The sequence below is a fragment of the Microtus pennsylvanicus genome, chromosome 5 (genome assembly GCF_037038515.1).
Source record: "Microtus pennsylvanicus isolate mMicPen1 chromosome 5, mMicPen1.hap1, whole genome shotgun sequence".
Classification (NCBI taxonomy): domain Eukaryota; kingdom Metazoa; phylum Chordata; class Mammalia; order Rodentia; family Cricetidae; genus Microtus; species Microtus pennsylvanicus.
In genome coordinates this window covers 26,501,945-26,617,500 of record NC_134583.1, presented here as the reverse complement: position 1 = coordinate 26,617,500, position 115,556 = coordinate 26,501,945, and the positions used below count along the sequence as shown (strand labels likewise).

At 41.9% G+C, this 115,556-nt stretch overlaps 2 protein-coding genes across 2 annotated transcripts; one reads left to right on the top strand and one right to left on the bottom strand.

Annotated features, from left to right (window-relative positions):
• Positions 1-36,307: 36,307 nt before the first annotated feature.
• Xkr9 (XK related 9) lies at positions 36,308-63,610 on the bottom strand. Its single transcript, XM_075974648.1, has 5 exons — positions 63,447-63,610; positions 62,108-62,231; positions 58,235-58,866; positions 41,623-41,843; positions 36,308-37,291 (listed from the first exon to the last, which is right to left on the bottom strand). The coding sequence occupies exons 3-5, from the start codon at positions 58,504-58,506 to the stop codon at positions 36,663-36,665; spliced, it is 1,122 nt and encodes a 373-aa protein (XP_075830763.1). The 5' UTR covers positions 58,507-58,866; positions 62,108-62,231; positions 63,447-63,610; the 3' UTR covers positions 36,308-36,662.
• A 3,120-nt stretch (positions 63,611-66,730) lies between these two features.
• Lactb2 (lactamase beta 2) lies at positions 66,731-104,136 on the top strand. The gene is made up of 7 exons (XM_075971399.1): positions 66,731-66,936; positions 74,182-74,345; positions 76,969-77,095; positions 88,634-88,812; positions 98,343-98,491; positions 102,751-102,832; positions 103,679-104,136. The coding sequence occupies exons 1-7, from the start codon at positions 66,815-66,817 to the stop codon at positions 103,720-103,722; spliced, it is 867 nt and encodes a 288-aa protein (XP_075827514.1). The 5' UTR covers positions 66,731-66,814; the 3' UTR covers positions 103,723-104,136.
• Positions 104,137-115,556: the final 11,420 nt, after the last annotated feature.

Below are 115,556 nucleotides of genomic sequence, written 5' to 3'. Positions count from 1 at the left end.
GCCTGCCTAGGTCACACCAATCCTGAGTGGACACACGCCCCCATCCCTGAGCCAGACGTTAGCTCTAATTGATAACCGCCAGCAAATGAAAATGACTTTTCTCCAAAGAAGCCTTAAGGCTTCACTTACTCTTAGGAGTAAGCCTGAAGGCCAGCAGTAGACTGCCAATCCAAATGAACTCAATGGCGTCTTTGGAGGTTCTTTGTCTCCTAATGTTATGGTAGGGGTTATTTGTGTATCTTTATTATGGCTTCCAGTTTTGTGCTCGTAAGGGATTCCCGTGCATGCAATAGCAGGTGTCTCTGTATCGATATGTTTCTCACATATTTTCTTTGACTTTTTCCTTCTGTTTGTTTTATACTATTCTGACTTGTTTGGTCTTATTTTATCTTAATGTATTTTATTATTATTCGTTAGATGCCTGTTTGTTCTCTAACCCAAGACAGAAAGCAGAGGAGGTGGGGCAGAACTGGAAGGTGTTAGGAGTGAGGAAAACATAATCAGAATGTATTGGATAGGGAAAATCTATTTTAAATAAAAGAAAAACTAAAAAGTCTCTTCAGAGAGATAGGGATCACCAAAATATATATTGATATCAGTCTGATATCTGAGATTTTAATCGAATATGTTCATTATTTAGAGGGCATTTACAGAGCTCTGTTACAGTCTCTAGGTGTTTTTCCTCTGGTATGTTATTATTGATGATTAATTGTTATTGAACATTAGATGGAAACTTCTCAGGTTGCTAATTAGACAGATGCAAAAATACAGTCTCTCTTCTGTTTGCATCATTTCTCTCTCTCTCTCTCTCTCTCTCTCTCTCTCTCTCTCTCTCTCTCTCTCTCTCTCTCTCTCATGCACACACACACACATGCATACACGCACCCCTACACAGATACATGCCCACACAAACACTCAAAGCTACTGAAGAATCCTGCTGCAAACTCCAATGTTGAGTGTGGATTTGTCCTAACATCTGACAGCCCGGCAACATTGTAAAGCAGTATGTTACCATCAGTGATTCAAACAAGAGTCAAGCGGCCTAGCCTCTACATGACTTTTCTCAAGTGAGCACAATTTGCCCTGTAATTTGGAGTTGAGAGCACTAAGGAACAAGCTTACAGCATATTCAAAGACAATTTTCAAAGCCACTTCACTCTTCAACAACAGTCATTTCAGACAGATTTTTTTTTAGAAGAAATTGTCTTAGCTGTGAGCTTAAAACTGAACAAAATCCCAAGGCCCTATGACCACTGCTACCCCACAGATCACTGTGTGGACAGCAAGCTAGGATACTGGGCTTGTGCGTCACAGACCTGACGACAGCCCTGGAAATGCAGACTCAAGCTCCCTCTGAAACCGGGTTATGCTCAGCCCTGGAACTGCAGACTCAAGCTCCCTCTGAAACCGGGTTATGCTCAGCACTGGAACTGCAGACTCAAGCTCCCTCTGAAACCGGGTTATGCTCAGCTCTGGAACTGCAGACTCAAGCTCCCTCTGAAACCGGGTTATGCTGGCAACCAAGCCATTCCTGCTCTGTATTCTTTTGCTGTTCCAGTAACGACACGTTGTAGCAGAAGCACTCCAGGTAGATTAGTGTTGCCCCCACTTTTTTAAAAGTCTCCCCACTTGCAGTCATTCCCGGAAGACTGCAAAAAGTGACAACACTTGTCACCTCAAACTTGACATTCATCCTTCAAACAAACAAGATTGGGAAAAAAATCAGTATCATGAGTGGCTTTACGGAAAGCCAGAGGAACCCACTTGAAGTCGCTCACGCTGTTCCTTACCAACAGTGCCCCAGTGTCCTCCACTCACCACAAAGGCCGATTATCTTAAATTAACAAACGTGTTTTCTCTAGACACAGTTCCCTGTCTGTTGCAATCAAGCATGATTCGCTTAATGCAGCATCAGGAATCCTTGCTTAACTAGCAAAATGAACCATTGAGGGAGCTCACTTCGGGTAAAACCTGCTTTGTTATTTTTGGACAGAAATGTTGCCGTGATGAGCTAGTCTCTGCTGAATTTTCCGACTTTTCTAACAGCTGCGTTCCTCAGCGTGGACGACTGTGACGAATGGTCTGGTTATGTCCACGGGTATAAGCAGCACAACCACAGCGTAACCGCGGAAGAAACGCGATGATTGGCCAGCTGATTCGCTAACCAAACAATCCAGACTTCACAGTGCCTTAAAGGCATGATATCCAAATTCCACTCTTCGGATTCTGACATGGCATGGAAGCAGTGGCAATGAAAAAGTAAATTAGATGTCATGGCATGATAGTACATGGTGAGTAAAAATGCTGCTGAGGTCTGACTGTATCACTGCGATTTAGCCACGAAACAGCCGTGGGAAGGAAGCAACGGGCGGCACATATGGTCCCCATCACAGCCCTTCCATTCTGATAGCAGAGCCTGGAAGGCACCGCCCACAGCGCATAAACAAACGAATGCGGCTCTGCTCCAATAAAACAGAAAGATGAATTTCATATGCTAGTAAGTCATCAAGAAATATTATCATTTTGATTTTTTTAAATCAGATAAAAAGTATAAAAGCCATTTCCAGCCACAGAACAGCCCAAGTAAAACTGGAAATCTGAGAAAGGTTGGTCAATGGTATCAAAACTGGTATCCTGAATGTGATAGTATACAATGTAGTTTTTCAGTCTTTTACTAAAGGGATTCGCCCACTTAAAACCAAGACCCTAGAATGATGCACGATTAATAAAAACTCAGAGACAGAGATTGAGCTTCAATCTGAAGATCAAAAAAGTAAAACAGTCAGCCACTGAATCTTATCTTTACCTCAGTCAGAAACGGTGATCCTGCCTTCAGGAATCCTCAGTATGAGACTGAGAGCTGTCTCCTTCCGTTTTATAATCCTCTTTAGTTCTGGGATTAAAGGTGTGCATCACTACTGTCTGGTTTCTACAACAAACTAGTGTGGCCACTGGGCTTAAAAGTGTGTGTCATTGCTGCCTGGTCTGTAAAACACTAAAACTGAGTTCTACGTTACAGGAAGTCTATACAACTCCTGGAATTGCTGAAGAAAAAGCAGCAGACAGTGGCACCATGTGATTGCAAAAAACAGACAACAGACCGGTCCCACACCCTGCAGTTCCAAAAGTGGTGTATCTAGAGAAAAAAGTTCACCACATCTTACTGCTCCTATTCTGCTAGCTTCCCCCCTGGCCCCCTCCTAAGATACAGCACTTCCACTTCCCGGAGTCCACCGCTCCTGGGTAACTCAGAAACCAGACAAACGACATGATAGGAATTCTACAAGCCACTCCATGTGGCTGCACTGAGGAGGGGCTTCTGGGAAGGAAAATCAAAAAGTTAGTTATTCCTCTCATCTTCCTTTGGGTAGCTTGCAATGCCTGGGCTCTATCCAGGACCGGGGTTAAAAAGAACAAACCCACATAGCTTTGTCTCTTCAGGGACTGCTTTAGATCCCAGGGAATGGGGAAGCTGAGATTTACACGAGTGTTGCCAGGGAGATGGGAGATGAGGTGACCAGCATCAAGGTGGCAGGCTACTGTGGCAGGACTGTGCTATGCGGGGAAAGGAGCGATTGCAGCCATGCTTCAGAAGATTCCCCACTGTGAGAACAAACTTCATCCCAAAAGGTCTCTTTTCCCTCTCTGAGAGCTGGAGTCCTTGTTCAGATCTTATAAAGACACCCCCAAAAGAACAGGGGAAAACATCAGCTCTTTTTCTAACGTAATGCCTGTAAGTCTGATGAGATGACGCCCGTATTTCAACCTTGAACCATAAAGGCAGGGTTAAAGCATCACTTAATTCATGCAGTCCATTATTAACTAACACACCACCAAGGACTCAGAAGTTCCCTATCTGGCTGCTGTCCTTTATTCATTATTTAACCATGACTCCGTCAAAGAATATGCTTCTATTAGTTGGCTGGTTAAAGAATTCCAAGACTATTTCAGTAGATTCATATATAGGTTTCATATCTACATCCTAAGAAATTGTCACTGTGATTGGGTCAGACCTGATGTGTGTTGTGCAAACATCGCAAAGCAAAGCTGTGAGAGGAGCTCAGACAGATGTGTAATTTCTGTGCAAGAGAGCAAACATCTGTCCCAGTCATTCTTTTTTTGCAAAATAAATTTGCTGAATGGAATGGGATGGTTGGGATGGAGGAAGGGTGGATATGGGAACAGGGAATTATATATCTTAATTAAGGTAGCCATTTTAGGGTTGGCAAGAGACTTGACTCTAGAGGCGATCCCAGGTGTTCAAGGGGATTTCCCCAGCTAGTTCCTTGGACAGCTGATGAGAGGAAGCCTGAAATAACCCTATCCTATAGCCATACTAATGAATATCTTGCATATCACCATAGAACCTTCATCTGGCGATGGATGGAGATAGAGACAGAGACCCCCATTGGAGCACTGGACTGAGCCCCCAAGGTCCAAATGAGGAGCAGAAGGAGGGAGAACATGAGCAGGGAAGTCAGGACTGCGAGGGGTGCACCCACCCACTGAGACGGTGGGGCTGGTCTAATGGGAGCTCACCAAGGCCAGCTGAACTGGGACTGATGGAGCATGTGATCAAACCAGACTCTCTGAATGTGGCAGTCAATGAGGGCTGACTGAGAAGCCAAGGACAATGGCACTGGGTTTTGATCCTACAGCATGTACTGGCTTTGTGGGAGCCTAGTCTGTTTGGATGCTCACCTTCCTAGACCTGGATGGAGGGGAGAGGACCTTGGACTTCCCACAGGGCAGGGAACCCTGACTGCTCTTTGGATTGGAGAGAGAGGGGGAGGGAAATGGGAGGAGGGGAGGAGGTGAAAATTTTTAATAAAATTTTTAATTAAAAAAAAAGAAAAAGAAGGAAGAGCCTCACCACATTCTCGATTACAGGGCTTTTTTAAAGGAAGAAAGGAGGAGGGGGAGCTAAAGGGTGTGTGCAGCAGCAGGAAAGATGCCACTGGCAAGTCCTCTAGTCTCAGCCCTTGACAAGACAGAGGTCAGCTCTGAAGTCTCAGATGCTCCAGGAACTGAACTACACAGTCCAAAGCCAGCGCTGCAGGGTCATATGTAGAAACCCAGTGAGTAGAATGTATCTAGGCTGTGGGGAAGAAATAATGCCAAATGACATTCTCAATGTTGGTAGGGAAGAGCAGGAGCAGAGGCCAGCATCTACATCCAGAAACCAACCCATGAAGGATTGCTCACTGACAGCCCAAGCATCTGGGACCTGATCTTGGCTGTGAGTAGGACCATCCAGAGCTGTGAGTGGCATCTGTGACCTGACCCAGGAAGGAGCACCAAGGGGTGTAGCAATCTTCTGCAAGTCCAGAAAGGAATGAGGAACTAAGGTCTCAACCAGGGAAGACCCTGATCAGACTCTACATTCCACACGAGCTCTCTGGCCATCATATTTATTCCCTCTTTATTAAGTACCCAGTGTTGATATAGCAGACTAATTATGTCCTGCTTTGTTCTTGTTCTATCTAATATCTATCTATCATTTATCTCTCCATCTTTTCTTCCTTTTTTTCTATTCTTTCCTCCTTCCTTGTTCCTTTTCCAAAGGCCATCTGGTGGCTTTGTTTGTGGGATCTCAGGTTGCCAGCTTCCTAAACCCTGATGCTCTCTTAGATCATTTGCATTTTCTTACCTCCCTCTTTTCATTCTCCCTTTAACCACAAGGACCTCAACCCGCCACATTCCCCTGCTGTTGGTCCCTTCAATAGACTTTTCTCTCCTCTGTTCCTTCTCTACACACCCAGTCTTGGCCACAGCCTTAGGTTTCTCTTTTCCTTCCCACTTTCTCTTATGCTGACTAATATCTTAGTGCATACCATACTACCAGTTTCCTTTACTTCCTAACAGGATAAGACTTTATAGAGTGGACTGATTTCTTGTTACTTGGCATTACTGTATGCTCAGAGAAGGCCTACCCTTGGATAGGAATTAAGACAGTATTCTACTTGGGCAGGAGGTGTAGAAGACCCTGGTGCTCTGAATACAAGTATAGCAAAGAAAATAACACCTAAGCTCTGATGAACTTAGCCACTCTGGAACATTGCAAACACTTCCAATGGTGATTAAAACAAGAACAGCAAAAATCTAAATAGCCACCTTTCTGCATGTGCACAAGTCTAAATGCAAAAATACAGAAAACATGAAAAAAAAAAAAGGCAACAGGACTCCTCCAGAAGTCACTATCCCCTCAGCAGTTTTCTCCAAATAAAAGTGCAGGAGATAAAATTCCAAACAAAGAAGCCAAAGAAAACACCTATATGGTTCTAAGAGAACCCAAACCAACAGCTGAATGAGATAAGACAGCAAACACAGAATATGAAAGCAAATTCAATATGGAGATAAAAATACTTGTGGAAAAAAAACTGAAACACTGGAAATGAAAGGTAAAAATTCCATTGAAATCCTTATCAAAAGATTGAATGAAGGGGAGAGAAGAATAACAGGACAACAAGGCAGGATAGAGGAACTGAGACTTCAACCCATTAAAGGAAAATGTTTGTAAGAAGCGCAAACATAGCATTCATGGATACTGGATAGTAAAAAGACTCAATGCATAAGTTATGAGTGTAGAAGAATTGTATCTTAATTGTATAGAAAAGGTTTTCAATAGAATTATATCAGCAATTTTCCAAACTCTGAGAAAAGAGATGTCCATTGAGATACAAGAAGCACTTAGTAGAATATCAATATTATATCATATTATAGTCAAAACACTCAGAATACATAACAAAGAAAGTATAGAGAGAACTACAGGAGAAAAATACCAAATTATGCATGAAGACAGACCCATCAGAATGGGAGAACCAACAAAAACTTTAAGGGGAAGCAGGGCATTTCAAGGTCTAAAATACCAGAACCACCTTCCAGACTGCTATACACAGCAAAATACCTGCCATAACTGGAAGGGAACAAAAAAAACTGTCCATGATGAAAAAGACTAAGAAATTCATAACCACTAAGCCAGTGCACAGACAGTACTGGAAGAAAACTGAGAAGGACAAAAATATTAATGAGACTAAAGAACAGAATGTATAACAGTAGAGCAGTAGTTAAGCAAATGAAGAATCAAAAGATACAAAATCCAAAATAGACCAGAAATTTATAAATAATTTTAATAATATCCTAAAATATCAGTGGTCTCAATTCCCCCAATGAAAACACATACACTATCCTTTGGGGTTTTAAAACAAGATTCAGGCAAGGGAGATGGCTTGGTGGGTAATATGCTCACTACACAGCATAAGACATAAGTCAGTATCTCTAGAACATACATGATGCCAAGCATGAGGATACCTGTCTGTAATCCAAGCACTCCTACAGAACTAGGGAACAAGCATGTATCCCTGTTCAAATACATGATAAATACACTACAACCAAAATTTGTCAGAAGGTTACTTTATAGGGATTAAGGAAACAAACCCTTAAGACAACATCATAATTTTAATCATATAAGCATCAAATACAGGTGTGCCCAATTTCCTAAAGACACAGAATTACCCAAACACAATAATAGTGGGTAGCTTTAATGCTCCACTCTCAAAAGTAGACAGTCTTCTTGACAAAAAAAAAAAATAGAGAATTATGTTAAAGTAATTCATAGATCAAATGGGCCCACCAGATATCAACAGTCTCTTCAAAACACACATTCTTCTCTGGAGCTCATGTAACCTTCTATAAACTAGATAATAAAACACAAAAATTAAAATACTATCTTGTCTTCTATCCGACTTCAAAGGAATAAAACTAGAAATCGTGAAGAAAAACTATAGAACAAATGCAAATTCATGGAGATTGAACAACACTATTAGATGGATAAATGAGAGCAGTTAATAAGGAATTTTATGCCTACATTTAAAAATATCAAAGTTTCTCAGATAAACAACTGTACCTTAAGGCCTTAGAAAAACAAGAACAAACTAAATCCAGGATAAGTAGATGCAAAGAAATAATTAAGATTGGTGAAGAAATTAATAAAACAAAAACGTAAAATACACAAAGAATCAGTGAAATAAAGAAATAGTTCTATGTAGCCATGAAAGCTACTGGGAAGAAAAGCAATCTGTGTTCTGATTTGCTATTAACTCTGCATGCTACAATACCAAGCCGCAAGCAAATGAGCCTACTTGTGAAATAGTGCCATGACTATTACTGGGCAACCAACCACTTTCTTTTTTTTTTTTAATTAAAACACTGCTTGGTCTCTTAACTCAGGCTTCTCATTAACTAACTCTTACATCTTAAATTAACCCATTCTTATTATTTCATATTTTACCATAAGGCGTATGGTTTACAGATGAGGTTTCGGTGGGCAGGCATATTTCTCCTTCAGTAGCTGCATGGCATTTCTCTGACTCCACCTTCTTTTCGCCTCTAGCTCTGCTTGGAATTCCTACCTTGCTCTATTCTGCCTGCCATAGGCCCAAAGCAGCTTCTTTATTAACCAGTGGTAATAAAACACATTCACAGCATACAGAGGGGAATCCCACTTTCTGATTAGAATTTGGGCCCATCCATTGTCATGTCTTCCAAAGTAAACCTAATCAAAGCCCTGGGGAGATCCTAGGCCCCAGGAAGTTTTGCTAAATAGACATAGTATAAAGCTGCCCTCTAACTATTTGGTTTGCACCTGTATATTAATGCTCATCTCAGATTTAGTCAGAGCAGTGTTCTCCCCCAGTAGGTGACAGTAAACATAGAAATTCATAATAATGAGTTAAAGTAAAGAGAATAAATGATTGTTGACTGATCAGCCTTAAGTGGGGTATTAATATCAGTTCTTTCAAGGCTAGGAAAGCATCACAGTTTTACCAACCATGCCATTATGGAATGTTGATGAACCCAGAATTGAGTAGGTCTTAGGTAGGCAACTATCACTGCTATGAGGTCATGGATGCAACAGCCATGCTATGTCCCCCAAACAGTATTTTTCTTCCTGTTTGTAATGGTCTGCTCTGTCCCTTTAAGAGACAAGCCATGCCCACTCCCTCCCCCATCTGCCTAGGCAAACTGATCTTCAGCTTCCAGCCTGAGTCCCCTCCCCTTCTCTCTCTCTCTCTCTCTCTCTCTCTCTCTCTCTCTCTCTCTCTCTCTCTCTCCTCGTTTTCCTTCTTCCCTTCCCTTCCATAACCCATTAAATAAATATCCAACTTCACTCTGTATGGTGTGCCTATCCATCTAGGTCTCTCACCCACCATGCAGCTTCCTGCCTGGGACCCGACTGCCTTCGTGGCCTGCCGTGGTCTCGGAACCCACAGCCTCCTACCTGCCACTGTTGCTCGGGGAACTGTGGTGTTGTCTCATGGCCCACTGCAGCATTTTACTTAAACCATTACATTCCCTTTCTTCATTCTTTCTACCCACTCTTCTCAAAAATTGTCCTCTGAACTCCATATGTGCAATGTGATACACATACACACAAGCATGCACACATGCACAAACACACATATGTAAATCTTGACACAACAAAGGAAGAAAGGATCTTTCTGGCCTACCCCTTGTCTTGTCTGGTAGCTGGTTAGACCTGACTTCAGGAGTGCCATACTTATAAGGAAGGGGTGCTGAAACATTTGAATGACCTTACTGGGTTTTCTCACTCAGTCTATCAGCATGATGTCATTCTCTTTTAGTCCAATCACATAAAACCACTAAAGAAATAAGTTTGAAAAGTTTATAAATCACAGAACACCTGGAGGCTTAGAGGAAAGCAAATGACACCTCATCTACATTCTGAGAGATAACCCACACTAACTCCTGGGGACAGAAACTCTCATCTGGGACACTTCCCCACCATGACCCATATACCTGTTCATCCAGATGCTTATTTCCAAATATCCTTGTAAGTAATTGTAAGACTAGTGTTATTAAGTTCTGTGAACCACTCTAACAAATAAACCAAGGCCAAGGCAGGTATCAAGAGACCTTTAGTTCATGGCAGAATCCAGGCCTGGGCTTGCAAATGAGTCTGAAATAATGGCAGGGGGGACTAAGACCTCAACTTTCAGGATCTGGTGCTATCTCCAAGGAAGACAGCATCAAAACTGAATCGGAAAGCTTGTGTCCAGTTGTGTTCACTGTGAAACTGGCTTCCTGCTTGCTGGTGTAGAGAAATCCCCAGGCCTTTCGAGGTCACAGAAATTGTTGGACTGATAACATTGTTATGTAAGCAGAGGAAATGTAGCTTGTTTTATCTACAATCTATTCAGTAGATTTATCATGCACATCTATATTTCCATTGCATGCCTAAAAGAGCTTCTAACTCAGTATTTTCATTTTCAATTCATTTCTTACCCATCCAATGAATATAGCATTAAATACAATTCTCAGAATGATCTGATTGTGTAAGGCCCAGGTCTACCCCTGCTCCTGGGGTTACTTGAAGACAGTTTCTGGTCAGCCAGCTAAAACATTCTGTTTGTTTTTGTGCTCCCTCTACCCTGCCTGGTGATTAGCTGTAGGGCATTGTTTACTCCATCTTGGGCATGGCAATTTCTCACCTGCCTGGGGGAATTCCTTGTTCAGCAGCTAGGTATATAAGGATTTCCACAAAGTTGAATAAATGGCATTCAGCTGATCTCCTTTCAAATGACCCAGGTCTCTTGTGTGTTCTTTCAATCTTCGGGCCCTTGCCCGGCTCACATATGGTACAGTGGCGTAAGAACTGTACCAAGAGGGTAAAACAGAATCGGGTGTTACATGATTGAAATTAACAATCTCTTATCCTTGCCATTGAAACCCTTTAAAAAGTCATATGCCAGCTACAGTCTTTTACACTATTCTAGAAAATTGAGAAAACTAAACAATTTTAAGTCCTAAAAACAAAGACTTCCAACTTAAAAATTAAAACCAAAGGACTGATTTTGCTGTTCCTTTTTCTGACAAGATTTTTTTCATTTGTTAAAACACTGGAATGTGAAAATGGCAATGAGATGAAAAATGCCATGGTATTTCACTATGAGGGTGTGGTCAAGAGTATACCAAAATAAAACCCCATACAGCTTATGTTGCTAACTCCTGTCAGGTCCCATGTCACAGAATTTTAGGCTTATTATATAACAGAAACAGCAATAACAAAGTCATTTCACACTTTTTAAAAACTGGGTTGGATTGCCAAGAAATCTGTTTTTAACTAAATTTCCCTGTTATTACATTGGACTATTCAGAACCATAACAGGGTCAAAACAAATTAGAATCAAGATCTTGAGGCTCCTTTGTCAGGGAGTGTTGTCCCAAAAGTAGAACACTGAAGAAACATGTTCTCTCTCAGAAATCTGTTCCTAGATTACCACGTATCTACACAGAAACATCTATGGTGTCTTACGGTCATGCTGGACTCTGGAGCAGAGCATTATCCTGGTCTCAGGTTTCTTACTGACGAGCAGAGAAAACACATTACATAAAAACTAGAGGCTCTCTTCCGTTGTTATCAGCAGATTTTTAACACAAATCTATGTATAGAAGTATTTAATAGTGCACAATACATGGCAGGGAATGCTTTATTCTGTTTATCTGAACTCTACATAAAAAATTTCTTAGGTTTTTTTCAATAAACCAACTTTAATTTTTCTAATTTTTCAAAGACATTCATGCAAAGATCTTATTGATACCTACAATCTTCTTTTTTACTATGTCCTAAAAAAAATCACACTATCACAGGATTGAACTACGTGCTTTACCCAGATCTCAAGAAAAATGAGCTGATAAGGAAGAATGGATTCTCAGAAAGCCAATCTCCAAGATATTATTAAAGGTTGGCCTTAAAGGAGTAGTCACAAGTTCTGAATCCTCCATTTGTTTCATGTAAAGTAGACTTGAAATAGAGGCATTCTGACCTCACGCTGTAATCTTTAGACAAGTTCTATGTTCACTTAATGTCATCCTTGTGCAGGTTGGCTAAAACCATTACTTTATTCACACATGATGAGCATAATATTTTTTAAGTACATTGCACTTTCCTATTGAAATTTCTTATAAATGCACTGAACTTTGGAGCCTGAAGTTTCCATCTTCCATGAGGAATGAGATGTTAAGCAGATTATTGCTCTGGCAGTAATCACTTGAGCCACAGAACACAACATTGAAGACAACTAGAATCAGAAACAGTCCTAAAAGTTAAACTTCATAAGAAAAAAATGAATTTTCTAAATTCTTTAATCCCTCTCTCTTTAATGAATGAAGAGGCAAATATAACTGACTTGCAAATCTATTCACATATTTTTACACAGAAGACACTCAACTAAAACAGAAAAAATTGGGCTAGAAATGTATCTCGGTGGTTATGAGCACTGGTTACTCTTCCAGAGGACACGGCTTCAATTCCCAGCATCCATGTGGTAGCTCACAGTCCTTACCAGGAACGTAAGTGGTATGCAGACACTCAAACAGGCAAAACACCCATGCATGTAAAAATTTAAAGACAACATGAATTATGAAGGTCTACTTCTTTCTTTACCAACACACTTTCAGGACAGAGGGGACGACAGATAGGAAAACACCAAAAACATGGGACTTTCTGACCTACCTTCTCCTAGTTAAGACCTAGGAAAGAGAAACTTTCAGACAAGATGGAAGGACTTCTGAGTGCTGATGGGTTTGCTTTGCCCTCTGGTTCTCAGAACCAAACAGCTGTGGAAAACTAAAGTCTTGCTACCCTGCAGAATAAACAGGGTTTTTTTAAAAAAAAGTATAGCCAAGCAGAAGCAAGGCCTAACAGTCTTCCCAAGCTCTCATTTCTGGAATGAACCCAAGGTTCTGCACTTACTTCTAAGGAATAAATGAAGTGGCAAGGAGCAGTTGACATGGGAAATTTTTGGAAAGGGTCAATCAGAGCTCATAGGTAAGGTGGGAGACAGACGGTAGGCTCAGAGCTCTCTGCAGTAGATAGTGGAGAGTCGAGATAAACAGGGCATATGGGGAATTGAAATAAAGCCATCCAGACAGGCTATATCTCCAGCTCTTGAAAAGTCTAAGTCTAAGGTTACATCAGGAATTATTAATCTATAAACCCCATAAGCCAATGTCAACATATTACCTACAGATGCAGTCCACAAAACCTAGCAACCAGTTAGCAACCGGTGCATATCCAAGGACCATCACAAGGCCAGGGTGTAAAACCCTCTTCCCCAAGATACTTAATCATCAATCTGAAGAAGAGTAACTCCACCATTTGCATTTTTACTTCTACTAGCAAACACAACAAGTCACTAACTACATCTACTGTAACATGACTGGGGGAAAATGGATTTTTATAAATAGCTTCCAGATTGCCTTTGAAATCTGACATTTCCTTTTAGGACACAAAGTTCAAATTAATTGAATGTATGTCTTACTATTTTTATAAGAATCTGATTTAAATCTACATTGAATATAGTCATTATATATGCTTACTATACCTAAGGACATTTTCATACAAATGTGTATTAAATGTTACATTATTATTTATGAAAACCATGTATTATAAATAACACTAATAAGAACTCACTGAAACCAGAGCAGCTATTAATTCTCAAATTCTATTTCAAATGAAACATGTATGGAGCCTGTGTGCGTGTTTATGTGTGATTTTGGAAATATGGAACAGACAGAATGAGTCTTTCAATAAAGCTTTAAAAGGGGCTGTGTTAAAAATGTGAACACAGAGCAGAATGTTGGACATAAAACTACCACATAATCCATCAGTTCAACTCTAAAAGAACTAAAAGTGGGAAATTGTACTGGGATCTATACACCAATATTTATAGCAACATTCTTTTTTTCTCAAATATATTAAGTTATATATTTTTCTCCATTTCCTTCCTTTCTTTCCCCTCCCTTCTACCTTCTCCCATGAACCCCCCACATAGCAACATTCTTCACAAAAATCCAAAGACAGAAGCAACCTAATTATCCAACATTATTTTAATCAAAAATAAAAACAAAGCATAGATATGCAATGGAAAAGTGGTCATAAGAAGCAAAAAAAAAACTCTGATATCTGCTACAATGTAAGTTAACTTTAAAAATATTGGAAGTGAAATGAGTTAGAAATTAAAAAAAACAGTTCTATATGAGTCCACTTATACAAGGTACCCTGGGTGAGAGGAGGAGGAAGAGGAAGAGGAAGAAGAAGGAGGAGGAGAAGAAGAAGAAGACCAAAGCTAAAGGGCGGTGAAGTCTGTCAGAGAGCGGATAAGAAGTCATTGTTTAATGAGTATGCACCTTGTTCACAGTGGTTGAGAACACCCAGGAAATAAATGATATAGTATGGTAACAGATAGTGTAATTAACGGTATTGAATTCTACATTTAAAATTGTTAAAGTGGCCAATTAGATACTATTCCCAGAACAAAAAGTGGTAGTAACTACTAAGCCTGAGATAATATCTCATCAAATATTTTGTATCTGTGCAGTGGGCTGCTGCTAAGATTCTAGAGCATACAAGATAAATACAGGACATCTCTCATTTGCTATGTGAGAAACAAAGATTAGTCAATCAGTAAGCAAACATTTAAAGTAACTGAATACTCATAAAGATCAAGAATAATTACCTTATCAGTGGCTTTACCATCCTACAAAGTGATTGCAAGCCAAGGTATGCTTTGTTTGTCTTAGAAGTAAACAGAACAGGTAAGCATATGTTGTCCTAAAGACCTTCAAATAGTTACAGATTTGTAACTATTACAAATAATACTTGAAAGCAAGAACCAAATGAATATTTTAAAGGTCATTGGATTTCATCAGTCACAAGTAAATACATGGCTAAATTTAATACATATTGCTTCAAAATAAAAGCCTAATAGAATATGGTGGCGATACATAAGTTAGAACGTTACGTCCAATGAAGAGTTAAAATGAGCTGCCGTCTTTGAGTGCTCCCCCTCCTCGAAACATGGCTTCATAAATCTGATTCATTTATAGAGTGTTTTTGATGATAGGCAATTCTTTGTTGAAAGTTAAGTGCTCTTTTATATGAATAAATAAAGAAGACTCTGGTTTGAACTAATACATTACTTTGACAAATGTTTATTGGAAGCCCAATTATGGGTTCGTAAATCAAAGTTCTTTGTGGTTTATCAGGTGAGCTTACCGATGCCACCAGATGCTATGGTGTGTACCAACAGGGCGATTAAAACAAGTCCACGGATTGTTGCTCCTTCCCTACACAGTGACAGTAGTCAAAACAGGAGGAGATGGCTTATTACCTTTTATTAAACTTCCTGGATATATTTCTGCAAGATGTTATAGCCACAACTTCAAAGGAAAAAAAAGCATTTGTTTTCTGTTTATTGTTAGATTCAAATAGCACGGTCAAGCACAAGACATTCAGCCATCTTTCGCAGTGAAAGATGATTCATCTTCAGGTACCTAAAAGCAAACTATATTCTTAGAATTATTACTTTTTCTTTCTGATCCCTTTTTTTCCGTTCCTTTCCTATCTTCCACTTTTTAAATTCCTGTCATTCCCCAGCCCTTCTTTTCCTTTTGGAAATCCTGTCTGTTCCTAAAGAAGTCAGTCTGCACAGTGACAACTACGCCCAACATAAGACGCTTTCAGCCGTGTTGTGCAGAAACTGGAGCTGTCTGAACATTTCTAGAATGAACGCACATATTCTTCAATAGCTAAGGAGGAGTGCTGGCAAGACAATTTCTACAATGCAGAAAACGCATTTTCTGCTGAGAATTGTAAGGATGCTTTACTCTAGAGACTGTTGGCACATGCCTGGAAGCCAGCATTCAGGAAGCAGAAACAGGAGAATCCGGAGTTCAAAGTTATCCTGGGCTACCTGAGATTTGTTCTCCAAACCAAAATAACACAACAGGAGGCTATTAAAAGTCTCCATAAAGCCAAGCTCACAAAGAGAGTGGAATAAGGTTCTTAATGAAAACAAACATTTGCATTTTGTAGCTAAGTATAGAGGATTCTTTAATATTTGATTATCTTATCCTAGTAAAAAAACCATAGGAAAAGAATCACACTTGAGTGACCAGCATAAATACAATACAATCTACAGGGACATCCCCAGGAATTCACAGAGATGATCCCAGCTAAGACTCCTAGCAATAGTGGAGAGGGTGCCTTCTCCTATAATCAGACTGGTGACCAATATGTTGTCATCAGAGAACCTTCAACCAGTAACTGCTGGAAGCAGATGCGGAGATCCACAGCCAAGCACTGAGCCAAGTTCTGGGAGTCCAGTCAAGGAGAAGGAGAACCGCGATAATATGAGCAAGAGGCGTCAACATCAGGAGGTGGAAACCCACAGAGACAGCGGACCTGAGCTCATTGGAGCTCATGGACTCTAGACTGACAGCTAGGGAGGGTTGGACCCAGGCCCTCTGCATGTGGGTGACAGTTTTGTAGTTTAGTCTGTTTGCAGGGCTCCTAGCAGAGGGACCAGGATCTGCCACTAGTGCTGGAGCTGGCTGTTTGAAACCCATTCGCTACCGTGGGATGCCTTGCTCAACCTTGAGGCAGCGGGGAGGAGCGTGGTCCTGCCTAGACTTTGTATGCTAGGCATGGTTGACTAGAGAGAGACCTTATCCGATGGGAGGGTAGAAAGGAGGTGGGGCAGGGAATGGAAAGAGAGGAGGGAGGAAAACTGTGGTTGGTATGTAAAATAAATAAAAAATGTTTAAAACCTTGCACTGGCGCACGCCTTTAATCCTGGCATTTGGGAGGCAGAGGCAGGCAGATCTCTGAGTTTGAGGCCAGCCTGATCTACAGAGTGAGTTCCAGGACAGCCAGGACTACACAGAGAAGCCTTCAGTGGTATAATATTTGTATTTTGATAAATAAATCTTGCCTGAAGACCAGAGGCAAAACTAAAGCCACTAGAGGTCAGGCAGTGGTGGCACACAATTTTAATCCCAGGATTTGGGAGACAGAGTCAGATGGATCTCTGTGAGTTCAAGGCTGCCCTGGGCTTCACAAGATCAGTGCAGAAACAAATCCAGGTGGTGGTGCCTCAAACCTTTAATCCCAGTCCTAGGGAGTCCCGCCTTTAATCCCAGCACTAGAGGAAATATAAAATGGGAGGAGAGGCTTAGTCTGCTTATCTGACGATCCGCCCAGCCTTGGTAGAGGTAAGATTTCTTTAGTGGCTTGGCTACAGAAATCCTGCCTCAAAAATAAGAAGAAAAAATTTTTTAATAAGTGATGAAAAAGCTAAAATGTAGTTCTTCACTGTTGATCATTTCTGTTGGAGGTGCCGCTGGGAAAGGACTTTGATATCCTTAGGGGCCTGACCACAGGGAGTTTTACCTTACTCCAAAGAGTATGTGGGCAACACAAATTGTACACATTTTTTTTCTTTCTTCCTTCCTTCCATCCATTCTTTCTTTCTTCCTTTCTTTTTTCTTACTCTCTTTCTTTTTTTTTCTGAGGGAGTGGGGCACAAAGATGAAGGGTGAACCAGTAAGGAATGGGAAGTGTGATCAGGGTGCATTGTACGAAATTCCCAAATAATCAAGAGGAATATTATGTTGGGGGAGGAAATAAAGAAAAAAATCTTTGAAAGATGCTGATTTTTGTTGGGTTTTGTTTTTGTTTTGTTTTGTTTTTAGTTTTTGGAGACATGGCTTTTCAGTATAGCCTTAGTTGTCCTGGAACTTGCTTTGTAGACCAGGCTGGCCTCAAACTCACAAAAGTCCATCTGCCTCTGCCTCCTGAGTGCTGGAATTAAAGGCGTGTACCACCACACCCAGCTTAAAAATTTTTCCCTTTTTAAAAAATTTTCCCCATGTATTACATCCTAATCACAGTTTCTCTCCCTCCTATCCTCCCTCCCAGCCCGTCTCCCCTCCATGTCTCCTTTTCCTTTGATCCACTCCTCCTTTCTCTTCAGAAAAGGGCAGGCCTACCAAAGATACCAACCAAACATGACCTATCATGTTGCAATAAGACTAGGCACATCCCCTCATATCAAGGCTGAACAAGACAACCCAATAGAAGGAAAGGGATCCCAAAAGCAGGCAAAAGAGTCAGAGACAGTTCTCACTCCCACTGTTAGTAGTACCACAGGAACCCCAAGTACACAGCCACAACGTATATGCAGAGGATGTAGGTAGACCTAAACAGGCTCCCTGATTGTCAGTTCAGTCTCTGTGAGCCCTACAAGCCCTGGTTAGTGGATTCTGTGGGCCATTTTCTTGTGGTGTCTTGACTGCTCTGGCTCCTATAGTCCTCCCTTGCTCTCTTCTGCGGGATTCCCCAAGCTTCACCTGAAGATTTGCTGTGGTTCTCTGCATCAGCTCCCATCAGTTGCTGGATGAAGTCTCCCTGATTGTGATTATGCTAACTATCAGTCTGATTATATAAGATGGCAATTCAGATTCCATATCCCCCACTGCTAGGAGTCTTCACTAGAGTCAACATCCTGGATTTCCAGGAGTTTTTATTATATTAGGTTTCTATTTCACCCCTGAAATGTCCCCAAATTCCAGTCATCTCTCCCAATACTCTATTGTGTAAATGTCTCACATTTCTTAACCATTCTTGGGTTCAGGGACATCTAGGTTGTTTCCAATTTCTGGCCTTTACAAATAAAGCTGCTACAAACATAGTTTGTTGGGATCTGCAGACCCTCAGACCCTGAACTTTCTATGACCCCTTGCCTGCCAGAATTTGCTTTTCTATGCTTGCAGTTGCTCTGAGCACAGAAACCTCATGAGTTCCAGATAACAAGGAGGTGGTTTCTGGTAGGCTTGCTGCTGAAAAATCCTGAGAGCTAGGGTGTGGCCACTAGTTAAGGGGAGCACTATATAAACTGCTTTGGAACATAATACAATTGGCATTCTTGCTTTAAGAGTGACCTGTGTCTGTGTGTTCTTTACTCCCCAGACCCTTGCCCAATCACATTTCCAGGTGGTGCAAGTTCTACAATAGTTGAGCAATTGTGAAGGAGCACCCTTTGTGTGTAAGCCCAGAAGTGGTATAGCTGGGTCTTGAGGTAGATCAGTTCCCAATTTTCTGAGAAACTAACATATTGATTTTCACAGCAGCTGTACATGTTTGCACTACCACTAGCAATGGAGGAATATTCCCCTTGCTCCTCATCTTCTCCAGCATGAGCTGCCACTTGTGATTGTGATCTGTCATTCTGACAGGTGTAAGATGGAATCTCAGAGTCATTTTGATTTGTACTTCCCTGATGTCTAAGGATGTTGAACATTTCTTTAAGTGCTCCTCAGTCATGTGAGATTACACTATAGAAAATTCTCTGTTTAGATCTGTACCCCATTTTTAATTGGATTATTTGGTTTGTTGATGGCTAGTTTCTTGAGTTCTCTATATATTATGGTCAACAGCCCTCTGTCAGATGGGGGTTGGTGAAGATCTTTTCCCATTCTGTAGGTTGCTGTTTTGTCCTGTTGGTATCCTTTGTCTTATGGAAGATTTTCTGTTTCATGAGGTTCCATTTATTGTCAGTTTTAGTGTCTGTGCTATCAGTATTCTATTCAGGAAGTTGTCTCCTGTGCCATTATTTCAAGGTTATCCCCCACTTTCTTTCCTATCAGGTTCAGTGGATCTGGACTTATGTTGAGGTCTTTAATCCACATGGGACTTGAGTTTTGTACAGAGCGATAGATACGGATCTATTTGCGGTCATTTACATGCTGCCACGCAGTTATGCTAGCACCATTATTAAAGATGCTTTCTTTTTTCCATTGTATATTTCTGAATTTTGTCAAAAATCAGGTGACACAGGTGTGTGGATTTATGTCTGGGTCTTCAATTTAATTCCAGGTATGTAAAGCAAACATGATCAGGGTGCACTGTATGAAATTCCCAAATGATCAATTGGATTATAATGTTAGGAAAAAATAAAAAATATATTTTTAAAAATACTGTGCTTTGATTCAATAAAAATTCTTTAAAGTTTCAAGGAAAAGGGAGGAGGAGAAGGAAGAGACAGCAACAATGTGATCCCAAGCTACAACTTCACAGACCTGGCGGCCCATTCAAGGCTGCAAGCTCAATGGCTCTTTGACATGTAGGCTACTGAATCATGTAGTATAAACCTGGCCACCAGTCCACTAAGAACAATAAAAGTCAAACACCCTCACTTTTAGGATTTTTTTTCCCTGAAGCCTAATTCCCTCCTGCCTCAGGCTGGCCATGGTGACTCTCTCCTTTATTCCTCTTCTTAAAGCGCATTTTATAAGGTTTTCACAATGCCTGCAATGTTTTCCACTCAAGGCCTAATCATGACTCTAGACCACATGAGGCGCTCTCTCTCTCCAAATAAAGCTCACTGCTGAGCAGGTGATTTCAAGTCAGCTCCTTCCCCAAGCCTGCTGCTCTTCTTTCTAACACTTCTTCCCTAGCCACACTGATAAAAAGTCTTTTTTAAAAGGAAGTATGGGAAGCTTCTAAAACATGGCTGATGTGGGATGGCCTTCTGTACACTGTGAATATGTACTCCTCCCATTGGTTAGTAAGGAACCTGCTCTGGCTTATGAAAAGATAGCATAGAGTCAAGTGGCCAAACTGATTACAAGGGGAAGAAAGACCCTTGTCGAGAGTGATGCGAGCAAGTTGTTGATAGAACAGGATACCAGGATTCCTAACTTAATGCCACAGCAATGTGACAATACACAGATTATTAGAAATGAGTTAATTTATTTAGAGAACTAGCCAGTAAGAAGCCTGAGCCTTTGCCCAAACAGTTTGTAAATAATGTAAGTTTCTGTGTGATTACTCAAGACTGGGAGGCTGGGAAGTGAAAGCACAACCTCCAGCTACGTATGGCTTCACATACAAACAGCAAATGAAGAAAATCTGCCTCCAAAATATACAAAACTTCACTGAGAGCAAAGACCACCTTCTGAACTCCCACTTAGTGTCACCAACTCATGGACAGTCACAGCCAATGCAAGCTACAGGGTTCCATCTTCCCCAGGCTTCCAACAGGGTCATTCCTTCCCAGGAGGAGCAAGTATTTCTTCTCTTTCTGCTGGCTGCCCATTGCTGAGTCAACAAATCTAGGCAAGTGTAGCCAAGAGGTGAAGCTTCTTCCTTCTGTTCAACCCCTAAGTATGGAACCAGTCCATGATCCACTAAGCATAGTATACCCATAATACTGGGGCCCCAAAGACACGAAAGTCAAGAGGACCTCAAACTATCTCCTGTCCTCTTCTGCCACTCCACACAGCTTCTCCAGGGAAGGAGGCTTCTTATGGTCCTCAGCTGTCAAAGCCTGCAATAAGGACAAATGGCTCCTATGCACTTCCAAAGATTCTAACTTCATTTGCAATAAGGAAAAGTTTAGCATAACAGTACTGTCAGAACAGTAGAGCAAGGCTGGGGTGCTGACTTTGCTGAGAAAGGCTAGCTGCTCTTCCCCAGGACCCCAGTCCTGCTCCCAGCATCCACATCAAAGGACTCCGAAGATGCCCTTTCCTGGTCTCTATAGTCACAGGCATACACATTAAAAACATGTTGGAGAGGGGGGAAAAAAACAACAAACAGTGGAGGTTATGTGAAAAACAATCAGAGATGAAGCCCTGGGTTCAATCTCCAGGACTAGGAGAAAGGGAAGGAGAAGAGAGGAGGGGAGGGGAGGGAGTGGAGTCAAAGGTAAGAGATGGGGAAATTGGAGGACCTAATGAAGAAGGGGAGGGAGTGGAGTCAAAGGTAAGAGATGGGGAAATTGGAGGACCTAATGAAGAAGAAGTCTAAGCTGACCAAATTTGAAGGAGAAAACTGAGAAGTAAGATAGATGGGAGGGTGCCCCTTGGGTTCAGGTCAAATGTCAAGTACCGACTACAGAAATCATTGTTTCCGGAGTCACAGTCTGACTAGATTAGTATACAGGAATTTATGATCCAGAGCAGACAAGTGGGCCAGCAATTGATGGAGTACAGCAGTGAGTGTGGTCAGAAAGAGAGGAAACCAGCCCTACCTGCGCTGATTGCCACCATGAGCAGTGTCTCAAGAGGAACCGAGTCAGAAGCTCAACACTGTGAGGAAGGAGCCGCCAAGGATGGGGAGAGCCAATCACTAAGCAAATAAGCAAACAGCAGAACCACACCCAGAGTAGAGACCATTGCCCGCATTATTTGTACTATATTACCCACCAACAGAAAATTAGGAGATACACACAACTCCAGAAAAAGGGTAGATATTGATTGTAAAAGCAACCTAATGTGTTCTAGCTAACATCTCTAGCTACGCTAACTCACCAACCAAAAGGGATTTATACTTCCAAGTAACAGTCTGTCTTTAAGGGAAGCCTGACAGGAACCCAGAGACAGGAACTAAAGCAGAACCAGTGGAGAAAGGCTGCCTACTGCTCACTCCTGCTGGCTAGCTCGGCCACCTTTCTAATTTAGATCAAGCTTTTTGCACCACCCACCCTGGGCTGGGCCCTCTCACATCAATTAGCAACTAAGAAAATCCTCATATAGACACGTCCACAGGCCAATCTGATGTAAGCAATTCATCAGTTGAGACACCCTTTTCCCAATGTGTCGAGGTTTGCTGATAAGTTGACAAAAACAATGACATGCTTGCAACAGCCCCCGAGTCCTTAGCACAACTATGTAATGAAAGTGCCATTCAGGCTGTGAAATTCAGCATGTAGACACCACCACCAGTCGAAATATAAAAACCTAATCCATTAAAGCGCATCGTTATAGGAAAGCCTCTAGCTGTACTAACTTTGCCTTTTGGTTTCTGTAGCTCCACCTCTGGCTAATCATTCTTGCTAACTGAGGTTTATCAACCAGAACATGATTTTTGTGCTTAGAAGCTCACCCCGGGATCCTGTACACCCAGTGTAGTCACCAGCTAGCTAAAAAGACTTTCAACGGGCTTAAATCTGTGTCCAAGGAGTCTTCCCTGATGAATATCCCATAATAACCACCATAATATGTATTTGTAGAAAGCAATGAAAGTGTGATGTAAAAAGCAAATAAAGGTATGTTTCTAGTATTGTACCACATAGAGAATACAAATAAAGAGATAGAAATTATACAAAAGGAATAAAGTGAAATCCGAGTATCATACAATGCAGCAGCTAAAATGCTCAAGTGGCTAGATAGTCCACACAGTACATTTAAAGAGCAAAAGAAAGACCTAGTGAGTTGAAGATAACCTGGTAGGGAAGACACAAGTCAAAGAACACAGAGGAACATTAACAGAAATGTGGCAAAGTATGAAGTGTCTCAACATGCACATTTCTTATTTAGGATTTCTCTTACTGTAAAGAGACACCATGACCATGGCAACTCTTAGAAAGAAAACATTTACTTGGGTTAGCACTCTTAGAGTTTCAGAGGTTCAGTCCACTATCATCATGATAGACATGGCAACATGCAGGCAGACGTGGTGCTGGAGAGGGAGCTGTGAGTTCTACATCTGGCAGGCAACAGGAAGTGGACTAAAACATCAGGCGGTATCTTGAGCTTATATGAGACCTTGCAGCCCGCCTCCAGAGTGACATGCTTCCTCCAACAAAACCACACCTGCTCCAACAAGGCCACACTCCCTAATAATGCCACTCCCTTTTGGGGCCATTTTCTTTCAAACCACCACAGAACATAAGAGCCAGTAGGGCTCGTCTATAAGCCTAATGGTCAGAGTTCAATCCTCAGGATCCATACTGCGGGTCACATTTGATTTCTTTTTTCTCTATTTGTGTACACACACACTGTAAATCTGAATGAAAACAGTAACCAATAACCATAAGACAGTCCCATAGAAACCCGGAATTCTTATGTTTAGGGACAGGAAAAGATGAAAGTCTATTCCAGAAAAGAGCAAATTCAACTTTCTACTATTGATTTTTTCTTTCTGTGGTAATGTCAGATATCAGCTGGTTGATGTCACCAAACCTGCCCAGACCAGGTAAGAGCAAATCTTCCTTGTTGAGGCCACAGACTCAATGCGCTTCTCTTCTGCCTCACAAACACGCCCAGAACAATGCTTTACCTGTCACCTTTCTTCATCACTATGGCAAACTGCCAACAGAAGGAACTTGAAAATTTCATTTTGGCGCATAGTTTCAGTTAGTGCAGCCCATCGTGGCTGTAAGGCATGGTCATTAGGGTGGCTTGGTTCACTGTGACAGCAGCTTGTGGTACACCCTGTTTACATATTGACAAGTCAGGAAACAGAGCTCAGGCCAATGCCAGAAGGACATCTAACCTGCTGGGTCTGCGCCTAGCAGCTCACTTCTGCCAGCTAAACCACAGGTCCCAAAGGTCCCTCAACCTCCCAAAACCGTGCCACCAGCTGGGAACCAAGTGTCCAGATACATGAGCCTGTGGGGCTCATTTCACACCCAAACCACAGCACCAGCTTTCTGAAGATCCCCTATCCATTCTTATTTCACCTAAAACTAACCATTACATCTATTTTTGGAGGCTGACAAGACCGCAGTCTCCAATGTGGGCCTGTAGACTGGAGACAGAGTGAGCCAAGGCTGCAGCTTAAGCCCAAAGGCCAGAGTTTTTCCTTGTCTAGCAGAGATCAATATTCTATCTATCCAAACTCTCAGTCAATTAGATGTGGCCCCTGCACATTAAGAGAAGGGAGATGACGTGTTTCAAGTTCATTAATGAAGTGCTAACATCATCCAAATGTATTCATGAAAACAATAATAATGTTTGACCACATTTCTGTACCTGATGATCTAGACTATGCTGGCATTTAAAATTAACCTAATTAACTAGCACAGAAGTGTTAGTTAATAGTAAGGGTTTCTTTCTGAGGTGGCAAAATTGTTCCAGGATCAACAGCAGAGACCGCTGAAGTTCAGAAAAGGTCAAGATGAAAGGTTCTAAATAGAAGAACTATATGGCTCATAACCTACATACTGATAGGGCTCTTCTTGGGAAAGAGCAGACTGCAACAGCCATTACATACCCTTGAAGAGTGCCAAAATATTATGTCACCTACAGTTCTTAAAAAGCTCATTTTTATCTGCCAACCACCAGGAAACACAAATCATTCTCTGGAGTAATCGTCTCAATTAAGCAACCAGCATTTATAAAGGCATCCTGGCACTGAATGGAATACTAGCCAGTCCTCAGGAAGACATACATACCCAGAGACTGGTTCATCGCCTTCGTCCTCATTGTTGTCAACTTGACACAAACCTAGACTTACCTGGGAAGAGGTGAATTGCAACTGAGGAACTCCCTCTGTGGGAACATCGGTGGGGCATTTTCTAGACTGCTGATTGATAAAGGAGGGCCCAGGATGCTGTGGGTAGGGCCATCCCTGGACAAGTAATCTTTGCTGCATACGAATACTGGCTAAGCACAAGCCAGGGAAGATGGCCAATAAACAGTGTTCGTCTGCAGTCTCTGCTTCAAGTTCCTGCTCTGAGTTCCTACCTTGGCTTTACTCGATGGAGGACTACAAACTGGAAGTTATGTGATCCCTTTCTTCCCCCAGGTTCTAGCCACTGTTTTATCACAGCCACCTGAGACCAAGCTAGGACTCCAGAAGGAAGCAGATGGCTTTTCTGTGACCTGACAAGGACCATAGTAAACTTTTTGAGACTTTCACATAGTCTAGGCTTGCTCCAAATTCACCAGGTGTTCAAGGATAACCTTAAACTTCTGTTCTTCCTTTCTCACCTTTTGAGTTCCTGATCCCAGACAAATATCAACACACCTATTTATGTGGTGTTGGATATTGAAGTCGGGGCTTTGTGTACACTACACAAGTACTTTACCGACCAAGCCCATATTCGCTTTTCTAGGGATTCAAAGAGTAACAGTATTCTGCTGCTAATAGAAAACCCTGTTTGACACTATGCAAAGTCATCTGAGGGACTTAGAATTCTGATCCCTTATTCAAGTGGTCTACACTCAAGTTTACAAATACAACCAGGCACAAAATAAAATGTAAGCTGGACTTTTCTGGGTGAGCGCTTCCCAGTGGTTAATCTTAGAACAACCATAACCTATGGTCTACAAAAAAGAGCAAGAAAAATAATTTATATCAATATACATTGAATGAAATCTGTTAGTCATCTAAGCATATGCATGCATGCATACACCACAAATGTTCTTAAATACTTCAAATGCCAGAAACTAACTTGATGTGGGAGTGTCATATCAATCTGTTGATTTCACTGGTTAAGCAATAAAGAAACTGCTAGGCCCATTTGATAGGCCCACCCTTAGGTGGGTGGAGTAAACAGAACGGAAGGCTGGGAGAAAGAAGCTGAGTCAAGGAGTCGCCATGGTTCTCCCACTCCAGGCAGATGCAGGTTAAGATCATTCCTGGTAAGCCAGCTCGTGGGCTACAGCAGATTATTAGAAATGGGCTAATCCAGGTGCGAGAGATAGCCTAGAAGAGGCTAGATAGAAATGGGCCAAGCGGTGTTTAAAAGAATACAGTTTCCGTGTAATTATTTCGGGTAAAACTAGCCGTGGGGGCGGCCGGGTGCTGGAGATGCAGCCCCAGCTGCCCCTATTACTACAGATGGCGCCCAGACGTGATGGACTAAATCCACTTAAAAACCTGAGAAGGCTTAAAAATAAGGAAGAGAGAGTTTAACACAGATTGTTGCTGTTTCTTTGGTGGCGTGCTGTAGAGAGATTTCCTTATTTGGCAACAGCAGCATAAAAAACACTGCGTCATTTTAAAGCGCGGCTTCCTGGGGCTGTGCTGCAAGAGTGAACTCTGGCTTTAAAGCATTTCAATGGGGCTGTGCTGCAAGAGTGAGCTCTGGCTTTAAAGCATTTCAATGGATTTTATGGTACTGGATGTTTCTGTTCCCTCTTGGGATCCAAAAGAGAGTGCTCTGAGACCGTGCTGATGGCTCTCAGCGCTCCCGGCCTGCACCTGGGCAGATGGCAGAATCAGGTTTAGGCAGGCGGAAGAGCATGGCGGATTCCTGCCCACATATAGAGAGATGTTTTCAGATTGCGCAGTGCTCTGCGTGTCAGATTTGGCTGTAACTTGGATGAAAAGAGTTTCTGTGCTGCACGCTCAGTCTCAGAGTTAAACTGCTGACTGCGGTGCCAATGTGGACTGCTGTGTGCCTGGAACTGTGTGTGGCTCAGGGGCACCAAATGGCTCTGAGGCAGGAGCTGCTCGGCTCAGCCATGATGAACTATGCTGGTCTCAGGCAGAAACTACCGTAATTACCATAAAAACAGCGCAGTTAAAGTTTAGACTGGACAGGAAACGGGCTGTACCTTATTACCGTATTACCTGTACATGGTGCAACTTCAGTTTTTAAGAACTGCTTAACATTTTAATAAATGCTCCTGGATAGTAAAAAAAATGTTACAGATTCACAATAAAACAGATTCAGACATAAAAGACCACACTGTTGGATGAATGTACGTAGGCTTGAGAAAAAGAAGAAAAAGAATATAGAGAATAAAGTTAATGGTTTAAAAAAAAAGGTAAAGTCTTTAAAGAGACAGAGTACAGATAGTTAAGAGATTAAAAGAAATAAATAAAAATAAGCCATGTAAAAATGGAAAATTCACAGAGAGTCTGGATTATGTACATTGTGTTTTCTTTAAAATTTTTGACAGTGAAGGAGCTAAGTACAGAGAGACATTTCATTACGTGGGCTGCCAAGCTAAACCAGAATGGATATAAGGGTATTACGATTTCAAAATTTGGGTCTAAGGATATGATGCTTTGGAGAGGGTCTTCTTTTGTTTTCACAGAGCACCAGACCCTGTGGATTTCTTCTATTCCAATTTGGTATGATAGACCACGCCCTCCTGAAAGGTGGTTGTGAACATCTTCAGAAAATTGCTTCGCTCAACTGCCAACTGAGATGAAACTAGCACACAGGTTATACCATGAAAGACCTAATTAACGACGCCCCCATTCAGCAGGAAGCAGTTTGGAGAGAAAAAACTGCGCCCATGTTCCCAAAATATTGTTTATAAATGTTCTTTTACATTTAAAGGGGAAATGATAAAGGTATGAATAATTTGCATTGGTATGGATTTTAAGGTCAATTTTGTTATATGTATATGTATTTCTTGATCTTGATTAAGGTATTGTGATTGTGTAGTTCATTTTTAAAATGTAATGTATAATTAGGAAACATAGGTTGTTGATGGATAATCATAAATAATAGTCAAGTTTGTAGTCATGTTACTTAGATTTTCTTGACATATAGAGATATATTTCAGATAGGCATTCTTCATATCTCTCAAAGGCTACAGAATATGGCATTTAAAATATTTTAATAACTTAGGGTTTTTCATGACAAGGAGACACATCTGCTCCTGGCAGCACCAGCTACTTAAAGAGGAAGATGGGCATCGTAGAGGATCCTTATGGAGTTTGATAGCCATTTGGGCAAGAAACTGCTCTTGCCTGGACTGATGCATAAACTGGACACAAAGAACCCGCAGAGAGGGGACTGCTGAACTTGCCTAAAGGTGAGATGGTCTTTCGGGGTTCCTGACTCATGAAAGAGTCTGCAAGACATTCTGCAGGATACAGCAGAAAGTGACTGAACTGTCTTTGGAATTTCCTGCTTGATGAAAATGTCTACTGGATACTATGGGCCTGAAGGCTGAAGATGGATGCCCCAACGGTACAGAGGAACTTTGGGTGACTGTCCAGGCAACGAGATGTCTCTGTCATTTCTAGAGTTTTCTTATTTCTTGTTTACTTAGGTAGTATTATATCCTTCTGGAGTCTTTGATGGAGTTGAAGAATGAATAGATAGTTATAGTTTTCTTTAGTTACGATAAAAGATAAAATAGATATAAATATTGTAATTGTAATTCTTGCTTGATAACTGTTTTGCTATGTGTAATTTTGCTATGTTAAAGTTAAAGCCTTCCTTTTTTTTGTTTAAACAGAAAAAGGGGAAGTGATGTGGGAGTGTCATATCAATCTGTTGATTTCATTGGTTAAGCAATAAAGAAACTGCTAGGCCCATTTGATAGGCCCACCCTTAGGTGGGTGGAGTAAACAGAACGGAAGGCTGGGAGAAAGAAGCTGAGTCAAGGAGTCGCCATGGTTCTCCCACTCCAGGCAGATGCAGGTTAAGATCATTCCTGGTAAGCCAGCTCGTGGGCTACAGCAGATTATTAGAAATGGGCTAATCCAGGTGCGAGAGATAGCCTAGAAGAGGCTAGATAGAAATGGGCCAAGCGGTGTTTAAAAGAATACAGTTTCCGTGTAATTATTTCGGGTAAAACTAGCCGTGGGGGCGGCCGGGTGCTGGAGATGCAGCCCCAGCTGCCCCTATTACTACACTAACTTCCCAACCAATCTTTCTTCATTATCTCATTCATCATAAACTGGTTGTATTAAGGGTCTCTGTAGGCCGGGCATGGTGGCACATGCTTTTAATCTAAACACGAGGGAAACAGAGGCAGGCTAGTCTTTGTGAGTTGGAGGTCAGCCTGGTCTATATAAAGAGATTATTCTAAGAAACAAACAAAACAGGATCTGTATACTACATTTTCCACATGTCAGGAACAACATGCAGCATACAACATTCTAATGAAAATCAAATAAGTTTATGCAAAAGGATTAAACTTGTCACTTTATCCAATTTTTCACATGATTATTCTTATTTCATACTTATATAGTTTTATAAGTATATAATAACATTAAATCGCCCTCAAAATACTATATACAGAAGGAGAAATTTCAAATTAGAAAATTTGGAGGACTATTAACAATTCTAAAAATATTGTTGCATATAGCATCTCTCAAGTTTCCAAAACAGTAATAACAATTATCATTATTATCACTACTGCCCGACTGCTCCAACTCCAAGAATAGAAGTTGTGTTTTTGGAGTCATACAAAAGTACTCCAATAGCTGGAACAGAGATACCCTGCATGGGTAGATAAAGCTGTTTCCAGAAGTCAGGGACTATTCAGTAAAAATCCTAATGTGATGGGTGGGCTACTTCCATATAAGTTGTTAGTGAGGAAGGTACCTGGGGCTCCCAAACAATACAGGCAATTGCCACTTCTGTTGGATTTCAACCTAGTCAAAGTAGTAATGATGCTTGACTATTGTCAACATGTCCAAATTTATTGTCAATAAATTATGGCTAGTGCTCAGCCATAAGTGGGAAATCTATATTATCTGCTCCAAGGTTTAGGGAACATCAAGGAAAAAGGAGCAAAAAAAAAAATCTAAGGCCAGAGGAAGGGTGAAAATTGTTGCTCAAGTTGACTTCGTTCCAGGCATGACAAAGCTGTTGCACTCTTGAGCTCATGGTAGCTGCAATTAACTGGGCCTGCCAACATTCTATTTTGGTTGGAAAGGGCCTTGGGGGATGGCGCTTTCCTCTTCCTGAGGATTTATATGCAGTTATGGTTGATGGGGAAAGGAGCAACATTGTCTTCAATGCTGTCATTGATAAGACCATACACCTGTACACAAACCCTCACCCATGCTCCTGTAAGCAATCCTAATAAAATCTGATCAGCTAGGAAGGAAGAAAGGAAGGAGGGAGGAAGGAAGGAAGAAAGGAAGGAGGGAGGGAGGGAGGGAGGGAGGGAGGGAGGGAGGGAGGGAGGGGGGAAAGGGCAGGGCAGAGCAAGGAAGGGGGGAACAGGAGGGAAGGGAAGGGAAGGGAAGGGAAGGGAAGGGAAGGGAAGGGAGAGGGGAGGGAAGGGGAGGGAAGGGGAGGGGAGGGGAGGGCGGTGTGAGAGGTCCTTCTGTATATGTGCTGCTTTTATTGGTAAATGAATAAAGAAACTGCTTTTGCCTTGATAGGGCAGAATAGAGATAGGCAGGGTAAACTAAACTAAATGCTGGGAGAAAGTAGGCGGAGTCAGTAAAACACCATGTAACCACCTGCAGGAGACAGACAGGCTAGAACCTTGCAGGGTGGTTGGGAAACTAGCGGCCACCCACAACAGAAGGGGAAGAAAGGAGAGAAGGGGAGGGGAGGGGAAAAGGGAAGAGAGGGGAGGAGAGGAAGGAGTTTTGAGGCTGAGAACATGTTCCTGTCATGCTGTCCCCTCTGCTATCTCCAGACACAGTCAGGTCAGCTGGCTCTGTAGGTGTCAGAGAGCACCTAGTTGCTCCTCCTTCAACCAAGGGGTATATGTGGACTTAACACCATTCAGACATGTATGAAAATTACATGAATGTTTCCCAGTATGTCACAGTTAAGTGTATCCCTGCAGCAGCCCCCTTTAAGCAATGCTTCTCAACACCCCCATGTTTCCCCATACCACTTGACACAGAAACTAACAGGGTGGAGTCGACATTTACTAAACTTTCGTACTAAAATGCCTCAGGTTGGTAGTGTTACAGAAAGACATAGCATGTAAGTGCACTGCTGCTCAGCTCTACCCCTGGGGATTGGAAGAGGCCTGCACAAGGGAATATTCGCATCTCCGGTGTGATCAGCTTGACTGCAGTGCCGCTCCGATTCCTGTGCAGTGCAGCTTTGCAGTTACCACTGATTGCTCCAAAAGCTGGGTTAGCCAACACCTGGGAAGCCTTCAGCTAGCAGCCTTCATCACTGCATCTGGACTGAGCACTTGGTATTGGATAATCAGCTGGTGTGCTCTTCCCTGGGGAGGACTATCTCTCCCTCTCTTAGCACTCCTTAGCTGCCTGCAGTTATCATGCTTGCCTACTAAGACGAGACTGTTAGCTGGCATTGGGACATTATTGAGAAGCCACTTGTTTCCCACAGCACCAGACTGTGTTTGGAAAAGTTGGTTTCAGTCATAAAATATCCAACTCATGCCTCCTTGGTGTTCTCACTGGGGGAAGTTGTCTGGTTCTGGAAGCTTACCGTGAGAGCCAGCAACGGATGGTGTTCATGCAAGGCAGCAAAGAATAATGCCCCATCTGCACATTGGCCTCAGGAGTCTCTGGCTGAGGTAGGAATCGTGAAAGAGGTGCAAACTAGGAAACTATGCTTCATGCAGAGATTCCAGACCTGCAGTCACACAGAAGAACCCCCAATAAAGGTTCGAAGCCAGTTAGGCAAGTGGTGGATGAGAACTGGAACAAGCTGAGAAACTCTGGTGCTGTGGCGTGAGGAGCAACAGGTGCATAAGCCCAGTCAGTACACAAGCCATTCTAAGTGAAGGATGCCCATCTTTTCAGAACTCAAGTGTCATTACTGTCTTCTGAATCCTTCATATCTCAGGGTTTACTGTGTTATATCTATGTACAGCACTGATAAAATGTACATCCAATTAACACAGCTGAGCAATAATCATAACAGCAATGGTAATGATATTTGCAGCGATTGGCATGCAATACTCTGTTCTCAACATATTGTTCATTATGGAATAAAAGTAAGTGTGTATAATAATAAAAGAAAGGGGAGATTGGGATAAAGGAAGGTTGGATAGGGGAGCAGGGAAGCACATATCTTAATTAAGGGAGCCATCTTAGGGTTGGCAAGAGACTTGGACCTAGAGGGGCTTCCAGGTGCCCAAGGCGAGATCCCCAGTTAGTTCCTGGGGCAGCTGAAGTTAGGGAACCTGAAATGATCCTATCCTATAGCCATACTTATGAATATTTTGCATATCACCATAGAACCTTCATCTGGCGATGGATGGAGATAGAGACAGAGACCCACACTGGAGTACTGGATTGAGCTCCCAAAGTCCCAATGAGGAACAGAAGGAGGGAGAAGATGAGCAAGGAAGTCAGGACCAAGAGGGGTGCACCCACCCACGAAGACAGTGGGGCTGATCTATTGGGAGCTCACCAAGGCCAGCTGGACTGAGACTGAAAAAGCAGGGGATAAAACTGGACTCTCTGAATATGGCGGACAATGAGGGCTGATGAGAAGCCAAAGACAATGGCACTGGGTTTTGATCCTACTTCATGTTCTGGCTGTGTGGGAGCCTAGCCAGTTTGGATGTTCACCTTCCTAGACCAGGATGGAGGGGGGAGGACTTTGGACTTTCCACAGGGCAGGGAACCCTGATTGCTCTTCAGACTTGAGAGGGAGGGGGAGAGGAGTGGGGGGAGAGGAAGAGGAGGGGGGGAGGAGTGGGAGGCTGGGAGGAGGCGGAAATTGTTTTTTTCTCAATAAAACAAAAAGAAAGTTAAAAAAAATAAAAGAAAGGGGAAGAGGACAGGAAAGTAGAAGGGACTAAGGGAGAAGAAAGAAGATGAACAGGAGTGGAAGAAATAGACGGAGTAATGGGGAACAAATATGGTTGCGAACATTATGTACATGCATAAATTATCACAATGAAACACATTGCTATGTACTACCAATCTACGTTAATAAAATTTAAGTCTACGATACAATGAAAAGCAATTGTTGGTCAAGTAACTAATTAAGAATTAGTTACATGTTTCATTGGCTGCAACAAAACACAAGATAAAGAGGGAAGGGTGTAGCTTGACTTAGAACTCAGTCCATCCTGACAAGGAAGTTTTGGTGGCAGGAACAGGAGACAGCTGGTCACGTTGCACCCATTTTCAGAGAGCAGGAATCAAGGACTGATGATACTCTGTTTGCTTTTTCCTTTCAGTTCTGTCCAGCAATGAGAGGGGTCCTCCCCTCTCAACCAATCTAATGTAGAAAATCTTCCGCATATATGCTCAGACATTTAGCTCCCTGAGGATGCTAGATCTTGTTGCCTTGACAATCAACATAACCTGACACAGGTGTTTAACATCATGATCCAAAAGGGAACATGGAAGAGTAACAGCATCAGTAAAATCAGCTTTCAGTTTCGACACCAGACCACACAAAAGAACATTTAATGTTCTGGCCTGCATCTTTTGGTGGCTTCTCATCCTGTTAGCCAAGTCCTATATATAGGAGAAAGGAAGTGCAAACTTGCTATATTCTGTGATGTTTATCCTCTGTCCAGTTAGGTTTCTTATACTTAAATTCAGTATTTTAAAACATGTTTCAGCTTTACTTTTACAAAATTAAAGATGCATTTTTAAAAGAATAGATACCACACATTATGCATGAATTTTTCTCTTGATAAAATAGATCTAATATCAGAATGGAGTATCTTTGGACACCACAAATAGTTCCCATTAACCTTTCAAGACTACTGGGTATATGTGCAAATATCTACCATGTATATGTGCAAATATCTGCCCGTGTTTGACTGTACTGTGAGTATGAAGTAGGCGTTCATATTCAGATTGGGAGACGCAGAGTGTACCGCCGACTCCCACAGTCACAAAGAAAACTTTACAGTCCGGTTGGGAGTGGGCAATAACGTAAGAAACTAATGGTAGTTTTAATATTCTTGGGGCTTGTGGTTGGCGGGATAACTGCAGAGTAGGATGTCCCATTGTCTGTGCTTCCATCGCCCTCTAGCGGTTCCTTTGAAGCAAGCTCTAACAGCTGCACCTCCAGAACCCAGGGTGTAGTTCTCAAGGTCAGGAGACAGCAGCACAGCAGTGCCTGAGAACTTCAGACAAATGTTCAAGGCTCACCTTACTCTCTGACACTGACCCCATCAGTCTGCTTTAGTGGCTGCCCAGGTAATTCTGTACACAGACTCATACTAACAAGTCCAATACAACATGCACACACAAAACATACCACACACACAAATAAAAATCACAAGCACAAATACAAATTAAAATAAACTAGCTAGAACATGTAGTTTTGATGGCTTTAAGGCCCAAGTAACAGAATGTGCTGTGACCCCAGATGCTCAGAAGACAGAGGAAAATCTTGGAAATGAAAAAGTCACTCCATATACTAACTGTGCTTGTATCTCTGGCTAGTTCTGAATTATATATATGAAGGACATACTTCAAGCAACTCACCTAAGGATAAAAATTACTTAATGTTCAAAATTCAAAAATCAAGTAAGCGCCTATGAAAAGGAATATAAAACTACTCTGAGAAACAAACAGAATCAAGAGAGTCTGGTATTTGGAACAGCCAAAATGGCTCAGCAGGTAAATACACAAGCATGACTGCCCAAGTTCCCTCCCCTGGAGCCACGTGATGGAAGGAGAGAATCCACGTCCACAAGTTATCCTCCAATCCCACACACATATCCCGCCTCCACACACACACATAAAACAAATAAGTACAATTAAGAGTTTTAAAATAAAAAGAGTCTGATAGAAATTATTTATAAAGTTCAAACACAATTCAAAATTAGTGTAAGTACAAGGAAACAAAAATGTGTCCCACACCCAAGGAGAACTGCAACAAATAGAGACTAATCCCAGAATGACCCGAATATTAGAATTACCATGTAAAAATTACAAAACAGCTATTGGAATCATAATCAAGAATATAAAGGAAAATATGCCTATGGTGAATAAAATTATATAAAATGTTAGCATTCAGAAACCATGAGGATCCCAGAACATAATAATGCAATATATGAATTTTAATTAATGGAATCAACTCAACAGAAAATTGAAGGAAGAAAAAATGTTAATAAACTATAGACAACCCAATCAGAGGAACAAAGAAAGAAATTGGGAAAAATAAGCTTCAAAGATGTGTAGGATACTAATAATAATGCTAGCATAACTTGTAACAGAGTTCAGAGACAAAGAAAAATGGAAATAATAGCCAGAGGCTTGCTAATTTGGTAAAAGCTAAAATGTACATTTTCTAGAAACTTGAAGAAAGCAAGCTGAGATCCATATAAGGAAGAAACCACGCTCATTGACACGGTTGACATTCTAGTGCAGAACAAACCACCCTCACTGACAATGGTCAGAAGAGTACAGAACAAAACTAATGGTAAAAACAACCCAAAAAAGTATCAGAAAATGACAACACATTACACAGAGGGGAATGTGATTTAAATAATCACCAAGTCTTCCCAGAAAACATCAAGGCCAGAAAAGAGTGGTATTATTACTTACTAATGAAATAAGTGCATAAAGGTGAAAAACATCCTACCAATCCAAAATTCTGTATCTGGAAATTTTTTTCCTAAAGAAAGAAAAGAAAATCACACACGATTTAGGCTTGACAGTAAGCAACTGCAATCCCAGCACCCACAAGCTAAGCAGGGGGATCATGAGTTCAAAGCCAGTCTAGGTTATGCAGAGAGAGAGCTTATAAATATATTTTCTATATATGATTCAGAGATGTGTAAGATAATATCCACAGGGCTAACATATATGTGTATGTATGTGTGTGTGTTTGTGTGTGTGTGTGTATGAATGTACAAGAATGAAGGAAAAAATAAAAACATTATCACACAGAGGGATAAAAAAGAGCTAGTTTCGGGATAGGCTCCAAAGCTACAGAGAAACCCTGTCTCGAAAAACCAAAAAAAAAAAAAAAAAAAAGAAGAAGAAGAAGAAGAAAGAAATTTATCACCAAAGAACATAGACCATGAAAATGCTACAAAAGTATATAGGTTATACACAAACATTATGTCGCCAGGAATGAATAAAGAAACCATTTTAAAGATTTTTTTATTTCTGCATACATATGAATATTTGTCTGAATGTATGTACATACATTATCAGACAGAAAGGAAGTACCACAATACTCAGGACTTTAGAAACCATCAAGATGACTGGGGGTGCCACTCAGTGGTGAAATACTTGTGTAGCGTGTACAAGGCTCTGGGCTTAATCCTCAGCAGCATTAAGAAGAAATATCTTAAATAATAAAATATTATTATGCTCTCACTTACCATGTACCATAGCTCACTTAAAGTCGAAGGTGGCAAACATAACAAACAACACAAACATATAGCAGATGTTTTCTTTACTAGTTAATGAAACAAAAATAAAACATTTCTCATAGATTCCTAACTTAGTCCATTAGAAAATATCTCATTCTACAATCTCTCTGGGCTGGTTTTCCATCAGTTTCATCGTGCTGTGTTTTTCCATATCTGTTTGGGTGAAAAACCCCATAATAAACAGCAAGAAAAATAATCCCAAGGAAAAGAGCGAGAACTATGACTGTGCTGATAGGGATAAAATAGTCTGAATTAAAAATAGAGAGAGGATAAACCCAAAACACAGTCAAGATGCCCAGGGTGCCTAGCACCCTTACAGTATAGTAGCAAGACATTGGACATTTGGTATTCTGTCCCTTGATATTAAAAAATGTAAACACAAGGATGAATCCAACAACAGTCCTATATAAGAATTCCATATGTAGAGAATTACAAAACTGAGTTTGCTTTATAAACGCCCAAATCAAACCTATGATCCAAAGAAACGACAGCAGGAACAAAGCACCCTTCACATCCACGAAGAGCAGAAGCACCACACTCAGCATCCACGACAGCAAGGTAAACAGCTTATAGAAGAGATATGTGAGTTTGGGCCAGAGTCCACGGAGGTGATTTTTATCAGGTAATGATTTTCTTAAAGCTATTTGATAATCGACTGTTGACCAAGAAATAGCACAGCAGGAAGCCATGATGACTGCATCTGCAAAGGAAAACACAAAAGACAGATTGGCCTATGAATGGTAACAGTAGTATTAGTAAGAACAGTAATAACAACGGTAAATTAGCTTGTGCCATGCACGCTTTGGCAGTGGAGACACGCCAACACATCAGGCAGTTGGCGTATCTAATTCGCTGGAGGTAGAGTTTGATATCTCCACATAGCATTAGGGGAGTCAAGGTTTGAAGAAATTTATTACTCGATTCTTAACATGCAACTATAAACTCACAGAACTGAGATTTGAAACTAAAACTGTCTGAAAGTTAATATGCTAATGAACTATATCATACTGCTTTAGAATAATCTTGAATAGATTCAGTAAATAAAACCTTTGCTAAACACTACAATTATGCCTACCATTTTCTACACTATTTGGCTCTAACCTTGTACACATACCTAATTCACTGAGAGATTGCTTAATGGGGTATGAGACAGTTGAACATAAAATTTAATGTAAGTATACATCATTAACAAAAATCATTTTTCATAACCTACCAATCCATAGTCACATGAACAAATGTCCTCTGAAATTCACTAAGTTCTATAGGTTTGACATCTTTACCTATTTCTCTTAGCAATCGGCCAAAGAAGAAGTTCATTGTTGTTCTGGGAATGCAAACCATTTCCAACCCCATCACCAAAGCAGAGGATGTTTTCACAGCGGAAGCAAATATTTGAGAAAATCAGAATGAAGTAGTCACAGGGTAGGAGTGGCTTTGAGTCGCACCCAGGGGCTGCATGTGCCTAGCCAGCTTGCCAATGGTGTCTTTCTTGCTGAGGATGAGGATGGGCAGGGCCTTATAAGCACATAGTCTCCTCTCTTGATTTTGGCACAAAACACAATGAATCTGTATTCATTTTCTCCTCCTGCTTAATTAAAATATCACTTTCATCTAAACTTTCCAGTGACATTTTGAATTTTTTTAAAAATCTTTCATCTACAGGTGTTTGGCCTGCATGTGCCTGATGCCCATGGAGGCCAGAAGAAGGCAATGGATCTCCTGGAACTAGAGTTAGAGATAACTGGGAGTCATCGTTTGGCTTCTGAAGCCTGAACCTGGTCCTGTGCAAGAGCAGTAAGTGTTCCTATCTGCTGACCCCTCTTTCCAGGCCAAGTATATGTTTTTGTATTTGAGCAATTTCTTTGTTTGTTTTATTTGTTTGTTTTTGTTTTTTGTGAAACAGAACATCACTGTGTAGCCCAGGGTAGTTTTGAACTCAGCATTAATCTGCCTGCCTCAGGCTTCTGAGTTGCTGGGATCACAAGTGTGCACCACCATGCCTGGCTTTAGTTTCCAAATTAACACATGCACATAGCTTTAAAAGTTCTACAAACCTTTAAAAAAAAATCAGCAGTCACTTTCTCCAGGTCCCCTGGCCACTGATCTGCAACCCCAGTCCCAGAATTCCTTAGTTTCTTGCTATGGGTGGGACCCTGTGAGAGCTCCCTTCCGTGCTAGTATGTCTACTGCTGTTATACTTCTTCAGGCTTTGTTTAGGGAGCCATATTGTTGAGGTACCGTGGGCAAGACCTCCCTTGACATCATTTCTAGGAAACATATCTCACAGCAGACTTCCTGGACCTCTGGTTCTTAGAAGAACCTGCCCGTGCTTCTGCAATGTCCCCTGAGCCTTGGGTGTGGGAGTTGTGTTGTAGATGTATCCGCTGCACCGGGCATCTCACAATCACTTGTTCTATAACAGGGTTGTGACGTTCCGTAACAGCCTCTTATCTACTGATTCTATTCTCTATTCTAAAGAGAAGTGTCTTTGATGAGGGGTGAGAGCTATATATGTGTACAAGGACAAATATTTAAAATACTGTTAGGAATTATGATGACTTAGTAAAGTGGCAGCGGCAAGTTTTCCTTGACCTCACTAGTCCTGGGCTTGGTAGAAAATGCATGTTTTTCCTCCCACTGAGGTGGCCTTAGAGACCTTAGGATTGTCATGCCATCCTGGCTGTCGTGGTTCATAGTGTTACAGCTGGGCAGGATTATCGGCTGCTTCCCTCCCTTGGAAGCTTGCATAACAAGTTCAGTGCTATGAAAACTAGTTCTTGGTGGGGGATTGGGGGCACTTTCAAGTCAGATCCAGCCTGGAGTTCCTGGTCTTTTGTCGAAAGTGCCTGCTGCCTTCAGAAATAGTACCGTAACTTCTACTTCTGGGAGCAAACAAGGTCAACAGCAATAACCTATATTGTCTGGGGAGTCCAAAAGACTCCCCAGACCAACAACTTGGAAAGAGGGTTCCTCATACCTGATATTGGGGTTGTTTTTAGATAGCTGTGGTTCTTTGGGGAGCACTATTAGGCCAAGCCAACACCGTAGCATGTTTTAGAAAACTTTGTCCACAATCAGGCAGCCACAACCACAGACCATTTTCTTTCAGTTTATTTATATGATGGATTACATTGATAGATTTTCGTATTTTGAACCAGCCTTGCATCTCTGGGATGAAGCCTACTTGATCATAGTGGATAATTTTTTTGATGTGTTCTTAGATTCGGTTTGCCAGAATTTTATTGAGAATTTTTGCATCGATGTTCATGAGCGAGATTGGTCTGTAATTCTCTTTCTTGGTTGGGTCTTTGTGTGGTTTTGGTATCAGGGTAACTGTAGCTTCATAAAAGGAGTTTGGCAATGACTCTTTTGTTCGTATTATGTGAAACACCTTAAGGAGTATAGGTATCAGTTCTTCTTGGAAGTTCTGATGAAATTCTGCATTAAAACCATCTGGTCCTGGGCTTTTTTTGGTTGGGAGGTTCTTTATGACAGCTTCTATCTCTTCACGACTTATAGGTCTATTTAAATTGTTTACCTGGTCTAAACATCTATAAAAATTTAGCTACATTCTCTATTGCTAGATAATTGTTCTCTCTCTCTCTCTCTCTCTCTCTCTCTCTCTCTCTCTCTCTCTCTCTCTCTCTCTCTCTCTCTCTCCATTTATTTCTTTTTATGTTTTGTTTTTGTTTTTGGAACAGTATTTCTCTGTGTATCTGTGGCTGTCTGGAACTCGCTCTGTAGGCCAGGTTGGCATTGAACTCACAGAGATCCACCTGCCTCTGCCTCGCAAGTGCTGGGATTAAAGGCATGCGCCACCACTACCCAGCTTTTATTTTTAATAAACTCTTTAAATTCTTCCCTGAAGAAAAGAAGTAATAGATTAGAAGTGAACATGCTCATCCATTCCTACCAAGAAACTATCTCCATTTGATAACCCTTGCAAAAGAAAATTTAGTTTTCTCCAGGGGAGTCTCTCTGGGGACACAAACTACTCTTAACCATAGGCTGCATGCCCAGCAGTAGATGCCAACAGAAAATGGGCTCAATGGCATCTTCGGAGGGTCTTTGCCTCATATCGCCATGTCAGGGCTTTTTCTTTCTTTTTTTATTTTTAACTTTTCATCTATCTATCTATCATGTTACAGGTCTTTTGTACATATATTATGGCTTCTGGTTTTGTGTTTTAATGGTATTACTGAGCATGCAAACTAGTGGGTTTCTGTGTCTATATCTGCTTCTTGTGCCCTTTCTTGGACTCTTTCCTCTCTATTTGTTTATTTTGTCCTATTCTGATTTGTTTGGTTTTTTATCTTATTATATTTTATTTTATTATTATCCCTTAGATGCTCGTATGTTTTCTAGGGGAGGACAGAAAGGGAGTGTATCTAGATGGGAGGGGTAAACTGGGAATGGTAGAAAGAGGGAAAACTGTATTCAGGACATATTGTATGAAAACGATTTTAAATTTTAGAAAAGATCAAAAGAAAAAGCAATGAACATAAGGATATAATCACACCATAAAGATGCAAAAGTTTACTTGTCGCATCATTTAATATCAGGTGTTTCCAGACAACCTAAACTAGCATAAATGACAGAGGGGCTGGTAGGCTGTGGTTCATCTGCCATTTGTAGCATGGAGTGTGTGGTAAGGAGAAGGAGGGAACCCTCCCTGTAATTAATCTGGACATCACTGCAGGATGTGCAGGTGAAAACAAAACAAAAGGCCAAATGCTGTCTTCTTTGTCTTAAGGCGAAAAAGAAAAGAAAAGATAGCGTACACTTTTCCAGGCTCTCTGAAGGATGATCTAGTGACCAACAGCAGAAGTTTCCCTCTGGGCAGACAAGGGAAGGAACAGTGGAAATACAAATAGAGATTATACCTTCACACATTTTTTAATATTTGAAAGATGCTGCTGAATTTCATTTCAATTAGTAATTAAAAAATTCAAAAACAGTCCTGAGATTTATAAAGGTATAATAAAATTGGGGTGGCATACGTCTAGCTGGGGGGTATTAGGAAAGACTTACACTGACTTAAAGTTGCCTGGCCCCGCTCCAGAAAGGCATAGAGCTGAAGAATGAGCTGTGGGCAGCTTTCCAGGTAGGCCTCAAACAGCCTGAGCATGCTCAAGTCGGTGGCTATGTCTATAGCTTCTTTGTGAGGGTCCGTTTGCTCCTCTGAGAAATCACTCGTTCTGCTGCTGGGTTTGAAAACCACCTGGTAACCCTGTCTCAAGGCAAACCAATACCTAGAAAATAAACATGGGTATTTCTCTTCAGTCACAGACTTTTAGACACTAAATTCATTTTAATTAACATATGAAAGAAAAGATCATGCATATGTATAAGATATGGATATTTCAAAACATGTACATGTTCAAAGTTTAAATCAAGTTAAAGATGTCTATCATTTTAAATATTTATTATTTTATAGTGAAAATACACAAAAATTCTTCTAGTTTTTTAAAATATACAAACTGTTGTATATTCATATCATTGTTTATCATTATCTGAAGGCATCCTACCATGCAACAGGTCTTCTTATCTTTTTCTCTTACTATTACTTAGCATCTATTGATCAACTCTCTGCACTTACGCATCTTTATGATGTGTATTTATACACATATTGGACAATATGTAAGTAAGGACTTTTCCACAGACCCTCTCCAGTGTGGGTGCTCTTCACGGGCTTCACTCAGATTCGGACCTCATGAAATTTTAACGGCTCAGTGATGTGTGTATTAAGCACAGATGATCATACCTCATTTTCAAAATAATCAGTTGAGAAAGCTAAGGCTACAAAATATAAATGATTACAAACACTTCTACAAAGAAGAGTGGGCCAACAGAAAGTCCACACACAGATCCTTAACCACTGCATCCCAAAAGACAAATTATAATTTAGTGGTGTGGTGGTTTGAATGTAATTAGCCCCTAGAATCTCACAGGAAGTGGCACTGTTAGGAGGTGTGCCTTTGTTGTGTGGGCATGGCCTTGTTTGAGGAAATGTGTCACTGTGGGGGTGGGCTTTGAGGTTTGCTATGCTCAGGATACAGTCCAGTGGCTCAGTCAACTTCCTGTTGCCTGCAAGATGCAGAGCTCTCAGCTGCCTTTCCAGCACCATGTCTGCCTGCATGCTGCCATGCTCCCCGCCATGAGGATAATGGACTGAACCTCTGAAATTGTAAGTAGCTGCCCCAATTAAATGTTTTCTTTATGAGTTACCAAGGTCATGGTGTCTCTTTACAACAATAAAAACCCTAAGAGAAGTGTTTATCAGATTGTCTTAACTACAACAGAGAAAATTTCCTTACAGAATGTGAAGGCTGAAAAGGAGATTGAATCTGTTCCATTTAATTTAGTAAATCATTAATGACAACAGGGGCTCACTGAGCATTTTCATAGTAGAAACACAAAAGGAAAACAAAACAACCACAACAAAACCCCTCAAAGACTCTTAAAGTAGCCCTGCTCAGGCCCTTCTGAAAAGACTTTTAGATAAATACTGGCTAGCAGCCTATAGATAAGATTCGTAAAAAAAAAAAAAAAAAAAAAAAAAAGCACATGGGCACAGGAGACCACTTCCTATGTATAACCCCAGCAGCACAGTCACTAAGGGCATCATTGAATAAATGGGACCTTCTGAGACTGAGAAGCTTCTGTAAAGCAAAGGACACTGTCACTAAGACAAAAAGGCAACCCACTGACTGTGACCAACCCCACAACTGACAAAGGTCTGATCTCCAAAATATATAAAGAACTCAAGAAACTAGACCGTAAAAGGCTAATCAACCCAATTATAAAATGGGGCATTGAGCTAAACAGAGAATTCTCAACAGAAGAAGTTCAAATGGCCAAAAGACACTTAAGGTCATGCTCAACTTCCTTAGCGATCAGGGAAATGCAAATCAAGACAACTTTAAGATACCATCTTACACCTGTCAGAATGGCTAAAATCAAAAACACCAATGATACCCTTTGCTGGAGAGGTTGTGGAGAAAGGGGTACACTCATCCATTGCTGGTGGGAGTGCAAACTTGTGCAATCACTTTGGAAAGCAGTGTGGCGGTTTCTCAGGAAATTCGGGATCAACCTACCCCTGGACCCAGCAATACCACTCTTGGGAATATACCCAAGAGAGGCCTTATCATACAACAAAAGTATATGCTCTACGATGTTCATAGCAGCATTATTTGTAATAGCCAGAACCTGGAAACAACCTAGATGCCCTTCAATGGAAGAATGGATGAAGAAAGTATGGAATGTATACATATTAGATTATTACTCAGCAGGAAAAAACAAGGACTTCTTGAATTTTGCATACAGATGGATGGAAATAGAAAACACTATCCTGAGTGAGGTAAGCCAGACCCAAAAAGAGCAACATGGGATGTACTCACTCATATTTGGTTTCTAGCCATAAACAAAGGACATTGAGCCTATAATTAGTGATCCTAGAGAAGCTAAATAAGGAGAACCCAAAGAAAAACATATAGGCATCCTCCTGAATATTAACCTTCATCAGGCGATGAAAGGAGACAGAGACAGAGACCCACATTGGAGCACCGGACAGAAATCTCAAGGTCCAAATCAGGAGCAGAAGGAGAGAGAGCACGAGCATGGAACTCAGGACCGCGAGGGGTGCACCCACACACTGAGACAATGGGGATGTTCTATCGGGAACTCACCAAGGCCAGCTGGCCTGGGTCTGAAAAAGCCTGGGATAAAACCGGACTCGCTGAACAAAGCAGACAATGAAGACTACTGAGAACTCAAGAACAATGGCAATGGGTTTTTGATCCTACTGCACGTACTAGCTTTGTGGGAGCCTAGGCAGTTTGGATGCTCACCTTACTAGACCTGGATGGAGGTGGGTGGTCCTTGGACTTCCCACAGGGCAGGGAACCCTGATTGCTCTTTGGGCTGACGAGGGAGGGGGACTTGATGGGGGAGGGGTAAGTAAATGGGAGGCGGTGGCAGGGAGGAGGCAGAAATCTTTAATAAATAAATAAATAAATTTTTTAAAAAAAGTTGACACTTATTTAGAAGCAATCTGAGGCTAGGAGAACGACAACCAAGACACCATTTCCAGACTTAGAATTCCTTATCTGCCATCAGTTTCTTCACAGATAAAATAATAGACACACAGAGAGAGAGATATAGAGATATAGGTAGATAAAATTATAGAGGAATAGAGATAGGATATAGATTTATATAGAGATGATAAAAATATAGATTTAGATGATATGGATATAGTTACAATGCTGTTTAATCCAAAACTGTGGGAAATTTGCAGAGCCTGTAAAAGTTGTTCCCAAATTTCCTGCTTTTAATGTCAAATATATCCAGACTCTAAACACTTCACCCACTTATGATATGACCTCCATCCACAAGTTAATCAGTCAACCCCTGACCCAGATTATCTCACTAGTTCCATGATTGTTCTTCCTGATCCTATTTAGTCTTTCAGCGATGGGTGTGGAGTTCAGAAAGCAGCTTTGGGGAATGGGTTCTCTCTACCATATGTGTTCAAAAATCAGTCTCCAGTTGTTCAGCTTGTGGCAGCAAGCACCTTTACCTTCCGAGCCATCTTGACCACCCTGATTCTATTCTGGCCCCTCATCTAACCTATTCTCTTCACATCTCTTTTGAACCCTTTACATATAATTCACATGGCATTCCTCTAGCCAAAATGCTCCAATGATTTCTATCAGACCTAAACCCCCAAATTCTTCCATATCTTCTAAGGTATCATGACCTGCCTCCACACAAATGAGCATCACTGCCTTTCCACTTCCCCTACAGCTCCAGTGTGTTTTTGCTACTTCTCACAACTTAAAGGCCTCCATCTTCACTGCTACATCTACCTAGGACCCTTCTCAACCCAATATATTTTCATAGTTGGCTCCTTAACTCTACTTAAGTTTCTACTTGGTTGTCACATCTATGAATTATATTCACTGTGGGCTAGATGCCAGGGTAGAGAAAATGTCAGCAACAATAACAACTGCATGGTCTCTATCCTCAATAATCTTACAATTCAATAGGTGTATCAATTATATACTAATAGCTACAATAAAAGGCAGAAGAAATAAAAACCATTAGAATAAAAAAACACACTGTGAAAGTATAGCATAGAGAAAAATTAACATTACCTATAACAGAAAGCTTTACTTGAGTCTCTTCTGGGTATCTAGCACAACAGGAAATATCTGCTTCCTATTTCTGAAGTGGTTTATAAACCAGTAGGTTAAATACTATTTAAAAACATAAAAATTGCATAAATATTATCCATTACACATAGAAAGTCTAATTAGCACAAGCAACAAAGAGTGATAAAGAAGAAAATGTCAGTGTTAAGAGTAGAAACTCAGACAAATGTGGTAGCATGCACATGTAGGCATGGTATATGAGGATCACTTGAGCTCCAGGTGATAGTGAGACCACATCTGTATCAATAGATAGGTAGGTAGGTGATAGATAGATAGATAGATAGATAGATAGATAGATAGATAGATAGACATACAGACAGGTAGATGTTCCCATGGTTAGCGTTAATGGCCTATTTGGCAGAATCTAGACTCACCTGGGAGTGGGGCATCTGGGCATGCCTGTGGGATTATCTTGAAGTGGTCAATTGGTGTAGAAAGACTCAGCTTACCTGTGGCCAGGGCTATTCCCTGAGCAGGGGATGCTGGACTCTATAAAATGAAGAGCTTAACTGAACTAGCAGGCATCCATCACTTGCTGTTCCTCCTGTGGATGCAATGTGGCCAGCTGTTTGAGGTTCCTACTTCCTTGAATTTCCCACAACGATGGATTACACCTTGAATTGTGGGCCAAAATAAACCTTTCTCTCTTTAATTGATTTTGTTGGAGTATTTTCAATCCCAGCAATAGGAGGGGAAAAACTGACAGAAGCAAAAACTCTAACAACATCAAAATGTTTGGATTCAGATCCAGATTCTGCCCAGTTCCAACCTCTCTTTGCTCAGCATCCAGAATTGAAAGCTGGAGTTCTTCATCACCTCCCTTCTGGTCAGTGGGCTGTGCTCCACGTGATCTACAATATGGAAGATGCCCAAGCGGACCCTGTCAAGTGCTGTGTAAGTCCCTGGGAAACAGAGTGGATAAGCTGCTTACACTTCCAGGGATGTGATGAAGGAGCTTAGCTCAGTAGTGTAATGGTTCATGGAAATTTTACATAAATCTTTGTTTATTTGAGGTTAGTTTCATAGACAGGAAGATTTGAGTATAATTTCCTGACTGGCATTCCATTGTTTCAGTTTATGGAACAAATAGTCAAGAAGCCCAAAAAAAAGAAACAGAGAGTGCTTTCTTAGCATAATTTATCCCCATATATTCTTTCATTTGAGGGGAAAAATAAGTATCTGGTCTTCTTTTCCGGTAATGAATTGCTGTTATCAGGCAAACTTTTATAGTGACAACAGACGAATTCTGGGAAGCACACACTTACTAGTGAGAAAAAGAAAAAAAAAACGAAAATAAGGAAGGAACCCGAGGGCATGGTGTGAACTGCACTGCACGGTTACTCGGTTTTTCTCTGAAGGCATCCACAGTCCAAAGGACACAAAGCAGATACAGCTCAAGACTAGTCAAAATGTCCTGATGGGGAGTCTGGGTGAGAATCTACAGAGTAGTTAGAAATTCGGGCCATTTCAGAACAGAGGAAGCCATTGGTAAAGAACCCCAAATCTATGCTTACTTTCCTTGAGCCTTTGCCTATTCCTTACACACATAGGGTAAGACTTTGAGAAACAGGAGAAAACAAGTGAATGGAACCCCTAGAGATTTTACCAGCTGGCTTACATCAAAGAAGAGCTTAGAATCTGACTCTCACCAAATTAGAAGTGACAGGCAAGTATCTCAGAAATCCCCCAAGTCCCAGAAAATGTCACCGTGTAGAAGTATAAAGTCTAACTCAAAATGAAGAGATTTTACCATGGGTGAAAAACAAAAGAGATTTGCCCGAGCTAATCCTCAACCAAGCTTCGGTAAAATATCTAGGGAATCTGCCTGTAATTTGGCTGTTGCTTTGAAAGAAACCAATGTCTTTGCAAGGTATCAGTCACCTTGTAATATTTGCACTATGAAAAGAATTACTTGACATACAGCCAACGAGGAAATGTAACTGAAAACAAAGAGGGAGCGCAGCTAAAGGACGCATCGGCTAAAAGAAATGCAGCGACTCATGACCCTGGTCAAACACCACAGAGGAGAACTGTGTCAGGTCTATGAAAAGGGGTGAAAGGCTGGAAATGTGAAGCAAAGACATGGACCTTGAATAGAGTGTTTACTTGAACTCTTCTACAAGTAAAATACACAAAATCAAAATTAACTGGATAGAATTAACAGCAAATTTAGCCAAAACCAAGCAGATCATTGAACTAAAAATGGGTGCTATAACTTGAATATTTGTGATTCTGAAAATTCATATATATTGAAAACTAATTTTCATGTAATATATGAGGGAGAGTGTTTCAGAAATAACTAAATAATGGGATTGATACCCTATTAATAAGACCCCAAATAGTGTCTTACCTTCTTACCAGCTAGCTAGACAACTAGAAGGCAGCTCCTAAGAATGAGAAAACAGGACCTCTGTAGTAGTTTGAATGACAATTGTCCCTATAGCTTCATATCTTTAAGTGTTTAGGGAGTGGCACTATTTAAAAAGATTAGGTGTGACATGTTGGAGGAGTGTCACTGGGGGTGGGCTTTGAAGTTTAAAAACCCAAGCCTGGCCCAGTGGTCCTCCTCCTGCTGCCTGTGGATCCAGATGTAGAACTCTCAGCTTCTTCTCTAACACCATGTCTACCTGTGTGCTGCCATGTTTCCTGCCAAAATGATAAAAGACCCAACCTCTAAACTGTAAGCCAGCCCCAGTTAAATGCTTTCTTTTATAAAAGTTGCTGTGGTCATGGTGTCTCTTCATAGCATTAAAACAAGACAACTTCACTAGATCGTAACCTGCCAGGACCTTAGTCTTAGAATTCACAGCCTCTAGAACTGTAAGTTGTGAATTATTTTTACTTACAAGTCACCTAGTCTGTTACACAGACTGTTTTAAATGTTACAGGAACTTTATCAGACAAAGGCAATAGCTCAAGAGAAACCAAATGAAATTAAGTAGGAAAAAAAGGGCAGGGAGGTGAGGACCTATGAGATGAACTTCAAAACACCGTGTAGAATTCAAATTCCAGAAGAAAAGGAGACGAAAATAAGAAAATCAATTTGACAAAATATTGGTAAAAATACATTTCCTCATCATCAAAACAGCAGTTTACAGATCATGAAGTTTAATGAACCCAGACAGAAATAATATAAACAAAGACACACACTCAGGGCCACATCATTCTTAATTGCTCAGAGTTCAATATATAGAAAAAAGACATCTTCTACACAAACAACAAAAACATTAGTTGATTTCTCATCAGAAATAAGTAAGAAAGAGGAACGCCATATTAATAATTACAATAAACAGAAATAAAGGTTAAACACTTCACCTTAAAGAGGCTGTCAGATTTGATTTAAAAAAAAAAAGAGCAGGGAAGGAAAAATAGCTCAAAGGTTAAAAGCATTGGCAGCTCATCCAGAGGACCAAATTCAATTCTCTGTACCTCCATGACAACTCACAACAACAATAACTACAGTTTCAGGGGATCCAACACCTTGGTCTGGCCTCTGCAGGAACAGCATTCATGCAGAACATAGACATAATGTAGGCAAAACATGCATACACATAAATAAAAATAAATAAACCTTTTTTAAAAGATGCAAATTCATGGGACTAGCAAAATACTTGCACATAAAACACATATAGTTTCAAAGGAAATCACACAAAAAAAGTTGATCTGCCTATACTGATATCCCAGACAAAACAAGACTAGGTGAGGATTAGTAAGGATAAGGAGGGAATGTTATAATGACATAAGAATCAACTCATCATGATATCATAACACAGGTGATGGTGGCTCACACCGTTAATCCCAGCATTTGGGAAGCAGAGGAAGGTGGATCTCTGTGAGTTCAATGCCAGCATGGCCTACAGAGCAAGTTCCAGGACAGACAGGGCGTGTTCCACAGAGAAACCCTGTCTCAAAAATAAATAAATAAATAAATAAATAAATAAATAAATAAATAAATAAATATAGAAAGAGTTGGCACGATAGAATAACACTTCTATATCTGTATGCCATGTTAAATAAGACATATCATACTTAGAAGCAATAGGCACATATACCTAATAAATAATTCATGGAAATATTCCTTATCATCCATCTACTAACACAAACACCATTTATTCTTATTCTTTAAGGAAATGGCCCTCCAATTCGGGAAATGCCACATTTTCAATCCTTAGCCCAGACAAACCTGTGGATTTAACAAACTGCTCGACTTGTCTCAGGGGTCTTCCACTTCCTAGACTAAGGGATTACAAAAATAGAGATTAACAAATGAAGGAACTTTTGTTACTTGTTTTTCACAAACAGCCAGCATAATTCAGTGGTTTTTCTTTCTCTGCTTCATTTAGCTGTTTACACAGATAAACACTGACATCATTTTTTAAAGCTGCATTGTGACTAATCTCCACCTCACTCCTGATCCTACTGCTTGGCCCTCACCCTCCTCCACAACCACCAGTCACTGTAATTTGTTTCATGTGGACTTTCTCAAGTTTCTTAGGTGTGTAAAGAGACGTAAACATAGATGCCTTTCATGACCTTTGTCATTTTACTCAGTATAAAGAATGAAACTGTACCACTTGCAAGAAAATAGATGGAATTGGAGACCATAAATAATGTAAGCAAAAGAAACCAAACTCAAGAAATCAAAGTGTCATATTTTGTCTAATATAACGAACCCTAGATAGTATGACATGAATAAAGAAGTGGTACTAGTCAAGGGGAGAAAAGGGTCAAAGATGAAAAGGATCGAAAGACAAAGGATGTAAAAAGGTGGGGAAGAGACAAATATCACAAGTGTTCTCCCACACACGGAAAGTCGAAACACAGAAAAGTCATGAAAACAGAAATAAGACTACTTTGGTGGGAGAAGATAAGAAGATAAGAGGGACAAGAGGGGTAACAGAAGGGCAAATGAGTGTGAGCAAAGCATAATGATAAACATGTATGAAAATTACTTAATGAAACACAGTATATTGCATGCAAATGAAAAATATTAACATAAAAATAAGCCTCTCAAAGTGTGATCCTTACATCTTTTGACCTAGCATAACTATATAACTCTTATTGGTTATATGTGCCACGCACTACATCTTACCTACTATAGATCTATTTGCATAGCAGCACTAACCTCTACTCCTTTCCTTTGCTTCTGATGAGAATCTGCACCTCAGAACAGACTAGAATACTGTCTTTTCAGCTTCCCTAGAGCCAAAAAGTTCCTCATTGCACATTTAGTCTCTCTCAAACACAGTAAAATACCTATTAAATGAAAATACCATATTAATGAATCTGGAAGTTTCTGGCAATACAGCAATGATCCACCCAAACAGCAATAGCAAAGAGCAAGTAACCTTTGTGCCATTTTCAAATACAGAACCTTTGTACCTTTGCTCATCTGACTGCTTAAGTTATAAAAAATGATTATGTCTGTTTGGATTAAAGAATAACAACATGGTTACAATATCTCTAGACGCATACTCGGTCCTGTGGCAGCCCCTTGTAGGAGCCCTCCTCCCACCTCATCTCCATCCCCTGGGGACTCCACCTCTCCGGACTGACCCAGGCTGACCCTACCCATTCATCTCTGTTGCTCCAGACTTAGCCTTTGCCCTACTGCAGTCTGCCTGCCAGAGCCCCTCCTCCCCCATACCTCCATTTCCTGGGAACTCTCTTGATGTTGACCCAGTCCCTACCCCAAGCTCTCACCTACTGCCCCTCCCATCTCATTTTCTCTCTGTCATTCACCAACTCGCTGAAGCACTCTCTCCCAAGGCCCGGAAAGCTACCACATTTGCCTAGGATCCAGAGAACAACTAAAGATCAGAACACCCAAACAACAATAGCAAGACCAGATAGCAACATGAAGAAACACATCAAACATCATAACCCAAGATCCTAGACCTGAATGCAAAAGCACAGGCGTGAGAAGCCAAGACAAGATGCCTACACCAGAACAGTAACCTTATTACAACAAGCCTTGAAAGCAGCAATCTAGCTGAAATACAACACAATTGCAATTATGAATATGTTCAAGGAGCTTAGTGAGAATATGAATAAATCCCTTAATGAAGTCTGTGAAAATACAGACAGCTGAATGAAAGAATGAAATCAATTCAAAACATGAGAGTAGAATTTAACCAAAAAATAGAATCACTAAAGAAAACCAAACTGAAATAAAACAAGTAAATATTTTGGGATTGCAAACAAAATCCCCAGAGGTAAACTTACCAACAGTGATGGTTTAAATAAGAATGGCCCCCAGAGGCTCATATATTTGAATGTTTGGCTGGCAGCAGTGGCTCTACTTGAGGGGGATTAGGAGATGTGGCCTCATTGGAGAAAGTGTGCCACTGGGGGTGGGTGTTGGGGTTTCAAAAGTCCAAGCCAGACCTGGTGCTCTCTCTCTTCCTGCTACCTTTAGATCTAAATGTAGAACTCTCAGTTACCACATCTGTCAAGTGCTGCCAAGTTCCCCATCATGAATAGATAATAGATAAAACCTCTGAAACTGTAAGCAAGTCCCAATTAAATGTGTCCCTTTATAAGAGTTATGATGGTTACGGTGTCTCTTCATAACAATGAAACACTGGCTAAGACAACAACAAAGTACAAGTTGTTGAAGAGAAAATCTTGGGTGTTGAAAACAAGTTAGAGGATATTGAGAACTCAGTCAGAACAATGGTAAATCTCAGAAAAATTCAGGTTCAAAACATCCAGGAAATCTGGGGCACTATGAAAAGACCAAATCTATAGGGATGGAGTAAAGAGAAGAAATCCATGTCAAAATAAAATATTTTTAACAGAATCATAAAAGAAAATTTCCCCAACCTAAAGAAGGAGGCACCTATTAAGGTCCAAGAAGTATATAAAACACCAAATAAACAGGAACAGAAAAGAAAGTCCCCATGGTACGCAATAATCAAATCACTAAATGGATGAACAACAACGAAAAGCTATTGTTGGGGTCCACGAATCTGGAAATAATCCACCACTAAAGATCAGGTTTGAGCAAGCCAAAATTTATTTAGAAAAACTTATAGGGAGGCAGTAGGGGTCATGTCCCTGAGACGAGGGCAGCAGCCGGTTTTAAGGGGAAAACCCCACAAAGAGACAGTTCCTGAGTACCATCCAATCATAATGTAATATGGGAGGAGTGGTGGGGATTTTCCACAGCGGTACACTTCCAGCCTGCCAGGGAGTTGTGTGGTTTGGCAGCCCACACTACTCTTGGCAAACCACTCAGAAGAGGATTAAATATTTGTGATTTGACCTCATTAGACACCTGTACAATGTGGTTGGGGGCTAGAGCCCAGCCTCAGGAAATTGTGGGTAATAGTTCAGAGTAGAACAAACTAGAACAAAATGGAGTTCTCACTGTTAAATAGAAGCTAATACTACAAGAGAAAAAAAAAACAAGTAACATATAAAGGAAGGCCTATTAGAATAACACCCAGCTTCTCAATAGAAACTCTAAAAGCCAGAGGGGACTGTAAAAATGTTCTACAAATTTTAAGAGACTTTGGATGCCAGCTGAGACTACTATAGCCAGCAAAACTATCACATTTGACAAAGAATGAAAAACATTCCATGATAAAACAAACGTAAGCAATGTCTACCTACCAGTCCAGCTCTACAGACAGCACTAAAAGGAACTTCAGTTGAAGAGGATAAAAACAACCAAGAAGACAGAACTGATAAACGTCAGGACAGAATTAAAAACAGGAGAAAACAGTACCATAACAAAAAAAAATCAGAAATCAATAAACACTATTCATTGATAAATGCCCAATATTAATGGTATCAATTCCCCAAACAAAAAAACACAGATTAACAAATTGGATTAGAAAACAGGATTTATCTTTCTGCTTAATCCAAGAAACACATCTTAACATCAAGAATAGATATCACCTTGAGGTTTAAGGATGGACAAATATATTCCAAGTAAATGGGCCCAAAAAGCAAGCAGGTATAGCCACTGATGTGTTTTTAACAGAAAACATAGACTTCAAATGAAAACTAATCACAAAAGATAGAGAAGGAAACTATATACTCATTAATGGAAAAAAATCTACCAACAGGATAATGTGATTATAAATATGTGTACACCAAACATGGAGCACCCAAGTGCATAGAAGAAACACTACTACAGCTTAAATTACATATGGACCCTCGTATGCTGATAGTGACAGACTTCTACCCCCCCCCCCCCGTCAGGGTTTTTCTGTGGCTTTGGAGCCTGTCCTGGCACTAGCTCTTGTAGATCAGGTTGGCCTCGAACTCACAGAGATCTGGATGCCTGCCTCTGCCTCACAAGTGCTGGGAATAAAGGCATGTGCCACCACCGCCCGGCAGTGAGAGACTTTCATACCCCACTCTTGCCAACTGAGAGGTCAACAAGACAAAAACTAAACAGAAAAATGCTGGAGATAAGATGAATTCATAAATCAAATAAACCTGACAGATATTACGGAACATTTCACCCAAATACAAAAGAATATAACTTCTTTTCAGCACCTCATGGAACTTTCTTCAAAACTGACCACATACTTGAAGACAAAGCAAGTCTCGGCAGATAAAAGAAACTTGAAATACCATCCTGCATCTTATCTGAGCACTGTGGATTAAAACTGGAAAATTACTGAAAAAAATCAAGACAGAAATGAGGATGAAAATAAAATTTTAAAATTGAATTACATTGAAAATATGACATAACCAAGCATATGGGACACGATGAAGGCAGTTTTAATAAGCAAGTTCATAATTGAAAAAAATTAGTGAGGGAAACAACCTAAATGCCCCTTGACCGAAGAATGAATAAGGAAAATGTGGTACATTTACACAATGGAGTACTACACAGCAGGGAAAAATAATGTCATCTTAAAATTTGCAGGCAAATGAATGAAGCTTGGAACATCATATTGAATGAGGTAACCCAGACCCAGAAAGACAATTATCATATGTACTTACTCATCAGTGGTTTTTAAACATAAAGAAAACTAACCTACAAATTATAACCCCAGAGACCCTAGATAACAATGAGGACCCTAAGAGAGACATACATGAATCTAATCAACATGAAAAGTAGTAAAAGACAAGGTCTCCTGAGTAAATTGGGACCATAAGGACCACGGGAGAGAGTTGAAGAGGAGAAGAGAGGCAGGGAGGGGAGCAGGGAAAATAAATCAATAAAATCAATTTAAAAAGAACACTTTAAAAAATTAGTGAGATATCATATTAGTAGCTTAGTAACACACCCGGAATATCTAGACAACAAGAATAAATAACACCCAAAAATGTAGATGGCAAGAAATATTCAAACTCAGGGAAGAAATCAACTTCAAAAATAAATAAAAAAATAAACAATAAAAGGAATCAATGAAATGAAGAGTTGACTCTTTAATAAAATCAATAAGACTGACAAACCCTTAATCAAATTAACTAAAAGATAAAAGAGAAGACCCAAGTTAATAAAATTTGAGGTAAAAATTAGTACATTACAACAGACATGGAAGAAATTCAGAGATGCATTATGAACATACTTTTAAAATCTCTACTCCACTTTACAAACTGTAAAACCAAAAAGAAATTGGTGAATTTCTTGAGATATATATATCCCAACAAGGTTAAAGCAAGATCAAATAAGCAATTTAAACAGACACATAACCTCTAGTGAAACAGAAGCAGTAATTAAAATTCTCAAAACCCCAAAAGGTCCAAGGCCAGACTGATTCAATGCAGAATTCTATCAGCCCTTCAAAGAATAATTAATGCAAATATTCTTTGATTTATCCTACAAATAAAGAAGCTGACGGGCTATTTCATAATTCTATTAGGCCACTATTACCCTGATACCAAAATCACTCAAAGACCTAACCAAAACAATTATAGACCAATATCCCTTGTGCCATAGAAGCAAAGATTCTCAATTTTAAAAGTTTTCCAACTAAATCCAAGAATACATCAAAAAGATTATATACCATGGGTTTCATCCCAGGGATGCAGGGATAGTTTAGCATACCTAAATCAATAAGCACAATCCACTACATAAACAGACTGAAAGGTAAAAATATATCATTCTCGTTAGATGCAGAAAAGGCCTTGACAAAAATCCAACATCCCTCCATGATAAAAGTCCTGAAGAAACTAGAGATGCCAAGGATATACAAGGAGCATAGTAAGGGCAATTTACAGCAAGCCCACAGGCAGCATCAATCTAAACAGAGAGAAACACAGAACATTTCCACTAAAAGCAGGAACAAGACAAGGTGTCCACTCTCTCCTTACCTATGCAATATAGTAACTGAAGTCTTAGCTAGAGCAATAAGACAAGTGGGGGAGATCAAAGGGATACAAATTGGAAAGGAAGAAGTCAAAGTATCTTGATCAGATTATATGATTTTATATATTTCAAAATCTTAAAAGCTCCACCAGGAAATTTCTACAACTGATAAACTTTCAGCAAAGTAGTAGGCTATAGAGTTAACATAGAAAACTCGATAACCTTTGTTTATACAAATGACAAACTGAGAAAGAAAGCAGAGAAGCAGCATAGTTCATAGCCTCAAAAATATATACATCTTGGGATAATGTTAATGAAACAAGTGAAAGACTTGTATAATAAAAAGTTTAAGACATTGAAGAAAGAAATTGAATATATCACAACATAGAAAGACCTCCCATGTTCATAAATTGGTAAGATTAATATTGTGAAAATGACCATTCTACCAAAATCATTCTACAGATTCAACACAATCTCCATCAAAATTACAGTACAATTCTCCCCAGAAAGTAAACAATTTTTATCTTTATATAGAAACACACAAAAAAGATAACTAAGACAACCTTGAATAATAAAATAATGTCTGGAGGTATGACAGTGCCAGATTTTAAATTGTACTACAGAGCTATGAGTAATAAAACAGCATGGTATTGGGATAAAACCAGACATGCTGATTGATGGACTCAAACTGAAGACCCAAATATAAGTTCATGCACCTATAGATACCTAATTTTTGACAAAGAAACCAAAAAGGCACTCTGAAGGAAAAATGGCATCTTCAACAAATGGTGCTGGTCAAACTGGAGGCAGCTGCATGGAGAAGAATGCAAATAAATCCCTATTCATTGCCCTGCACAAAACTTAACTGGAAACGGATCAAAGACCTAAACATAAGACCAGATACACTGAATCTGATAGAAAAGAAATTGGGAAATAGGCTTGAACTCATTTGCACAGGGAAGGTCTTTCTGAACAGGATACTGTTAGCACAGACATAAATATCAACAACTAATAAATGGGACCTCATGAAGCTAAAAATCTCTGTATGGCAAATATTGAACACATCGTTTGAGTAAAGGAGATGCTACAGAAAGAGAAAGGGACTTTACAAATTATACATCTGATAGAGGGTTAATATCCAAAGTATATAAAGAACTAAAAAATAAACCATGAAGAAAGCAATTTAAAAATGAAGTACAGAACTAAACAGAGAGTCTCAAAAGACAAAACATGAATGGCTAAGAAACACTTAAAGACATGTTCAGTGTTCTTTAACTATCAAGTGAATGCAAATTAAAAGTATTTTGAGATTTCATTTTTTACCAGTAAGAATGGCCAATATCAATAAAAACAAATGATAGCACAAATAATAAAAACCCAGAGACAGATATCGAGGTTCAATCTGAAGGCCAGAAAAGCAAAGCAGCCAGCCACTAGCTCTTACCTACCTCAGACCGAAAATGGGCAATCCTGCCTCCATGAATCCTGAGACTGAGTATGATACCTGTCTCCTCCCATTTTATATTCCTCTCCAGTTCTGGGATTAAAGGCATGCACCACCATTGCCTGGCCTCTATGGCTAACTAGTGTGGCTTCTGGAATTGAAGGTATATGAAACCATTGCCAGGCCTGTATGGTTGACAAGTTTGGCTGCTTTGCACTGATTTCAGGCAAGTTTTATTTATTAAAATACAAATAATATACCACTATAAGCACATGTTGGCAAGGGTGTGGAGAAAGGGAAACTCTCATCCATTGCTGGTGGGAGAGCTAACTTGTACAACCACAATGGAAAACAGTGTGTCAGTTCCTCAGGAAGTTGGTCATAGATCAACCTAAAGATCCATCTACACCACTCTTAGGCATATACCTAAAGGATGCTTCATCCTACCACAGTCACTTTTGAGCCTCTCATTCACACCACTGGTAAATGGGGGGTGGGGGTCAGCAGCAGAAAGAGGAGGCTCTGCTAATGAATCCAGAAAAGGTCTAAGAGGTCAACTAAGATGTTTGTAAAAACTGATGGTTGAAAGCAAGTAATATATACCTACTTGCAAATAGAGAACCTTGCACATTTGACTATGCAAATTTCAAAAACGGACCTTCTGCTTGGATAAAATAACAGTGCTGGGAATTAAACAGACACACTCACCTTGTAAAAACTCCTCCTTGCAAGCAATGGAGTAGAAGAAAAGAATGCTCATCTTCTTGTCTTGTTTTCTTTAAGTCATCCTTCAACCACGAATAGCTAAAACACTGGACTATGAGTGTTCCACAAAGCACAAAGCTTAGTGTTAAAACACCAAAAACATATTGTCCGTCGTGGAAATACCTAACAGACAGGACGATGTCTGCAACCAAATCAGCTACATAGATTATGATGCCAAAAACTGACATGGCAAAGTTGCATTTGGTATATTTCATTATGAATGACTAAGGCTCTTGGTTAGCTACTCTTTTTCAGATACAAAAATAGGGGGAAATAGCAGAATGAATATTAGTTTATCCTGCAGCTTAGCACTGAATTAATTTCTACTCTCTGAGTCTACTTAGAGAAAAGAATATGGAGATAGAGTTAAGGAACATAGTGTTTATCTAACACTCGTGAAGTCCCATATTCAGTCCCTAATACCAAAACCAAATAAGTATTATAAAATTGGAACACTAAAATGAAAGTAAATAATTTTAACTTTCTTTTCAAAAATTCTAATTCTTATCCAGTGGGACAAGAAGGCTTCGTGGTATCTTCTCTTCTATCGTGATCTTCATTACAGATGACGCTGTCTAAAACAAAACAAAAACATGTTTCTAAGTCTTAATGATAAAGCCTGGCCCATGATATTTTGATCTTATGTTTCTAAATAGAGCATATTTGCATGAAATAGACATTTTATAGTTGGAAAGTCAAGTCTCAGAAGTATAGTTACTAGTTGTCATGTCATCTGAAGCTGAAGTACTTATCATTTAAAACTAGGTCTTCTCACAAAAATATTTATTATAAGACCATTTATATTGGCAAAAAAATGCAAAATACCTAAATGTCACCCAATTCCAAATCACACTACAGAGCCATGGTAGCAAAGACAGCACACTCCTTGCATAAAACACACCTGTATACGAATAGTTCAGACTAGAGGACCCAGAAATAAGCCCACAAGGTCACAGCAGTAAGATTTGAAATTAATAGAATGTAGGAAGAAAAATCAAAGCACAGGCACAGGCAAGGACTTTCCGAAAAGGACTCCAAAGCCTCGAGAAATAAGAGCAAGAATTGGCAATAGGACAAAGTAAGACTGAAGCGCATCTTCACAGAGTAGGAAGCACCCTGGAGTGAAGACACACCCGGAGGAACAGGAAAAATCTTTGTCACGTATTAGGGGTTAGTACCTAGACTCTATAATAAAAAAAAAAAACTAGAAAAATTAAACATTAAAACAACAAATTATCTAACTAATGGGCAAATAAATTTAATGATATTCAAAGGAATGAATAAAAGTAGTTAATAAACATATTTAAAATGGTCAACATCCATAGCCATTGTGGACACGATCATCAAGACTACATTAGCAGGGCTAGAGAGATAACTCAACCAACATAGTTAGTATTATGATCCCTACTGTATAACTGTTCTGAATGCAGTCTGATAGCAAGACTTATCTGACTCAAGCATTTTTGTTTTGTTTTTCCTAATTGCCAGTAGTTCACCAAGAAAAAAAAACAAATCCAGGTTTCTGTCCACTCAGATTTGAGAATACTGTTTTCTATGAACTGCAACATTTTAATAATATATATGAGGTTTGCTGCTCTTATAGTAGCAATGGTTTAATTATAGAAAACAAAGATTTTTGAACATTTTTCTACCTTCACTCCCTGGCATGTAACTATCAAATTCATGTCTCTTTGGATTTTGTTGTTTTCTAGTGTTTGATTTTAAAAATTAGTATTAGAGTTTCACTAAAAACAACAACAAAAAATAGCTAAGCAACTTTAGCTTGGGACCAGAGCAGAAGTACTAAAATGTAACTGAACATATTTCTGCCATTTTGTACTATGTTGCAAAGTGGGGTTCTCAGCACTGATCATTATAAAATATCTATCAACCCCCAAAACTTGAAGATGCTCTTTATACTGCAGTGCCGGATAGTCAGCCGAGCTTGAACGCCATATGTAAAAAGAGACCAGCACACTCATCTCATCACTACTACAAATGTTTTCATCTTTAATAAAGGGTAAAATTATATGTCTACTAAAAATTATAGTAAAATAAATTTTCCCTATTATTTACTGTCAGTAAATGTTTGACCTGATATTGATTTTTGTTTGCCTAGATTATAAAGCTGCATAAAACATTTCATAAGTCACAAATGGAGAAACTTAAACTTTGTCTTATTGAGTTATCCGGCAGGTTAGAAAAGATAACCCATACAGCCCATAGAACTCCCTAGGTAAGCCCTTGGCACACAGGACTCAAGAAATGATGGTTATTATTTGCTGTGTGCCTGATTGTCTGTGTAAGCATCTGTGTTTCCCAACTCTGACTTAAGTTTCTTTAACAAGAACTGAAAAGGTTGTTTTCCATGATGTGATCTCAGAGCTTCGAAACACAGAGGAAATATGAAAAGAAAAATTTTAAATGTCAACTGTAATTTTATCTGAGGAACGAATGCCATTTCAGAAGACTGTTTTTCTTCACCATTCTTTACCATACGCTACAGATTAAACTTTTCCCCTCCAAATTTACGTATCGAATCCCCAGTTCCCAAGTATGACCTGTTAGAAGAGGGGAACTTGAAGGAGAAAACAACGCTTTGGAGGCTGGTTAGGAGGGCTAGTCTCAGGAGGGCTGGCCTTGCGGCTCAGTGCAGAGAAAACTGGCCTGGCAGGAGGCCCAGGGTTTGATCCTCAGTGCCTCAAAAAGGGGGTGGAGAGAAATGGAGAGGGGGAGGAAAGGACAGTAGAGGAAAGGTCCTGTGAGGATAGAGGTCAGAGTGAGGAGATAGGCACTTCCAGAAACTGCCCCTACCGGCTCCTTCATCTTGGACTTCAGTCTCTGAAAGTATGATTAAGCGAATTGTAATCCAATGAGTCTGTGGTGTTCTATGTGTACCTGAACTCTCTATAAAAACATTTAGTACTCCAAAAGCCCGGAAAGAAAAGAATTACAAAACACACACACCCAAACTAATGTCTACTGTTTCATAGTATTTCCCACATATCTGCATTAAGTTTAAAAGTCTACAGGACAATCCTAGAGGGAACTGTACTCTCTCCTAGAATTGTACTCTACTTATGAAACAAGAACAAAAATCTTAATTTCATTTTCCAGACTCTCCCAGCAAAACTATAATCAGATGATTTCAGAATATTAAAGGCTGACCAAAATGTCATAGCTGAGCTGAAATGTCACATAGGATGTTTAATGTAAGGAGCTTACATGGTTATTGACGACGACACCTAAGCTGTCTGTGTATATTTCCATCAGCCCATCGCTAAAGAGAACTCGCTTTGCCTGACATGATTAAGTAAACCCCAACAGGCTTTCGTTAACATTTTACAAGGCAGAGTCATTTCTATGAAACAAAAACTGTATTATTATCAGAACATTTCTTAATAGACTTATTAACATAGCAATGTCCACAATATTGATTCAGTCAGACAGAACAAGATCCCCACAGGAAGCAAATCTACACGGCAAGCTCATAAACAACGCGGCCATCATAAAGACATCCCACAACTCGCTGGATAATTGTAGTTTTATAACTAGCTTACAGATAGCCCATCTTTCCCTCCACAGTTGACCACTGTCCCAATGCCACCCTAGTAAAAACACCACCACCTACAAAATGTGCCTTCTACTTACGGACTTAATGCTCAGCTGTATGGCTAGCTGGCTGCCAGCCAAAACACACAACCTTTGCCCTAGGACACGATCACTCGGCAATAAAGCAGCTATTTAAAAAAATATTTAAAACGAGGAAAGTTTCACTTAATCAGCCAAACTTAATTCATGTAAAACTAGACTTACTGGGACAAATCTGAAAGCCGTCTTTAATTCAATGGCCCTTCTTCACAATCTTCACCTTAGGGATTTTATTTCTGCACTGAACGCCAGGATAACGAGTGTATAATCCTTTTGGTTGGATCGCATACTAAAATGAAACCAAAGTCACCTGTTAGTCATATGTAAAACTCCAAACTGTTGATAAGAATCCCTCACTGAGGAGAAATCACATGTTTCCTGATTTATGTTTAGACTCTAAGCTTTAACATATTTATCGTTTCATCGTTAATAAAATACCATTTGATAGGGGAATATCCTATTCACAACAGCTTCAAAATAAATAACTAAAATGCCTAAGAGCAAACCTAATCAGGGAACTAAAGCTGAATGAACTCTACTGTTGTGGGAGGTCCTTCTGTGTGCTGTGAGTGTGTGCTCCTCCCATTGGCTAACAAGGAACCTGCTTTGGCCTATGGCAGCATAGACTAGATAGGCGGGAAATCCAAAGAGAAAGTAGGAAGAGAGAGAGAGCAGGGTCATGAGAGATGCCATAGAGTAGCCCAAAGAACAGTATGCTAAAACACCCGAGGTAACGCCATTTCATTAGAAATGGGTTAATTTTTAAGTGAGAGCTAGCCAGTAATAGCCGAAGAAGTAATATAATATCAATTGTATTAATATTAGCCTCTGAGTGATCGATTATTCTATAAGTGGTTGTGGGGACCAGAGGGTGGGGGAGAAACAGTCCAGTGGCCCAGGTGAGACAGAGAAAGCTTCCAGCTATTTGCTACAATAAAATTCTTACAACACTAGAAGATGGAAAGACTGCTCACGCTCATGGCTAGTGATGGTGGGGAGATCAGACACTTAAAAGAAATCCCACACTAGCTCAGAACTGAGAGACAGATAGTTATTTATTTAGGGGGAAAACTTACAAATCAGGATTCTCTGCTTGACGGTGGATGGAGATGGGATCCAAAACAATCCGAACGAGCTAGCAAATGGAAACTGGGATAAGAGGGGTGGGGGGGCCACGCCCCGGTAGGCGGGTGATTACTAGCTGTAAACCTTCCTGCAGCAGATAGGAGGAGCTAAATGTGAAAATGGCTATGTTGCCAAAAATACCCTACAAATTTAATGCACTCCCATTCAAAGCCCAATGATTTCTCCACAGAATTAGGTAAAAGTCCTAACGTTCCCAGATCAACACATCATTAAAGTAAAAAAGAGCAATGTTGGAGGTATCATAATATCCAATCTTAAATTATGTCGCAGAGCCATAACAGTAAACACAGTGTTGTGTGAGCACAAAAGCAGACATGCAGACCAATGACTACAATCGATAACCTAGGATTAAACTCACAGTTGCAGCACAACTTGGAGAAAAGGCAGTCTCTTCAGTAAACGGTGCTGAGCTGGAAGGGGGTGATGCGCACCTTTAAGCTCAGCACTTGGGTGGCAGTGGGAGGCAGGTCGTTGAGTTCGAGGCCAGTCTGGTTCACAGGGCAAGTTCCAAGACAGCCAGCATTACCCAGAGAAACCCTGTCTCGAAAAAACAAAACAAACAAATAAACAAAAATTGGCAACGAGAAAACTGGGTTTCCACAAGCAAACAGATGAAACTAGATCCATATTTTTCAGTCCACATAAAAATCAATTCAAAGTTGATCAAAACCCTTAATATAAGACTTTAAACCTTTAAATTGCTAGAGGAAATCAGATGTAGGCAGAGGAAGGGATATTCTGAACTGGACTACACAAGGAATAAACCCAAGAACTGACAAATTGGATTACATGGAATTAATCCAATTAATTAATTATTTATTAATTACATTAAATTAAGGAGCTTCTGCTGCACAGGCAAGGAAAGGATCGCCACTCATCAAGCAGGCATGCCATCCCACACCCCACAGAGGAAGACAGCCTCACTGGGATTCCAGCCAGATTCTTTTTCTGCATAGAGCTTTCAGCCTTGGTTGTGTGTCTCAGCACTTGCTGAAGGGGCTATGTAACCACTGACGTAGCAAAAAGATGTTCTAACTCTTATAAAGTGTGAGGAAAGATGACCATGTTAAGGTTCCCCCTGTGGCCGCTCCAGATCCTGATGGCTCAGCCATATCTTACGACCCATAGCAAAAAAATATATAAGCACCCGTGGTGCAGTCCAGGGGTGTTGATCAGGTTCATTTTCTCTGCCATTGAAAGAACTAAATAAAAAGCAGGAAAATCTGAATCTCAACGGGCAGCGGCAGAGAAATGTCAAGCACTGCCAACAGAATCAGCAGTTGAAGGAAGGTGTTTATTGGGGTGCAGCAGACACGCAGAGAAAAGACCCTCTGCAAAGCAGGTAGGGGGCACTCAGCAAAAAAAAAAATCCTGTCTCTTCCCAAGGGTTGTGGGTTTTAAAGTTTCTCAAGAACTTTCCTCTCCTAATTCAGGGTTGGTCAGATTGGCCCAGAACTGTGTGTGACGTGTCCTGAGCCTTGACCTTGTTGAACAAGTTCATCAGCTGTTTGAGGCTGTCAGGTTTTTGTCTCACATCAGGAAGGTGAGGAAGAAGCTGGCTATCTTAGAAATTCATCACCTTTCTTTATTGCCTTAGCCGTGGCTCCTCCCCTGTCTATCTAACAGACTCTAAACTGCTAGTCTCTCACTAGCATAGCAAAAAGACACATTCGCATATGCCATGTGGGAAAGGACAGTTGTATTGGAACCTCCTCCACGGACACTTCCCCTTCAGGCTGCTCAGCATCGGCTGCATGCCTGGCTACCCCCTAGCCAGGACCATGCCATCATGCCTCCCCAACTCATCTTTGGTTCCGTCAGGTTACTGTTTGGGAAAAAGTGTGACTGACGTTTCCTGGAAAGGCACAACCCAATAGTCCAAGACAACAATCAATGAGTTGGACTTTTTGTTTGCTTGTTTGTTTACTGAGGTTGCCAGCAGGAGTACAGGTGAGGGGTGACTTACAAGAATCAGGGAGGACTCACCAGGAGACCCACCCCAGCGTGGATGGCAGCTCTGACCTGCTAAACCACAGAGAAAGAGTTGAGAGTGCAGAGCTAGCAGCAAGCTACGCAGAGAGCTCCAGAGTTGCAGTTGTCGTCCATACTGACTATAAATGCATATTATTAGGATGAAACCAGCTGATACGAATGACTTGGTTTACCCCAAGTCCTCTTCCCAGGATACATTGTGAGTCACAAAATGACATGTGATAATTTCAATAACAGTTTTCAAATTAAGCTCATTCTTGGGACCCAGAACAGAAACTTATCCCACATAGCAAAAAAAAAAAAAGTTCAACTCCTCTGAAATATTGAGCTGTCAATTTGCGAATGGATTTCTTCTGCAAAGAACGAATGATTAAAAATGACTATCCTAAAGTCAGACCAAAGTATCAGGAGTGTTCATTTCTCAATTATTTCTTAAAGGAGTAGGCTAAAGTAGTGGGCATGCTCTTTATCTCTTTGGTTATACACATTGCTGGAGAGCATAGAATCTGGGCATTTTCTTGTAGGTAACTAACTTATAACTCAAGTTCTTAAGGTGGGAAACAATAGTAAATACTTGTCAATTGGAAGATACTGCAGTACAGAGAAAAAAAATGTTACTTTCACTTTGGATACAAAAGCAACTTATTTCCCTGGGCAAGTGGGTAGGATAGAGAGGAAGATAGGCAGCGTCCTCCAATCTCCACAAATCAGATCATGCGTTGATGCAAAACACGTAGAGAGAGACCCAAACACAGAACTGGGTTCTCCCAAACTCCGTTTTACATTTATAAAATGGGGATAAATTGTGCCGGATAAAGTGTTAGGGTCCACATGGGTTTTAAGAGTTGAGGGTTAACAAGAACTGAAGAGGTAACTCGGTTGGTAAAGAGCTTGCCTTGTAAGTACGATGACCTGAGCTTGATCCCACAGAACCTACATAAAATGTGGGGCATGGTGTCATATTTTTATTAATACCTGTAGTGGGGAGACAGGAATTCCTGAGGCCTGTGAACAGCTGGCCAGTCTAGCCTAGGTGGCGACTCCGGGCTGGTGAGGAATAGATGGACGTCCAGAGAATGACATCTGAAGTTGTCTTCTGGCCTCCACAGGTATGCACGCAAACGTGTGTGTGTGTGTGTGTGTGTGTGTGTGTGTGTGTGTGTGTGTGTGTGTGTGTGTGTGCGCGTGTGCTTTGAAGATTAAAAAAAAGATTATTGGGGCGGCTCTTGGCAAGAAGCACTCAGATAGGAAGGCTAGGTGGGCATCAGTTCCACCATTTATTATGAAAGGTACGTTATTCTTCAATTGCACACCCTGCCACTGCCTAAGACCTGGCCTGCCATTCCTTCCTGGGTTGGGACTCAGTAACTATCCCCATACCTGCCAACCCTTCTTTCCCTCACAGGTTAACTTTCCAATGAACTAAAGTCATGAAGATGCCAGACTACTTGGGTTCAAAGTCCGAAAAGACACCAGGCTCCGAGACAGAGGCTCCGAGAGCTGCTCAGGCCCCGCCAGGCCTCATCAGGCCACCTCAGACCAGAGCCACCCGGAACGATCTCTCGCCGCCGCCAGTCAGGCCAGGCCCGTCACGTGACGGAGGCCCCGCCGCCGCCCTCTCCAATCCGCTCGGGGCCGCCTCCCGCCGTGTCACGTGACCGCCGCCCTACTCTCGGGGCCTGGGGCTCGCCGTGCACGGAGAGACTGGGAATCTAGTCGCCGGCCGGCTTGAAGATGGCCACCGCTCTGCAGCGCATCGAGCGGCTGTCCAGTCGGGTGGTGCGCGTGTTGGGCTGTAACCCGGGTCCCATGACCCTGCAAGGCACCAACACGTACCTGGTGGGGACCGGCAGCAGGTAAACGCCCCCTCCCCGCAGCCAGCGCGGTCCTCGAGCTCCGCGGACGACGGAGCCTGAGCAAAGCACAGACTTCACGCTGCTGATTCACGGTTTGCTTGCTGTCTGGCTGCCCGCAGGGTGCCCGTGTTGAACTGGGATTTCCTGGAGTTAGTTTACGAGAGCCGGTGTGTTGGTGCACGCCTGCAAACCAGGGCTTGAAAGGCACAGGCAGGAGGGTTCACAGGCAGGATGGCCACAAGTTCGAGGCCATCCTGGTCTACATAGCCATTTTCAGACTTGGTAGGGTCATATAGCAAGGCTCTTACCCCCGTGCCCCAAAAGTTTACAGTATTTGCTTCTCTGTTTATATTTTACCCAGAGCCTTCCTTCCTGAAATCTGTGACAGTGCTGAAGCCATTTCCTTACAGTAGAGGGCAGAATTTTACTTCCAAAATTCAACCCAAGTCTGTAAAACAGAAAGAGCAACCCAGCCCATGAGTAGGAGAAACTAACTCCCTTTACTTTTATTTCTAATTGCGTATGGCAAGCAGAGCTTGTTTACATCTGAAGTCTCCGCTATATTTACCCTTCTCGAGTAAAAGAGATCGACAAGCAGCCGACTGTAAAGAAATGGAAGTATTTCAAGCAGGCAAAAGGTTAAACCAAGAGTAAACAAGGCCAGAGTCAAGTACAGGTCCTTTGGACTTCCTGCACTCTTGTGAGGGTTAGAAAACGAAGCATCAGAGAGTCTGAGCTAGGCTGTCCTCAGCCCAGTGAGTTCCCAGGCATTCTCTTCAGTGTGTTATTTAAAACCCATCCTGAAGTCAGTACCTAAGATCGAAATGGCAGATAGTTCCTTAGGAGAGCGTCCTGTGGGAAATCGGTGGATTGATCCCAGTAAATTCAACACAACCCGCTTTTCTTCGTGGGCTAAAATAGTGGCTGGTTTTGTATGAAAACCAGATGTAAGAAGTTGGTTTGCATTTAGAGACTAAACTGTGTGGAAAATACACACGGTATCCTTAAACTCTCAGTCACACTCAGTGTAACACAAATGCTTCTGCTGAGGGGGACATAAACCGAAGCTAACTGATGGAGAGTGGATTCATAGTCTCCCATCTTAAGCAGCTTAACAGTGACGAAGAATGATGCCCAGTGGGATCACTCGAGCTTTTTACATTATAATTTTATTTCTGTGGGTTATTTAAGCAATAAGTAAAGCTAACATAATTAACGTGCAGATGACGCTGTTCATTGTAAACTAAAGGGTGACTAGATACAAAAGTTAACTGGGTCCAAGTTAGGTGTTCCAAGATTTGTGTCCGCTGTTCCACTTCACAAAAAGCTCTAAGGTTATAGGTGGCCTCTGTCTGTATCAGTGAACTCAATACCATTTTTATATTTCCATTTCCGCTAACTTTGGGACCCACTCACCAGTCCCTCTTGGATTTGCTGATGCTGCATCCTCTCACTGTTTTTCTCACGTTCTCCACCTTTATCAGAACTTCACATTCCTCTAACTGCAACCCTAACTTCATTTTTAAAACTACACGTATTTGTGTATTGTCTTTGTAGGTATGTGTGTGGACTCACACACCGTGGTTGGAGTATTGATATCGAAAGATATCAATATCCCAGAGCTCTTTCCTCTCACCCTGTTATCCCAAGAATCCCACTCAGGTTGTCAGAGTTGGGAGCAAACACCCTCACCCACTAAGCTATGCCTATCCTAGCCTCTCATGATGATTAATCATGATGGTCAACTTTACTGAATTCAAAGTCACCTAGAATACACACTTTGGGGAAGGACTTCAAGAGTGGTGTAACCAAGGTAGAGCAAGCCCTCCCCTGAATAGCAAAAATATACCATGTACTCAAGTTCTAAACTGAATTCAAGAAAGAGAAAACAAGTAGATCACCAAATATTCTGCTCGCTCTTTCTCTCTCTGCCTCTGGCTATGCACAAAATATGACCAGCTGCCACTCCTGCTGCCGGAGCTAGAGTGGTTCTTGCCCTCACATCTTCCCTTCAATGATGGCCTGTATCTCAAACTGAAACAGATAAATCCTTCCTTCCGTCAATTCTGCTGGGCATTGTGTCACAGCAATGACAGAAGTAACTTATACATGCTCGTATTGGTTCACTATTGTTCAGGTGACCTCACCTGCTTCCTTGGTGTCGCCTAGCATCTGCTTATTAATAACACTCAAATTTAAACAGAAGCCCAACTTCATCAGATTCATAGTTGGATGTATTCTTAAATCTCCTGCATTATCAGTTTTTCAAGATGAGCTCATCTTTCCTATTAAAGTTAAGCCCAAACCCTTGAATTGGTGGTCCCTGTCATTCTAAACAGAACCATCCATGGATTTGATCAAACAAAATGCTTAACCACTCTCACTAACATTTCCCTCCTCCTGGCACACATCTAAGCCATCTTGGAAATCTGTGATTATTATCAGCCAGTTCTTTCTGGTAGACGTCTGTATTAGCCTGCTGCCTGGCTTCTCTGCTTCTACTTCTGTCCCTCAGTCCATCCATTCCCTCAATGTAGCCATCTTTCTCACCTTAAAAGGCTCTGGTCCAGCAATGCTGACCTTCCTGGCATCCCAGATGAGGCATCTCTTTCTCCCTCCAGGCTGTGGATTATGCTTTCTTCCTTTTCTACAAAGCCATCCCATTGTAACACAGCCGGGATTTATTTCTGGACTCCAGCAGTCCTGTACAGCAGTGGGAGTATTGTGAATACTTCCAGAGTATTTGTTACATTTTTCTCTTAACTTTTGCTTTTTTTTTTAATTCTTGGAGTACTGACAGCTTTAGCTGTTCATCCTGCCTTGTTTTCATCACTTTATAGATATCATAAGTCGCTAAATCCCTAGGAGACCTACTTTGATTTTTAATATGCAGGTACTCAGTAAGCATTTTTCAGGGTATTGTCATGTTCTTCCTCTGTTCAAAAACCTCTCGTCACTGAAATTCTAACCTTTCCTATCAAAATTGTACATGCTTTGAAGACAGACTTTGTGTATTATAATAGAAAAAAGCCATAGCATTTAGAATATTTTGGAGTGGATATTATTTTGAGAAGCTCATATGTAAGCACTATATTTACATAATTTGCTCCCTCCCACTTTTCTGTGTCTCTCCTCTCTCAAATTCATGGCCTCTTTTTATTTAGTCATATCTACATGTATCAATACATCTGCCAAGTCCCTTTAGCATTGTTCGTACATCTGGATGTGTGTTTAAGGCTGACCACTTAGAACTGAATCACCTAGTCTAGGCTTCTTCCCTGGGAAAGCTTGATTCTCCCTCTCAGCGGCCGTCAGTTGCCTATGGCGCTTTTTCTAGGAGTGAGGCATTGTGAGATTTCTTCCATCCACGTTAACACGTTGGCTGTGTTGTCATTTTTCAGGTCTTGTTTGCACGATCATATTGTTGAAGTTTCATGAGTGCAGGTTACCTGTTAGATGCAGACAACACTGTCTTGCAGCAGATATCCTGGGTCTTTGGCTTTTACAACCACCCCCCTCCGCCTGCTCCCCAGTGTTCTCTGAGCCTCTGTGTAGGGATTGTATTGTAGATTTATCAACTAGGTTGGACATTCCATGATCATCTGTCTTACCTACGTTAGAGTCCTGTTTGTTAGTGGCAAGACTTGGAAGGAGATGGCTATCTCCCTAGCATGCTTATCTCTACAGTGGCCTTCATAGTACCCACCCCATAGGGATGTTTGAGGATCTAGTGAAAGCTCGATGAAAGCATCCATTAAAAACAACAAAATTTTATCATGAAGAAAATCATATTGCAGTGTTTGTGTTGGCTGGTCTTATGTCAACTTGACACACAAACTAGAACCATCTGAGAGGGAACCTTAGCAAGACATCTTAATTACTGATGGGCTAGGGAGGGCGGTTCCATTCGTGAGATGAGTTTGGCAATTTCCTTTCAGTTTGAGAAGCACTGATGTTAACTGCACTTTAAAGGTTTAGTAGAGTTTACTTAGTAGATGTGTTTATTGCTAGGCTGAAATTTCTTTGTTATGGATGTAGGCAAGAATGTGTCTATTTCTTCTAGATAACCTATAGGTTATTTTGTTATGTTTTTGGTTTGGGGTTTGGGTTTTTTGTTTTGTTGATCCTCTGGATTTTACTGGGTTCTATTCTACTCAGGAAATCTATTATTTTCTGTACTTTCAGCACTGAAACTCCTGATTCCTACTCTGTTTAGGATTTCTTTTTGTATTTTCTGCAGAGCTGGCTTGGCAGTCATGAATGTCCTTAGTTTGTGGAGGTTGTCCTTGCTTGACTGGTTAGTGATGGCATCTCTGAGCTCGGGAAATGCAGTAGGTACCAAATTTTCTGCTTCCCCTAGAAGAGCAATGAAAGGTATCTATAGATAGATTTTTTTTCCTTTGGGCCACCAGTTCACAAATAATGACATGGAAACTTATTATTAATTATGAAAGCTCAGCCGATAGCTTAGGCTTGTTTCTAGCTGGCTCTTACAACTTAAATTAATCCGTTTCTATTCATATACATGTTGCACATGACTTACGACTTTTACCTTTCTTCCTGCATGTCTGTTCCCTCTGTGTCTGGTTGATGACTCTACTTTCTTCTTCCCAGAGCTCTCTCTGTCCAGAAGTCCCTGCTATTCCTCCTGCCTAGCTATTGGTTGTTTAGCTTTTTATTAAACCAGCCACAGTGACATATCTTCACATAGTGTAAAGAAATATTCCACAACATTTCTCCCCTTTGTCTAAATAAAAACAAAAGGTTTTAACTCTAACACAGTAAAACTATATACAATAAGAACAATTATCAGGTAAGAATTGCATTTACAGTTATAATGTTCAGTCCTTTTGTATTTGGCAAATTTAAAGAAAATATTCCATTATCTTTTATACTCTGTGAAGATGTGTTACTCTGATTAATAAAAAGCTAGGCAGGATTTCTGGGCAGAGGAGATGCTGGGCAGAAGGCAGAGTCAGCAGCCAGACACGGGATAACCAGGATGGGCATAATGGAGATGAGGTAAAGAACACATGGAAGGATGTAGATTTAAAAATATGGGCTAATTTAAGTTATAAGAATTAGTTAGAAACAAGCCTAAGCTATCGGCCGAGCTTTCATAATTAATAATAACTTCCCATGTCATTTTTTTGTGAGCCCAACTACATACAGGTACCTTTCTTCATCTCAAAGTAGGAGTGGAGGCATCAGTAATGACAAGTCCCTTGGAGTGTCTGCTGGTCACATGTAGATTTCCAGTCTAGATTCCTCTTTTGTTTGCACTAGAGCCAGTGATGGGGGTTCTTCATTCAGTGCTCTTAAGTTGGGAGCCTGTTGTTTTCTTTGTAAAGCTAGCATTCGGTTATTTCTGGACGTCTCTCTTTTTTTTATTCTGTTACTGTGGCCCTCTCTTGCCTTTCCACGTTTGCATCTCTGCTGTCGTGGGCTGGGTGTTTTCTTTGGTGGGACACAGGTGAGTGTACTCTGTCTCTGTTTAACCATCTTCTTTCTATCAAAGACCTTTCTCTTCCTGCTGTCTATCATCATCATCATTATTACTATTATTACATTTCTCTCCTCCTCTTCAAACCTTTCTCTGTGGCCTCCCTCACTCTCCTTCAAATTCATGACCTCTTTTTTTCACCAGTTGTTATAGCATATGTATATGTACACACACACACACACACACACACACACACACACATCCCTGAATATGACCTGTTCCTTTTGTGTGTTTTCACTTGTATGTGTGTTTTCAGGCTGCTTGGCACTGGACAACCAACTGATGTTCTCTCCCTGGGGAACATCACGCCCAGCTCTCCTCACTTGCCTCTCGTTCTTATATAGGGTTGAGGCCTCGTGTGGGCTTTTCTCCATCTATTTTGTTGTGTCTATTGGCGCCATCCCTGTTCAGCCCACATTTGGGCAGTTATGTGCGTGAGGCTGTATGGATGTGGTTTCTGATGTTACTAGGAGACAATCTCATAGCAAACTCCCAGGTCCTCTGGCAGTTACAATCTTTCTGCCCCCTCTTTTACAGTATTCTCTGAGCTTTAGGTATGGGAGTGTCTTGTAGATGCGTCCATGAGTACTGGGCTCTACAACTCTGTGTTTTGATTGGTTGTGGGTTTTTTTTTTAAAGTGGTCTCCATCTGTTGCAAAGAGAACTTTCCATGACGGGGGCTTGGTGGGGGTGTTTATCTGTGGATATCAGCCTGTTCAACAAGAGGGAAACTATAGCTGGTACTGGAAACCTAGCCAGCTATTCAGTGCCAGCGAGCAGTTATTAGGGGGAATCTACGGCCTCTAATTTAGTAAGCCAGCGTGATCCTAACGATAGTCTATAAATGTCTCCTTTCACCCACAGAGAAGACAGCGTTGCTCTAAGGGTGCTGTTAAGTCAAATTTTATGAGATACTTGAAGAATTTGTAAGCCAGCTGGAAGGCAGAATAGATAAGAACACATATTCTGGAATCAGAAAAACCGGAGTTTGAATGCTTATTCTACCGGTTTATTGCGGAGTGACTACAGCAGGCAGGTTGTCTAACTTCTGACTGTATGACAAAATGCCCGCCTTAGTGGAGTGCGCTGTTTCCTTTCATTGCTGTGCCAGGGCTCAAGATCCCTTCTGACAGCCCTGGTTCACATTTCCATCTAGCTGTAATTCCATTCTAAGAACTCTCTCTCAGTAAGATTACTTCAAACTGGGGGCTGGAGAGATGGCTCAGAGGTTAAGAGACTGACTGCTCTTCCAGAGGTCCTGAGTTCAATTCCCAGCAACCACATGGTTGCTCACAACCATCTGTAATAAGATCTGTTGCCCTCTTCTGGCTAGCAAGCATACAGATAAAACACTGTATACAAATAAATAAAATCTTAAAAAAAAAAAAAAAAGATTACTTCAAACTGAAGTAATATGTTAAAGGCAAAAATGTATATTTTCTCCAAATTTAATGCAAGTTACCTGTGTAAAAAATATGCTAATATGCCGGGCGGTGATGGCACGTGCCTTTAATCCCAGCACTCGGGAGGCAGAGGCAGGCGGATCTCTGTGAGTTCGAGACCAGCCTGGTCTACAAGAGCTAGTTCCAGGACAGGCTCCAAAACCACAGAGAAACCCTGTCTTGAAAAACCAACTATATATATATATATATATATATATATATATATATATATATATATATATATATATGCTAATGTGAACTCCAGGTTCCAATCGTAATTGTCTTCCATGTCGTTTGCAGGAGAATCCTCATTGACACTGGAGAGCCATCAGTTCCAGAATATATCAGCTGTTTAAAGCAAGCCTTGGTCGAGTTTGACACCGCAATCCAAGAAATCCTAGTGACTCATTGGCATCGCGATCATTCTGGAGGCATAGTAGATATTTGTGAAAATATCAGTAATGGTAAGCAGAAAGCATTAAGCTCACTGAGGAAGGTTATGCTTGAGAAATAATTTATAATTTAAGTTCTCACCTATGTTGATATTTAATTTTTTCTTAAGTTGATATGGCTTGAATACTGTCAACTTTAGCAGAGGTGACACGGAAAGCTGCTTTCTCTCAAATCCTCTCTCTTCCTTTGCCCCAGTGATAAAGCTGAGCTTTAGTTTAGTCTGGGTGACAGCTACAGGTCCAGACACAGGAACCAACCACCGTTCTGCATCTGCTATAGTCAGGCGCTGCACCGAGCGCTTCCCGTGGCACTGCAAGGTTGTCGCTGCTGTTGTCTGTTCCCAGCAGATCGTCAGGCCTTAGAACTTTAAGACGGTTGCTAAGATACATGGAGATCTGGGCGACATAGCAGCGTGTCGATCATTTCCTCCCTCCAAACCTGGGTAGTACTGAGAATTTACCTGTTCTTTACCCTGCTACCACGTCCCTAGATTGAGACATTCGGGTGCCCACTACGGAGCAGGGACTGTGAACAAAGTGACTATGTTTGCCAGGGAGCTTTCATTCTACAGACTGACCCGCCCTCGTCCAAAGTACACCAGCCTGCTGCCGCAGGTGACAAATGCCAGACTGGACCCCACGTGACAGGTGACACCCTGAGAGCGTTGCATAACATTGCCTTTGGGATTGCTCTAAGAGAGCCATAGTTTTAGGTTCTATATGAAATAACAAATACCTGTATAATTGCCATTTAGTTGATATAAAGAAAGTAGAAGAGAAATTTGACACACTTTTTATAGCTGCTAACATTTTTATGCTGTCTTGAGAAAGATCTTGTCCACCCTTCTGGGCACGACTGAAGCCGCACAGGCTGTGCAGACGCAGGCTGGTCGACACTGAAATGGTCCCATGATGCTCTGCAGCATCATCCTGTTTTTTCTCCTCTAAGTCCTCAGTCACTGCAGTCCTATTCCCTTCAGCTGTACTGTAGTTTGCCCTGCTCCGTATTGCTTTACTGTTCAGTTTTCAGTGCTGGCTACCAGGATTTGCTTTTTAGCTACATGTATTTTATAGTTCATAAGTGCCATGTATACAATTTCTTTGGCAAGACAGAGTAAAAATCTGATGACAGATTTTTTTTTTTTCAAAAACAACCAGTTTAGGGCAGGAGATTTGGCTCAGTGGTTGAGTGTGCCCTGCCCTTCCAGAGGACCTGAGTTCAGTTCTCAGCGCACTCATAACCACCTATATAAGTCCAGCTCCAAGTGCTCAGAGGCTGTCTCTGGCTTGTATGAGCACTGTACGTGTGTGCCATACATTCACACAGACACACACATACACACATGATAAAAACAAAACAAACCTTTAAATTAAAAAGAATTAGTATGGGCCACACTTCAATGACAGCACTCCGGAGACAGAGGCAGGCGGATCTTTGCATTTGAGGCCAGCCTGGTCTACAGAGCGAGTTCTTGGATGGCCAGGACTACACAGAGAAACCCTGTCCAGGAACAACAAGATAAAAACAAAACTAAAACCCAAACAGTAACTTGTCAATGTGTGTCTCCTCTGTTTCCAGCACCATTGCCCTGACCTGTGTATCTTCCAGTTAGACCGTTACAGTCATCCCTTCAGGTTCTGCTCCATCTTCCCCTCTACCCTCACCACTTCCAGCTGCCACACTGACCTGTTAATACTGTCACAGTATCTTATTAAAGACTGTACAGTGGCCAAGGTTAAATTCCTCTGTCCTGTCAGCTCATCTTGCCTGTAGAACTCTTCTCCATTCTTCCCAGCAGTATTCTGCACGACAAGACAGTCATGCTATGACACACCCACACCCCACCCACTCTCGTCCCCACACCTCCCCTGTACCTCTCCCATCCCACTTACCCTGTATACCATAGCTCAGCTTCTGTCCCCCCCTGAATCCTGTCTCAGTGCCACATTCTTTGCAGTGCTGTAGCTTTTCCCAGCTGGGCTGTCTCTTCGGGATGCCAGCAGTCTTCACTATAGGTCTTTGTCCCATGTGAACGATTCATTGCCCAGCTATGTCAGGTTTTAAGAACTTTTGTTCACTGTACTCGCTGTCCTGGTTAAATGACTGATACTGCGGATTAGTAAAGTATTGATTTCCTGTCTACCAGTGAGGAGTTGTGTGAGTTAAATTTATCTTAAAGGTTTACTGTGTTAGCCTCCAGGGCCCCTCTCAGCACTAACAGCACAGGCAGTCTTATTATGAGCTCCTGCTGTGACTCTCTTGCTGTTAAGTGGGCACCTACATAGAGAAAAGTGCTCACGTTCCAGCAAACTGTCTCCTCATCACCTCCCTGGTGTCAAATGCTAGCTGAGATTCTGGAGAACTACTTTGAAATTTCTGCACAGAATAGGAATGACTAGAAAAATCACAGAGGCTTTTATGTGACCTGCAGGGGCATGGGAGAATAAAACACTCTGGGAAAAGGTAAACTAGTTTCATCTGTGCGTGCACAGCTTCAATCTTCCTGTTTCCCTGTTGTCTTAGTGCCGGTGTTTTATGTAGCCGTTAGTGGGTGTTGCCTGTATGAACGCTGATCTCTTCAAAAACCGAATCATTTAGAGTGTAACTTAATATATTTACATGTTTCATGACCAGACACCACCTATTGCATTAAAAAACTTCCACGGACTCCTCAGAAAGAAGAAATTATAGGAAATGGAGAACAGCAGTACGTTTATATAGAAAATGGAGAATTGATTAAGACTGAGGGGGCCACTCTCAGGTAAGTAAATGTCCCTTGGGATAAGTGAGGGGCTGGTGTATATGTGTTATAAAGAGGGGTGAAGGCAGTTAGGTGTATTTGCCTGGATGTGTGAAGGATCGTGAATTTGACACATTTAATGCTCTCAGGAAAGAGAGAGGGCTTGCTTGCCAAACCAGAAAAGGAAGACGTTTCTGTCTACTCTCTTTGGTTTTCCCTTGTTTTTAAATTCATACCACTGTTCTACACAAATACAAATTGAAAAAATTAGGCCGAGGCATGATAGCTCACAGACATGGGAGGCTGATGCAGGATATTTGCCATGAGTTCAAGGCCAATTTATGCTACCTGTTAAGTTCCAGGTCCGCCTGGGCTACAGTGTGAGTGAGGCCCTGTCTCCAAAAGTAAGTTTATATATTTAAAAGTTAACATTTGCCCACTTGGATGGTTGAAGGACCTACCTGAACTCCAATGCAGGACCTTCCCAATGTTCTCATCTTGAGAAAGAGACCCAGACCTGTTTGAAATACTTTGGGGTATACCCATGACCCTTCATGGCCTGTGTCTGGGATAAAGCATTTCCAACTCCGATGTTTTGAACCTGAACTAGTGATAGTTCTCAGTCTCCTAGAATCTGTTTTTGACTTGCAATCTCAGCACATCCCTGTGTTCTGCACAAGGGATGGTACCCAGGGTCCCCTTGCGATCTCAGCACATCCCTGTGTTCTGCACAAGGGATGGTACCCAGGGTCCCCTTGTGATCTCAGCACATCCCTGTGTTCTGCACAAGGGATGGTACCCAGGGTCCCCTTGTGATCTCAGCACATCCCTGTGTTCTGCACAAGGGATGGTACCCAGGGTCCCCTTGCGATCTCAGCACATCCCTGTGTTCTGCACAAGGGATGGTACCCAGGGTCCCCTTGTGATCTCAGCATATCGCTGTGGTCTGCACAAGGGATGGTACCCAGGGTCCCCTTGTGATCTCAGCACATCCCTGTGTTCTGCACAAGGGATGGTACCCAGGGTCCCCTTGTGATCTCAGCACATCCCTGTGTTCTGCACAAGGGATGGTACCCAGGGTCCCCTTGTGATCTCAGCATATCGCTGTGTTCTGCACAAGGGATGGTACCCAGGGTCCCCTTGTGATCTCAGCACATCCCTGTGTTCTGCACAAGGGATGGTACCCAGGGTCCCCTTGTGATCTCAGCATATCACTGTGGTCTGCACAAGGGATGGTACCCAGGGTCCCCTTGTGATCTCAGCATATCACTGTGGTCTGCACAAGGAATGGTACCCAGGGTCCCCTTTAACGTTGTCACTGCTGTTCACCTTTACCGTTTCCCTGATTCCTCATCACGCCGCCTTAGATTCTGCCTAAAGTGTTTGTCAGAGGCAGTCAGATGCTCAGTGGATGAAGACATTGGGTGACAAGCTTGCTGGCCTATGTTGAGTCACTCAGACCTCATGATAGAAGGGAAAGAACTGACCCGCAAAATCTGTCCTCCCACCTCCACACACACCACGCCCCCACCCAATCCCACAGATAAATAAACGAAAGTGTAATTTGAGCAGAATTAAAATGAAGCATTTGCTAGTGCTATTCCCTCTCTGTGTCTTCTGCTGCTGTTTTCTCCCTAGCCATCTCTAGGCCTTCCCCTCTCTAGTTTCCCTTGTACCCATTTCACCTGGGCCTTTGATGATTGCCACCAGCTACAATGTCTGCTGTCCCTGCAGTTCCACCGTCAAGCCCCAGACCACATTTCTGCTCTTAGCTCCCGCTACCCCACTCACAAGCACCATCAGCTGTATGTGAAGCCTCGGGCATGTCAGAGGCCCGCCCCTCTGGTTATGTCTTCCTGTTGTCTGAGCACTGCTTCTGTCGTCAGACTTAGCTCCCCGGCACACTATTGTTTGCCCGGCTCACACGTTACTGTGAGTACTTTGCCTGAGCAGAACTCACTGCCCCTCCACTCTCTCTTACAGCTCCTACTATATCTCCCAAGCACTGAGCAATGCCACTGGAGTTTGTGTATGTGAGCGGCATCTCCTCCGCTCTGACAGTTTGCGGTAGCAGCGTATGCCAGTTGCCATAGCAAGCTAGCTTAGAAACATAATGGTTCCAACATTAAAACAATGTCTAAGTCATTAAGTCCAGAAAGGATTCCTGATTTGTGAGTGACCTTTAAGGTGTTCAGCAGGACAGTGATTCAGGTTCCTTTGACTTGGTGACTCCTTACTCCTCTGCACTTGGCTGTCAGATCCCCACGCTTAGCTCAGAACAGCAAATACTAAAGAACACAGAGAAGATGTCATGTGGGAGGTTTCAGGGGCCAAGGCTTCTGCTCCATGAGCTGTAACTGCAGTCATGTTCCACACCTGACTGTGTGACGCAGGGACATTAACTCCATGCCAAGGTCCAGGAATTTGTAAAAAAAAAATTCCTGGTATAATTTCTATACCAGCTAGTTAGGGGTGTGTTTCTTAAAATACTCTTGCTAACACACACACACACACACACACACACACACACACACACACACACACACGAGCTGTGCTCAGTACCGTGGCCTTGCCAAGCATCTCAAAGGCCCTAGTGTCTACTCCTGATGCTGCAGGAGAACAACACACAGAACAGATAGACAGGTGCTTGGCTGCATTCTCTCATAATAACAGATTTTCCGTTGCCGTGACAAAACGTGTGATCAGAGTGTTAGCGTTAGTCCACATGGCAAGGCACAGCTATGCCGGGAGGAACGGCTGAGTGCCTACATCCTCATCTGCAAACAGAAACAGAAAGGGCTCTACCATCTGTCCCTAAGCATATGTTTCTGTTGTTGCTTTTTGTTTTCTAAGACAGGATTTCCCTGTGTAGCCCTGAACTGCCCTGGAACTTGCTCTGTAGACCAGGCTAGCCGCAAACTTAGAGATCCATCTGCCTCTGCCTCCCAAGTGCTGGGATTAAAGGCGTGTACCACCATGCTTAGCTTAAATTTTTAAAAGCCTTTATAGTTCCAATATTTAATATTAAGGATTTGGCTACTTCTTATTTTTTGGCAAAGGGGAACTCCAACTTATAGTTATTTTATTTTCTTCAATACTATAATTTAATAGCTAATTTGTCAAAGGTCCTACAAATTCTAGAGAGATGAACTTGTTGGGTTTTGCCATAGCTTCCACGTCTTTCTAGCACTTGTACAGTACTGAAGCACAGTTCCTCTTCTACATGTTACTGGTTCAATGTGTTTCTTATTCTATCCTTTAATATATTATTCACTACTGCTTTGTTTTTGTTTTTGTTTTATTTTTGTTTTGTTTTGGTTTTGAGATAGGGTTTCTCTGTGTAGCTTTGGTGCCTGTCCTGGAATCTCCTGTAGACCAGGGTGTCCTTGAACTCACAGATATCTGCCTGCTTCTGTCTCCCTAGTGCTGGGATTAAAGGTGTGCACCACCACCCAGCTGTCACTACTGCTTTGTAACAGTTCTAGCAAGTTGGTAATTTATTAGTCAAGTATCTCCAAAGACACAGAATAAAAATTTGTTTAAAAAAAATTGTTTAAAAGTCAATAGTGGAGAAGAGCAAGAGAAGCTCCAAGTAAGAGTGACAGAATTAGTGAGAGCCTGTCCAGACAGGATGGAGCAGTTAGAAGGTAGGGGACAGCAGAGGGTCAAGTAGGAACTCAGGGTCACATCATTACTGTGTCCAACAGAACCAGCTGGTAAGCTATGCTTACTGGCCCTCTCCTCTACTCCGGTTTATTGCATGCGGTCTTATTTGGGTAGTTTTCCTTGTTACCACTAATTCAACTGTGATGACATAAGTCTTCCAGGGTGTGTAATGTAGCAGGGATTCCCTCCATTACAGCTTCCAGAAGAGCCTTCCGTGTGTGCCTCCTAACTCCTGGTGGGCTTCATGTCCTCTGCACTGGCTTTCCTGCAGGCCTCCAGCCACTGTCAGTGCAGACACACACACACACACACACACACACAATCCCACAATCACACTCACTCACTGCAGGTGACTTCCCTCTTACCTGAGCTTCCCTTCCTCTGGTTTTCTAACTTACCCCTTTCTTTTTGAAAGCTCGTGTCCAGTGGCTCCTGAAAGTGGAGTGAATTGTTGAGGCCTGTGCTAGTCTTTATCATCAGACTGGTTTTGGACCTCCAGCCCCCAAATAATGACACGGAGACTTTATTAATTATGAAGCTTGGCCTTTAGCTTAGGCTTGTTTCCCGCTAGCTCTTACAACTTAAATTAACCTGTTTCTCTCTGTGTTCTGTCACATGGCTCTTTACCTCCCCTCTATTCTGTGAGTCTGACTCCCTCCATGTTTCAATGGCATCTCCAAAAGAGACCATTCTTCTGCTCCGCCAAAACAAAGGAAAACAACCAAAACAGAAACACGCGACACAAAGTCCCTACCTGTACTTCCTGGGCATCCCTTTCTCATCGTCCAGGTTCCCCCTGACTCTCTATGATTACTTTCTGTCAACTAGTTGCTAACTTGGTCTCCTGACCCAAGGTTAATTTTATTTAATTAATGCAAATGTGGACTTGGGGTTCACAGTGTGATTGAATATCCCACGACAGAGACCTTCCATGTCTGACTGTGTCTTTTAAAGTGCAGCCTTAGGCTGAGATGTCACTTGTTTGCCTGGCATGCACAAGGCCTTGCAAAATTAAAATATAACTTGATTTAAGATATGCTGAATGGCCGGGCAGTGGTGGCGCACACCTTTAATCCCAACAGTCAGGAGACAGAAGCAGGCGGATCTCTGTGAGTACAAGACCAGCCTGGTCTACAGAGTGAGTTCCAGGACAGCCAAAGACACACAGAGAAACCCTTTCTCAAAAACAATAAATAAAGATATGCTGGATGAATTCTAAGTTACAGGTGGATAGAAGTAAGAAGCTTTGGTGTGTTTCTGCCCAGTGAGATGGCTACAGGCAATGTTGATGTACTGTCAGAAAGCTAGAAGAGCCAGGTGGTGGTGGCGCACACCTTTAATTCCAGCACTCAGGGGCAGAGGCAGGTGAATCTCCGTGAGTTCCAAGCCAGCCTGGTCTACAAAATGAGTTCCAGGATAGCCAGGACTGTTACACAGAGAAACCCTGTCTCGGAAAAAAACTAAGAAAGAAAGAAAGGAAGGAAACTAGAAAAAAGGATTTTGAACACTTTTACCATAAATTAGCAGTGTTTGTAGAAATAGATATGCTTAACCTTATTTAAACATTATATGACATAATATATGTTTTTAAACACCACATGGTATGCCATAAATAAGTACAGTTTTCATATTTTATGTCAATTCAGTTAATTAAAAATGGTTTTGTTTTTATGAGGACCCTAAGAGAGACATACATAGATCTAATCTACATGGGAAGTAGGAAAAGACAAAATCTCCTGAGTAAATTGGGAGCATGGGGACCTTGGAAGAGGGTAGAAGGAGAGGAGGGGAGGAGAGCAGAGATAAATGTAGAGCTCAATAAAAGAAAGAAAAAGTTGGAAATCAAGTGGAAGGAAAAAAGGGTTTTGTTTTTAAGTTTCTTGATTGGCCGTAGTGGCATACACACCTTTAACTCCAGCACCTGAGAATCTGAGGCAGAAGAACCATGAGTTAGAGGACAGCTGAGGCTGCAAAGACAACACTGTCAGAAAAGAGACATGCGTGTGTGAGTGGATGCGCGTGTGAGTGGGTGTGTGAGTGAGTGAGTGTGTGAGTGAGTGTGTGAGTGAGTGTGTGAGTGTGTGGGTGAGTGCATGCATGAGTGAGTGGGTGAGTGAGTGCGTGTGTGAGTGGATGCTGTGTGAGTGAGTGTGTGAGTGTGTGAGTGAGTGAGTGTGTGAGTGGATGCGTGTGTGAGTGAGTGTGTGAGTGAGTGTGTGAGTGTGTGAGTGAGTGAGTGTGTGAGTGAGTGTGTGAGTGTGTGAGTGAGTGTGTGAGTGAGTGTGTGAGTGTGTGAGTGAGTGTGTGAGTGAGTGTGTGAGTGTGTGAGTGAGTGTGTGAGTGAGTGAGTGTGTGAGTGAGTGAGTGTGTGAGTGAGTGAGTGTGTGAGTGAGTGTGTGAGTGAGTGTGTGAGTGAGTGTGTGTGTGAGTGTGTGAGTGAGTGTGTGAGTGAGTGTGTGAGTGAGTGTGTGTGTGAGTGTGTGAGTGAGTGTGTGAGTGAGTGTGTGTGTGAGTGAGTGTGTGAGTGAGTGTGTGAGTGTGTGAGTGAGTGTGTGAGTGAGTGAGTGTGTGAGTGAGTGAGTGTGTGAGTGTGTGAGTGAGTGTGTGAGTGAGTGTGTGTGTGAGTGTGTGAGTGAGTGTGTGAGTGAGTGTGTGTGTGAGTGAGTGTGTGAGTGAGTGTGTGAGTGTGTGAGTGTGTGAGTGAGTGTGTGAGTGAATGGATGCGTGAGTGAGTGAGTGTGTGAGTGAATGGATGCGTGAGTGAGTGAGTGTGTGAGTGAATGGATGCGTGAGTGAGTGAGTGTGTGAGTGAATGGATGCGTGAGTGAGTGAGTGTGTGAGTGAATGGATGAGTGAGTGAGTGAGTGTGTGAGTGAGTGAGTGGGTGAGTGGGTGCATGCATGAGTGGATGCGTGAGTGTGTGAGTGAGTGGGTGAGTGGGTGTGTGAGTGAATGTGTGAGTGATTGGGTGAGTCATTTTGTTTGTGGATGCAGATTAGATTCCAAGTTGAAATTGTTTCATTTTGTAGGTAAGGTTTTATTTTCTTCTACTTTCAATGTTGTATTTGATAAATATAGGCCCTTCTGAATATTGATATTTCTTGTTATCTGTTTTTTTCTGGGCATCATGGGGGAATTTCTTCTTATCCATCTTTTCCCGAGAGTCATAGTTTTGTGCTTTAGTGCGTTTGTAGCTTTAGGTTCTGATAGGGAGAAAACTGCTCATGACCTATGTTACTGCAGACAGACTTGAAGGGGTCCATGGAGATAGATACAGGGACCCTTCCAGTGAGGCCATGCTGTGGAGTAGAGCATTGGGCTCCACCACAGCTTAGTAAGCACAAGTAGGGAGTGAGCCAGGGTTCTGGTAGCCACAGCAGAACATTTCTCCTGATCTGGCTCACTCAAATTAGCTTCCTCCAAGACAGAGAGGAAAATTCAGTGTCAGGCCAAGTCAGCATAGGGGAGCAGTGTCTCCTCCATCTTCTAAGGGCCCTTGGCTAGATTGGAAAATAGAATTGACAAAGACAGAGACTGACAGGGAAAAGTAGCTTTAATGTCTTTCTGAGGCACTGGGGTATTCAGAAGTAAAGGCCCAAATTAGCAGGGAACACGGCTTCTTTTTATGCACTTTGATAGAGTAAATAGTCATAGAGAAGTGTGACCAGACAAGAGGTGACCTAGGCTTAGGGAGCTGTGCAAGGGTTGTTTGCTCAGATTCTTCAGAAGTAAGGCTGTCTGTATCTGAGCATGAAGCTGGCACCTCTCAGAGGAAAGTCAAGAACCCCTTATTTGTTTGAAAACTTAGTCAAAGCAGGAAGGCATTGGGAGTTCAGAGAAACTCTCCTGTTTTCCTGTGTCTCTGATGCCCCTGCTTGGCCCACTCAGGATGCTGGAGGGACCATACGTCAGAGGAGGCTGGTACAGCCCTGTCAGTGGAAGACCCTGGAGTCTGCAGAGGTGGCTCTGTGGCTAAGAGCACCGGCTGCTCTTGCAGAGGACCCAGGTTAGGGTCCCAGCACCTGCGTAATGATTCAGCCACCTGGAACTCAAGTTTAGGGGATTCTACGCTTTCCTGTGAACACTCTAGGCACTAGGCATCCATATGGTGCACATATAGATATGAAAGCACAACACTCATATACATGAAATAAATACACTTTTTAAAAGAAAAAGAAAGAGCCGGGCGGTGATGGCGCACGCCTTTAATCCCAGCACTTGGGAGGCAGAGGCAGGCGGATCTCTGTGAGTTCGAGGCCAGACTGGTCTACAAGAGCTAGTGCCAGGACAGGCTCCAAAACCACAAAGAAACCCTGTCTCGAAAAACCAAAAAAAAGAAAAAGAATTCATGGGAGCCTGACCAAAAGTTTTTACCAAAGGAAGAAATCTTTATCCAATTCCAAATAGGAAATACGGCTTTTGATTCTAAGAGTTTTTCTTGAAGTTGCTCCTGATTGCATCCTCTCGCCTGCTTCTTAGCTGATTTACTAGCACTCCGGGTCTTCTGTCAGAACTCCTGTGCGCATCTGCTCCATTCCCCCTCCTGATCGCCCTCACTTTCCTTCTCCCTACACCTGGGAGGTTTGTATCTTTGCTCTCTCACTATCTTCATCTTGCTTTACAATCAGTGGGATTTGTTTTCAAAGGTTTCTTCTTTGCGGTTTCTTGCCGCTAGATTCCTTTGCTTTTTCTTACCCATTGCATGCAGTGTGTTCTGATTATCTTAGTTACCCTCTCATATCTCCTGGTTTTCTTTTTTGATGAAAACTGTAGAGCCAATTCTGAGCCCTGAGGATTGGGGACAGAGGGTTGGCAGCATGAGCCTCAAGGTGCCTAATCTAGATGAAGTGCTTTGTTGGGAACCCATCTTTGACAATGGAGCCTTTCCCAAGGTTGTAAATAACTTAGAAAAGGCTTTTTTGAGTTCTTCAGAAAGGGTAAAGACCTCACCAACAACATTATGCAAACTGATGTGGAGAGGGAATCTACCTGTGTTCAAGTAATCTTCATTTTCTTCACATACTATCTCTGCTTCCATCCGTGCCTGTTTTACACTTTTGGAAGATCGAGTCCTCTGTTGACAGGCTTAGATCACAGTCAAACTGCTCAAAGTAAGAATGGAACTTGAATAGCTGGAAAGTTCCTATTTTGGGGCTTTGTTTGAGATTCTTAGTGTTGAGGATTAAACCCAGGGCCTCACATGGTCTACACTGAGGTATAGCCACAGCCCTGAATATTTGTTACACAGGTTTTCAATCTTTTGTTTGTCTGTTTGTTTATTTTAACCTCCTTTCCCCTTCTGCCCCCCACTTCTCCCAGATTCCTGATACCCCACATCCGTAGCTTTCAGGGATTTCTCTCAGGTGATCTAGGCTGTTCTCATCTTTCTCTGTGTGTTTAGGTCTCACCTCTCATTTCAGCATCTGCAGCTCTGGAGTTGTGGTCTTCCCGTCCATTCTTTCCCTTCCTGGGAGGCTGTGCCATTACAAAAACAAAGAAAAAACCTTTCCTGATAATCTCATTGGAGTTTAAGTAGGTAAACAGATGCAGATATACACTCTGCTATCTTTAACCAAAACCCAGCATTGAGTCCCTAAGTTTTAAATATAAATATGCAGTTATATTTTCCCTACCACCTAAATCATTCATTATTGAAAGTTTTACTTAAAATATTCCAAGAGCATAAAAATTAATCTCTAAATCAGACAGAACGGTAATGTTTCCGAAGCTAAGTAAAATTAAGTTTGAACTTCATTCTTCCGCTATGAATTGCTACCTTCTGTGTCACTATATAAAACGGAGAGGGTAGTGGAACTACCCCAGGGCAGTGTATAGGGTAAATGTGCAGTCCTCACAAGCCCCTGAAGTCAGCGCCTAAGACCAGGAAACCTATGGGCCAAGATCAGGTGCCACTAAGAGCTGAGTGCTGGGACTAGAGGGAGCCCTGCTTGTCAGGAGACTGAAGGGTGAACAAGCAAGGCAGTGTGCAGCCTATGAAATGCGAGTGTAGCTCAAGACACATGAGTGAAACAGGGAAGCCACCAGTCCCAAGGACGAAATCTTTATGTGGCTGAGAAGTCAAGAGGTGCTTTGCAGAACAAACTAGTTAGACTTTTTGTTTTCTGTTCGTATAGATATAAAACTTATGTAAATATAAATAAAGCTCTTGAACTGTTGTTTCTCATGACTTAAAGATGTCATAGTCAGTTTTGAAGTTTAAAGGGTTTTTGTTTGCAATATCAGTTATAGACAATAATGGGTTTCATGATGACATTTTCATTTACGCAAAAAATGCATTTCCTACTTACCCCTTTACTATCCTCTGTCGTCTCTTGCTCCCCTCCCACCCTGCTGACTCCTTTCTTCCTCCCAACTAGTCCCCCTTCGACTTCCACATCATTTATTTCTCTCGCTCTGTGTGTGTGTGTGTGTGCGTGCATATGAGTGTGCATATGCATTTCTACCAATGAATTTGATTAGGATTACTTACAAGGGCATAGATGAAGGGTTATTTAGAGCTTGGGCAATCAAACCAGTGGCTGCACTACCAAAGAAAAGCACACATCAAGTTCTACATTCCCATATTTAGAACTATTTATGGGTTCTCATGTGAATCTAAAGGCTTCTGTATCCTTGTTTCTGTATTACATTGTTTTAAATATTTTTATTGTTTACAAACACTCTTGATATTAATAGGCACCTCACCTTTATTTATTTAGGCTTTTTTAGTGAGTGTTTGCACTACATATATGTGTGGTGCTGCAGAGGTCAGAAGAGACTGTTAGATTTCCATGGAACGAGAGTTAGAGATGGTTGTGAGCCACTGTGTGGGTACTGGGGACCAAACTTGGGTTCTTTACAAGAGCAACAGGCACTCCTAACTGCTAAGTCATCTCTCCAGCCTCTTACCTTACCACTTACCTTAAAAGTAAGTGGAAATATGTTGGCTGAGGTTTCTATCCCACCCGATCCCACAGCCGTTCCACCCCAAAGAAACACATAGAGGTCTACATTAATCATAAGCGGGTTGTCCTATTAGCTCAGGCTTCTTATTAACTCTTTCTCCATCTTAAATTAGCCCATGATTCATGTCTGTGTTAACCATGTGGCTTGGTACCTTTATCAGTGAAGCATTCTCATCTTGTTTTCTCTGCATCTGGGTGATGACTGCAGACTGACCTTTCCTCTTCCCAGAATTCTCCTGTTCTCATCGCCCCACCTTTACTTCCTGCCTGGTTGCCCTGCCTATTCTTGCCGCCTGACTAGTGGTCAATCATCAGTTTACTAAAATACAAGTAACAAATCTTTGCAGGGTTGTTCCACAGCAGAAACAAATACATTTAACGATGTTTCTCTTAAATTTTATATAAATACTAGTAAATTTATTTTTGAAACTTATAGCATTGTGCCAAATATTTATATAGAGCACTTAGGTATTTGCCTATGAATAGTATTTAATATCATAGAAAATATAATAAAGTAACGAAAACGTCAAAAGTCAGTTTTGTTTTTATTTATTAGTGAAAGAAATTGAAAAGCTGTGTTCTTACTAAAAGTACTATTTCTCAGTAATCTTAGTTTTAACTTTTTTATATTTTCATCCATGTATTTCAAATTTGTTCTTATCATCTTTTTATTTATAAGACAAGAAGAAAATATGCTATTAAATTTGTACTTCTGAATAAGAAATGTGATCTAATAGGGAATATTTGTCTGTGCTCAACTTTCCATGAGGAACCTCAGAAAAAACTGGGATAATGAGATTTTTGACTTGTTGGTAGCATGTTAATGTCTTGTCTAAAGATAATAGAATTATTTACTTTGCAACATTTTCCCCATGCCTAAGAATTCATACTTATTGTTTTGTGATTTATAACTTCTGTTTTTGACTAGAGTTATACACACTCCTGGCCACACTGATGACCACATGGCTCTATTCCTGGAAGAGGAAAATGCCATATTTTCTGGGGATTGTATCCTAGGAGAAGGAACAACGATATTTGAAGACCTCTATGATTATATGAACTCCTTGAAGAACTTATTAAAAATCAAAGCTGATATTATATATCCAGGTGAGTAGTGGTTTTTAATCTAGCAAGCCATCTTTTCACATGAGAAAGAATGTTCATTTGGCTTATCTCTGAGTTGAAATATATATAGACAACTTGAAGTTTTTGTATTAACATATGCTAAGTGTTCAAGTACTTGGTTTCAGGATGATATTTTCATGCATGTTATAAAATGTGCCTTCATCATATTTACCTGCATTACCTTCTTTTACTCCCTTTTCCCACCGTTCCTCTCCTGCAATTTTCGTTTTTTGAAGATTTTATTTTTAATAATGTATATGTGTTCAAGTGTGGATTTGCACATCTTAGTGTGGTGTCTGTGGAGGTCAAAAGAGGGTCCCCTGGTGCTAGCAGGTGTGAGCTTCCCAACTGGAGTTCAGGAAACTGGACCCAGGTCTTCTGTAATGGTAGTTCATGCTCTTCCCTCGGATCTGTCTCTCCAGCCACCTCATTCCTTTTTTTTTTTTTAATCTTGACTACAGTTTCTTCTCCCTCCTCTCTTCCCAGTCCCTCTTCCAACCTCACTTCCTCCCACCCACCCCCAAGCCTCTCCTCCTCTGTTTCTCTCCAGAAAAGGGCAAAACTCCCATGGATATCAACCAAACATGGCATATCAAGTTGCCGTAAGACTAGACATCTCTCCTCATATTAAGGCTGGGTGAGGCAACCAAGTATGAGGGAAAGGGTCCCAAAAGCAGGTAAAAAGAGTCATAGACAGCCCTGTTCCCACTGTTTGAAGTCCTACAAGAAGATCAAGCTACAAAACAGTAACATATATGCATAGGGGCTAGGTCAGTCCCATGCCAGCGCCCCAGTTGTTGCTTCAGTCCCTGTGAGCCCTATGAGCTCAGGTTAGTTGATTCTGTGAGTTTTCTTGAGATGTCCTTATCCCCTCTGGTTCCTACAATCCTTCCTCCCCCTCTTCCTCAGGATTCCCCAAGCTCCACCTAATGTTTGCCTGTAAATCTGCATCTGTTTCCATCAGTTACTGGATAAAGGCTCTGATGACAGTTGGACTAGGCACCAGTCTATGAGTAGAGCAGAATATCATTAGGAATATTTTACTGGCCTTTTCTTTTTTCCAGTCGTGTTTGGTTTAATCTAGATGCTAAATATGAGAGAAACGCATGATACTTGACTTTCTGAGGTTGATATAATGATCCACCCATTTTCCAGCAAATGATTTCATTCTTACGGAATAATAAGATTCTATTATATATAGATACTTTTTTTCATTTCCTTTCATCCATCAACAGGCACCTGTGCTGATTCCAAAACTTGCTGTTGCAATTCTGTGCCAAGATAAGTGGGCATTTAGGTATGCCTGCTGCATGTGACTGTTCATCTCTTTGGGTAGATGCGCCGCCATGGTACATCATGTGATAGTGCTCTTTGTAACTTGGTTGGTTGTCCAGTTTGGTTTGGTAGCTTTGACAGTATTGAGGGTGGAACCCAGGGCTTTGGACATAATAAGCAAATACACTGCCTCGGAGCTATATCCCAGCTCTGGTTTTTCATTTTTTGAGGAACTACCATGCGTATTTCTAAACTGACCATACTAATTTACAGTTCCATTAGTAGTGTTTAAATGGCTCCCTCCCCATCCTTGAAGGTGTAAGTCACAAACACTCCCACACCAGTTTGGAATTATGATTAATAGAATGTTTATTTATTTAAGGGGGAAAATCTTACAGATCACCGTCCCAGACAACAGCCCTCTTTGTGCGAGCGGGAAGCCAGAGAGCCAGCACAGGGCAGTGGCAGCTTTTTTAAAAGAGAGAGGGAGACCACACCCCAACGGGCTGGTATCTCAGCAGCTATTGGCTGAAGGAGCGGAAGGAGCTTCCGCAACACATCCTCACTAGCATTTCTTGTTTTTTCTCTTCTGGTAGCCATTCTGGCTTCAGGGAAGTAGGATCTCAGTATAGTCTGGATTTGCATTCCTCTGGTGGCTGCTGATACTAAATATTCTTTCCATGTATTTATTATCTGTTTGTACTTCTTCAAATTTGTCCCTCTGAGGCACTTTTAGATATGATGGTGTATGCTGCAACCCTAGTTCTTAAGGTAAGAGGATTACTATAAATTCAAGGCCATCTTCAGTCACAGATACCAAGCCAGAACAACGTAAGATTTTGTCTATTCATTTTCCCACTTACTGTCGGGATCATTTGTTTTGGTGTTTGGTTATGTCTTCGTGTGTGTGTGTGTGTGTGTGTGTGTGTGTGTGTTAGAGAGAGAGAGAGAGAGAGAGAGAGAGAGAGAGAGAGAGAGAGAGAGAGAGATTGATTGATTGAGAAGTTGGTGGTTGGCAAAGATTCCTCCTGGTCTGTAGGCTGTCTGTTCATCATACTGATTATTTCCTTATTGGCACAGAGCTTTTTATAATCTCCCCTCTTCACAAGTCCATTGCTTGAGCTGCAGAGTCCTTTCCAGAAGCTTCTCCCCACGCCTTCCTTTGGAAGTGTTTACCACATGTTCCGCTCTAGTAGTTTCAAAGGTTTGTGTCTTACAATGAGACCCTTGATCTATTTTGAATTTTCGTTTTTCAAGGTAAGAGATGGGGATTTTGTTTTATCCCTCAGCATGTGTGTTAGTTTCCCTCACTGTTTGCTGCAAGGTTGTATTTCCACCATTGTGTTTTGGCTCCTTAGTCAAGAATCAGGTAGCATAGCTGAGGGGGTTACTCTGGAGTCTTTCATCAGTCTGTGTACCAGTTTTGGTGCCAGAACCATACTGTTTTTGCTACGATAACTCTATATAATTTAAAATCAGATATCATGATACCATCAGCATTGCTTGGGTTTGCTTTGGCTATCTGAGGTCTTATATCAATAAATTTGATAACTGTTCTTTCTGGTTGTATGAAGGATGTTAACAGAATTTTAATGGCGATTTGCATGGAATCTCTTTATCATTTTGGGTAATAAGGCTCTTTTCACAATACTTATTCTGCCAGTCCACGTATTTGTGTCTCCCTCTGGTTATTTCTACAGTGCATCTATGACTTGAAAAGGCCCTTTCCTAGTGACTGACTTCTGCTACCTAGTCCACCTCCGAGAGATCCCACACAGGCCCAAAAGAAAGCGGCACTAGCTGGCTAGTGTGCAGGAGACAGGCTTATGGAGTTCATACTCAGACCACACTGTATTTCTTTCTCTTTGCTATTGACTCAGCTGAGAATTCAAACACCATATTGAATTAGAATGAAGACAGAGGACATCTGTAGCATGAATAATAAAAGCCCAGAGTCAGATATTGGGGTTCAAGCTGAAGATCAGTAAAGCAGCCAGCACTAGAGTTCTTAACCTCTACCCTGGCTGTGAGATCCTGTCCTCAGTGTGACTGTGGCCTGACCGCAGACCTGAGTCCTGTCTCCTCCATTTTATATTCCCCTCTAGTCTGGGATTAAAGGCGTGTACCACAACCGCTTGGTCTCTATAGCTAACTAGTGTGGTTGCTGGGATTAAAGGTGTGTGCCACCACTTCCTGGCCTGTATAGCTAACTAGTGTGGTTGCTGGGATTAAAGGTGTATGCCACCACTGCCCGGCCTGTATGGCTGACTAGTGTGGTTGCTGGGATTAAAGGTGTATGCCACCACTGCCCGGCCTCTATGGATAACTAGTGTGGTTGCTGGGACTAAAGGTGTGTGCCACCACTGCCTGGCCTGTATGGCTGACTAGTGTGGTTGCTGGGATTAAAGGTGTATGCCACCACTGCCTGGCCTGTGTGGCTGACTAGTGTGACTAGCTTTGTGCTCTGATCTTCAGGCAAGCTTTATTTATTAAAACACAAATAAAATATCATTATAGACACCCTTGTCCTGTTCTTGAATTTAGAGGAAATGCTTTGTTTTTCTCCAGTCTGTACATTAGCCACTATGATGTCATACATAGCCTTTATTGTGCTCGAGTCTGGCGCTCCTAGCCTTTATTCTTCAGAGCTGTTAGCACCAAGGGAAGCTGAATTTTGTCAGCCTTCTCTGCTTCAGATGATATGGGCATTTGATTTTTGTCTTTGATTCCATTTCTGTACAGTGTTGTGTTTGCTACTTGTATATTTTTAACCACTCTAGAATTAAATCAATTTGATCATGATAATATGGTATTTTATGGTGTTATTTAATATAGTTTGCTAGGGTTTCATTTTTGTTTTAGGATTTGTGTTCATTAAGGATGTTGGCCTTTTTCCCTTTGTTGTTGGATCATTGCCCAGCAGCATCAGCAGCAAGGTAGCCCTAGGTTATTGTCCTGGGTCTGGAAGGGTTACTTCCTCTTGTGTCTTTTTATCTCTTTATCACAATATGGAGCAGTTTGAGGATTGTCTTAGTTAGGGTTTCTGTTGCTGTGAAGAGATACCATGACAATGGCAACTCTTGTAAAGGAAATAGTTAACTGAAGGAATTTGCTTACAGTTTCAAAGGTTCAGTCCATTATCATCATGAGGGGAGCATGGTGGCTTGCAGGCAGATGTGGTACTGTAGTAGCTGAGAGTTCAACATCCTGCAGGCAACAGGAAGTTGACTGAGACACCAGGATATCAGGGTGATATCCTAAGCATAGGAAACCTCAAAGCCCGCCCCCACAGTGACACATTTTCTCCAACAAGGCTGTGCCCACTCCAACAAAAACATGCCTCTTGATAGAACTGCTCCCTGTGAGACTACAGGAACCAGTTCCGTGCAGACTACCACAAGGACCGCTGGGTGCTAGTTTTCGGTGCTCTTCTGTAGTGAATTCTTCACACCCTGGCTTTTCTTCCTCGAGGGCCTGCAACGTGACTTCAACTTTATTTCCCACTACACATCTGTTTGGTTGTTTCTGTCCTCTTGTTTCCACTTTGGGATATCATATGTGGCTAGAAACTGATTCATTTATTTTTGATGATCCAATTTATTAGACTAATTTACAGATTAATATGCTGTGATCTGATGTTCAGTAGGCTCCCACAGTGTGTCCTTTCTTATCTTCAATTTCATTTAACTCTTATCTCCTCCTTTTGATTAGTTTGGTTAAGGATTTGAGAATCTTGCCCTTTTTTAAAAAAAAAAAAGCATCTCTCTTGTTGGTCCTTTGTATTCTTTCAGTCACCATTTATATTCACTACTTTCTCCTCTGGGCTGTTATTATTTCTATTTATTAATCTTGGGTTTAACTTTTCTTATTTGAAGACATCAAGGTGCTTAATTTGGTTACTTGTTCTATATCTCTGGCTTTTAATGTTTATTTACATGTGTGTATATGTGTATGTGTACACATATGTTTATTTTTATTTTAATGTTTATTTACATGTGTGGATATGTGTATGTGTGCACATATGTTTATTTTTATTTTAATGTTTATTTACATGTGTGTATGTGTACACATATTGTGTACATGGCACACATGTGGAGGTCAGAGGACAACTTTCAGGATTTGCTTCCCCTCTTCCACCATGTGGCTCCTAGGTGTCAAGCTCTGGTCAGCATACTCAGAGGCAAGGGCTTTTACCCACTGAGCCATCCGACTGGCGCCTCTCCGATTTCTTAGTGTGGAGCTTGCATGGCTTGCATGGCTGTTGTGTGGCTTCTCATGAGATGCAGATTAATTTAGTTTGCACTCGAAATGGGAAGTTTTTAAAGGATAACTTCACTGAGTGTATAATAGGCTCGGTTGACAGTTACTTAGTCTCGGGGCTTGAAATGCGTCAGTCTGTGCTTCCCAGGCCTTAGGGTTTCTGCTGACATGTCTGCTTTTATTCTAAAAGGTTTTCCTTTGTAACTTGACATGCCCTGTGCAGCTTCAGCATTCTTTAATTGTTCTGTACTCTGGGCATTCTCACTGCACTGTGACGGAAAGGCTGCTTTCTGGTCATGTTTGTTGAGGGATTCTAAATGCCTCCTGAATTTGAATGATCATTTCTTCCCCTCCTTTTAAGGATTAATCTGCTATAACAGTACTGAATACGTTTTCTGAGTCTCTTGTCAGTAACTTAGTTTCTTTTTCAACCCTACACATTTCATAAGTGTGGTCTCTCCATCTGTTCCAGAGGTCCTGAGTGTTGTGGCCATGGTTGCTGTCGTTTCTTTTTGAGTCTTATTGATATTTGAACGTAATAATGTGTTAATGTTGTCAATTCTTGGTGCTCCTTCTTCTCACTAGTACTGGGTCTTCCTTCACATTAGTGCCTCCTTCTTGTGTCCAGGAGTCACTGCAGCCCCAGCTTTTATGGCCTTTGAAGCTAGGCAGGTTCTCACCTGCTCCAGAGGTCCACCAGTTTTTGCACCCAGAGGTGGCAAATTTCTAAGCCAAGGTGGTATCCACACATGTGTCAGTTTCTCAGTGGACATGAAAAACTGAAGAAACTCAGTAGTCTGACCGCTAGCCTCAGCCCCTCCAGGTATTGCCAAGCACTGAAGCACCCCGCAGGAGGAAGGCCAGCAGGCAAGGCTACTGCTCTCCCATCCCTGGCCTCAGAGCTCTCAGTCCCGCACTGACACAGACAGAAAGGCAGCTCCCAAGGCCAAACAGTCAGCTCTCCATCAGCAGTACGGTATGTTCCTGACCACACAGAGCAGGGCCACCAGTCACAATCCCGCAGCCCACGCTGTTCCTGCTTCCTGGGCTTCTCGGCAAATTCCCATTTAGCCCTCCTCTGTCTGCATCACCGCGTCCTGCGGCCTCTTCCATGCAGACAGACAGTGGCAGCCTGCCTCCCATCTCCCTCCCTTGTGATCACTCTTTGATCCCAGGTCCCAGCATAGCTCCGTCTCAAATAAGCCTGCAGTGGGCCATAGCTCTCCAACATGTGGGAACAAAGTAATAGGTTGCTGCTTCGCAGTTGGTCTGCTACACAGGAGTCTCTGTCACACTGAATCCCCCACTGGATTTAAAGCCTTCAGGAACCGCGGGTTTCTCCAACAGCCGGACAGTCTGTTGACATCAGGCCTCCTGCCTCCCTTCCCTTGGGATTGCAGTTCAGCTTCTCTGCTCAGGAGCTGGGGGTGGAGCTGAAGATGGCTTCCACACCTTTGTGTTTCTTCCTGCCTCTTCGATGTCCCTGTGCCTCTCTCCTGATTCCCAGTGCTCTTCCCTTCCTCCCCCTCAGCTTAGTGGGCTCCTCGTCACCCTGACCCTTGTCCATGAAGTTAAACAGAGGAAGCTCCCGGTCACCATCTCTCCTGAGAAGCCCTACCCTACTTCTTTAAACTGCACGCTTGGTTCTTTCCTGGCCGAGAGCATGTCCATTTTCTGTCAGTTTTCTTCAGCTCCACACAGCTAAACCGCGGAAACAAAACAAGCTTACAAGGGAATAGGAAAATGCTTCAGTCCCTGTTGCTTTTATTAGCCGATTTCTCTCATCAACCACAGTTTAGCTGCGAAATTTTGGGTAACACTTGCCCTCTGTACTTTAACTCACAATGTTGACATGACAGGTTTCCATAGCAACTATAAAATGGTACATTTCCACTCTCCAGAAGAAGAGCCCTGTTATATGTCAGATAGCACTGCACTGCTTGCAATATGAATGTTCTCTCCATCGTAGACGCTCAGAAAAGCCCAGCAAGAGTCCCAGAAGGGAAAGGGAGATTGGTTCATTTTCTAACTCGCTCCTAACAACAGCCATGGAAAGAGCTGTCAGGACACTTGCATTTTCTCTTGAGTTCTGGGTGCCTAGGAAATAGTAAATGTACCATGTAGCTGGGCATGTGCATTATTATGGCATGAGAGGAGTAGGCACCGATGGCTGCATGAAAGGCAGAAGGAGTGGCTGCTCAAGGCACTCCCAAGCCAGGCCAATGAGAGGCTGCCTGCAAAGGTTCTCAGATTGTTTGGATCCAGTGAACCTCGTGTATTAGTAGTAGGGAAGTTGTTCTTATGTAAACTATACTCAATCAGCATAGCTAGCATACAGTTAAGACTGCTTCCCTGTAGGAATGATTGGGGGGGGGGGCCTTTTATAGCTATGTAGGTGATGTTTGTGCACAGCCAAAGAAACAGGCTCAAAGAGAAGGCTTCCTCCTGGGCTAAGAAGGAAACAGCCAGTACAAACCCAAGTCCAGTGCTCTTTGTGTGGTTCTCGGTTAGCTTGTTTTGTTTGGTTGGTTTTGGGGTTTTTGTTTTGTTCTCGAAGATTTGAAATATCCCTATTGTGGACTTCTGTACCATACTGGACTGTTTAAAGCGCAGGTGAATTTCAGTGTAACTGTATCTGGGTTGTTACAGGTTCTGAACTTGTAACATTTGCTCTATTTTCGTTCTATTCTGGGTCTTGGACACGTTTGTATTCTCCCTTTTCAGTCTTTTGTTCATAAGCTTACTACAGTGGTTAAGACAGCACCCATAGTGCTCAAAAACCGCCTAGTAGGAATCTCAGCTCCACTTCTTCTTAGCTATACAGCTGCAGGCAGGTTCTGTACCTTCCTGTGGATAGTAATAATACCTACCTCATGGATCCTTGAAAGTACACAGTACTTCAAGTACGTGGGATAATACTGTGTACCCAGTAAACACTACATATCACCTACCATTATTGTGATTACTGTTATAATGCATATACTATTGCTAAAATAGATCGTATATTTTAAGGTCCATAATAACATTATATATTTTTATTTGACATAATTCTCTAAAGGTTTTTGGTATTATGCACATTTTTTATAGTTGCCATCAAAGCTCTAGTTTTCCCCCAAGCAGTCTATAATGTAGCGCTTTTTATTAGCATATATTAGTTATACATAATAATCAGTTTCATTATGACATTTTCATAAGTTTATATAATGTACTCTGAGAGGCTCCCATGTCAGAAGGCTCCCAAGCACTTGTAACAGCAGCTCCAGAGGAGTCAGTGACTCCACAAGCACACATATCTCATACACACACCCACTCAGACATGCACATACACATAAATAATAGAACATATCTTTTTTTTTTAATTAATTAATTTATTTATTAAGTATACAACATTCTGCCTCCATGTATGCCCGCACTCCAGAGGAGGGCGCCAGATCTCAGTACAGATGGTTGCGAGCCACCATGTGGTTGCTGGGAATTGAACTCAGGACCTCTGGAAGAGCAGCCAGTGCTCTTAACCACTGAGCCATCTCTCCAGCCCAATAGAACATATCTTTACAAATATATTTTGATTATATTTACCTCCTAATACATTTCTTGTTCCCCTCCCATTCCCTTTGACCCCTTCCTCTTCCCAAAGCCTTCCCCACTCTGCTTTCAAGTCTTTGTTTGGTGATCCAATGAGTTCAATTAGGGTTGCTTACAGGAGCTTGGGGGAAAGTTGTTTGCAGGAGGGGCATTGACAGTTCACCTTGGCTACACGACTGAATAGGTAGGCGAGTCTCATGAGACCGCCCACCACTGAATGTTGTTGACAGCCCCTTCTGAAGGGCCTGTGCCGTAGCTTTCCAAGCAATGAGTATTTATGTACTTAATGCTTTTCAGTGCTACATATGAATTATTCTCAAATAGAGTGAATTAGCTTTGTACTTAGTGTTTTTTATTTGGTTACAGAAACTTGTGTAATTCTTTTAATTCAGGACATGGCCCAGTCATCCACAATGCTGAAGCTAAAATTCTGGAATATATTTCTCACAGAAATAAGCGAGAAGAACAAGTTCTTACATTAATCCGTGATAACTTTGAAAAATCATTTACAGTGACCGAACTTATGAAAATGATTTACAAGGTAATTTTCTTTCATCTTATCTGTACATGACTACTGTTTACTAGGGTATTATTATTCAGTAAGCTATGTGGTAAACTTAATATATCCCAGGTGAAAACAAGTCTTTTGACTATGCAAGTAATGCTAATTGTCTTGACTTGAAACCAGTAGTTTAAGTTGAAAAATGTCCATAGATAACAAGAATCACCATCCTGAGCCATCATTAAACCCTACTCACCTGACTCAGCAGGAGAAACTGCTCTTGAGTTCTGTAAGGACACACACTGTTGTAGCCATCTTGGCTATCCGGTGTCCAAGCCTTCAGTAAATGACACAGAGTGATCTTCTAAGCAGAAACAAATAAAACAAAAAAATCCGAGGATGATGGCAGTGGGAAGTTGTAGGCAAATGATGGAAAATGGGCATCAAAACTTTCTGTAGGGAAGAACTCCACAGCTCAGTGGTGGCCTCTAGTTGCATCCCTGGAGCACTGTGTGGTAGTCAGGCAATGCTGCTCAGTGTCCTTACAGGTGCAGCATCTGCTGTGCAGGCAGTGGACACAGTGGCACATACATATAGTCTTGGTCCTCAGGAAGCAGAGATGGGGTACATAGTGTAGAGTTTATACGGTAGCCTGGAGATGGTAGCAGTGAGAGTAAAGGGCCTTAAACATACCTTGGACTTATGTCAAACTGTGAAATCGTACACAGTGTGCCCCATTTCAAAGAGAATGATGAGCAGATGAAAAACTCCCTTTGGCTAGGTGTAGCTCAAGAACAGAGCGTTTTCAAAGCCCTGGCTCAGGATGACTAGCACTATCTGGAAAAAAGGCACTGGGAACATGAATACAGTATTTTCTTTGGGGCCGAGAGATGGGTCAGGCACTGCAGTGTTTGCTGTGCAAGTGTAAGGACCGAGGTCATCCCCAGTGGCTAAAGTTACAGCGCATGCCTGGAATGCCAGTGCCGGGAGGCAGGGGCAGGAGGATTCCTGGAGCTTGTTGCTCAGCCAGGTTAGCTGAATCAGTGAGAGACCCTTCAAAATTTTCAGCGCCTGTTCTCCTTTAAGCACCAATGCCATAAACCGACCCTCCACCAGTGTGGTTTTCTAGATCTCAACACGTAGGATCTGAAAGTGGTCATTCCCAGATAATTGGACACCACTAGCACTCTTAGCTGGCAGTGAAGTCTTCTTGTGATCTGATCACATCCACTCTTCCTAGGAAAGCAATCAAGGGAACTGCCCAGTGTCAACATTTAGCTTCAATATATGCACGCGTGCACACGCATGCACAGACACAGTGGACAGAACGCATCGAAATTGTGTGAAAGAGCTCATTGCCTCTCTAATACTAGTGTGTAGCCATTCTTAACTATACATTGCTATATTGAGGGTTTCCCCCAACCTAAGTACAGTCAGCAAAACTCTCTCATACCCCGTCACAGATGAATCATCCATCAAGTAATTGCTCATTCAGGAGTATATTCCATGTATGCACAGAAGCATAGTCACCATGCTAGTGTGTGAAACACCTAATGCATGCAATAGGCATGAGATAGCCAAGTGGCTTATTCATTCAACATTTATTCTGTACTTTGTCACACACTAGAGCAGGTTCAGAAATACATAGATAACTATGGACCATTGTCTTCAAGGGGTCCAAGGATTGGCAAAAACAGACCAATTTCAGCAGGTATGGCTCTGCCATAACACTCGCCTCCACTGAGCACACTAAACATGTTAGACACTATGCAAAATGTTTTATATAGGTTGAGCATCCTTAATCCAAAATACTCTAAACCTTCAAAGGCTTCATATGTTGGAGCATTTTGAATATTCAAGTCATATTTTTTCCACACCAAACTTCAGGTTCTATACACCATATTTTAAGACACAAAAATTGAAATCAGTTTTACCTAGTGACACTGCAGAGAAATGAGTTTTGTCTAAAGAAGTAAGCATTGTCTAGGCCAGAGTAGAGCAGAGAAGAAGTCATTCTAGGTAGTGATGGCATGTTCAGACACTAGAGCAATGGTAAGCCGCTGTGTTGGCAAAGCCAAGAAGACATGTCCCAGGAGCACAGACTGCAGATGTGGACAGACAGATGAGCATCCCAGAAGATGAGGTGGGAAGAGTAGATGTGATCAGATCACAAGAAGACTTCGCTGCCAGCTAAGAGTGCTGGTGGTGCCCAATAATCTGGGAATGACCACTTTCAGATCCTGCGTGGGTAACTTACATGTTGAGATCTAGAAAACCACACTGGTGGAGGGTCGGTTTATGGCATTGGTGCTTAAAGGAGAACAGGAGCTGAAAATTCAGATTCGGTATCACCAGTGCTTATTATTTCTGTGTGTGTTCACCGAGTGAAAAATGAAAAGGGAAACAGGGTATGGGGTTCCACAGCTGTAATCCCAGAAGTCAGATGGCTGAGTGAGTTTGAGGCCAGCCTTGCAGACGGTGAGAAGCCGGATTGAACTGTCTCGAAAGATAGAGAGAGCCAATGATACAACCCTTTGTAAACACCGGGGCTTCTTTGCAAATATCAACGTTTAAGGTAAATATAGGGTAGAATATGCAAGAGGACTATAAATGCTAAGTGAAATGAAATAAAATGTGGAAAAAGCTGTCTTCGAAAAAGAGAAACAAGCCAGTACAGTGAGGGTACAGTGAGTGAGACAAAGCCATTGAATTTTGACCGAGATAATCTGATAGTCTTGTCAAATAAGATCAGGGAGCTGAGAAACAGCATTCTGGTTCCATCCCATTGCTGTGGCAAGTCACTCTGACACAGCCGCTTGTGAAGAGAAGGATTTATGTGCTGTATCCTTGCAGGTCACAGCCCATCACTCAGGGGAGTCAGGGCGAGAACTCAAGGTGGGAACCATGGAGGAACTGCTGTAGCTCGTGTTCTAGCTTTATATAACCCAGACCCGACCATCGAGGAACTGCTTTAGCTAATGTTCTAGTTTTATATCACCCAGACCCCACCATGGAGGAACTGCTTTAGCTAATGTTTTATATAACCCAGACCCCACCATGGAGGAACTGCTTTAGCTAATGTTTTATATAACCCAGACCCCACCATGGAGGAACTGCTTTAGCTAATGTTTTATATAACCCAGACCCCACCATGGAGGAACTGCTTTAGCTAATGTTTTATATAACCCAGACCCCACCATGGAGGAACTGCTTTAGCTAATGTTTTATATAACCCAGACCTCACCATGGAGGAACTGCTTTAGCTAATGTTTTATATAACCCAGACCTCACCATGGAGGAACTGCTTTAGCTAATGTTTTATATAACCCAGACCCCACCATGGAGGAACTGCTTTAGCTCATGTTCTAGTTTTATATAACCCAGGCCCCACCTGCCTAGGGATGGGACTGCCCACAGTAGGCTGGACCCTTCCAGGTCAATTGATAATGAAGACAGGCCCCCACAGACACGCCTATGGAACAGTCGATCTAGGCAGTTCCTCACCTGAGGCTCTCTGGTCAGATGCCTGTGGGCTGTGTTGCGAAAACGATTAAGCTAACTAGGACACAGAGATAGTCAGAGAAAATTGACTTCATAATTACAATCCTTACTTAAAGAATAAAGTACATTTTCTCTTTATTCAAATGGCATGTCAATATTACATTATTATTTTAGCAAGAGTAACAGGAAACCGTGAGTCATAAGGTACAAAGATATTATCATAATACCGAAAAAAGTATAAAGCAAATTCAAAACTATTTGAATACTAAGAATAATTCTGATACTTATAAATATCGTTTATAAATATTAATGAGTTTCTACTGTGTATCCGTATGCTACACACTAGGAATTCGGTAGTGAACAAAATAAGGCACTGCTATTGTTTTTATGGCATTTAATCTCTTTTATCTGTAGAAATATAAAAGGATCATCTAAAGCAAGAACATTTGCAAGATAGAACTGGTTTAGGTTGGTATGGTTTGTTTTTATCTGATTTTGCTTTTTTGAGACGGGATCTCAGGCGCAGCTAGCTGGCTTCACAAAGTAGCCAAGTCTGACCTTGAACCTTTGGCTGCCCTGCCCCCACCTCTGAGTACAGGGAGGTTACCTGTTTAGGTGGTGCTGGGACTGGACCTGGGTTTTGAGTCTGGTAGGAAAGCTCAGCCGAGCCACATCCTTGACCTCGTTTAGCGCTAGGTTAAACTTTCTTTTCTGTTGTGTGTGTGTTGTTTAAAGATTCCAGACAACTAAGTGTCCTTCAGAAATGAGACTCCCATGCATCCCTGTTTTCTTTTCAGAATGTTCCAGAGAATTTACAGAAAATGGCAGAGCATAATCTCCTGCTTCATCTGAGGAAACTAGAGAGAGAAGGGAAAATATGTATGTATGCTTGAGTGTTAACGTGTTTACTACCGGCATTCAGACATTTCTGCAGGTGCACGAGTTTCATCTTAAAACAGCAGCCCCTGAGTCCTCCCATAAGTGTCCCTAAGTCCTCCCGTAAGTGTCCCTGAGTCCTCCCATAAGTGTCCCTAAGTCCTCCCATAAGTGTCCCTAAGTCCTCCCGTAAGTGTCCCTGAGTCCTCCCATAAGTGTCCCTGATTCCTCCCATAGTGCCCCTGAGTCCTCCCATAGTGCCCCTGAGTCCTCCCGTAAGTGTCCCTGAGTCCTCCCATAAGTGTCCCTGAGTTCTCCCATAGTGTCCCTGAGTCCTCCCATAGTGCCCCTGAGTCCTCCCATAGTGCCCCTGAGTCCTCCCATAGTGTCCCTGAGTCCTCCCGTAGTGTCCCTGAGTCCTCCTGTAGTGTCCCCTTCAGGGGAGAGGACTCGAGAGGATCCAGACCCTCCTGCCCTCACGGTATCATGGCCGCGCACCAGGAGGATGGCCTCTTCTAGACATGTGGGACACCTGAAAACAGGCACAGGTCTTAGGTGTTAGTAAGAATAGTGACATCAGAGATAGTAAAGCGTCCTATAAGTATTTCCTTATGGTAATTAATTTGTCAAATCAGGCATTCATATAAATGTTTAGTCCTTAAAATTGAGAAGTCGGCCCAAGCTTGAACGTTGTTGAAAGCCTCAGTCATGCTTACATACAAGAAGAAACTCACATTATAGTCATCAGCAAAATTCCGTTAAAGAATGTGTATCTCTCATTACAAAATAATTGAAAGCCCAGTTGGGCATACTTAGCTTTTGTTTTTCTTTCCGGTTTTCTTTCTGCAGTTCACACCACAGAGCCTGGCAAGAAGTGGAGAGCTGTTCTTTAGTGTCAGGCGGCGAAGCTGGCTTGCTTGCTGGTAGAGGGTGGTATGTTCTTTTAGCTGTAGATTATTCATAGAGAATATCGAATGTGGGACTTTAAATAACCCTCGATATCTTTCTAAAGTATGTAAATTATATTGTACATCTGTAGGGCAGGTTATTGATGTAATCTTGGCCTTGGAACATTTTACTGAATCTAGCACTTTGTCAATTTCCTATGCATTAAGTAAAATGGTTACTTAAGAATAATAAAATTTGCACAGTTCAAAGTAGTTACTACTTGAGTTTGGATATGTATTAGCATTTGTCAGCAGCTATACTGACTGCATACTCCTTTTCTTCAACCCTGCCTATACCTTATACATACCAAGTTTATTTCATGTTTTTACCAATTACATCATTTCGGTATTGATTCTACAGCTCTGTGTTATGTTTGTTTTCTTACGATGGCATCCATTAATGATTCATAAGTTTATCATTGAAAAAATATTAAATATACCAACTTGAAATACTATGTGATTAATAATTATTTTTAAAGATTTATTTATCTTTATATGTATGGGTATTTTGCCTGCATGGGTGTCGGTGTGTTACATGCATACAATGTGCACAGAGGCCAGAAGAGGGCATCGGAGCCCGTGGAACTGGAGTTCCAGATGTTGTTAGCCACCATGAGGGTGTTGGGAACCACACCGCATTCCTCTGCAAGACTAGCCAGTGCTCTGAAATGCTGAGCCATCTCTCCAGACCCTGAATAATTATTTTTGTAATTCATTAGTACAACCAACCAACATGCTTTGCACGTTTAGATTTTAGTACAGAAATACTCGTCAGTTTATATATAAGTTATATATCAAAGTGTTTTCTTTTCACTAGAAAAATACCAATAACATTCTTAAGTAATGGTTAGATTAGCAGTGGTGTGTAGTAATGTCCTACAAATTGAAACATTCTGTTCTGGGGGGAGGTTCCTAAGACTCGGGAAGTAAATTAAATTTACAGGGCTCAGGAAGTAAATAACTTGCGAGTCTCAGGAGTTTCCTGAAATTTTAATTCACTAAGTCCCTCCCCAAGGTTATCTAAGCAATAATGATGGCTGGGGAGAAGGAGCTTTGTGGCTGCTTGGGCTCCCTCCAAGCCACGCAGGGGAGCTGCAGGAATGCAGCCTTCATGAGCCAGCACACCTGCTGGAGTGGGCTCTTCAGTCCTGCAGCTGCCTCTGGGTCATCCACCTGCCTAAGGGGAACTTCACCACATACTGGAAGTAACCCGTTAAACTCAATGTTCACTGAGCGAGGCTTCCGTAAATCGGTTCTCTTGTCTACCTTTCTTTCTCTTCTGTTCTGAATAGACTTCTCATCTTCACGGAAAACCCTGTGCAGTACGATATGGTTCAGCAATGCTTAATCTCCCAACACAGATGCAAGCTATAATACTAAAATAAGTTCAGAATTCTGGGTGTATTATTTCCTTACTCCTCCTTTAAAGTAAGATTTCAGTTTATAAACAAAATCTGTTCTTAGCACCTTCACCTCCCAGCATCTTTATGCAATCTTAACACATTTGCTCTTGGTCCATGGAAGTAAGTGTTCCATACCACAAAATAACTATAAACAGAGCAGTTAAAAGCCAGTGACGAAATTCACAAATGGACAATTTCCCCAAAGAAATTGGGCATCTGCCCAAGTGAAGAGATTTTTAGCATCACACACTAACCAGCACAGATCAGAACTGCAGGTACTGCTTCCTGACCATTTAGATAGCTGTGGACTTCCAAAAGTGAGGAAAGAACAGCTGCCGGGATGTGGAGAAAGTGGAACCTTTATATACAGCTGATGGGGTGGTAAAATCGTGTGGCCTCCTCAAAAAAATAAAACAGAATTACAGGATGGCTGAGCATTCATCTTCTGAGAATCATTCCAAAAAGCTGTCTTAAACAGGTATCTGTGGAGCTAACAGAAAAACGTCTTAAAAACAAAGGAAAAGCTGGCATATGCTGCACCATGCGTGAATTCCGAAGACAACACTAAGTGAAGTAAGACACCAAGACAAACACTGTGACCCCGCTTGCATGAAGCACCAAGACAAACACTCTGATCCCGCTTGCATGAAGCACCGACAGCAGCTGAGTGCGCAGACAGAAGGGAGAACGGTGAATTCGGTGATTTGAAGGAAGAGGAATGGAGAATTTCTCATTTCTGCAAGGGACAATGTAAAAGTTCTGAGCGTGAAGGGTGTTACCAAGTAGTATCCATAAAACAGTGATCTAAGTGTCCTCCATAATGACACCATCAAACTCTAACAATGTGAGCACATATCAGTACAACTGAGACAGAATATAACTTTCTGGGTATGCGAATAATTAGCTTACCTCTCACCTTGCTTCCCGTCATTCCCAGAGAGGTGAATATAAACACCATCCAAACTGGTCAGGTCAGAACACAGAAAACTCACTCTGCTCTGCCTCCATCTCTCATGTCCAATCTTCCCTGGTCCAGCTCCACAATTCATCACTCCCACAGTCGGAGCTGCTTAATCCTAGCCATCCTCCTGTCTTCCTGACCCAGTAAGATGCCCGCTAACTCTTAGCTCCCTCCTCCGTTCTTGAAAGAGGCTTGGGAGAAGATAAAGCAGGCATTTTGAGTTGAGGAAATCTCATTTTAACATCCATACACCTGCTACATTGCTATGGCACACTTCAGATACCGTACATTGCAAGTAGACCTTTTCAAAGAAGGGGGAAGGATGGGAAGCTACTAAATCTATTAGTCATTTCAAGAGCCTAGCAACCAAGCTCTAACAAAAGCAGTGACATATATTAAAGGCTCTGTGCTTGGAACTGCGCCAGATACTGAGGAGACAAAGGTGAACGGAATAGCATTTGGATTCTCAGAGTGAGCTCATCGCCTTGTTGTCAAGACAATGTGAGCACCGCTAGGTTTGCTTGGAGCTAAGGAAGAATATATAACCTGGGGGAGTTAGAAGGCTGCTAAGGGCGCCTGAACTCAGTCTGCACAAAGCAAGTGGTAGTCACATGAAAATGCAGTGTTGGTCTAGAGGAGACGTCTTCCAGTGCACATAGACAGACAGAGAAAGGCATCCTGTGTTTGAACTAATTCATGTAGCTGGAATATATGGTATTTGTGATTGAGGTCACAGAACTACTCCCAATCTCATGAGAGCACTGAAATCACAGGAACTGGCATACTAGAGTCACAGATCATGGGGCCCAGCTGTAATCCCAGGGGCACTCAGGAGAGTGAAGCTGGAGGGATTTAGTTCAAGGTCAGCCTGGGGCATATAGTGAATTCCCTGTCTCTAAAATAAGTAAGTGAATATATATACCCATGCTTTGCACAATGGACTACAGTGATCTTGAGCTGTAGGGAATACATTCCAATACCTCTAGTGGAGAGCAGGTGATCCCACAGATGGTACTGAATCCTGCACACACACTACAGTGAATTTGGTGTATAGAGACAGTAGGAGGTTAACAACAACTAGTAATACAGTAGAGCCATACCAGCGTAGTGTAATAAAGACAGGTGCACCGCCAGGTGTGGTGACACATGCCTTTGATCCAGCGCTCAGGAGGCAAAGGCGCATGGATCTCCATGTTTTTGAGGCCACCCATAGAGTTCCGGGCCAGCTAGGGCTACATAATGAGAAAGAAAGAAAAAGGTAAGTACTCTTTGTCCCCTTCTCCAGGCATCTTACTGTTTTTTTCTCTTAAAAGAAGCACTTTCCAGCTTCTCTTGGGCTTAGCTAATTTGCCAGCATCGCTACTTTTACACTTTGAACACGATTAAGTAAAATAAAGGTTACCTGCATACAAGCACTGATTGCAATCCTGTGGCGAGCTGGTGATCCACGGGGCCACTAAGTAACCCACAGTCACAGCGCATGCACTGCACATAATGAGATGAAGGATGATTCACGTCCTGAGTCACCCAGGACAGGACGATAGGGGGTCTCACCTCATTACCTGGGGCAGCGTGCAGTGCAGGTTCCAGGGCCTAGCAGGGTTAATGGAATTATCTAGGATGATTGTGCCTCAGTAGCAAGTGTTTGCCTGCTGCCATTATAGCTACGCCATCCCTGTTTTGGCACTTCACTTCCCCATTCGGTGTAGCCAGTAGCTTTGGGTTACTCATTTCTGTTTACTCGAGACTTTATACAGCCCTTTCAGCACCTCTGCCCTCTCTCTTTTATAACCTCAGGTTGTTTGCAGCTCAGTAGCTCTTTATGTCCCAGTTGGAACTGAGAGGAAGACCTAGGCAAATATTGACTCTTGAGTTTTCACCATGTTCTCTTACATGTCCCTTGCCGGCCTGCAAGATTGCCATTCGAAACAGCCATCCGGCTAAGAACCTTACACCCATAGGCACTGGGCAAGGTGAGGTTTGCAATGCAGAACAGGAAGTACAAAAGCAGAGACGGGTTTCAAAGGAATGTAGGACGACAGATATGAGTGCTACTTAGAGAAATAACACCCAGGAGAGTTGGGGCCGTGGCTCAGGGGCCAAGCATGATAACCTTGAGTTTGGATTCCCAGCGCCCACAGGAAAAGCCAGGCATGAGATTACACCTGTAATTTCAGCATTGGAGAAGCAAAGGCAGAGGGATCGTTAGAGTCCACTGGCTAGCCCATCTATCCAGTCAATGAACTTTAGCTTCCATGAAAAACCCTGTTTGAGGAAAAAGATGGAGAAGAGATTGACGAGGACACCCAGCATCAACCTCTAGCCTGCACACCCAGTCAGATGGCCCCATGGACACATTAAAAAAGAAAAGAAATAGAACCCAAACAGCTGTTCGATCTTTGAAAATGGGAGTCAGGTAGAAAGACATCTTAAGGAAGCTGTGAATGCCTGGTTTGACCCTGAGTAGATGCTGATCAGCAGTAGAAAGGACGTAAGGCACAGGTGCCGCTGCACACCACGTGGAAGACAGAAAAGATGGATTTCACTGCAGCTACGAGTCTGGAGTGCCTGGAAACACCCAGCATGCGAAAGAATACAGAGATGGAACCTAGCAGATGAGGTGTATTTTGATGTGGAATGGAAGCTCTTGTGCTCAGGCACGAGGTTGGTCAGTACAGGGAACTGACCAGCGGGGATGAGAGGGACAAGAACAAGAATCTCTCACCTTCCCATCTCTTTTGCAGATCAAAGACTCTCAGTATATTGGCTTATGCACAAGATGGAGGACCTGGCCGTGGGCAGCCCTGAGCTGCTACCCTACCAGCAAGAATAGCCGGCTCTTCCAGCTTCCATATGGAAAAGTCTTAGGGAAAAGAGTCAGTGACTTAGGCTCCCTACCCATTCCTCTGGTCAGTCCACGTGGCCCCATGTTAGTGGCATGCCTACCCTGCTGGCTGATGTGAGGAAGGCGCACTCCCAGGAACAGTGTCCCGGGAAGACTGTGGACAGACACTGCCTGCTGACCCCAAGGTTTCCTCTCTGAATGTGTGAGCAGTGCTTGGTAGACCAGCTGTATGCTGTAGCTCAGTGGCTGGGTAACCTGCGTCTTTTTAAAGACAGGGTCATTCATGTAACCCAAGCTGATCTTGAGTTCTCCCTGTAGCCCCTGGCTGACCTGAAACTCATCCTCAGGACTTGCTCAGCTTCGAAGTACTGGAACTACAGGCATGTGCTACCTACCATGCCTGGCCCTGTGACCTTAATCTCGAGTGTGTTTCTGTGGGACTCTGAGCATTTTATCTCTAGGTTGTCACTTCAGGAAAAAGTCTGTGAAATGGCTAATAGTGGAAAACTAGACTCTTGAAAAAAATGAGAAAAGATTTATGTGCTAAGACTCTTAATTGTGTCTTTTACCAGTACCTCTCCCTTCAATTCCATATGTTAATCACAGGGACAAATTAGAATGAAACTTGCTGCCAACTTCTGGGCAATGTTGGAATAGTAAGGTTCTCATTGTTGTCGGTCCTCCCACCCCATTCTGGTTTTTAAGGTGTTGAAATATTTTATTTTAGTTGGGGGGAAGAAAACAAAAAATATTTTGGCTTAGTTGGGAATTTGAAGTACTAACTAAGAAAATCAATTCTGCTTGGGACTAGAGAGATGGCTCAGTGGTTAAGAGCACTGACTGCTCTTGCAGAGGACTGGGTTTGATTCCTGACACCCACATAGTGATTCACAACCATTTACAATGTAATCTCCAGTTTCAGGAGATTAGATGCCCTCTTCTGGCCTTTGCAGGCACTGCATGCATGTGGTGCACAGACAGACATAAATAAAAATAATAAATCTTTAAAAATCTTTATAAATAAATCTTTAAAAAAGAAAGAGAATCAGTTCTACCTGCATGAGTAGACAAATTCAGAATGAAAATGAAAACCTGGTGATAGATAGATACATACATACATACATGTGTTTGTTTCTTTTTGTTTTGTTTTGTCTTTGAGATAGGGTCTTGTGTAACCCACGTTGCCTGGAACTTACTATGTAGCTGAGGACGACCTTGAACTTCTGATCCTCCTGCCTTTACCTCCCAGGCGCTGCATTAGAAGATGTCTGGGGTGTCCCACCATTGTATGCTGTGCTGGGGATGGAACCCAGGGTCTCATGCATGAGTGACAAATACATTTATTTCTATATGAATACTATCTTGAGAAAAATACAAAAATTGAAAGAAAACAATAGCATTGGTTACATCTCAGAAGAACTTACAGGTCCCTACAAGAAAAGAGCTAGCACTGGAAACTTTACAGCATACACTTATTTAGCATTTTGAAATTTAATGGTTTTGTATTTAAAATATCAATAATGGAACATTTTAATCAAAATAAGAGGCCCATTCAGGTATAATGACTACTTCCCATAATAGCAGAACTCCAGTGGCTGAGAAAGGAGGCCACAAGTGAGGCTCGCATGGGCTACTACTTAATACGTTATTAAGTGAGCAGACAAACTGGTCCATACCAGTTCTGTGAATCCACTGAGAAAATCCACACAGGGGAAAAGCACAACACCTGTGGGCTAATAGAACATGAGCTACCACCCTCTGGTTACTGAGAGGCTCATGAACAAGGGCTGGGTCAGAGAAGGAGTGGGAAGCCATGGGTAAGTGCATGCACCGCCTTGGAGTGGCTGCACCGGAAAAATGGCGGGAGACTGAGAATGACTTAACAGTCATTGGGGCAGTAGTGCCGCAGCAAGGGTGCCAGGTGTCTGGTATATTTACCAGGGAGGTAAATATATAGTCAGCATCTTTCCTTGGAAATTTTTCCATCTTGCTACTGATTATTCATAGTAGATTGGCCACATTTATTGTTACTCCTTTCTGAGATCTATTTTTTTAAAAAAACTTAATAATCAGTAGGGCTTTCGCTATAGTTCAGTGGCACATCATGCAAGCGTGCCTGAGGCTCTGGGTTCCGTCCTACACACCACCAAACAAAACAACAGCAACGGCAAAATAGCAAGTATATAGAGGTGTATATAAAAGCAGAAGCAAAAATTATAAGCCTGTGTGTTAATTAGTTTCCCATCACTGTAACCAACACATAAGGTAAGTCAAAAGAAGAAATGGCCTGAGGTTAAGAGTTTTCAGTCCGTGGTCATTTGGCTGTGTTTCCTCGTGGCTGTGGCAAGGCAGTGTGTTCAGGTGGGAGCACATGGGAGAGAAACTGCCTACCTTACACAAGACCTTGTGCAACTCACAAAGGGGCCGCCACCTCCCCACAGGCTGATGAGCCTCTAGCACCTGGACCCTTGGGGGAATTCATACTCAGACCATCAAAGCATGCCAAAGTCAGGTCCAGATTAAAGCAAGAGGAAGGGGGGTCAAGAGAGGTCTCCAGGGGGTCAGGGGAGTGGAGGAATAGGTTATCTTTCAGAACACCCCAGGGAAAGCAGTGATAGTCACAACAGAAGCTGTGCTAAGCATCTGAGAGTGGCGGTGAATTCATAGAAAGTCAGACTGGGAGATAAAATGAAGCAATTATTGATCCCAAGAAACAAGTTATGCAAGAAAGGAAATAAATATAAAATAATTTCCCTCTTTGCATTTTTATGGGCAACTGTAAATAATGATTAGAATTTTTATCATAAAATAACAAGATTAAGGAAGTGAGGTTTCAGAGTTCTTTATTATTTCCTATGATAGTGGAGAGTCTGAAATTGGCAAATACAGCCAAGAAATAGCTGTATCGGACTGGAGAGATGGCTCATTAGGTAGAGTCTCCATGACTAAATCATGAAGGATTTAGAGCAAGTAAGAGAAACCAGAAGAATGAGACACTCACACAGCATCTTGCCATGCAGTGGCCTGTCCTGGCTTTAAATCTGCTGGCAAGAAGGTCATCACTATGCGCAGCGCCTAGATCTGTTTCTCCGGAACTATGAGCCAAATAACTCTCTGAACTGGCTTATCTTGTGCCAAATTGACACGAGCTGGAGTGAGTCATTGGCAAGGAGGTGACCTCAGCTGAGAAAATGCCTCCATGAGATCAGGCCGTTGGCAAGCCTGCAGGGCATTCGTGATTGACAAAGGAGGGGCCAGCCCATTGTGGGGAGGGTGGTCCTGGATTCTATAAGAAAGCAGACCAAGCAAACCAGTAAGCAGATCCCCTCCATTGCCGCTGTATCAGCTCCTACCTCCAAGTTCCTGCCCTGAGTTTCTGTCCTGACTTCCTTCAGTGATGGACTGCAATGTGGAAGTGTAAGCCAGATAAACCCTTTCCTCCCCAACTTGCTTTTTGGTCATGGTGTTTTCTCACAGCAATAGAAGCCCTAACTAAGGCATTCTCCCAGTCTGTGAAATTGTGCCAGTAGCAAAAATTATATGTAAAAAATTATTAAAATGTATTTCCTCTCTCCTTCCTAGGCTAATGCTCTGTTCCCAAATAAATAAACTACCAATCAGTATCTGTGCATGTTGTCTTTTTATGCTTCTTCTCATCGTGGTGGTGGCAGTTTGTCTGTCCAGGCAGCGCCTCGTCTGTACTAACAGCAGCAGGACCTCCTTCAGCAATTGCTGTCCACACGGAGTGGGCCACTGCTTAGCATGGAGGTGGGAACCTAACTCTTCTTGTGTGTTGTCATTCTTAGTAGTTTTATAAGCTCGTGCCGTTATGATTATTTCCATTTGAGTTGGAGCTAAGTGCCACCATGTGACAGATTTAGTCTTCAGTGAGAGTTTATCCACATCTTATGAAATATAATTTCCATTCATCAAATTGAAAACTGTATACAATCGTTTTCAGACCTTAGACAGATGGTCTTTCCTTAGCCCGTCTCCTCACTTGGCATGGGCATAACACATTCTATACTGACAATAAGGTTTAAACTAATGGTGTGTGTGGAATGTGCTTCAAGGAAACGAAGGTGCTTTAATTTATTCCCCTGTGCTTGGGCTTTGTCCTAGAGCCCACAGGCTGATGCAAACAAGGGAAGAGTTCCAATAATCCTTGGCCTTGCTGCCAAGACCTTGGCTCTACTAGGCACTGGGCCACATCCCATTTTTTTGAAGATTACCAGATATCTGCTTCATCCCATCATGCAGAAATTCCAGAAGCATAATTCCTTCTCGCCGCGGAGGCAGTTTAGGGACGCACTTCGCAGAGGATGGGGTGCTTCGTGCTAACTGGGACCACAGTCAGCCACTAGCAGAAACAGCATGATGGAAAGACGTAGTGTAGGAAAGCTGCTCACCTCGTGAGACCCAGAGCAGAGCAAGGCTCATGGTCCAAGCACAGGGTGTACTCATCAACGGCTTTCTCCAGTGACCCACTTCCTGAAATCACACAGTAAGCCCTACCAGCCATTCAACTTTGAATGATTAATTGATGAATCCATTGATGTCTTTGGTTTTCTCATGAGCAATCACCTCTCTAACATGCTAGCAGCAGCGAACCAAACCGTCAACACTCACTCCTGTCGGGGTACCTTTTTTATCTAAAATGTATGGGTTAATTTCTTGTTACTGTGGTGTGTCATAAGGGATGAGAAGTTTATTTTGGCACACTGTGTCACACCTGCGAAGAAATTACTGCTGACACAGCTCAACATGGGAGTGGGAGCTTGTGGCATAATTGTATCTTGATGGACATGATAAGGGAACTTAAGCCAGGATCAGCTACAGTATCACCTTCAAGGCCTGCCCTGTGGTGGGCTACCAGTGTCATGGGGGTGTTGTGTCCCAAAGGTTCTACAACCTCACAAAACAGTACCACTGGCTTAGAGACATAACCTTTGTCGTTGGTCTTGGTTTCATAATGAAGAATGCATTTAATTCATCTCCACGTGTTCTCTGAAAGGTATTGTCAACTTGACAGCACCTGGCATCCCGCAAGATGCAAGCCTCCAGACATACCTGTGAAGGGATAAGGCTAAGTTAGATTAGGTTAGCCTCTGGCCATGCCTTTGAGGGGTTATCCTGAACTGAAGGTAAAAGACACAATGAATAAAGCCTTTTCCTGGTGGGTTCTGGGCTGCATAGACAAGAGAAAACTAGCTGGGCATGCGCTGCAGCTGCCTTGGCTTCCTGCATGTAAATGCAATGTAAGCTGCTCCCTGTAGGTGGAGTTTCCCTGACCCAATCGCCTGCTCCCAAATAACAACTGACTTGGGGGCTAAACATAAATTATAAACTAGCTCTTACAACTTAATCCATTTCTATTAATCCGTGTGCTGCCCCAAGGCTCATAGCTTTTACCTCTATTTCACTTTATGTGTCTGACTTGTTCTCTGTCCGACTGGCCACGCTAGACTCCACCCTTCTTCCTCCCAGCATTCTCCTAGTCTGGCTCTCCTGCCTAACTTTATTCTGTTCAGCTATTGGCCAGTCAGTTTGTTGATTAAACCAATCATAGCAACAAATCTTCACAGAGTACAAAAGGAATAATCCACAGTGGCTTGCTCAAGCTCCTGCAGCTGGGATTTCTCCGTCATAATTGCCAGGGCCCTCAAACCCTGAGGTAAAACAAGCCCTGTCTCCCATTAGCTGTTTGCCATGTGTTTCATCACAGCACCAGGAAAAAGGACTCAACCGCCCCACATTCTCAGAAGTGCCAAGGCCAGAGTCTCCCTGAGACCCAAGGCAAGTTGTTATAGTTCCTATAAAAGTCAAAACAGTGACCCACAGTCTTCCAACATGAAACAGGCGCAGAGAAAACACCTTCTCCAAATTGGGGGCAAGAGGGAACCAAGCAAAACTGAAACCCTTAAGGGCAAACACTAAATCCTATAGTTCCATGTTGAACATCAGGGCACATGTCAGCACGATCAAGTTCCAGACACTTAGGCCATCCCATCCCATCGCCTTGCTGGTTGTAGTCCACGTGGCTACTTCTCTAGGATTGCCCTGGTCACTGCCTGTGGCTTTCCTTAGTAGATAATGCACAGTCTTAGCATGGACTACTTCTTGCTGTCTCTGCTGATGTTTCGGCATCATTTCCACAGCCCCAAGATCATGATTCAAAGGTTACTTACAGCAATTCCTAACCCAGCTTCCATTGCAGATCCCAGCCTCCCCCTTGGAAACCTGGGAGGAAGCTTCCTTAAGTCTTGCCGATGCATGTGTGTAAAACCAACCCAAGTGTCAGCACCAGCTTCAGTGGTAGCCAGGTACTTAAAAACCATGGGTACAACTGTGTCTGGCTGTGTAGATACCTAAGTGCCTCCCCCTAACACTTCTCCGCCTCCAAGCAACCCTACCCCAAAAGACCATTTTCTATTTTTAGCCTAGGCCTTATTATACAGCCCGGTTGGCCTTAAACTATCAGAAATAGGCCCTCTGGCCTCTGCACCTGCCTCTGCCTCCCCAGTGCTGGATTTAAGGTGTGTGATAGTACACCTGGCCCAGCCTACCTTCA

Bases quoted from the DNA above. Each gene is read 5' to 3' on its own strand.
- Xkr9 (XM_075974648.1), bottom strand. From the start codon at position 58,506: ATGAAATATACCAAATGCAACTTTGCCATGTCAGTTTTTGGCATCATA. The intron at 41,844-58,234 runs GTGAGTGTGTCT...TTTATTTTCTAG, and splicing joins CAAGGAGGAGTTTTTACAAG to GTATTGGTTTGCCTTGAGAC. The intron at 37,292-41,622 runs GTAAGTCTTTCC...TTTCCTTTGCAG, and splicing joins CCAGGCAACTTTAAGTCAGT to ATGCAGTCATCATGGCTTCC.
- Lactb2 (XM_075971399.1), top strand. From the start codon at position 66,815: ATGGCCACCGCTCTGCAGCGCATCGAGCGGCTGTCCAGTCGGGTGGTG. The intron at 74,346-76,968 runs GTAAGCAGAAAG...TTTCATGACCAG, and splicing joins TTGTGAAAATATCAGTAATG to ACACCACCTATTGCATTAAA. The intron at 77,096-88,633 runs GTAAGTAAATGT...GTTTTTGACTAG, and splicing joins ACTGAGGGGGCCACTCTCAG to AGTTATACACACTCCTGGCC.